This window comes from Aricia agestis, chromosome 10, assembly GCF_905147365.1.
Source record: "Aricia agestis chromosome 10, ilAriAges1.1, whole genome shotgun sequence".
NCBI classification, from domain to species: domain Eukaryota; kingdom Metazoa; phylum Arthropoda; class Insecta; order Lepidoptera; family Lycaenidae; genus Aricia; species Aricia agestis.
In genome coordinates, this window is record NC_056415.1 from 4,695,596 (window position 1) to 4,839,774 (window position 144,179).

At 35.3% G+C, this 144,179-nt stretch overlaps 1 protein-coding gene and 1 long non-coding RNA gene across 7 annotated transcripts; both read right to left on the bottom strand.

The window, feature by feature from the left end:
- Positions 1-18,594: 18,594 nt before the first annotated feature.
- On the bottom strand, positions 18,595-115,982 carry LOC121731435 (GATA-binding factor C). Of its 6 annotated transcripts, none has more exons than XM_042120853.1 (9): positions 115,737-115,982; positions 105,995-106,356; positions 77,980-78,498; positions 65,283-65,297; positions 64,966-65,117; positions 40,669-40,803; positions 21,294-21,507; positions 20,126-20,265; positions 18,595-19,671 (listed from the first exon to the last, which is right to left on the bottom strand). In XM_042120853.1, the coding sequence occupies exons 2-9, from the start codon at positions 106,242-106,244 to the stop codon at positions 19,645-19,647; spliced, it is 1,452 nt and encodes a 483-aa protein (XP_041976787.1). In that variant the 5' UTR covers positions 106,245-106,356; positions 115,737-115,982; the 3' UTR covers positions 18,595-19,644. The 6 variants fall into 6 exon arrangements, with proteins under 6 accessions (XP_041976787.1, XP_041976788.1, XP_041976786.1 ...); XM_042120854.1 differs by having other exon boundaries at positions 64,972-65,117; positions 115,712-115,982; XM_042120852.1 differs by having other exon boundaries at positions 115,712-115,982.
- LOC121731444 lies at positions 83,731-103,975 on the bottom strand. Its single transcript, XR_006036232.1, has 3 exons — positions 103,964-103,975; positions 92,706-92,710; positions 83,731-83,905 (listed from the first exon to the last, which is right to left on the bottom strand). It is a non-coding gene; the product is annotated as an uncharacterized LOC121731444 (long non-coding RNA).
- Positions 115,983-144,179: the final 28,197 nt, after the last annotated feature.

Genomic DNA, 144,179 nt, shown 5'->3' on the forward strand with positions numbered 1-144,179 from the left:
ATACCATCAAAGTAAAATCTTAATGTAAAGGGCCTTGCTCACCTGTCTCGTCAATCAGATTGTGCACAATAAAGTGCATTTTGATTTGTTTACATTTAATTACATTCAATTCAGATTTGATTACACATACTAAAATCTAGCTTATCCTGGCTGGATTATGGTGTACATTACACCATAATCCAGCCATACAAAAATTAGATTATTTTGTTTAAAATCTAATCTTCGCAAGTTATGTAACATAAAGACAATAAGTAATGTATTTAATGAAAAGCATAAATTGTATTTAAATCATAATATTCAAATCATATCTTCGGCTCGTTGAAATAGTCTCCAAATAATTTATAATAAAGACAACTATTTAAAAGACAAAAAGACTCTCAAGAGTTTACCTGTTAGTGAAAATGCTCCTTTGCATTTTTAATTAAATTACATTTGAATTTTCAACAAATAGTTTCATATAGATTTATTTTTATTAGGATTCCGCACGAAAAGGGTAAAAACGGGACCCTATCACTAAGACTTCAATGTCTGTCCGTCTGTCTGCGTGTCTCCAGGCTGTAACCCAAGAACCGCTATAGCTAGACTTCTGAAATTTTCACAGATTTTGTATGTTGCCGCTATAACAACAAATACTAAAAACAAAATAAATTAAATATTTAAGGGTTCCCATACAACAAACGCGATTTTTTGCTATTTTTTGCTCGTAATAAATAATGGTAACAGCTAAGCACTTGAAATTTTTACAAAATCCTCAATTATATTTGTACTTTAATAATTAATAATAAAATAAAAATAAAATAAATATTTAAATCCCATTATCCCATGCAAAAAACACAATTTTTTGTCCACTTTCGCTCTATACCAGTACGGAACCCTTCGTGCGCGAGTCCGACTCGCACTTGGCCGATTTTTTATTTTTGTCATGACAACATATATTTTATAAAATTTCATCAACATAATCGCTCCTAAAAAGTAAGTTTGCTTCAGGTAAGTACTAACATGTGTTACATGTGTTAAGCTAAGTACTCATATACGGTTTTGCTCGATAGTTTGACATATTTGACATACCTATTTAATTCCATCGAGCCGGCTCGAAGCGAGCCTTCGAGCTGTCAGTGTTGCGGTCCACATGGTGGTTATTGCTCGATTTGGAGTAAAACTATCGAGCAAAACCGTATGTCAGTACTTAGCATTATGGATTTTTTAATAAGTTCAAAGCTGCGAGCCTTTTGTGTGATGTAACTTAAACTCTATTCGTTGGCAATAATTCTGCTAGATATATGATTAAATGAATGAAAACTTTCTATTTGTAGCAATATCCAAGCTATTTAATATTATTGTGTTGTGGAACTTGTGGATTTTACGATAAGCTTAACGCGATCTTCCTGTATGACGATATTCTCAAACTCTATTATTTTGCATAAAGAACCTGTCCTGAAGAGTTCTGCTTGAAGGTAGCACGTGTATTTAAAAAAATACTTACAAAGATCTTAGATATTCAAACGTATTTGGAATTCGAACGTTACGACAATATTATGATGATGCTTTTTGAAATTTTAACTTGTAACAATATCTAAGAAATCGAACGTAAGTCCGACCCTGCGAGAGGCGTGGTAGTCGTGCGGGCCCCGGGCCGAGGCGTGGTGGGCACCGATAAATACGACGCACGCCTCTGGCGCCCGCTCCATTTTGCACACCTCCATGTTACAACGTTTACCTATAAATCTCGTTATTCTAGTCTAGATGTTAATGATTGAAACGCGCTAGAGCCTAGAATTGTAGGGCTGAATGTAAAATAGTTTATACTGAAATGTTATAGAAAATCATTGGTTCACACGGGTTCGTTTATTACTGATTAAGTAAATGCCAAAAACAAAGTTCTTATGTGCCTACATTTACATTATTTTTCCACGTGTAGCGTATTCCCTCTTAAAAGGCCGGCAACGCACCTGCAGCTCTTCTGATGTTGCGGGTGTCGATGGGCGGCGGTAGTTGCTTTCCATCAGGTGACCCGTTTGCTGGTCTGCCCCCTTATTTCTTAAAAAAATGTGTGTACTGGCACGTAAAAATGTCAGTTTGGACTTTGAGGCCAAAACTGTTTTTATACCCTCTCACTCTTCTGTTTTTTTAGTTTCCTTATTTTTTCCTTTTTATATCAAACTTTCCTAATGTCTTTGTTCTTTCTCAATGACGTCAAGATTAACCTACTAGTTACCACCTAGTACTAAAAACTTATGATACTTACAATAGTTTGTGATAGCGCGAAGAAAACGTAAACTATTTACCACCCGAAAGGTTCAATAAACTCTTCCAACAAACTGATTAGAAACTGTACCAGTCTCTTCATCACGGAGGTGTTAATGGTGATTCCTCTCCGACGTGTTATCCCCACGATTGGGATCAGCTGTGGGCAATAATTAAACGCTGGTTGTTTATGCTGGCCCCGCCCAGCTGTATTAACGATACATGTTCGATCTGCATTTGTTATATTGTAGGTGGAGGTGCCATAAACATGTTATGTTTCCTGACTTTTTTTTTAATTTCTTACTGTGTACTCATACGAGTTATGACTTAAAATTTTAAGCTCCAAATTTTATGTATGACATGCTTTCTCGCTACGAATTCAAAAGAGTAATGATTTTTTTGTAGCGCTACCTGCAAGTAGTGTAGGATAAGATGTTTTTAACTTTATTGTTATTAGATATAGATTAAGAAGTTAGGGTAAAAAGGTCACATAAATAGACACCCTAATACAACTCATAGTTGGTTACATCGCGCATCGTGTTCTTTATAGCACTCAAACTCTTCACTGTCCCAATATGCAATTTGACCTTCATATCCCATCATCCGTTTTTGCTTTGTAACTATAATAAATAAATACCTCATTTAAGATGTGGTTACATACAATTATTTTGTAGTAAAAAATTGTGGATATGTCTATTTCTCCTAAATTAAATCGCCCAAAATTACACATATTTAAAATGCTTATGATACATCTATGGTAAAATATAATTTTCATTTGCGTCAGCAGAGAAACTGTTAACAATCAACGAAGTGCGAAAAAGTAGAGTCATTTCCCGACATACACGTCACGTACACGTTAACACACAGTCTCATGTTGCCTACAATGTTGCGTATGCAAAAATATGCAATGATGATAGTATAAAAAAAAAAAGGTCAACCAGAATCTGATGGCAAAAAGTGAGAAAATAAATTGACTCTAGCAATACCGGGGTAGTTGGAATAAAACATTTTGATCCTTTTTTTTCTTATAGTATCTGATTCTGTGTGTTAAACATGTAAATATAATCCAATTATCAAGGATATTTTTTGAAAATCTGCTGTTAAAAATTGCCATCAGATTCTGGTAGACCTAAAGTAAAACAAAAATCGTGCTCTTATATTATACCTTTAAAATATGTACCAAAACAGAGTGAGAATACTTTTGTAAGGGTATTATCGCTTGTATAGAATTCACTTTAAAAATACAGTGTCAGTGATGTAAGAGTTACTTTTAATAGGTTCTATTTTTTATGAGAAATGCCCCCAAAATCTTGAATTTGCCCTTACAATACTTTCTGCTACTCGTCTTTCCCAGTAAACTATGCAAGGCACACACACATACCCAAAAGTAAGTAACAATGACTTTATTTTGTCGCATCTTGTTATGCATAAAATTTAAAAATCATTATTTTATATCAAATGTAAAAGCTGCAAATTTTCAGCTATAAAGTTTCTCGTAACTGAAAAACGCCTATTGATTTTCGAAATAGCCGTTATGTCAATGCAATAATGGTTAAAAGATCTGGCCGGATCTTAAAAGGAGCTTAAGGACCATTTCTGTTCCAAAAGTAAAGCATATTGCTTACAAATCAGACGCGAACGGGTCGTTTAGACGCCATTTGTTGTGGAGGTGGGGGGTAGGGGGTAATTGTGTTTACAAAACACCCGCCAAAACACCTCCCAACACCCCCCGATCGTTTCTCATCCACTGACAGTCTAACGATTTGGCATTTCACCTTATGCGAGAAAAGTTTATAATCTGTGTAATATTTGCGAGGTAACGAGTCTTTTTCGGGGGGTGAAAGTTTTTGAAAGGGGATTAAGAGGGTAATGTGTTATTTTAACACCGGGTAATAGAAGTTCAGCAGTAGGCGTAATTTAATTGAAGAAGACATTTTTAGGTGTATTGTTTAAAATAATGTGTCACAAAGCATATTCTCTGTTAATTCCTAATCAACAAAAGTCTAGGTGTGTTTTTTTTTTCTTTTTTTATCTTTAGGTGTTGATTACACATTTAGCAAAATTAAGTATATAATTTTAATACACCTTCGGTCCAATCCGGATCCTTATGAGAGAGCAAAATAAAATACTCATATCCGGATTTTTTATAGTTTTCCCCAATCAGATTGTGTTTGATGTTGGTATGACCTTTTACGGAAACACTAATATTATGTTTTTGCAATTTTATTTACCGAAACAGTGTCGAAGCCATATCGAAGCTGCAACACAGGATAGATATATCAGAATCTGATTAAACTAAATGCACTTTATTAAACTATACCAAAACCAAGCTACTGACAAAGCATTATAAAAGTAATTTACTATAATAAAGCAAAGTTCAAAGAAACACAAAAATGAATTACCGGGGTCTTAACGACCCTCCCATGAAAAGGCCATAAAAAATAATAAACAATTTATGTTCGGTGACACGCTCGCGCTATTATGCTCATCTCGGATTTTTACACGAACCAACATCTCGAGGTATTTTGGTTGGAGATTTTATTTTTGTTATAATTATAAAATGTTTTAAAGTTATAAAGTGAAGAGTAGCGTATGGTAGTGCTTTTTCATATAATTATAACTAGCTATTTGACCGAGCTTTGCTCGGTATTCGATAAAACACGAATAAAATGACATTTCCTAAAAATTATTCCTAGCCAGATCGATTTATCGCCCCCGAAACCCCTATATACTAAATTTCATGAAAATCGTTGGAGCCGATTCCGAGATTCCAATTATATAATTTATATATATATACAAGATTTGCTCGTTTAAAGATATAAGAAATATAAGATTAGTTATTTGCAATAGGTTAGTATTAACAGTGGTAATCTGTAAGCTTTTTCTGTAGTGTCTTTGCCAGTAATTAATAATCGGCCAAGCGCAAGTCGGACTCGCGCAGGAAGGGTTCCGTACCATTATAGAGAAAATAAAAATATAATATTATGCTAATCCTATTAATCTCCTTTTTTATTTATTTATGTGTCTTTTATCTATGCGTTTATACTTCCTCATAGCGGCTGCATTACTAGTTGAACTTTAAGATGTATGAAAAACCTGTCAATTTTTTAAACTTCTTGCTTTTAATTGGATTACTAAAATAGTTCAGTCAAATTCCAGGTTAAACTGTTCTTAACCTTTTACTTACGTATTTTATAGCTATACAGCCTACAGTTCATGCATACGTAATTGCAGACAAAGCCGGGGCGCGACAAGTGTATTCTCGGAATACCTAACAAATGTAAAGTTTTTTCGTTGTCCGGCTACAAGGACCAATTAAGGGGACACGGCCCGTCTTTTATAATTTATGCGTTGTTTTTTGTATTTTTTGCCCTCGATCAGAATCTGTATCGTTAACACGTTGTTTAGGGTTAAAGCTTTCTCGGTTGATAACTGATAACACGTGTACTGAGATAACACGTACAAATAGATATTTGATAACACTAGAGTAAGGCGTAGGCAAAATGTTTTTTTTTTTCACGGCGTCTCGGGAATTTTGCATTACAAAATATACAATATAGTAACATTTACATTATAATTAGGGGAAACATTACTATTAAAACTAAAATAATGATCAGAAAGTGCACTTTTATACGTGAGAGAGACATGCTTCGGCACGAATGGGCCGGCTCGACCGGATAAATACCACGTTCTCACAGAAAACCGGCGTGAAACAGCGCTTGCGCTGTGTTTCGCCGAGTGAGTGAGTTTACCGGAGGCCCAATACCCTAACCCCTACCCTATTCCCTTCCCTACCCTCAACTATTCCCTTCCCTACCCTCAACTATTCCCTTCCCTTCCCTACCCTCCCCTATTACCCTATTCCCTCTTAAAAGGTCGGCAACGCACTTGCAGCTCTTCTGATGCTGCGAGTGTCCATGGGCGACGGAAGTTGCTTTCCATCAGGTGACCCGTTTGCTCGTTTGCCCCCTTATTTCATAAAAAAAAAAACTTGTCAGCTGCCTATATTTTTACATAAAAATAACGTTATTAACGAGACAAAAGGGAAACTAATAATTTTCGTTTCAATTCACATAAAACTCAGTATGGCTACAAAGCTTTTATTAGCAGCTAGCTAACCAATAAAGATTATGTAATACATCAATCTTCTTGGAAAAACTTACTAAATTAGAAGAAACTTATTAATTATAATAATTTATAACATAAGCTGTAAGTTTATATAATATAAAGTGTCATAAAAATACGAATATACTATTATGTACGTACGTTTACTAAGGAAGCTCAGTAAACCTCATTATAAGTTCAATATGTCAAAGATCTATTAAATATCAAGTTCAGATGCGCTGACTATCAATATGTTGCTATTTAAAATGCCAATATGATGTTATCTATCATCAATTACAAGCAACACAGACTATTTGCCAATAAATTACCCTGTGACCTAAAGGCCGTGACTTAAAGGTATTTAAGTTCGGAAAATTTAAGTCGGATTTAATGTTGAGCAATAATTATTATTTACAAAGTCAAGACTTCAATTTCCTACTTATATTAAAGAAATTCTAATAATAAGATAGTAATAATTGAAACGAGCCGTCATCTGAAACCAATTTTTTTTCGGATAATTTCAAGAGTACTTTCCTGCTCTTTTATTCATAGTTTATTTGTTTTTAAATGGTCAACTATTAACTAAATAATAAGATTATGATAATATTTGTTTCGTATTTATAAAAATTCCCTTTCTGCTGAGTATGCTCGATTATTATGATTACCGATAGCAAATGGCAGTAGTAATAGAGTATTTGCTATAAAATGAAACTAGATAGAGTATGCAGTATACCACACTCGATCCTTCTTCAATATTTAATTGTGTTTGTTCATACGGCGTTATTCGTGGCCGGCCCGTATTCTCGGAACCCTTTAATTGCATCCACAGCGAAGATCGAACGCTTAAAAATCGATTTTTTATACTTTTTTCAGTGCGGCCCTGTGGCCGAGTTAAAATCGTTCGTTTATTTTGAGATAGGGACGCTCTGTTTATGCAAATTTTACACGCATCTACACAAAACTTCTCAATTAATTAACGATTGATTTTGCTCTAAGCTTATTTAAAGGGTTCCTTTGATTTGTTGCTTAAAGTATTAAAGTAATTAGGTAGGTATTGCATATTTATACTGTTTATTTATGCTAATAAAATATTTAAATCAGAAAAAAAGATAATGTTTTTGTATATAAAATTTAAAAAGTAAAAAAAAACTTGATTGCAACAAATTAGTTCATCTACCTCCTTAAAAGACTTACTAGGTTTAATTACTTAGGACTTACAAGCCTAAATTCCACTTTACATACAAGTCAAATATCAAATACCTTAACATATTTTATAACCAAGTTCGCTCTTCTTTGAACAATAAAATGCAGCACCTGTAAAGAATGTCATATTACGTTGTTCGAACGAGAAATTCGAGTTATTCCTGAACTACAGGGAAGCATTATTTGATATTTATAACATCACCGCGGCTAATGTATGCAGAGGTTATATGCTCGGAATTATTTTAATTGGAGACATAAAGGATAGTAGGCATTAGTCCAGTTCCAGTATTTCAATGAACAAAATTGTCGCATTCACAGGCCGGCCAGCGAGTGTCTTCACACCTACGAACAAAAGCTTAAACGCAGACGATTCTAAACTTTAAGTTGTAGGGATAATGCACAAAACCCTTCGTCGCAAATATTTCAATCGCCTCATTTAAATATCATCCGACTCCCGACTTTCCTACAATACTATTTAAGTATAAAATTGCAAATAGATAGTAGCCAATAGAATGCAAACTATTAAAAATGTGTCGGAGCTAATTTGAGCCCTGTGCTTTAAGGTAGAAGGTGTAAAATAGATCGTAGAGGAGATTAATATATCATTGCAGCTATACAGCTATTCGTGCACGTAATGAGGTAGAACAAGTCAAAACGCAAGCGGTCTCAAATATGTAAAGTTCAGTTTTTATCTTTTACGAGAAGTGGCTATCTTTTATCGGAATCTGGTTAGACAGTAGATATTTAAATGCGAGTAACAAAAATCTCTTGAACTTGATATGGGTTCGGAATAATTTCTCTATTCCTTCACGAGAGGTTGTAATGGCCATTTTACATGTAGTGATGCAGCATCAGTTTATCCGAGATTTAAACTGCTATCATGAATCTTATATTTCATCTATTTAAAATAGTAACTATCCTTACTCTTTTAGTAGAGTAGACTCTACGTACGCTGGTGCTGTAAAATTACCTAATATTAGTATAAGCCCCAATTTCACCAACGACTGTTAAAGTTAACACTCGAATTAGTATTACGTTACCTCTTTCGTTTTTCTTATGAATGAAAGAGAAGACATGACATTTTAACAAGCTGTTAACACTAACAGACGTTGGTGAAATTGGGGCTTAATATTATGTAAATACATTCAAGAAACCGCTCAACCAGTTGTGTAACATATTTTATAGCATGTGGTTCCGAATCTGAGGGTAATTACCCCCGCGGGGATAAAACTGCAGCTAGGAGTAACAGAGATGGTACCTAAAATAGATGAATAAGCAGAAAAAAGTATAAAAAAAACTGTAATATAAAATACGACGACCTCTGTGGCTCAGTGGTGAGCGCGTTGGTAGCTCAAGCCGGGGGTCGCGGGTTCGAATCCCGCCGACGGAACAAAAAGTTTTCAATGTTCCCGGGTCTGGATGTGTACCTATTAAATATGTGTATGATATAATAAAAATCTTAAATATATGTATGGTATAAAAGTATTAAATATATTTCCGTTGTCTGGTACCTGTAACACAAGTCCTTTAGGTACTTAGCACGGGGCCAGACTGGCGTGGTGTGAAGCGTCCATAGATATTATTATTATTATATTATTATGTATATGAAAGTCCTACCCTCCCCTATTACTCTATTCCCTCTTAAAAAGCCGGCAACGCATCTGCAGCTCTTCTGATCAATTCAGCACCACATGAGAAATCTGATTTCTATACCATTATAACTAGACACATGTCGGAAGCTTATACAAGCTTAATCTGACATGCTCGAGCTACTCCCGAAATCCCCTCTTCCCCTCCCCAACTACTACACCAAGAGTTATTATTAATTATTGAGGACGCAAAAATAAAGGACAGTGCACATTGCACAAACATATCGAATGAAGCCTGCAGGGTGCTAGGAGAAGGTGACCGGAACTAGTGTTACAGAATATTCCCTAGCAGTACAACATAAAGCATAGACAGCAGAAACTTACAGAGACGGAAACATGATAATAATAGAGAAGGAAATTTCGGGAAAAGCGGATTTCCTTAATTTTCTGACTAGACTCGTCATTGGGACTATAACCTTATAATTAAGTGGATTAAACGTTTCTGTGATCTGAATAAAAAAATATATATAAAGAGGTGTTACATGATGATATATTTTTAAATACAATATGACAGCGATTTAGCACTCGAAAATTGAAATGTATAATAATTAACACAGTTTTTGATATAAGGTCAAATAAGTATTCCTATGAGTATGGTTAGTTTTAGTAGGTATTTCGGAAAATAATAACTATAAATATTGATACCATTGTGCTAAATTACCTATTTTGCAAATTTACTTTATCAACATTTCTCTCACGCCATGTCTACACTTCATTGAGTCTGTGACAGAATCTGATGAGCCCCCACGTTACTTTTATGCCTTTAGGAAACCCCTCGCCCTCTAGGCGTCCAGCTTAATCACAGTGCGAGGAAGATGGGTGATTAAATAAAAGAGAGTGATAAGGACAGGAGTATCCAACGGTTCGTATTTCGAGCAAGGTGCAAGAATCAGGTGTGTATACAAGGTGCTCCCTCAAGGACCGGCCTAAGTGATGGCTTGTGATGCGAATTATGATGGGTATTTGATTTTATGATCTCTATATTGGAGCTAGACTCAGTCGTAAATATAATTACAGTGAAACGCTCGCCTGCCCTGTTTCAATTTTATTGCTTCAGAAATAATTAAGTTTGCATTGCAATTATATATAATTTATATCTGAATATATTAATGGTGGATATTAAAATTGGCTGCAATTTATGATAAACTTCGTCCGCTTTGAAATAACATCCCTGGAATCAGTTTTTACCTCTTAATTAACCCTTTTAGGGTGGAAAGTTGGAAAATATTTTCTTACGGCCGTTCCCAATATTTGATCTATCTCTGGTTATGCCCTACTAGAGACACAGAATATATATTAGTAGTACCAACTAGAGATAGGAATAGCTCACATTAGACATTAGAGACATATATTTTATTTCAATTCAATGTTAGCTGCGATCGGTTGTATGTCAAACCAGAGATAGATTGAATATTGGGAACGGCCGTTAGTTTACATAATGCCTATGTTATAGGAGCCAGAGGATCGTGTGAAAATTAAACTTTTTAGCTCTAACCTGTGCATTGATCTATCAAACGATAAACATTTTATACATTCAGAAGATATTCCTAAAACTCTTTAAGATAACACGAAATTTAACAATTAAGCTATGAAAATGATTAAAATTGAATGTAATTTTGCACTCGATGTGTTTTTGTCGACTGTACCAATTATCAACAATTAAATACTGCAATAATTAGTTGCACTTACAGTGATCAATTACAAAATTACTCAATTCCGAGTACAGGTGTAGATGCAACCTGCGGTGCCTCGTGACAACCAAAACGGTCGGTGACATCTCTTTAATATACCGCACGCATTTACATAGTTTTTAAAGGTGTAGGAATATATTATGCTTCCTCCTTTAAAAAAGGCGTTAAAAATATTGTTTTTTCGTATAGTACAAAAAATTGTTTGTGACACATCGCATGTAGATTGTTGTTAATCATGCAAATAAAAAATAGATTTTCTATTTTGTTAATCTCGCTAAAACTCGAGAACGACTGAAGTCTGAACCGATTTGGCTTACTTAGTCTTACAAATATTTATTGGAGTGATTGGAAAGTCCAGAGAAGATTAAATTAGGTGGGAAGTAACACAACCGAGTCATCTTAATCAATAAACAAAAACATTTTAAACTCTTGGAAAGTTTTGCAAAAATTATTGCATGTGTTGCAAATTCAAGATAATCTTGCATTAAGATTATCAAAAATCTTATCACATTAAGTTTAATTCAAACAAAATAGATTGTCTATGAATGAATTAAAATTAAAATATTTTAATAGAAAACAATAAATTAAAAGTAGGTGTTATTTTTATGGATTTTAAAACCGCCCAAATAACAGGTGAATTTCATTCCGAGCTTTTTGATAAGTTTAATTTTAATAATGAACTCTTAATGTATTTTTGTGTTGTTTTGAAACAAAAATCAAACAAATTTTGGAACTAAAAATTGTTACTTTTTGTACTAAAAATTAATACATTTGATGTATTAAACCATATATCATTTTATGCAAGTATTAAAAATATAGCTACTTGAAGCTAATCCTATGTAGAGTCGTAACTTACGCCTCCGTGGTCCAGTGGTCTAGAGCGTCGCTCTTGACTCGAAGGTCGTGGGTTCCATTCCCGCGTTGGAAACATGTTATTTTCCAAGTTTGGTTAGGACAATGCAGGCTGATCACCTGATTGTCTGACAAGTAAGATGATCCTTGCGTCGGATGGGCATGTAAAAAGTCGGTCCTGCGCCTGATCTCTCGCCAGTCGTGTCGGTCTTCCGTCCCACTGGGTTATGAGAGTAAAGGAATAGAGAGTGCTCTTGTGTACTGCGCATACACCTAGGCACTATAAAATTACTCCTGCGTACCTGGCCTGGTTTCAATGAAACCGTCCACCGTCACCGAAACCAGTATGGGAACTGGGGAGTATTATCTATATATATATAAAACTCAACGGTGACTGACTGACTGATTGACATAGTGATCTATCAACGCACAGCTCAAACCACTGGATTGATCGGGCTGAAATTTGGCATGCAGGTAGATGTTATAACGTAGTCATCCGCTAAGAAAGGATGTTCATAAAATCCAACCCCAAGGGGTTCAAATAGTGGATCAAAGTTTGTAAATTATAATAATACTTCATAACGCGAGCGAAGCCGCGGGCAAAAGCTCGTGTGTGTAATGTAAAGTCGGTGCAACATTATGATCTTTCATTTAATATTTACCAATTAAGCAAAATTTCAACTAGTGTTATACGATGACATGATATTTTTTTCTGAAAATAATATATGATTGAAATATAGGTTTTCACTTGCAGCTTTTTTATACACACACACACCCCAAGAAATTAGGTGACAGGCCAAGGTGCAGCCAGTGCCTCGGAAGTAATACGTAGGGGTAGAGTGCAGCTGCACAGGTGTATAATTATTATCTCGGATATTCCATGAGAATAACCCTTATGTATTGGTAATAAAGGTCCCATCAAAGGTACTATAAGTCGGAACGCACTATACCCCTTACTTAAAACAAAACCTGATTTTATGTTATGTTATTAAATTCATGTTCTAACTACCGTGAGTAATTCCGTTAATACCCATGTACGGGTATTAAAAAGAGCTTAAGTTTAATAAAAAAAAATCGTTGGTCAAAAACCGTTTCTTTATATAAGACTGTTTTTTTTTTTACATTTTTTTGTTGTATTCAAAAGAATATGCTTTTAGATGTTATACACGAATAATAAATTAAAAATGTTTTTGAATTTATTATATAATATTTTTGGGGTTTTTTTTTTTTAATTTTTGGTAATACTACTTGAATTTATTACACTATTGTTTTATATAACAACACATTTACGCTAAACCCACAAATAATAAATTAATAATACTTACATATATAATTTTTTGGGATTACTACTTACCGAGTCGTCTCCATATTATTATATCTTCTGGCTCAAAACGAAATAACCTGGACTAATGTCACTTGTCAGTTATCTCTTCTTCTTATATATAAAATTGTCGTGTCATAATGTTAGTCACCGTACTCCTTCGAGACGGCTTTACTGATTTTTACCAAATTTTTTATGCATATATTCAGTAGGTCTGAGAATTGGCTACTGGGTACTTTTATATTGACAAGTGCATATTATGTTCAATAAATAAAAGTAAATTATTACAACTCGAGACTGACGGCGACCATTGTTTGTGCGACGGGATAGCGATGGACGTTGCCATGGTGACATACTTATTTAGTCACTTCAATAAAATAATATGGGTGAAATATTTTATATGGCAAAGAAACGTTTGCCGGGACAGCTAGTATCGGTATATTATTATGTTCTATTACATAGAAGTCTTAAAGCCGGTGTAGGCCCTTAAATAGCTTAGTACTAAACGAATTTCAACGACCGCAATTTGAAACCCTTCGACGTTTAACAAGCATTTTCGTTACGATAATTAAAAAATCGGCTCATCAAAATTCGTCGCATCTGCCCTCGGCGTCCGTTGTACATTTGCACCGAATTATAATTATTACAGTGCATCCGGGGGTTCCGTATATATTACAATATTAACAAGGGACAGGTGTACTTGAGATGTAACTGTGTTTGGGGAGGTCTGGTAGTGTCAAAACCTTTGTTGTCTTCAATAGAACCGTTACATAATGTATGATGTTGTTATTGTCTGTTATATTGCAATCAGCTTCATTGAATATTTTGTTTCAGTGAGAGTGATGAAACACAGTTATCACAATAAGACATTCATATCAATGATAAATACAGTTTTTATAACGTAATTTATTTCATTTGCACCAATCAATAGTATCGAATTTTGTGTGCAAATATATTTTTTTCTACTGATAACTGGTCGCTGTTAAGCATTAGTGTCTTAACCCACAATTTTTTTTTGTTGTTAAATTTTGAATGCAGTCTTGTTCTAAATCATCTACAGAACATAACTGCATTCATAACTTAATACGTAATTTTTGTGTGGGTTAGTACACGAATGCTTAACAGCGTCCAACTACGAATATAAAAAATTAAGGAAACGTAACTCCCTATTCTATTACCGTTTTAAAGGTTCCTTTCGAACTGTCATGTAACGTCAGCCTAATACCGCTCTAACTGCCGCACTCAGAGTGGAACATTAATTACTTAATTGTAATTAATTCAAAATTTTGACATAAGCCCCATACATTATCTGCCAAACTCTTCATTAAATTGAAGGTTAATCGTAATTAAATGTGGCGGAAGGTCTCCTAAATATTGCAAATGATATATTGAAATGTGTACCGGTACACATTTTTGACAAGTATTGTAGAGCATGTTTTTTGACGGAGTTAGTTTTCCTTAGTTTATATTATTCGTTGACTAATACATGCATTCTTCTACCTCACCTCATAAGTACAATTTAAAAAACAAATTGTAAATAAAGCCTCCACCACCATTTCAATTTTAATTAGTACCTACTCAAAAGTTAAAACATATTTTAATTAATCTAAATTAAATGTTCCATTAAAGTAATACTAAAACATAATTTAGTGGGCCCAAAATCAATTAATTTACAAATCTTAATGCATTAGTTTCCGAGCTGTAAGTGTTTGATTTCACTCCGTAGAGGTAGATCTGAATCTATCGGGACATTTCTGAGAATAGAATTGGTCGGTTCCAACAAGTGACAAAACTCGCTTACTCATCATTTATTACCCGCTTAATGGCCGGCTTTATAGACAAAATCTACGTTTATGGCTATTAGTGTGTTTTGGATCGCTCCTCGGCGTTTTTATGAGATATGAAATAAAGTTGTTGATTTTAGAAGTGTAGTTGTTAAAAGCTGATGTTCAAGAATAAGCAATTATTCGATATAAAGTTTGTGTGTTTATAATGATAGCTGAATGTTATATTGCTATTTGCTAACTTAATCAGATAAACTTTTATTTAAATTTTGAACAGCCTGTCACATCCACGAAACCAAAATGATGGTTTAATGGATGGATGAAAACGTACAATTTGAGTGTAATTCTTTTAATTCTCTCACTCTATATAGACTAGCAACTTACCTAACTGATCACTAACCATGTCTATTTCTTCGTACTAGGTTATTACTTATTACATAGATAAAATAACATAAAGTGCTACACTTAGACCGGTATAAATAGTCAGTACTCAAGATGCATCTCAGTCTCAAGACGCGGTTCGGCTCTGGATTGGTCCAAATTTTGACAGCCAACCAATCACAGAGCCTGAACCGTGTCTTGAGACCGAGATGCATCTTGAGTACTGACTATTTATACCGGCCTAAGACATCAACTCACGTAATTAGAATGGTTTGAAAACGCCCCTTATTAGTGCGATTAGGAGATTTTATAATTACCTATAGACTGCGATATCACTGTAGGATAATCAATATTTAAATACTTACACTTATGTTTAAACGAAGTCAGGGCACACGTCACTTGGATACCGAGGTCGTGGGACATTAGAATTTTAGATCGAGAGTACCTAATATACAAATCATAACTTTTTTGTCTGAGTTTTAAACCAGCCATCACCACCATAATCATTAACACTATTCTAATAAGAATACTTTTCTTCCAACATACTTACACTACAATCTGCAGACAAAGTCAGGTCACTCGTCAGTCGCAAGGGGTCAGGGAGATAAGCGCGAGATTGATACCCGGCTCAGGGCAGTGGAGTGTGCGCCATCCTTTACTCTCGACTCGCTGGGCCTGGCCTTAAGGGATTTTACACCCGACACTTGAGCATCAAGAAAATTCCAGCTTTATTGTGTATTGATAATGGGCACTGAAATGGATAGCTGAACATTTTGAATGCATTTTCGTCAATGCGATTTTCGGAGACAAATACTGTTGGAGTTTCCACTTCAACAGTTTACCATGTCCCAAAAGCGTCTGCTGTCGCCTTTTTTAGCTAGAGTTGTTGTGCTAAATTTTATCTTTTTTTAATAATTGACTATCTGTGTTTAACCTTCATTCAGCAAAACAGAAAAGCTCTAGGCATATCTAGGTAGGTTGTGTTACAGAAGACAATGTATAGTTCTCAAGCCAATTTTTGAACTTTCTAAGGGTTACCATACTTACCTATAGTACATATTACTTATGTTGGATTCCAATCGATGGCTTAATATAAAAATAAATTCCGTGTTGAGTGATATAAATTGTAATTGAAATATGGAGTTTTTGGAACACGGCTGGAAGGAAACACAAGTCGGCGGGCAGTAATTTAGCCAAGTGCGAAGTTCCGTCACATCGGGGGGTACATTCCTGCGGAGGTGATATTTCCAGCTGTACCGCGAATATTCCGCAGCCACACGCAATAAATCTAAATAAAAAAAAAAAACTTTCCGTTGCGCGACATTTTTTCCCGCGCTATTCGCGCATATATCACCGTACTGACTTATGTCTTGTCTCAGCCCTGCTTTTTCGAACATTATTCTTGTGAACGTTTTCGCACGTAATATTTCTCGTTTTGCGTGTAATGGTATTCGACGTTTTGTAGCGATACGCGTCCTACTCGCCGCTTTAATAGTTCATTTAACAAAAAGTGTACATGATTTAAATGCACCGTTTATAACTAATAAACTTACATGCCGTCTTTTTTAGGGTTCCGTACCCAAAGGGTAAAAACGGGACGCTTTTTACTAAGACTTCGTTGTCTGTCCGTCTGTCTGTCCCCAGGCTGTAACTCAAGAACGGTAATATCTAGAGAGTTAAAATTTTCACAGATCGTGTATATCTGCTGCAACTATAACAACAAATGCTAAAAACAAAATAAAATTGATATTTAAGGGGGGCTCCCATACAAAAAACAAAATTGTTGGCCTAATTTTGCTCTACAATGGTACGGAACCCTTCGTGCGCGAGTCCAATTCGCACTTGGCCGATTATTTCTTCGTCATAAATAACAATGAAGTTAAAAAAATGAATAGTTTTTGAAAATTTTTATATGAGAATAATGTTGTATTTCTTTTTAATAAATTAAAGAAAAGGCATGGTAAGCAGTTAAATTTTCATTTAGCGTAGAAATCTACTTCCTGTAGACTTTAAAAAAATTCAACGACAAACATCATTGACCAGAATTTGCGATTAAATACAAGTCTATAACAAACCCCAACTTATCGAATAATCTGATTTAAGGGTACCCACAGAAAAAACCGCGAATCATTAACAATAGAACCGTCACAGAAACGTCTTCAGCGAAGCGCAAAACCGCCTTAAAAAGATCAAATCCAAACATTAATTGTAATCAACAATGTGCCCTAATCCCGCCGGTCGCCATTTTATACGCATTATGCGATGTCCTCCGAAATGCGATTAAAACTGAATAGCTCCATATGTCGGTACCGTGAGCAATCTCACGGCCGGCTGGCTTTTCAATTTGGCGCGAGATAAGCGCGAATTTTAGACGACTTTTTCTCAAAATGGCGGAATTGATCCGCTGACTTATGGCGGACGGAGCGGGCGGTCAGATCTATTCTAATTTTTCCGCAAATTGAACAAGGATTTGAAGTCCGAGGGTCCATTGATTGGAGATTTACTTTGAGAAGCGGATTTATTATTACAATTTTATGTGACATTCGATTTTCGAAGACGCTTTCTATTCTGTAATTTAATTCGTTTGCTCATTATTGTTATTAGTAAAGATTTTTATTAGTAAAGACGTTGATGTTTTTCCTGCATTTCTGTCTAGAAAGTTAGCGTAAATATTTTGATTTCAGTTACCATTTATTTCAGCAAGTTTCAGACACCACGTTTAAAATGTATTGCTTAAAAGTACTACAAAGTTATTAAAATACTTTGTTAGTTAATAAAACTGAGAAAATGTGGGGCGAAAATAAAAAATAATCACATTGAAATATCATGTATTGATAATTTATTCGCAATTTTATTTAAAATACACAACTTCACAATGTTCTGTTTTAAAAACTCAAAACTTAGGTACGGGATAGTAATAGGCTGATGTGATCTAATTTACATTTCATACTTTGATCAATTTATCTTCTAAAGATAATTTACATTTCTCATATTTACAATTACATTTTGGATTTAGATATTGTCTATGGGAATTCAGAATTTTACAAGACGACCCGCGACGCGGGTTAAAAAAAGTGAAGAAATTAAAAAGTGGCAACATCGTACTGTCATCCCTTTCAAATCAATCCAAGAAAAAAGGGATGACACTACGATGTTGCCACTTTTGAATTTCTTCACTTTTTTACAGACTATACATATTTTTGCCTGGTATTTTTTTTAACTGGCAATATTCACTAGCAGATTGATAATATTATTATGAACCTGGATTAATATTCAATTCAATAAATACATAATCATCCTTTAGGTGAGAAAAATAACTCTAAAAAAATAACAAAGTTACCAAGGCAGATGATGTGGCTTTCGAAATATTTTGTAACATAAAAATCAGAAATTTTAAAAAATATTTCATAATTGATGACATAACTTCTTTAAGAAATTCCAACGTCATTTCTGATAAGCTACATTCGCCTGTAATGAAAATTATCAGAAATTCCTAACGCACACTTCTGAAATTCCATAGACAATACTACCACACATTTTATGGCCACACAATATCTTAATTTTACAAGTCCGGGGTTTACAACACAAATCAAAATGTACAAATATGAAATTCCTCGCCGGGACCGCGTGATCCACATCAGTTCTTTCGTCTGACACGATTATTTACATACATAACCACTATTATAAGTTACTATTGCGTTTTAATACTACCGAACTGAATGTACAAAAACGTGTTATCACACAGACTAACTAAATTAAATACAAAACTATACAGGAACGCATAACTTAGAATATATACAAATACACAGGTTAACGATACCTACTTATATAATCGTCTAAACGGACATAACTGATCTTAACTAACGTTATAATACTGTACAATTTCACTAGTATGTAGAATATTACATCTACTTAATACTTGGGATACCAATACCGGAATACAAAAGCCGGGATATGTCAGTTTGTGCCGGTAAATGTTCTATAAACGTCAATTCTGCTGGACAGTCTTATGATTTAGCGCGGGGTTGTTTTACCATCGAATGGTTACAGGGGATGCAGTTATCAATAAGTTTACAGAATGGCATCTACTTATTAACCGCTTTTAGGTAGGTTAGCCACAAGTTTACGGTTGTAGAATGTGGTTAGCCACTGGTTTACGGTTGTAGAGTGCTTTTTACCACTGCTTTACGGTTGCAGAGTGCGATTAACCACAGGTTTACGGTTGTAGAGTACGGTTTAGCGCAGGTCTACGTTTGTAGAGTATGGTTAGCCACTGGTTTACGATTATAGAGCGCGATCAACCACAGGTTTACGGTTGTTCATTGCGGTTAACCGCAGATTGCATGGTGCGGTTAACCGTGGGTTACAGAGGTGGTACTTCTCCGGATCGGAACGCTGTGACGGGAGCTTACTTATCACGTGTATTCACTCCTCCAGCCAGTCTGGAACAAAATATGGGAGGTTAGATTTGGTGGAGAATCAAAAAGCTTTCATGCCTCATAAATAAAAAAAATATCAATAAGTATTATATATAGCCATCACCAACAATATATTGATTGAAAATATTCAGTCCATGGAAGAATAGACAAGAGACAGATTACTCTAAGTGTATAGTTCTTGCAATCTACGAGTGCGCGTAGCCTTTATTTGTAGTTGTAATTGTAATATAGACATTTTCGTTAGTGTGCGTACCTGACGGAGCAGTCGGTAGCGAGCGAGCCATGTACGCGTGTGTAGATATGGTCACTCACACAACTAAGGGCGCCGCGCGCTCGTAGATTGCAAGATCTATACTACTTCTACTTTTACTGTGAAACGCGATAGAATGGAATGCTCAGTTCAGTTTAAGATTATTTAGCTAACTACAGAACATCATCAGTCTATAATGTTACTCACCATAGAGTTGAGCTGGGCTAGATGGTGGTGGTGGTAGGGGTTGTGCGAAGCCGGTGGTGGACCGAAGCCCTGGTGGGGGGCGCCGTACCAGTGGGACATGTGCGCCGCTGCAGGATGCACCAGACCCACTTGGTGTTGACCTGTGGAAGGAAAGATGATTAGAAAAAGATATTTTATAATTCCTACTTCAAAATTCCTAATTTTGTATTGAGTATTGTTTTTTTTTTCATACATTAAATTAACTAACGACAGAGAAGGTTAACCACTATTTTAACTATATACACATTTTTTTTTTTTTTTTTTTTTTTATTATAAAATTGGGGCCGTCTATAGACTGTTCGTCCATATCCTTTTTTTGTTATTTTATTATTTAGATTTTTCGCACCAAGGATAATTGAAATAATATTATGAATTTTAATTAATTGTGGTCCATCACGCCATGGACACTTTTTTTTTTTTTTTTTTTTTTTTTTTTTTTTTTTTTTTTTTTATATATATATGTGTATATGTATATTTAATAGAATAGAGTATAATATGTTATACATATAATAAATAAATATATACATTTATTGTTTTATAAATTGCATAATAATAATATTAATGTTTTGAACGGTGAGGTCCCAGTCGGTGTGGCGGCCAGTAGATCCGACATTTTCCGATTTCCTTAGATTTTATGCTGCTCCACCCTTTGCCTTTAGATGTTGTGACATTGGCTTGGTGGAGAGGGGTCACTCAAGCTGGGTGGAGTTTCTAGGTTGTTAAAAAGACATCGTTCTGTGTCGAATCTACCCGCCATGTGGCTTAGGACTTTATCGTTCCTGTCTTTTATAGCCATTTTTATATTATAATCTCTTATGTGTTCGGTTGACTATATACACATTGTAAAATAGGTTTAATGATACTAGTGACAATATTCAGTCAACAGTCGGCATCCAATTTCATACATTAGCTAATCAATTATGTAAGAAATTTCAAACTACCCTAAAGCATTAAACGCAAAATAAACGTAATTAATTGAATTTTAAAGTTAAAAAATCTATCTCGAACTATATACTCTACACTGCCGCTATGTTAATAAAGGTAATAATAGCTTCTAAGCATACATATTTGACATTTACAGATACGAGAAACATTTCATAACCACTTAACACATCTTTCTCTAACTTACCAAAGTCCATAGCCGACGGGAAAGCCGATCCACCGAAGCCCTTCGTCGCGTCTCCCAAGGGCTTGATCATGTCCCCCATGACTCCCCCCAAGGCGAGCGCACAAGCCCCCCCTCCCCCCATGCCCATTCCCCCCTTCTTCTTCTTGCTCTTACTGCTGAGCTTGCGGTTCCTCGTTTGTATGCCCTCCTTCTTCATCGTCAGTGGCCGGTTTACCTGGAACAATGAAATGGGATGGTTAGATAGAGTTAAGAGAAAAATAATGTTCATGTCGCAGCCAAATATAAAATTCTTGTGTCCCAGTGTTTGTGCGCGAACTCCTCCAAAACGGCTCAACCGATTTTAATGAAATGTTGAATGTAGGTACATTTGATAGGCCTGAAAATAATATTTTATCTCCTTTTTATATTCAGACTAGAAATTATTTGTATGGCAAAACAACATTTGCCGGGTCAGCTAATCATAATGTAATCCGCTGAATGATAGCTAGCCGCTTTGAAATACGGCGGTTTATTAACTTGCCCGAACACTAATTTCAACTTTCTAGATGTGGTTTTCGATCAATCTGCAAAGAAAGTCAAAGTCCTAAACAATTCAACAATTGTTTAGGACTAAGATAAAAAACAGTGCATATCGAGACAGAATATTAATAGTATTAAAAAAGAAGTTGTTAAGTTTTTTGTAAATATTCATTAACTCTTTTTAAACATGATCTCGATTCTCGCCACTACGATCCTTATAATGTCTGCGGTAGTCCCGACTCCCGATCGATAAATCAATACTAATATATTAAGTACAAATTCGTGTTCGCTCAATTACTAAGTAACACTCTCGATAAGATCCATTAATTTAATTTACGTCAAAAATATATCACACGATAAACATGTTAATATTTTTTTCCGGTTCGACAAAAACATACATTGATTTGGTTTATTGATTACTTCGATTTAAATTTATTATTTTATACATATTCATTGTTTAATTAAAGATAACTAATTGTTGGCAGAATCTCAATACTTACATAACCTCAATACTTAAGATGTTGAAAATGTTCTCTTTTACATTGCTGTAAATGCGAGTAGAGAACTAATTAATATTTTCTAGCTCTTAAATATCTTTAAATAAGCTTGCTCTCTGTTACATAACATACGGCATTACACGTTTCTTTCTTATTTTATAACCAGAAGCGGCGTTAGGGGAGCGCGACGCTGGGCGACTGCCCAGGGCGCCGGATAAAAAAGGGGCGCTGGCCGCTGAATGCAAAGAAAAGGCGCACCAATTTTTCCGCACGATCAGCACCCTGGGTGCCGAAAAAATCTCGCCCAGGGCGCTGGTAGTGCTGAAACCGGCCCTGTTTATAACACCAATAAGATGCAAGTGATGCAACTGCCAGACGTCAAGAAACTCGCCACTTCTGCATTACAGATATAATTTATGTCGCGGTACTTAAAGAGAAAGGCGGCGAAATCAAAGAGCCATATAAATATGTCAGTTTAATTGAGACACGTCGACAAGGTCAGATGAGTCATTGTCACTTCGCTACCAATTTTGAATGTTAAGTCCAGTTGAAAAGCACCGGGCACCATAAAATGGTATCACAATGTGCGAATATCGTTTTGTGCCGGCCGACATGCACACTCCTTGCATTTTAATCGCCGATGCACTGGAAATCGCGTCACTCAATTTGAATGTGAGTTTTTGTGCAATGACGTAAATGGTTGTGAATATCTGAGTGCATTCTGAATATTTTAATCGCGTGATAAACGAAAATTGTTACAAGTTTTGATTATCACAGGGCTTGCAACAGATGCTGGTGGGTCATAGGCTACGTTAGGGTACGCGTTGAGGAGAAATGTAAAGAATAAAATATCCTCCGATCTCCTCCATCTCACGTTGTATTCTCATTGCTGATGCTCGTGATGCCGTAGCCCTACCAGGGCCTAGTATTTTGGTGGTAACTACTATTAGTCTATGGCAATCCTTGACTGAATTGAGAGGTCATGAAAGCTAGTATCTATTGCGTAGAGATCTCTACGTGTACGCTGAAAGCCTCTGAACATCACTACCTTTATGTTCGCTTAGTTGTAACTCATTCTAGATGAACGTCCTCATTATTTTGAGTCAGAATTTCTCTAGAATGTTGCTACGAGGAGATGCACATTGCACATTCTTATAATGTTGATACCAAATTGACTGTTATCATCGTTGGTGGTGCAACATTTGTTTTTCGCGGGTCAAGTATGTCGGTCACTTTCTGCATCGTTCTGGGAAGCGTGCGTCACGACGGACGGACGGACGGACAATGAGTTATTCATCGCCTTCCATGGAAGTTCGCGGCATGTGGCAAACGCCGCCGCTAGTCCAACTTATTTGGCCTAATGGCACAGGATTCCGCGTTGCACTCGCTTATCAAACACTAAAAACTTTGCATATGCAACTTGCAACAATGTGGCGCATCTGTCACTGTGCATGCTTCTTTTGTAGAACTGTTTACGAATCTCTACAGTACTCTACCTGCAACGTGCGATTACTCTGTAGCAGATTTTTACACCACTCCAGCAAAACAAAAAAGAAGTATAATTTAGGCACCCTATGCATTTGTACCTTAGCTTTTATGCTACAAAAATTATGTATGCTAAAAGTTCCTTTAGCTTTTGAACTAGGTAATCTAATCCGAATCTTGTAAATCAGGTCATGTATTCTGTGATCAGGTGTCAAAAATTTCGTTGAGGTTCTTCTCTCATAATCTATATATATAAAACTCAAAGGTGACTGACTGACATGGTGATCTATCAACGCACAGCCCAAACCACTGGACCGATCGAGCTGAAATTTGACATGCAGGTAGATATTATGACGTAGGCATCCGCTAAGAAAGGATTTTGATCAATTCCACCTCCGAGGGGTTAAAATACGGGAGGAAAGTTTGTATATAATAATACTTCTTAACGCGAGCGAAGCCGAGGGCAAAAGCTCGTAATCTATAATTATCTATTGTGATAATTATATGATAAGCACAATTTTTTAAACTTTATTTCACTTTCCTCTCAGTTCACTGTCATGTGTAATTTTTGTACCCTTGCTCAGTCGTCCCTAATACGTTCCCGCGAATCGCCCACTCCCGCATACCGCGCCGGCGTTCTCCCAATTGAACCAATATAAAATGCATTAACTTCACTGCACATGCCGACAGATTTAGACGTAAATGGGTCATTGCGAACCCTGGACAGTGGACATACCGCAAAATAGAACGCAGTCGTTTAATTGGAATTGCAAGTGGTACCGCCGATGTCACGCACATTTAATTCTTATAAATATTCAATAATTTGTTTAATGTTTAATAATTTGTTAATATTACTTTATTATTAAGAGACTCTTTTACTTTTACATTCTTGAAAAATATTAACACTGTAATATTATTTATTAGGTTCAAAAAGTTAGGCTTATCTCTAAAACAACGATGAAAGCACTAGCCAAGAGCAAGACAGAGCTTATATTATGTATCTATTTTAAAGAATAGAAAAGCTACATTAGACGGCAGATTTTAAGTTAATTAAGCATGACTAGCTATACCCCTCTCTCCTATTAGTTTATACTATAGCAGGAAAATCTCTAAGTCGTTAGTCGTGTATAGTTTGCATGCGCAAGAGCAATCCACTTAAGAATTCCCGTAAACATATTATACCTGTCTCACTCGGCCGCCATCTTGCTGAAATTGTTTAATAACTGTTCATTAAGCCTAATTAGACACGTCTAGCACGCTCTGTATACAAATTATACGTGAGTTATATGATTCATTATTATAATTGCGATTCCACTACGTTTTTATATTATATGGTTCCGTAACAGCTTGTTATAGTAAAAAATAACAACAATATTACTTTATCGACTCATTTTTCTATAGCGTCAATGACTCCCGAAAAGGAAATTAGGAAACCTTCTTCGATTACAAGCATAATGACCTAATAGAGACAAAATAATGTTATACCTACGTATCGATTAAATGTAAAATAACTTTTAAGCCTACGTGGTACTAAGTGAATTTTATTGCTGACCATTCACTAGATATATCGTAGATTAGATAGCAGTCCGGAAAGGAAAACGATCATAATTGCGAACAGATAGGCCGCTCGCTAACGATACGCACTTTGCATGCAACCTCCTTCTACGGTTCACTCGATATCATCCAATATAGGAAACAATGCCGGACAGTTCGTCTATTAGTCGGGAAATGTTGCTATTGTTGTTAAATAGCAAAAATATTGAATAATTAAGGAATTTAAAAAAACCCAGATTATTTCTAGCAGTGAGCAAGCTGATTATGATGAACTATGACTAAAGCTAAGTACTCACATACGGTTTTGCTCGATAGTTTTACTCCAAATCGAGCAATAACCACCGTTTAGCTCTCGAAGGCGCCGGCTCGATGGAATTAAATATGTCAAATATGTCATTTCCTTCGATTCGGAGTAAAACATGTCTATTGTGGTAAAGCTATCGAGCAAAACCGTATGTGAGTACTTAGCATAAGAATATTCTCGATACAGATAGACACATAGATACGTAAAACTTATAACACCCCCCTCTTTGGTCGGTAGTTTAAAATATTTAAAAACATTTTTTAGATGAAAATGAAATTTTATTTTGAGTTTAAAAGGTTTTTACACCACCATTTTGTTTATATTATGTAAATTAAATGCCGAGAATTTTGATTAATATTTATTTTAAACCTTTATTTAAAATAACAGTAAGCTTACGGATTAAGTAATAAAATAAGGATAATTAAATCATCGCGATTTTTTATCTTTAAATCTGAAATTTTTAACTTGTACCGCCTATAATGTTTAAATGTCAAGAAAATCGCCTTTAGCTTCAACAATAATCATAAATTAACAAGTTGAATATATTTACCGCGGAATATCTCTACACTTGTTATCTTATCTTTTAAACCTGTTATATTTAATTTTACATTTTATACCTGATTACAATATTGTGTCAAATGGTGTATTTTCCAAATATTTAAACACATATTAGGTATGTACTAAAAGGCTTGTGTTGCATTTTAGTACATATCTAATATGTGTTTAAATATTTAGAGGTTTATGGTGACAGGACTTCTGGTTGCAAAAAATATGTAATTAACTTTTTGGAGCAGTTTCATAGAGCACTAACTGAAAGTTTTATCAACCGACTTTCAAATAAAAGAACCGGTTCTATCTTCGGTTCTACATTTTAACTGGTTAATTCTCGGAAGTTCTCGGTTCAAGCCGAGTCCTGACCGATTAGAAATCGCTCATTATATAGAATATAAAATGGTTGTTATGTTTTGCGGTGCGTGTGAATAATGGCAAGGTGTATGTGCGCTATCTGCCATCTTCCGTCGTAAAACCACTGAAATGAGAAAATAACAGGCTCACATCACAATGCAATGAAAAATGCACTCCTCCACGTAATTTTTCTGACAGTTAGAAAGCTTTTGTTATCTAAATAATTATGATTCTACCTGATTTATTGTTTTAATTACCGATTTCTCTACGCACATAAAATCCGCCGTTTCTCGGTAATACTAGTAAAAGAAGATATAACTCCATTAATTAGTTTTATTAGGGCTCCGTACCCAAAGGGTAAATACGGCTCCATATTACATATTTTCCGTTTCAAATTGTTTTCCGTAAGTTACTATTTGTACGGGAAACTTTTAACAACATAATAATCTATTAATTATCATTATTATAGGTACAAATAACATTATACGCTGGCATGGCACGCGCCTGCACAATTTTCCATACAAGTAACGTTGAGCGTTGAAAGTTTTTTCCTTGCGTTACACTTTACAACATAGATTATGTACTGATTACACCGTAGTAGCGGCAAAAACTGAAATGGCTCCATTGAAGTTATCGATTACAAGCTATTTCGCTTGGCGTTGCAAGCGAAATACAAAAGTGAGTTTTGTTGCTACAATTTATAGCTTTTCCGTTAAAGAAAATAGCTCTCTCATGTTTCAAGTAAAATTGTGAAAATATTCATTTGAGTTTGGTAATAACATGCTATCATTTCGATTATCCTTCTACAGTCTACTGTTATAATATTGTGTGATAGTTTGTGACGTCTGGCGATGAAATATGGACTTTAACACAAATGTGGAAGTGGTAATGGTAATTCTGGATTAAAATGAAAGGCGTTTGAACAACTTTAATTTTCGATTGTATTCGCAGAGGAGTACTATAGAAAACTAAGAATATAATTTTTAAACTTACCTAGCGAGGTTATTTTTAGCAAAAACTACTTATGACACAAATATTTCAGCAAAACCAATAATACTAACTTACTTTAAGTATACATTTTCAACTGTAGGTACTTTGCACCTTTTTTGCCCGTGCGTGCAACTCCCTTTGTCAGGAGATATTATAAGTAAGAAATTAGCAGGCTGTAACTGATACGGCGTGTGAACTGCGTATATTTAATTAATATGACAACATAATAGTCATACATGCGTGTAAACAACGTTTTTGTTTCCTGCAGAAACCTGTTGCCTGCTGATAAAGTGATTGATACAATGCAAATGGCTTATGTAAGTGTTAGGTCTAATTTTCTGGTATAATTAACTAATAGAAAGTTTTTAAATATGAACAAAGTTAACCTTCTATTAAAAATATGTCTTATTGTGCATAAGAGTTCCTACAAGTAGCTAAAAAGATACTCAAAACTCAAAAGTTAAAAACTAAATTCCGCTTAAATAATCCAAAAACCCTGGATATAAATTAATTCTAAACACGCCAGTTTTCCAGATGTGCAGACAGTAGGTCACTTTAAAAAAACAATTTGAGACAATGTGTTTCGCAATTAGTGAAGTATGGTCTCGTGGGCCGCAAATGTAGCGTGCGCGGTAGCGATGGGCCGCGCAGACCGCCGCGCTCTACGCGGAACCCGTCTTCACAGAATGACGTCTTGATACTACGAGCTGCTAATTAACTCGACTAAATAAATGAATAAAAACTTTGAAATATACCAATATGTACAGCTATAGCACAGTATTTACAATAAAACTTTTTGAAAACTCTTCTTTGGTTAGATACAAGTATGTTGTCGTATTAATAGAAAATATTTTTAATAGATATTTTTATTTAAATTTTGAGGGTTAAAATTTAAAAATATTTAAATTATTATAATTAAAATTTAAAATTTGAACGCCTCCGTGGTCTAGTGGTATAGAGCGCGGCTCTTGACTCGGATTTTTTGCTTTTTTGCATTTTTTGCTAGTTCTGCTTATAAAACTACAACAACATTTAAAAGCGTCTCCTTTTAGGAAGTATGGTTACACATACAGTTTTACTAAAAAGATAAAATTCTATTTATTTCTGCGTTTGCTTTGCATAAGTTTTTTTTAACAGGTGTGCCACAGACAGTGATTTTTTAACATGTCTGCACGTTTAAAAAAGAAAGTAATTAAAGTGCATCAGAGGGGTTAAGAAAAAGTTACTGGCGCCGAGCTCATGTGCTGATGATGCGTCATTGAGAACCATCCATCTGCTGAGAGAAAGGGTTTCGTCAGGGTTGCTAACTTTTCGTTTTTATTTATTTTGGAAAGTTTTATTTTTCAATATTTTTTTTAGATTTCGTGTTTGAACATCTGGAACTTTGTCCTTGGTATGTTTATAAGATTGTAGATTCGTTATTTAGATACTTAATACTTATAGAATATTGGCTACTGATAATGATATGAGTGTTGACTCTATTTTAAATCTCTGACTTAAATGCTTAGTCTTACTTTCTTAAATGTGGTGTCAATACGCTAGTTTCATAGCATTCACCTACTCATGATTGCAAGCTCAAAATTATACTAAAATTGCATTATTGCAGCTAATTTTTGTAAATGAATGATTCCTTAATTTACTGTAACTTTTAATAACTAACTGTAGGGTTAGCAACGATTACAAATCCCATTATTAGGCAACCCTAGCGAGATGTTTGGTTGCGGCTCTTTTGGTGTGGTTGCATTAGTTCCGCGTAGTTAGCGCGCGCCGGCGCCTGCGGGGTTACAAGGTTACATCTTATGAAAGGTTACCTTGGCATGGATGATCATTAAGAATAATTCATACATTGCTAGCTACCGAATTGCTGGGACGTGACAGATGAATAAGTAGAAGCAATTTCTTATCATACACTTCAGTGCAATTCAAAAACCTATTTTAGCGCAGGCGCCTCACAATATTATTCAATATTTTAATTTTACAAACATAACTTGGCATGGATGATCATTACGAATAATTCATACATTGCCAGCTACCGAATTGCTGGGACGTGACAGATGAATAAGTAGAAGCAATTTCTTATCATACACTTCAGTGCAATTCAAAAACCTATTTAAGCGCAGGCGCCTCACAATATTATTCAATATTTTAATTTTACAAACATAACTATCTTGTCAATAACTGGAGAAGAAAATATTAACTTCACGTATAACGAAAGCTTAAATAACTGCAACAAATAAAATGAAGGTGTATGACAGTAGAATAAGGTTGTGCCCGCTTAAATCGATGTCGATAAATTTGGCGCGCATATAAATCTTTTTTTCAATTATGCGCCGGAGTAGCAGCTGTCCGGCGCTCGACTACTGAGTATTTATTTTAATCAAGGATTCTCATCAAACGTTACAAAACGGTGTTTTATCGACGTTTCCTCGGGCGTCCTTAATTATGAAATATTGTTTCGGTAATCGTAATAAATGATCGTGATTAGGTTAGCATTTTTATATATCGCTTTTGGTTAACGACAATTTATTAAATCGATTTTTATTTAATGTGCTCATCTCTTTCTCTCCTTTAATGTTGCGTTTTAATCCGTTGATGTTTTCGCTTTTCCAAATTAACTAGGCTAATGTAATCAGGATTGCATCATTCCATAAGTGCGTAACGTGAACCTTTCAAAAACTTATTTATTTATATTCTCATAATTATAAACCGTGATACTATTGTGATGCTACCAACTATAATGGAAATCCCAAAATTTACAACATAATTTAGATAATTAGACTAACTGTATATTATTTTTAATTGCTATTATAATCGCTAATGATCATCAACATATCTCCGTTTCAATCTCGAAATAAATTCACAAGGTGTCAAAACGATTGTTTTAAATAGGTAATTGTTATGCACTATAAAGACGGAATCTATTTATCACAGATAGAAATCGAACAAGTTATAATAAATTAAGTACAATTTAAAATGTCGCAAGTCCTATACCTTATTTACAATGATAAGTGTCTAGGACGTGGGCCTCTGTGCTAACATTGACAAAAGTAATAATTATTATGAGTAATAACTGTTATTATTCCTCAAATTGGAGCTAACACTATCTCGCGAAAAATAATAAATTAGTATCGTGCCCGTGGCATCGACCCGAACCAATTAGAAACAGGCTGGCACTAAATCTCGGCTACCACGCTACACTAATTCATACGCCAACAGTTACTGTCGATGTCGACAAGCCTTCACAGTTATCGCGGATTATCGATAGCCTGCTCCTCGCTCGCACAACACTATGCATGTTCATTTGTATGAAATGCGATGTTGTTTAGTATTTTGTTTTGTTTAAATATTAGCGCCGCTTTTACTAAATTCTATGAAAGTTAGTCGTCAAGCAATGAGATGGCATTATTATTTAGACAAATTATATCATTATTACGTGCTAGAAAGTTTTTATTATAAAGAACTTGAAAACTATTAATGAATAAGAACTCTTTGTTTGATACCAAGTCCTTTTGCTACTCACCCTTTTATTACTCTGTGCCCTAAGCTACGCGTTTATTGCCTATAGCTTTATAGTCTTAAAGACACAAAGGCTCTACTTACGCACAATCAAACGGAAAATACGATTTGCATTTGATGTTCTGTAAATAATTACGTTTGGTTTAACAGGCCGGCGGCGCGTGCGCAGGCACCTGCCCTAAGACCCCAATAATTACGCCACTTATTATTATGTATTTTTTTGGTGCTTTCAATCAAATTACACCTTGGCTTTCGAGAATGAGATGTCATAAATTTTTAACGTTCAACGGCCTAATGTAAACGGCGGACATAATCCTGTCAGCTTTTATCTACCGCGGTGAACCTTGAACGGTTTTGTGGTAATCGCGTTTTCATATAAAATAGGTTTAGTTATGGATAATACTTAATAGTCATGTTAATTGTTTTGTCTATATTCCTATTAATAACGTAGGCTAAATCCTAAAGAACAGCTTTTTTACAGCTTAAGCCTTAAATTTCATTTAAACCACACTACAGAATTTAATTTAAATATAATTTTGAGTAGTAGCATATTATACATTAATTTAGAGCTTTTTTTTATGAAATAAGGGGGCAAACGAGCAAACGGGTCCCCTGATGGAAAGCAACTTCCGTCGCCCATGGACACTCGCAGCATCAGAAGAGCTGCAGGTGCGTTGCCAGCCTTTTAGGAGGGTATATAAAAATATAGGGGAGGGTAGGGATGGGAAGGGAATAGGGGAGGGTAGGGAAGGGAATAGGGTAGGGGATTGGGCCTCCGGAGCTTAGACCAGGGGTTCCCAAAGTGTGCGCCGTGGAAAGGCAAGAGAGGCGCCGTCAGCCGTGAGTCGATCCTCCATCATTATCCGAAACCACAAATATTATAAAATAGAATTAAAATATTAATTATGCAAAACAGGCAGATTTTCAGCCTGCGGGGCTGTTACACGTCAGAATATGTGTCACGGCGCGGCGGCCTACTCTACCTAGCTATAGCCTATTAGCTATAGAAAAAGATCGGGAACCGTTGACTTAGACTACTACCATAATAAGTTTAGTTGAAACCAGTTAAGTGATTTTCGCGTAAAGAATATAAGAATTTACACAAACCTTCGTTTTTGCAACATTTTTGTAACATTAATATGATTACGTTCAGGTTTGCTTAATTTTATTTTCTCATTATTATCACAAAAACACAGCTTTGAACTTCAACATCTATACCGGCGGTACTCCGGTTCCAAAGGATACAAGTTTATATCCGTCGCGATCCAACCGATAACGTTACGGCTTTATTCTAAAATTATGCTCAGAAACGCACCGTTTTGCCGCCGAGCGCATCGATGGATGATAAGGCAACGTAAATAAATAATTAGAGGGAAGGAAGGGGGGGAGGTATTCGGATAGTTCTCAGATGGTATCAGCCAACCGCGCTTTGTGTCAAACGTCAGATGTTTATCGCATGTTTACAGATGTACCGACGAATCTCTAGCGCGGGCAATCGACCGAAAATGTAGGGTTAATTACCTTAGATATTTATGGTTCATGACGACTTGGATTACGATCGAAGTCTCTGATCTCCCGATATGAGATTGACCAATACTAGAGACCAAAATATTTTCTGTTCAAACGAACCAATAATAATATAATTAGTATTTAATTTACTTTAAAACAAGGCATCTATTTATATTTAATTATTGATAATTTATTTATTTTGTTATTTCTATCATGTTTCCATAACAATATAATTTATCATTTGTTGGTATTTAATAATTATATTACATAAACAAAACCAACATCGCTGACGATATTTAAAATCTTGAGATTTTTATCGACATCATTCAAAAATACATCGCCCATCACTAATTGTCGTGAAAAAATAAGCTGTCATTAATATTCTAATTTTAAAGTCATTAATTTAAAAAAGGAATCCCTGATGAAAGTAGATGGCAAAGATGGCCAGTAGCCAGATCTGCGATCATCTGCTAATTATAACATCTGTAGATGTGTTATCTACCATCTATCGGCTCTACCAGAGCAAGCTCTACTGAGATATTTTAATAAACTATTTATAGATTACTTTCTTAAGTTCACCTACAAACTTTAGATAAGACATTGACATGAAACTTCTTATAGGGATTTTCTTGTCATATTTTGACATATGAAATTTCGAATTACACAAAAGAAGGTACATATAATAATTAATAATTTGTATATTTTGTTAATTTAGTTTAACACAAGTACGTTTATGTATTTAAAGGTAGGACGTTTGAATTTTAAGATTTATTATAAGAATTTGCAATATTATGGGATTCGCTTTTGTAACAAGTCTGGTAACTACACAAGTATTGCTTGCCTTGCATGCCTCCGCCAACGTGAACTCAGTACATAATGTGGTAGGGAAAATGCTAGAATAATGGCGCTAATAAAGCTACAGCATCGGCCGCATCTATTGTACAATTTCCGTTACGCAAATCTTTTGTAGACGACCTAAGCTCGATTGTGTATCGAAGGACGCTCGCTTATCGCACCATCGCGACAGCTGCCGGCTCATTCCTTTTAATACCCCCTTCGATAATTTAAACAAACATTTTCCGCCGCCCGAAGCACCTTTAATTTTTTTTACACCGAAATTTGCGCTAAATATTCACCGAGTTTAGCGGCCAATAAAACTTAAGCGATCCGTTACTCGAAGTTAAAACGTAATTACGCGATACAAAGGCTGACGTTTTTATTTTACACGAAAGTACTGTTTTCCAAATTTATTACGGAGACAATAAATCAGCGAGAATCGCTCACCAAACAGAGCGGACGCCTCATGAATAAAAACTCGCTATTTAGCGCTCCGTCTGCGCCCGCAGCTCCGCCGAAAACGGCCTCGCAGCCCTCCTCCGCGACGGAAAACTCACTCTATGTCCCCTCGCGACAAACGCCAAAATAGCGTACGGGGCCCTCCAATTATACGACCGATGGGAACTCCGCTAGCTCTACGCGAACGCATTTCCGGTCGAACGCTGCCGGGAAAAAGCCATTTAAAACAAAAAAAAATAAAAAAGGTAACGCGCAGCGCACCGCGCTCGGACACTTCCGGTGGGCGCCATTTTTTCTGTATCGCTATCGGATAAAATCTTTCCGTCCCGCTGCCCGGGCGCCCGCGGTTCTTTCGGTGGAACCGTCAGAAATTGGGTCTGTTTATTGACATATTTTGATTAAACTCCGAAATGGAGCAGTAACGACGGGCGTTCCCGTCGAATTCAACGGCCGAATCTATGTAAATGGGATAGCGGCTCGATGTTGAATATTCAAATTGATGTCATTATAAGGTCGCGCGGCGGCAGTTGGCCCGCGGTTGGCCCGCGGCCAGCGCATGTGTAATGTCGCCCTAATTAGCGAATTAAACATTTTTTTATCTTAATAATTTGGCGGGATTCATCCAGCGATACATTCATTAAACGTGTTAACGGAAATGAGGCTGTTACCTCGAATCGACGTCGCCTAATCGACGCCGAACTCTTTTAACTTAAAATTCTCCGCCTCCAAAAGATTTGCAGCTAATACACTAACTATGGAGCATAAAAAATGAAAGACACAGTGACTGTCAGAATCCCGCGCATGTTACCGAACAAAACAGCACTTTAGAAGGTATAAAAAAACTAGGAGAACGGTTTCAATTCAAAAATTGAATTGATCGTCCCATTGTATTCGGAATGTATCATTTGAGCTGTTATTATGGGCACGCTCTCCTCTAGCGCGGCGGTAATCCAATACTTTTGTATGAGAGCCACTTAAGCCCGCCCACTTCCAAAACGTCGCAAGTGCGTAATGACATTTCTTTTCGCTTTTTTTATCATCTCTTTTAATAATAGTGATGCGAAACCTCATATTCCACACATTGGTATAACATTTTACAGATTATCTTCTGGTACGGTTTCTTACTTTAACTTATTTCAGAAAGATTAATAACATTATTTTGCAGCAACTTTGCGAAAAAAAACACTCATGTTTGGTTACTTAAGGACAAAAAAAGAACTCGCAAAAAACGATTGTAATACCACAAAAACAGCTTGTAAAGGAAACAGTTTGTATAACGACCGTGTTAAATTAAATAAACAAATTAAAAAGCTTGAAACGGCCCATCATTGTTCGATTGCGGTTAACTCTCACCGATCAACCAAAATAAACCTTGTCTCTTTAAAATAAGGTAGGTTTTGCTCCAACGCAACATTAACTAACGTATCTAATCCTATTATCGTGTGGTTAAATAATTTTATTTCCAATTCATAATTTAAATTGCATTATTGAATTCAAGTTAAGCTGTCGTGACTGGGTAAAAAAAATATCATTGTACCAGTCGGTTTTAAATTGAATGGATTTTAATAGTATTATTATTAAATGTCTAAAATTAAGTAAGTAGTAAATTTTTTAAAAATTTCATATGATAATTATTTATGTTTGAAACATATTCTTTAAAATAATATGTTTAATAAGTTCCGTTAAAAAAGTTTATAAAACTCTTTACACAAAGTCTAATAAATGTTAAGTTATAATAAAAACAATAACTACTTTTTGTAATAAACAATCGTTTCCCATGTCAATCAATCCGAGGAATAAACTGTATAAATGTCGAAGTAGCGGCATAAGAAACAAAAACTTTGTTCTTATTGTGTTTGGGCAATTTTGAGAAAATTTTCAAGTGGTTTGTTTTCAAGGGGTTTGTTTGAATACGCACTTCAGATTGTAGTTTTTAAACAGTCTTGATAGAAATAGTGAATTGGAATTTGCAGTTTTAGCAATAATTTGTTTGTTGAATGCTACTTTTTAAGGTTCCGTATCCAAAGGGTAAAAACGGGACCATTACTGAGACTTCAATGTCTGTCCGTCTGTCTGTCCGTGTGTCTGTCTGTCTCCAGGCTGTAACTCAAGAACGGTAATAGCTAGAGAGTTGAAATTTTCACTGATTATATGTATATTCATTGCCACTATAACAACAAATACTAAAAATAAAATTAATATTTAAGGGGGGCTCCCATACAACAAATCTGATTTTTTTGGCCTTTTTTGCTCGATATCAATAATGGCAACAGGTAAGTACTTGAATTTTTCTCAAAGTTCTTAGTTATATGTGTATTTAAATATTTAATAATAATATTAAAATAAAATAAAAAATTAAGGGGGTTCCCATACAAAAAACACAATTTTTGGCCTAATTTTGCTCTATAATGATACGGAAACCTTCGTGCGCGAGTCCGACTCGCACTTGGCCGATTTTTTTAATGTTATTATTAACCTTTTATTTTTAAAGATTTTAATATTTTGTAGTTTTCTACAAAAGTGAATAAAATTTATAATCATGTCTCATCAATATGTTCGTTCCTACTTAAAGGACACATAAACCTAAATATCTTGTTAAACATCCTAGAAGACCAAAGTCCTAGGAGACTATAAATGGGGGTTCTAAGACCAAGTATCAAGACTAATTATGACGTACAACTATCAAGGGTGGTGAGGGCGTACTCGACAAAAGCTTACAGTATGAAACATTTTTTGTATGAAATCGATCATCGCTTTGTGCATCAAGTGCCGGCTTTGTATGTACAATTGTTGCGTATTTAAATGTTATTCTATTACAATTGCAACAAAAAGTCATGAAATTGGTATTTTATTCCGAATACCAGATGTTTTTCCACTTTTTATGTCGCTAAACTTTACCAAAATCATGTTTTCTACGAGAAAACCTTTTTTTCTAGTGGTATAATATGACTAAAGGAATATTATGTATTTACTTATGTTTTTTTTAAGATAGCCATACACTTAAGAGTGTACCTGATGGATTTGCCTGGGCAGTTTCACTATAAGTAAGCCTGAGCAGAGGCCAGAGTGTCAAAAACTGCACAGTTAAGCAACATAAATCATAATATTACATGCCTCGGTTTACCTGAAGAACTATAATATCTGCACAAGCAAACCCGTTAAATCTACCCCTACGTATGGCTAGCTACAACCGCTTAAGCTTAGTTTTATATAAGTTATTATCGTATCTCTAAAATAAACAGTCTATTGAAGTGTAAACATTGTATGTTATTGACAAAAGACACAATCAATATGTATGAGGAGGCGTTTCAACATCTTGAGTGCTACTGTAGTCCAAATTATTATACCTTTCAAGTGGTCCTTACGTCTTCGAGATAAAGGTCAAATTATGCAGCTTCCGTATTTCAAGTAGCTATTACAGTTGTTTGTATACTTAGTATTGATGGCGGCAAAAAATCTTAAGGGCAGGGTCGCTTGTACTGCAATTTTGTCATTGTATCGCTTACATGTTCTCTTTTCAAATGCACGTATCGATTGCACAAGGGTAAGGGCGCGGAGAGCCGTGAGAATTGTTCTATTTTTTTTCATTTGAATTTGGAATAATGTTTGTGCTATTTTCATGTACTTATTAGAGAATGTTTCATTTTTTTATTTGAGTAATATTATACAGCGTGTAACAAAACTAAGTGATAATACTTTAGGATGTGTATCTGTTCCTTGTAGGAGCAGCTCTAAAAGACCAAATTTTTTTTCACTTTCCCATAATGATAATAATAATAATTGTGACGCTGGGACGCTTGCCCATACAAAAGTGAAAAAAAATATCGGCCAAATGCGAGTCGGACTCGCGCATGAAGGGTACGGTACTGTTATAGAGCATAGACCAAAAATTGTATTTTTGTATGGGAGCCCTCCTTAATTTTTTTTTATTTTATTTTAAAATTATTCTTAAATATTGAAGTAGACATATAATTAAGGCCTTTTTGAAAATATCAAGTGCCTACCTGTTGCCATTATTGATATCGAGCAAAAAAGGCCAAAAAATCACATTTGTTGTATGGGTTTCCTTTTAATATTAATTTTGTTCTGTTTTTAGTGTTTGTTGTTATAGCGGCAACAGATATACATTATCTGTGAAAATTTCAGAACTCTAGCCATAGCGGTTCTTGGGATACAGCCTGGAGACAGACAGACGGACAGACAGACATCGAAGTCTCATGAATAAGGTTCCGTTTTTACCCTTTAGGTATGGAACCCTAAAAATTTTGGTCTTTCAGCGCTGTGCTTTCACAATGAACCCTCTACAAGGAACGCCCTATGGTATTATATTATCACTTAATTTTGTTACATTCATGTATGTGCTCTATATTTAGTTTCTTTTTTTTACTATGAGACAATTTCTAAATGTTATCAAGTATTTTCTGTTGTCAATAATTATTGTAAATTGGTTTTAACACACAGTAGTTAACTAGGCGCCTTGTCCTAAGAAAACCCTACGGAAGCAGGTGCGAACTTAATTTCTGCGTGCTGTTTGCTTTTATAATTATGCTTTTATTCATACTTTCAATAAATTAGTTATCTAAAAAAACATATTGCATTTACTTATGCTATATTTTTTATTTTTAAACCAGGCATATTTTACACTTGTCCGTTACCGTAAATAAAGCCATTGCTGATAACGCAATCATGAAATTATTGTAAAAAGCAATTAAAATGATAATTTACGCATTAACAATAATATAAAGATAGTGTAACATTAAAATGGGCTCATATTTAAAATATCACTGTGCTTTTGTTTATTTAATACGTTGGGCTTTTTAAGTCGAATATTTAATCACTAATATCGAATATTATAACATTAGTATTTTACTGTAATAACTTTATGCCTTACTTACTAATAACCTCCCCTCCTTAATTTTTAATCTATCTTAGGTTTTGCCAAAAAACTTTAATGCAATTACTAATAAATCCTTGTCTGATAGGTTAGAAAATTGGCTTGGCAGACAAGAACAAGTCCTAGTATAAACTATATCTTTTTATATTATTCAGGGGATAATTCTATTAATCAATTTATATTAGTTACCCAAATTTTATAAACTCTATCACATCTCTATTCTCACTTAAATACATTAAATCAGTGATAATATTTCAAAGAGTATTTTGATATTGCAATAAATTTTTATGTATTTGGTTAGTGAGAACTAAATCTATCAATCGATCGATATCAGTTCCTCTATAAACTCTATTCTCACTGGACTGCATTAAATCAGTGATATTCAAATGAACAAAAAATGTAATGTACCGACTTAATCGTATTGGGTGTTATGACACATTACCGAGCGGCGGGGGTCCGGCCCATCTTAAATACAGTCAAATCATCCTTAGGGATTTAACCCTCGAGAGATTAGGAGGCAATTTTTTTTTAAATATCGCAGTGATTTTGAGATTTGAAGTGACACATTAATTATTAAAGAGGAAAAGTCTACTGTTACAATGCAGCATTTAGAATGCATGACATAAAGTATAAATAAAAATATCTAAAAAATAGTATGACCCTTTTTGAAAGTTTGTTAAGCAGTGTAACTTATCGTATGCAGTAATTTCTAATACACAAAAACCCCGTAGCAGGTGCTACGATTTTTTGTTGCAACTAAGTATCTCATTTATTACTAATTTACCACTATATTTAGTCACACACCAGACATGCTAAGTATAAACACTTAAATCTTATGCAGATCGAGTCATTTAGCTTATTTTCTTCGCAATTATAACGACATTTATTATTTATCTTGCGCATTAAGCGGCGGCCATTAAGGAATATTTCGCACCGGGCAAATCAATTTTAATTGAAACATTCAATTAATCACAGGAACAAATAAATTAAGGCTGCATTCGATAAACGAGGATAAATATCCCTTTAATTCTACACGACGGCTAATCTGTCCACTTTCATCTGACCACTGGACGCTGGGCAGTTATGGTATATAGTTGTTAGATATAGCATTTTCAGGTTAATACTAGATTGCGTTTACTAGGTGTAAATGTAGCATTTCTTAATATACAACAAACAGATATATATTATATCGCTAATAAATTGTCTACATTAACTATTCTTCGGAGATTCTAAGAACATTATTTCTTCAGGATTCGTAGCAGATTTAGGATTTGCTTTACACATTTTACAGTAGGTAATAAACCTATTAAGGTTATTTTACACCACCAATTCGCCGCAATTTCAATTTTGTAATGCGTTTGGGCGCAAAGTCCACCACTTTGCGCCCAAACGCATTATTCTGAATAAAAGTTAACATTCGGCTAAACATGTGAATTTTGACGTTCTTCCTGAAAAAAATATTCAAACAGCGTTAAGGATTTAACCCCAATCTTTAAACGTGGGAGAGCCATGCTTCGGCACGAATGGGCCGGCTCGACCGGAGAAATACCACGTTCTCACAGAAAGCCGGCGTGAAAGAGCGCTTGCGCTGTGTTTCGCCGAGTGAGTGAGTTTACCGGAGGCCCTAATATATATATAATATATACCTATTCCCTTCCCCTCCCTACCTTCCCCTATTCCCTTTCCTTCCCTCCCCTATTACCCCATTTCCCTCTTAAAAGGCCGGCAACGCACTTGCAGCTCTTCTGATGCTGCGAGTGTCCATGGGCGACGGATGTTGCTTTCCATCAGGTGACCCGTTTGCTCGTTTGCCCCCTTATTTCATTTAAAAAAAAAATCTTTGCAGGATATTCATGGGTCATTCAGACCCCTTACAGGTAACTCATTACACTTCTCAGTACTCACATTATGCAGCTTGTAGTACAGCCCGCAGGCGTTGCAGACGGGTTCCCCGTTCTGATTGCGACGCCACAGCGTAGTGGTGGTGGTCTTGCAGTTGGCGCACGACGTGCCTGCCCGCCGCGCCGCTGACTGGAGAGACTGGAAAAAAATTTGAGGGTCAATATTTTAAAAAGAATAAGTATGGAAATAAATAAATAAAATTGGAAGAGAATAATAATAATACTCCCCACACCGATTTCGGTGACGGTGGCCAGTTTCATTGAAACCAGGCCAGGTACGCAGGAGTAATTTTATAGTGCTCAAGTGTGTGCGCATTATACAAGAGCACTCTCTATTCCTTCACTATCATAACCCAGTGGGACGGAAGACCGACACGACTAGCGAGAGATCAGGTGCAGGACCGACTTTTTACATGCCTATCCGACGCATGGATCATCTTACTTGTCAGACAATCAGGTGATCATGCTGCATTGTCCTAACCAAACTTGGAAATAACATGTTTCCAACGCTAGAATCGAACCCCTGACCTCCGAGTCGAGAGCCACTCTCTGAACCACTAGACCACGGTGGCGTTGGAAGAGAATGGGTAAGTGGTCAGGTTTGAAGGGATTATAGGAGTTCCAGACAATGTCTAGACTTTTAAAAGTGAATGTAGTCTTGGAAATGCAACTTAAACTATAAAATTTCCTTCTCAAAAACTACACCATGTATAATGGTGGGCAAGGTTCATAGTTTAAGTAGTCTGAGGTTCATAAAACTGAAAATACTAAATAATGACAAAAAACCTGTAGTTTGATTTTGAAGAATTTAAATAGTTCGTCCTTTTTATTAGAAACGCAAGATAAAGTCAAATTCTTTTTAATCAGAATACTTTCATTCCTCATTTCCAAATCCCCAAAAATATTCAGTAACATAAACAGTAAGTAATTCCATACGTGGGAGAGCCATGCTTCAGCACGAATGGGCCGGCTCGACCGGAGAAATACCACGTTCTGACAGAAAACCGACGTGAAACAGCGCTTGCGCTGTGTTTCGCCGAGTGAGTGAGTTTACCGGAGGCCCAATCCCTTACCCTATTCCTTTCCCTACCCTTCCCTATTCCCTTCCCATCCCTACCCTCCCCTATTACCCTATTCCCTCTTAAAAGGCCGGCAACGCACCTGCAGCTCTTCTGATGCTGCGAGTGTCCATGGGCGACGGAAGTTGCTTTCTATCAGGTGACCCATTTGCTCGTTTGCCCCCTTATTTCATTAAAAAAAAAAAAAAGTTGAGGTAAACATATTTTTATACATCCTAGTTTTGCGACAGTTTAAATAATTTAAATAATTTAATCCATAGGGTTAAAACCGCGTAATAATTTTCAAAAGCGTCTCAATATTTCTTACAAGCAGCTATAAACATTAATCTACTAGAGCTCCAAAATGCCGAAACGCAGTCAGACTTAAATCATTGGCCTTATTCTGGACATCTTTGTAATTAATGTCACTTTAACAATTAATTATTGCACCCAGTAACGGGTTCCTTAAGGTGTTACATTTTAAGTGAAATATTAAGATAATTGTTATCTTTTCAACAATCTGTAATGAAAAATTTGTTTATCTTTACGGCGAGATTAAATGCCGCGACTACCGCAAACCGTATTTTGTTGAACCTTATGTTAATTTATTTAGTTCCGTTATTTTTTAATTTAATTATAGTGTATATAATTATATTATATTTTCATACACAGAGCATTATGAGTAAAGAAGTTTATAGTATCTTGACTAATACTTTTTTAGAAAGTTGTTTTTGTCATCCTTAATATAAACTATAGGCATCTAAAATTTTACGTGCCTATCAATAAAGCCAGATGTTTACCACTATTAATGTATTCAATTTCCTTAAACAATAACAATTCACACAAAAAAGATTTACCAACAGACAGACGAAAAAGCTAAGTAGCCAACACACCTGCCCATTACAACACGTCAATCAAAAAAAACCACCCCACCAGTGGCCTGCCTCACTCAATTAAAAATGCATTCGTCCGAGAAACAAAAAAACCAATAATAAATCCATTAATTTGTCATGTCATAAGTATATCATAAACGAGAGTATAGAAGAGGTTTTGTATTGTCCGGTTGTCGTATAAATTGTACTGTCACGTTCGAATTTAAAACAGGATTTTTGGTTTTGTCCGTAGCTCTATCATTTTACTACTTTCTACAATGTTAACAATGAAAAATAATTTAGACCTCTTCGTCTTCTTTAAACTTCAGACGTCAATTAAGGAAATTTAAGTGAGAATTTTAAAAAGATTCAAACCACAAGATTAAAAAACAAAGTCTTAGGGCCTGTTTCACCACTTCCTGGTAAAGTGCTGGATAGGCTATCCACAACTTATTTGACAGATTCTCCATACACACCTATCAGGTTAAGTGGTGGATAGCCTATTCTGAACTTATCAGGAAGTGTTGAAACAGGCCCTTATACAAGTACTGGCTTGCCTCGAATTTTATGGTACCATAATTTTCGTATTCCTGGTTACATAGCATAGTTACTGACTTAAAAACCATTCTTACTTGCACCAGTATTATTTATCATGCTATTATGTCTATTGTGCTGTAAGGGTCCCCGCAGACTTACAATTTAAAGTTGGCCGACTGTCGTAAAAACCACAGAGATAGATCAAGATAGAAGCGCCATACGCTCGTGTTCATATGAATTGGAGCGGCAAGGCGCTTCTATTTCTGTGGTTTGTACGATAGTCGGCCAACTTTAAATTGTAAGTCTGCGGTGACACTAAGTCATTGCATGCACCTTTTACATTGCATTTGCAATGAAAAAGGTTAACAAATAAAAATGTTAAGCCAGTTGTACATGTCTATACAGAATACATAGCCTTTTGCCTCGTCATGGCGTCTCCTTTGTACCAGCGATTATACGCGCCATATTAGCCAGGTTAACAAATGATACTTTTTCTATATTTAAAGTGATCCATCATACTCATCATGAATATGCCGTGGTAAAATCGAAACAAAAATACACTGTCTCAGTTTAAATTGTTGACTAAGAACGGGGGGGCTAAAATGGTCGTTTGTGCAATTCCTCTAAAATCAATTCAGAAACTGAATCATCAAAACAGTCAAACTGACGAATGTCAAATTAGTGCGAATTACTAGACATGAATTTCAAGCAGAGTGAACATTTTGTGATTTTAAAAAATTAATCATATCATGATTCCTAATATGATTTTCCAAACCGACCATTTAAGCCCCCCTGTTGAAAATCTAACAATATGAATGTCAGCAACCGTACATTACCGCGATAAAAATAATTAGCCTACAGCGTAGGGACATAATTATTATATTATGAATTATCTATAACAAACTAAATTAAAATCGCATAATATAACAAACTGTTATACCCACAAAATAAAGTATTAATTGGCCTCATGGGAGAAGCTACGCTTGGTTTGGAATTTATCATAATAATTCAGAAATTGATGTCAAAATGTAGTTTTTCGAAAAAAATCGGTTGTATTCGTATAATTATTATTATCTCAGACATGCTTATTATGGATTCATGCATTTTGTCCTTTAAATCGCAGTCAGCACTATTTATTTGCATTAAAATTTTTTTCGCCCATATCCATTTTTGGTATCTTTGTATATAGGTTTTTCGCATTTCGCAAAGTACATACTTAACTATGTACAGTATACAGTATACCCTGTACATCCCATCAGTAAGCATAAGCTAGTATAATCTACAACATATTAACAACTGTGATTAATAATCAGGGATTTAGTCAAACGCATATTAAGTACACAGTACACTACAACTGTGATTAAAAATCAGAGATTAAGCCAAATATCTTTAGATAGGGTCAATTGCCGGTCGTGTGCAGATAAGAGTTGGTAATCAACAGCATCCCCTGGGTGAGGGTGAGATTACCGAGGGGTTGTTTATTCGTCAGATAAAGTCAGACGTGATTTATAAGGATTTTCCAATTATTTTTATGATGTACGTCAGGATATTGTAAGTGTCTAGTAGTAGAATAGTTTGATAATGAAACGCTCAAACATCTGGAAATAAGTAAGTTTACATTCGTATAGATTTCGTAGTATCTCGATGTAAACCATCTTCATTTGATGATAATTCATTTTATAATACAACACATTATTAAAATTATGCCTATAAAACGATTAAAACAATTTTGAAATGAATATTTAATAGTTTTTATTATTCGTAGATTCAAAGGAAGAAAAAAATTCGTAGACCTGCTACGGCGTAGAAACATTGCTACGCCAGTGATTATTAGAACTAGAACAACATACGTTTCTATGTTACGTGTATTTGTTTTGGTGCAATAAAGTATTTTCATTTTATACTGAATACTGATATCATTATCGAATCAAGTAATATCTGAATCAAGGATCGTTCTGTCCATAACAACGAAGGTACCTGTTAAGTTTTTGTCCAAACATTCCTCGACGAAAGTGCCCTCGACAGTTTATTAAAATTGTCAACTGCATTCCACGATTATCTCTGCAAGTACTAATTCGGTACATATTGTCCTCCTTTAATTTTCAGTGTAGTGTAAACTCAAAGGAGCCCGGACAATGACAGCTATTGTGGGTATAAAAGGTCTTTGTTGTTTAGATCAACGATTACGTCACCGAGTGGACAATTCGGAGTTTGTTTATTGGGATTTTTTATAATAAATACCCGTTTTGCTTAGCGCTTTGTCCGCTAACTTCAATAGCCCTCTTACTATCGATTTTCGATGTGTAATAAAAAGCGAAAAGGGCAGAATTATATTTAGGTCAAACCAGTGACAGGAAAATTAAATGATCATGAATGCTATAAAATATAATCATAAAATATGTATTAAGCACGTAACACGTATAATAATTTCGATAAGCAATACCCCATTAAAGTCGAAACCGAAATTATACATCGTTTAATTAACACGAAACAGGAGTCCGCAAGTGATTCAATAAGCCACCCACATTAAAAACATATTTCCATCTCCCCCAGCGGTCTCGACCCTCCGAACACCTCCTAATCAAATCAAATCGCAGCCTCCTCCTTAATCTATCCGCCTATCTACGCTGAAACATAAAATTATACAACAAAAAGGGATGGCCGACCCCTCGTATATTCGCCGACGCGAGCGAAACACATACACCCGGAAAACTCACACACCTCCACCCGGAAAACACACACACCGCCGCCTATCGGCATATCTACGCCATCTAGATCCCACTACGAGAACCCCCGGGAGGGAGGCAATCCATTTACCCGCCGACTCTCCGCATTCAAATTCGACTCCTACAGCGCGCGAATATAGATCACAATCGCGTGGCAGAGCGCCGTTTTTAAAGGTTTACACGGCCCCTAGCAGTGAAAGCGCGGAATCGATGTAGCCTTTACCCCGCGCCCCGCAGTTTTTCCGCCGCTCCGTCCTTATCTGACGGGGGCGATTAGATAAGGAGAGATAGAGCGTGAAAATAAAGATTTTCATCGTGTTCACTCACACCAGCGTGCTACGGCTGTGGTGGTACTGTAGGTATTACCGTCCCGTACTGTGAGTGTTATACGGGGGATCTTAAAATAGAGCAAGGGTCGCTATTCGCCAACACCTATTATACCAATAAAATTAGTCATACATAGCTACAGTATAACCACAAGTTAATAAAGGATTTTAGACGACACGATGTTATTTTGTAAACTACCCTGAAAACGATTTTAATATGTACATTTTATTCCTTGGTCATTTTAATTGTTAATCTGTAACTTTAAAAGCCATTTTAAACTTTAAAAAAATATCAAAAAAGTTAATTTCTACTTTTTACCAAATAAGTGAAAGTTAAAAGAAATTACTACATTACAAAACATGTATTACGAGCTTAATTTCGTACGTTTTAGCGTAACTAATCGGGACCATAGTTATGGTAGCGATTGTAATGATGATCGTACAAATCGGTGCCGATAAAATCTATAGACTAACAATATTCGGTTGCCTGGAGGTTGCCCAATCGAGATACTGATCAGATTGACTTGTCAATCGGTATCTCGTACATCACACCAGCCTCACGCCTCGAACGACCAAATTTCAAAAGTCATGAGTTTTGTGCTCCTCGGGAACTGTCAGATTAGTAAAATGGGTGAATCTCTATGACTTTTACTTCTATACTCACGACGAGACGTCTGGTCTCGCCGTGACTGAGCTAGAGCGAGAAAGATAGGACGAAAGAGAGAGAAAGTTTATACTCTAAACTATAGACTCTAAACCCTATCTTTCTCATAGACATAATAACGAAGACTACACAGTCTATAGTCTATGTTCTTTACTATTCACATTTATTAAATCTTTAAGAGAGTATCAAGAGTTAATACTAACACAACCTTCATAATATTTCGCCAAATATTGACTGTTACTATTCAGTATTTACGTTTATAGCAGGCTTAAAAAGGACCTTATTATTTAGTTAAAAGTACCATAAGTTTCATAATATTTTGCAAGTGGGTAGGGCTAGTAATAAAACGCAAAAGGACATTATTCATAGCAGAGACCGACTGGAAATGATGTCCGAAGGCGACTAAACGTCGGTAAACGGCATATATCGTGCGAATTTGCATTGAATGGGCAGGGACAGTGAGTGTTTTCAAATTAGATACAAGGCGAGACCACGGTTACGTACGTTGATCAGGTATTAAAACATGTTTTTCTAACTAGAAATAATGCTAAAGAAATCAATATTAAAATAAAAGAACTCATGTTTTGCTAAAGCTATAGGATAGTAGAACAAATTACGCAGTCGAACTTTATTTGAATGCAGACATTTTACTTTGGTCTGCTGGAAGAAATTTCTTTAGAGATAAGCAGTACCTGTTGTGTCGTCTTTCTTTATAAGTATAACTTGTTACGTGTCTTTTGTGTGCAATAAACGGTTAAATAATAAATAAATAAACACACATTATTTATTATTTAACCGTTTCATTTTTCTTTTTTCTTTTCCTGTATGTTTTGTTTATAGGCTATATTTTATAGATTATGATGATGAAATATATTATATCCGATAATATTTATCATGACTTGTGGTTTTACTGAATAATTTACCAAACAATTTACTCAAATTAGTAATTATAAGATTAGATATCTTAGTACTTTTATAATTTAGCGAATAAACACATATTTTTTCTTACAATTATTATAATAGAAGTATTGCAGTTACCAGCTCTTACTTCGTATGCTAAAATATGCCGCAGTTACCTTATCGGTATATCAAAAACATTCGATATTCAAATCATTAGAATGGAAGCTTAACTTATGCCTATAATTCATTAAGCAATTTTATTTATCGTGTATTGTATTGCCTTTATTTATGCTGTTTATTGCTTAATAATGAATATGGTTACTTCTATTTATAGCCGAGTTGTTCCCACACTGATTTAATCATGTAATAACACTTAAATAGAGATGTTTTTAGTTTTTATCGGCTGTCAAGTTTATTATTGATAAGTTTACTTGAAAGCGCAACACTTTTTATATAGTATTATGTACTTTATATAAAGATTTCTCACCCATTTTTAATTACTTATCATTTTAGCAAATTTTTATTAGACACCCTATATTTTATGTTGTCACATAATTGATTAAGTCTAATGGCAACACTTTTTTGTTGCTTTAAGACAAGCCATTAATCGTGTGCACGTGACCTTATGACGAAGGCTGGCAACATTAATCAAGGACAGGTGGATGCAGCGAGAAAGCTGTGAAGTAGGAAGTCGTAAAGAGAGCAGGTGCTCTAATCCGCGATTGTTTATACACAAATTGCCTTCAATTACTGTTGCTACCCGTTGTTATACTGAAGAAAATGTTAGCACTACCAATGTACTACTTACTAGCAAATACTAAAGGGACTGTTCAAACTCAAACTCAAATTTTATTTCAAATTCAATTTTATTCAGAATAAATTTTTGCGAATGTTCTCTGAAAGTCTACATGATGCCTACCACCGGTTCGGGAACTAACCCGGCGAGAAGAACCGGCGTAAGAAACTCGCGCGGGGCCCACTTTTTTACCAAAAAAGTGAGAAAAAAATTAATCTTAATCTTGTTGCTAAGTACTTCAAGATATTTTGTGAAGAGAACGTTGCTATCCGATATTATAATATTGTTACTACCAAATATTATACTGAGGAATGAAGAGTGTGTTACTACTTTATATCCAGTATAATGCTACAGTGAATAGACTGTATGTTGGTAACTATTAATCCATTTGGAATAGGTAAACAAGTTAAAGTTAAGGTTAAAGTTATGGTAATAGTTAAGGCTAAATTTAACTTTAACTTTAACCTTAACTTTGACCGGAGAAATTGACAGAATATGACAGCTGGTCCAGCAAGGTTATAAGTGAACGTGGGCGGGGGCGCTGCTAGTAAAGGAGAACTGTCCAAAAAAGGCATTTTTGTATAATGACAGCGTTAGTTTCTTTTCTCGCCACGTGCATTTAAAATGGTTATGGTTAAATATGGCGTCTTGATGGCGTCCATTTTTAACTTTAACCAAAGATTTGACATTTTGCATTGTAGTTAAAGTTAAAGTTACAGTTATAGTAAAAGTTAGTAGGTGCAACCCAACCTAAATTAGCTTAATTTTGAATTTCTAAAATATCAGTTTATCCTACAGTCATAATCAGGAAATGTTTATTAAGATAAAAAATTGCTGACGTCCAAATATCTTCGGGGTGCAAAAAATATCGACTTGACATAGGTTTATACCTGGACCACAATGACATAAAATATCAAAACAAACGATCTCAAAAATGTTATCTCAAATTCAGCACAAACCTTTTTTCGCGACCCCCGAAAAAAAATCAACGTCCAATGCAGTCGTTAACAACATTTTGACGGATAGGTACAGGTATTTTAATAAGAAACTTCGGTTCAAAAATATAATATTCTTATAAACACCTATCTAATATTTAGCATCATTTAGGTTGGGCTCAGTAACTGTCATTTTAATCACTAAAAATTTGCATATTAGTCAATAGCAAAATGTAGGCGACTATTGACCCCTTTTTGTACACCATCTTTAATTTCCATTGCAAAAAGAATATTGCGTCATTGCCTTTACAAGGATGGTCGTATAAAAACATTCAGATTTCTATTTCCATAGCATTCACAGGATTAATATTTAGTCGTATCCAAAACAGGGCCCGTACCACGAAACGGTTTTGACACTCAAACAATCGTACGAGAATGTTGCGTCCTTCTCTAACAAAAGCGAAATGACGTTGTTAGAGCAGGACGCGGAATTCTTGTACGATTGTTTGAGTCTCAAAACAGTTTCGTAGTAGGCCTTCAGATTTCCATAGCAACTTGGGTATCACAAATAACATTTCAAAGAGTTAAAGAGTGTCGAGGGTGCTGGCATTTCGCAGTTGCGTCGCTGTAATTACAAGTACGGCGGCGCACGCGCAGCCGCGCCGCTTCCCGCCGATAAATCAAAATTTTAAATCACCGGTGGGCGTTTCCGAACGGATCGAATCAAAAAACGACCGCACGATTCCCGCGCTCGAAATTTAAACTTTTCGCTTTAGTTTTTTTAAATTAATACCTTGTTAAATTTTAATATTGAGAGCGTACGCGTTATTACAATGGGTGTGCGAGATTTTAACTTTCGGTAACTTACGAGGCGAACCCTTAATTGGTTCATTTTTAACGAAGCGTTATCGTACTTGAACCGATTTAGCTGATGGATTTAAGTAAATTGAATACGCGAAAAGTACGTGTTTACCTCAAAAATCACATTAATATTAAGTGGATACCATGTAGATAAGTTTTTAATTAATATGGAAAACTTATTAATATCTACCTGTACAAGTCAACAAAATTTAAAGAACGAATTGAGGAAAATAGTGAAGCATCAGTGCCCTCGTTCCAAATAGTTGTAGCATTAAAATTGTATTCGTCAAGTGGACAGGCATTTAATGGGCGTTTCAGGTGCGTTCGACGTCTGTCCCGCGTCCCGACAGTCACGTCAGCCTGTCAGTATACTCGCATGGTAAATCGGACAGGTGACAGAAGATATGACCTGTTAAATCACTTTTTTAATCGACGATACTAAGCCCGCTACCGTTCTAAAACCAGTGGCTGAAATCATTGATAAGATAGGCAATTGACTCGATGACTACTAAATATCGCTACCAGTGTTTGCCAGTGGCCAAATTAAATTATGACGATAGCGTTTTAACGACCGTTAAAGTGTAAATGAAATAAATTAGCACGAAAAACAAAAGAAGTTTTAGTGTTTTGATTTAAGACATTTAGTTTTATTACGGACCTGAACTTTTATGAGTTTGTTCACTACTCGATCCTAAAAGTATTCGAAAGTCGTAAAGTTTTGAACACGCCAATTTTTCACGAAAGCTTGTCTTATAGTTTCAAAGTTAAGGACCCATGCAGTATACTAATACAAGTAAAATGTAATAAAAAAATTTAAAAATCGTAACTCAAAAATTACCGTTTATAGTTCATACCCAAATAAAAAAGTCAGTTACACTTTTTTACGTTCCAAACGTCTTCCATGCGTGGTTACCGTTGAAAATCGTCTACGACTTTAATATGACGTACGTTTTTTGGTTACGTAACCTCCGGGGTCAGTTCTGACGTCCAGTAGTCAGTCACGCCGTTTAGCTGACAGCTCATCTCGAGGTTTAATTTCTTGACGGGCACCCGAGGTAATGAGTAACTTGAGCCGCTTCTGCGCATGCGCTAGTTCAAGCAGGTTTAGTGGAAAAGCTCGAACTTTGAAGACATTACAGTTGTAAAAAATAAAAAAATGTCCACGGTCGAACGACTTAATATTATTATAAATGAGAAAATCTGTCTGTCCGTCTGTCTGTTACCTCTTCACGACCAAACCGCTAAACCGATTATGCTGAATGGTATATGGACTATGGAGATACTTTGACTCCACAATAACAACATTCTACGTTTTATCTGGTGAATATAACAATATCGTAACATTCAAGTAATGTGTTACATGTATTATTATAAGAAATCGTGTAGCGAACGGCACTTCTATGGTTGTATGACGCATTGAACTAGTTCTTAGTTTGAATAAATCAGTTCAATTAACCGAACGAGCTGAGCTAACACATAATAAATCACATATTAACATTAATGTTTTATAAACAGAGTTTTTGTTGTCACGTGTGAAACGCCGTAACGCGATAATTCATCAACGCGTTTTTGCCAACATTTATTGCGGCACCATAAAAAGTTAAACAATTAACGGTTGCATTACAATAAGTACGTTTAGTTTTTATAAGCGAAGTAATGTACCTAGAAAAGGAATTGGAGATTTGATAAGATGATGGATGGATGCTCTGTGATCTAGTAGATGTCTTGGCGTAGACAACACTACGTCCGCGTCAATGCAAAGCTTTACAGCTTTCGTCGGTTCTACACATTTCTATACTCTATAGTTTGTTTCGGGCAGAGGAATAAAAAGTAAATCAGTTTATACGTTACGTAGCACTAACTATAGATCTACTCTACATCTTTCCAAAGTCTACATTTCTACATTAGTTGAAAGAACCTATGTTAAAATTCCTCTAAAGACATTCAAGCTTCGCATACACGCAAGAACATTGGTAATTAAGGCACACAAATTAAGAACAAAAGACAGAACGTCGTCGTCGGGTGGGCCTTACAATACCGACTAATTACCGAAGACTCAAATATACCTGTCACTGCCGGAGCAGCCAATTTATAAGGCTAAAGAACAATGGTAAACGCGGTAAGCACGGCGGACACGAGCAAAAAGCCGCGGCGCGCCGGCGGGCCCCGTATGAAAAGCCCTACTATTGTTTTCGATATCGTATATTCTGATTTGACTGTTTTCAATAATTACGAGGTATTGCACGACTGAACGAGCACGAGTGTTATTTTCGATTATCGATTTTGTTTTAAAATGGTTGTATCCTAGAATAGGTAGATCTTATATATCTTAGATACATAATATAACATTATGTAGGTACACAAATACATGACATATCAGCCTATTCAGTTTATTTCTATAAAATAGGATCACAAGTTTTTTTGACAGCCCTATTACTTACCCTTCTGTGACTAATCAATCAAATTACGCAGAATAAACGACTCCTTCAAAACTGTTCTATTTCACACAAAAGGTTCGAGGAGCGGTCATTATAATTCCGACTTGTGAAATTTATCATAAAGTTTTTATTTTTTGGGTCGATATATTTGAAAAGTGAATGTTTATGTAAATCGGGGAAGGGTTGAACAGCGCCGCACACGCGCGCCTGACGTGCGGACCACCGGCCGCTGTGTCAGCCCTGATTCACGGCCGAACCGATAGGGCTGTCAAAAATATTTTGTATTGTATTTTATTTTTATTGATATACACATGAAGGAGGCTTTTAAAAATTGAGAAAATTTCAAATTAATTTCTCTTTTTTTGGGATATTATAGGTATTTCAGTAAATAGTGTCAAATTAAAACTATAAACTATTTATAATCATTGGTAAGAATGTCTTAAATAAATGATTTCTTGTGAGCTATGAGATTTATAGCACACTTTAAACAACCAAAGCAATATCAAAATTAAAAATACCAACTTCGATCCAGCTATCTCGTATCCCTGTGACCTCGGCTATCCTCGTAGCAATTACGTGACAATAGTATCGGATGCAGAGCAGTGTGCAGTAAATTGTCGTGGGCCTGTTGAGCCGGTCGGTAGCCCTGTTAAGTCGGCGTGGCCGCGACAGGCCTAGCATTGTTAGTCCGAGAGCCCGGCCGCCCAGCGCAGAATAAATACATTCATATCGCCACACCGAATACCATGCGAAAACTCCAATTGAAAAACCCCGAATTCGAAAATTAAAAAATACAGATCGCCGAAACTTTGAAAATTAAACCCCGCGCCGAAAAACTTTACGCCATTCTGGGGCGAGGAACCCGGTAAAACTCAATTTGTAAGCCTTAGAAGTGAATTTAAATCGCTCTAACGACTCACTCGTGTCACACCCCGGGGATTTAATCGCACAAAATCTACCTCATCGTCTCACATTTGGCGCAGCGGAACGCGCAGAAAACGGAAAAAACATGGCGCTAAACCGCGAAACCGTATGTATTTAAACGCCGAACCCCGCATACTCGGACTCAAAAAAGCGACCGGCGTCGGATCATTTAAATTTTTCCAAAACGTGAACACAATGGAGTAGCGGAAAGCTCGTTTTGTTTTTAATTTTTTAAAGGAATTCGGATCGGCAAGGCCTGTCACATCATTCCAGCGCTGCTAAGTGACGCCGGGCGCACGTCACTCCTGTCCACGTTTTATTTCCAATGGACCCGACCGCTTTTTTGTTATAATAGATGTCCGACGATATACAATTAATTTTAAAACAGTTTGTCGTATACTCCTCATAATTTTATCGCTATTTCATCGCTTGAAACGTAAACTTAAACGTAGACTTAAACATTCGAGTTACCGTTTGACATGCGAGAGCAGACTTGCTGGTATGATCATGAGAATCTACTGATTATCACAGATTATCATCATTATTACTGAGCTGTGCTACTTATAATGTAAGGCTAGCCGCAGATACTACAAAAACTATGTTTTTGTAGGGTTTCAATGTATTTATGGTCAACAAAACAATACATAGATCTTGATAAAAATAATCTTCAAATATGATTACATATATATAAATAATTTGTACGCGAGATAATAATAGCAATTTGGTTTGCATATATTTATTACGCATGCCATACATTATCGTCGAAATTATACTAATTATGGCTCAGCTATCTGAACTTCTTGCCTCAGGTAACTGTATCATGGTAATAAGGGGGAGCGCACACCGCCGGCATGTCGCCGCGATTGACGGCTGTCCGGGTGACGCTAAAAGGTCTATTGTATACGAAAAGCTCGTTACCCCGCATCCAACCGGTCTTTAACACGCCCGGACAATGTGATCACTTTATACATATGTAATTGATTGCTTCGAATTAAGCATTTGCTTTTATTGCAAAAAATAATGCAATATGTATAATTGTAGCGTCGCTAAATCACCTTTTGGTTGTTAATTATTTATTCAAATTAAATTTTACAAAAATCTGACTTTTTCCAAGTAAAAGTAATATAAGGTTAAATGAAAGAAAGGTAAGGAAAAATAATATCCCGCTACATATTTTATCTCTGAAGACGTTTTACCTCCATTAACGCTAGCAATATTAAATGAAACTTCGTGTTGAATTATGCGTAAGCCATTTTCTAGTCAGTAACGATTGAAAGTGATTAATTATTCAATTAATACAATTGTAATTTTAATTTCATGAATAAATAACAATTCGATTACGTTTTTTACATCAACAGCAATAAAACTAAGTAAATATGAATGCTAATTTTATTGCTCTATTTTATTGTACTATCAATCATTGATTAAACTATTTGCATATCCAATCGAATCCATGCAATTATGTTAATACGGTTCATTACGTCGAATTCGGTTGAGTTATAAGGCTATCGCGGGCTCGCGCGATTATCGCGGATAAAATCGGACGCGTCAATTACGCCGATCCGGCGCGATCGCGCGATACATATGTATCGTGTGCACCCACCTTTACATTTCGCGAACCAATAAAAATATATAAATAAACATATCAGAAGGAGCGAGGTTTTTGTGTTACGTATATGAGCATCGGATGCTTAGTGATTTTGACTGGACGATTAAAATGCATATCTAAGACTCCACCCTAAGCATTAACATTTTATGCTCGTTAGAGTATTTTTTACGGAGTACTAAAACTTTGCAAGCGGCGAAACCTGCTTACGTGAAGGAAAATGAACCTTATCTTGTGGATAACGAATTTAAATGAAAGCTTAACATTTTATATTGATGCTTATAATTTTAACTATTCACCTCAAGATTTAAATAAATAATTGATCGAATACCAATTACAATGGGTGTACATGATGTAGGGAATACGGAAGGCAGCCGGTGGCTTGTCTCGCCGCTGCGTGGGCGAATACACATGCGACTCGGATAAACCCTGATAAATATACATTTAAGTTAGTTTACTTCAGTTAAGTTTTATTCTTGTATTTTAACTTTTTATAAGGACAATAAGCAGTTGCGGAAAATGCCTAAATTACCCATGTATGAGTTGCGGAAAATGCCTAAAATACCCATGAATAGCAAACTTTTCATACCCTCTTTTAGCGATCTTTTATTTAGATTCAAGTCGTGCTTAGCAGTTTATTCAATTTAAATCTTGTATTATAATAAGTTATCGCGAAATACAAGTACGAGTACATCTGCAACCTTCATAAAATTTTAGTTTCCCTATCACTATCATGCAAAATAATTTCACTGAAACTTTCATGTCATTACTATGACTAAACCCACTATGCTGTCATAGAAGTGACACGAAAGTAATACCTAATACGGAACATATTCTTCAAGTTACTATTCTGTACATCATTTGTCAGCACCAAGGTGGTAATTTGACCATCCATAGCTGTAATTGCTCTCGGTCGTGCACTTTTGGAACAGTTGCCTTAATGACAGTGGCTGCTTCCTGTCCAAAGTCAATGTGTGATTGATTTGTATTCGGATTGTGTTAAGACTTTATAGAGTTGTGTAACTTCTAATAATCATTAGAAGTTACATTATGTATGTATAAATATTTGCCTTGCCCATAATCATGGGCAAGGCAAATATTTATACAGCAGATACAAGATATTATTATGGCCTTGGTCTTGGTCTTAAAAGTAAATTATTTATTTACACTTTTTGCATAGGCGGATTTAATGCCAAATGGCATTAAGTTATCCAGTTCAAATTATCCGTTGGGTAAACGAAATTTTAATAATAGTAAGCGAGTAGATAGATATAGTTAAATGATTATTTTACCTGTGCAAGAAGTATTTCAATTAAATATATTATTACGATTCACGTATATACAATTTGCATAAGATTCATACAAAGAAAAGGGTGTACCCCAAAATATATGCACTCCATTTTCGGGTGTCTCTGAACCATAAATTAAGGCGAGCTAAAGAGATATTTTATCAAGAGGTGCAATTTGACGCTTTAAATCAAACAGGGACTGCTCCTGCTACCGATAAATTACATCAGCGAGAGACGATTTGTTTGAATTAAGGCCCTACGTTGTGGCTTTTGTGGCGATGATATTACCAATGTTACTTTAATAAAATATTTCTTGATAAATTATTTTAATTAGCGAATTCAATTTAGCCTATAGGTGAGCTGAACTAGATTAAGTGTTATAACTTATGAAATAGATAATGTTGTAATATTGTTATAGTAGGTGGTTTTTAAGGTCCAAGTTTATGAAGCGGGACGTTTAAATCTGGCAGCATACTTGACTGAGGTTCATAGCTAGAACTGTTGGCAAATGTACTGTGAAGGTACTAGGTCCAACGTTTAAGCCACCGATATGTGATTGATACCCGTTAAATAGCGGCAATACGAGCCGGGCAGGTCGCAGCGATCCCTGTGCCTCGGCGATCGATTCTCCGCGCTTCCACCGTGAAATCGACACCGCTCTCGTTCCGATCCGATTAATCGCTTATTCGATTATCAACACGGCTCCGAACCCGCGACCCTCCGAGGAGCTCCCGCATTATCGCACGCCTATTAAAACACAAAACACTCGGTAAATAAAAATACGTCCCGTATTTTGATGTACGGCGGGATCGACTTGCCGATTTATGGCTAGCGATGTCGCCTATTAATATCGACATTAATATACTCCCAATATCCTGATCGTAAATGTCACGATGGCGCCTCCAGGTAGACTAGAGAGTACACAAAAACTCCGACGACAATGCGCAGTGCCTGTCCGGAAAAAATTGTAAATTTATAACACCCCCCGCCACCCGAGGTTCCCGAGAAACGTAATTTCTGTACAAAATTTAGTGATATGTCAAACCCGCTCGACGTGGAATAAAAACGTCCGTAAGTAAAAAACGAGCTAAAGACTCCAGGTTACTGCTAAAACAAGGAAACGTTACCGTATCAATCAAGGCGTTGACAAAAGTGGAGTTTTTTTGGCCCCCGAGCCGTGGGATGAAAAAAGGGTCCATGTTTATGGAAATGAAATAAAAGAGACGCGAGCGCAGCATGAGGCCCCGGCAGCCGGTGTCATAGGCTATTTCATTTATCATAGATAACAAAACTTATCGAACATTTATTTTATTGAATTATATTGGGACTGCACCTGTTTATTCGCAAAATTATTTTGCTATTCGTATATTACGAATTTGGCAGGTATAATAAAATTATTGACGATCGGGAACATTAAATTTATGGCTCTACGATTTGTTAATAAGCAATTTAGACAGCATATTAACTTTTTTGCTCAAATTAGCAACTTTTTAATAACTATAATCATAATCAAAATATATTGTTTAGCACATCTTTTGATCTAATTATATGAAGGTAAACAGATTTCTACGCCTCCAAATAAAATGACGCTACTAGCTTACAAGTATGAAGACGTATGGAATTTCCAATCGGAGTGGAGCGGGCTCATGAGTCAGGTAGGCTGTGGGAGAATGTCACGAGCCCCCGCGGTGAGGCCTCACGTCACTCACTACACGGACAGTCTTCCCGGGAATTGACAGGGGTTACCATGCGTGAGAGTATTGCGGGACAGGTCCACAAAATTTATACTTAATGATTAGTATAACTTAATTCCTAAATTTTATCGTATAAACCTTCCCTGGACTTTCACGAATATTTCAAGACTAAAATTAGCCAAATCAGTTCAGCCGTTTTCGAGTTTTGGCGAGACTTACAAAATTTAAAATTCATTATTTATATTTTATATAGATTCCTGCATAACCAAAGCTAGGTGGAATTTTGGTTATGCAGGAAATTTACATAATCCGACTAAAGTCCGCAATCTATCTATGAATTTCTTCTTTTACATCCCTATAAGAGCGGTAGCAGATAACTAATATTAAAATAATTCTATCTATGCTACTTAATTCGATTACATTATTTAGAAGTTCAAACATCACAAACTACAAAACGAACTCAACTTTAGTAAAACTAATGCAATTATAGACTTTTTATAGGCTGCTTGAAACACAATCCAAATATGGTCATTACAAAACGCTGAATATAAAAGTTTTATGTCCGTTTTTATTGTGGATCAATTTTACTCGCTTGATTAGGGTTGTCGATTTTCAAAATTAGAACATGAAATCACTGGAAGAATACAGTGATTTGTTTGTCTGTACATACCTACACTTTACTATGTTGGTAACGAAAGAAACCTACTTATATGAAATTAGGATTATAGACTACAAAATTTACTACCTACCAAAAACAAAGTGATATTGGCTTTATAATCCATACTTCCATACGAGTACTAATATTATAAATGTAAAATTATGTCCGTCTGTTTGTATGTTACCTCTTCACGCCTAAACCCCTGAACCGATTTTGCTGAAATTTGGTATCCAGGAGACATGGGCGTACCCAGGATTTTAGCTAGGGGGGGGCGGCATACCTGTTCGGAGAAGATGACCGGTCTGGTATATTGAACAAAAAATCATGTAAATTGGCTTTTATTAATCTGACTGAAAAGATATTTTGTTTCCAACACTTCATTTTACGCAGAGTAGGTAACACGTTTTTAATTTCCACTTGCCAGGAAAATTGACGTTTATTTTATCTTCTGGGGTCAGTTGCCCCCCCCCCCCCCCCCCCCCCTTATTAAATATTTAGCTTGTTCCATACATATCTTCCTCGACTTATCCCTTCCTAGAACCAGAATATCACTTAGCGGTGGAATCACAAGATTATTTTTATAGTCTCGCCATACACACTTATCTTTATTACTTTTTTAACAATTTTAAAAAATATTTTATAGGTTTTTAGGTGAGAAGTTTAGTAGCATATAATTTGTTGCCGATAAAATATGAAACAACGGAACCGTCGGATTCCTTTCTCACGATTTTAAAAGCCGTAGAAACTTTAGAAACTGCAACCTAGTTAACTGAAAAACAGTTAGATACTTTCAGTAAAATCTTATATTCCTGCAATATTGAATAATGATCAGTGAGTAGTAACGCACTTTGATACTTCTCTGGTATTACTTATTTAGGGCCTGTTTCACCACTTCCTGATACGTGCCGGATAGGTTATCCACCACTTTACTTGACAGAGTATGGAGAATGTGAAAAAAGTTGTGGATAGCCTATCCGGCACTTTATCAGGAAGTGGTGAAACAGGCCCTTAGTGTATTAATCTTAAGGGTGACATTAAGGTGTATAATAACAGTGACTGCTTTCAATGTGCATTTTCCTTATCGTCCTATCTACTAATACTGTGAATTTTTCGCAAAGTGTATCTATCTGTCAACTCTTCACGTTCAAACCACTGCAACTGTACCAATTTTATTGAAATCTTATGTGGGTATCCTAAAGTCCTGGGAAAGGAAACAAGATGTTTTATCCCATAAAAATTTTTTTCGACTCGACTTGGCAAGTTTTCCATAAAAACTAACTTATTCATTTCACTAGTTTTTGGTACCGATGTTTATTAAGCAGATGATTCACAAGCGAGTCAATATTCCCAGGACTGTTTACTTATTCAAAGCGCTTTAACTGTAATAATTTATATCGCGGTAATATGTGACCGCAAGACGTGTACGACCTAAACACGACTGATTCTGAATCACGACAAAATGTGATTGCTTATTCTTAGAAAAAAAAATGGTGCTATACAACTATATCCACAGCCGAACATAATATAACCTCCTCCTTTTTGGAAGTCGGTTAGCAATTATTGTGTAGGACTCCAGATATAAGAAGACATTCCAAGACAAAAAAATGTAGTCATTCAAAACATAAAATTGGTACTCTATATTCTACAAGTATTTCCTAAAACTCCTCAAGCCTCAAGAAAACAGATTAAAAAACTTGAACTCCATGTGACACAAAATCCTTTTGTACGATCATTATAGATCACTAACTAGTATTTTAAATATGGAAAGAAACAAAGGTATAAAAACTTAGCCGTGTAGCACGACAGAGGAGGATTTATTCGACGGGCGCGGTGATCGATGGGTTACCGCGGTCACTACCGTACGTCTAATTATGTTACAGGTGAATATTTAAAGTATTTTAAGCAGGTAGTGTATAAAAAATACAAGTAAATTAAAGTATGTATTTTTAAGCAGACGTAGTATGTATATAAAATGTATACATCTATAGTTGAGATAGATGTATTAGTAGTAGAGTAGGATAGAAAGAGAGGCTTCTTATATCAGTATCTAAGACAAGTCTTTGTGTTGACAAAATTAGATAAAGGATAGTCAGCCGTGTCCTTGAAACTTAGTGCACTCGACACATAACAAATTTAACGCTTTCGCAACTTGATACTGCATTGTTTTGCCCTTTCGAGATATCATGCTTATGTGTGCTTCCCGATTCAGGGTTCCTATTTTGAAAATAATATGAGAAATAAGTTTTTAAAGGCAAATTAAAAAATATATTGTATGTGCAACTTAGCATGGTGAAATATATGTAAATACTACCTTTGTTTTAGCAAAGCATTAAGTACACCGAGCGCATCAAATGCAAATAACGCCGGCACATCCTTTCAACATTTTTACAACCCAAGGAGTATTCAAATACGATAAATCTTAATTAGCATATTACATCATCCATCGGAAACTATTAGTTCATCCTTTACCTACTAGACAATGTGTTACCAAAAGTACATCCTTTACCCACTAGACAGTATGGTACCAAAACTTTGATTAATATTATAATGTACCCGCAATAATTCTTATTGTGTTATTTATTTGGCACCGCGCGAGCTCGTGAATGCCAAATAGGAAAGTTCTATGACCTCCTATTTAAAATCGCGTGTAGAGAATTTAAGTATCTGGAGTTTGGAGATTAGTTTGTATTAGTTGCTATCAGCTTGGTTTAGAAATAAAATCACTGATCTGAGTAGGAAAGTTAAACTCATAATACGTTACCTTACACTCAGTACAAGATAAGAACATTTAAAAGGTTTGAAGGTCTGCAAAGGGGGCGGGGGGGGTTTAGTATAGTTTTGAAAGTGTAGAAAGTTTAATGTTTTTATACGTGGGAGAGCCATGCTTCGGCACGAATGGGCCGGCTCGACCAGAGAAATACCACGTTCTCGCAGAAAACCGGCGTGAAACAGCGCTTGCGCTGTGTTTCGCCGAATGAGTGAGTTTACCGGAGGCCCAATTCCCTTCCCTATCCTCTCCTTTTCCCTTCCCATCCCTACCCTCCCCTATTACCCTATTCCCTCTTAAAAGGCCGGCAACGCACCTGCAGCTCTTCTGATGCTGCGAGTGTCCATGGGCGACGGAAGTTGCTTTCCATCAGGTGACCCGTTTGCTCGTTTGCCCCCTTATTTCATAAAAAAAAAATGTTGTATAAAATGTTCTTAAAGGGCAGTTTTGGCCTCACATGTAGAGTTAAGCGTAAACTACTATTTATCTCGAAAATTGCATGTTACCGTGGGATACCGCAACAACCAAGTTAACAGCCGTGTATAAAAGTATCACATACATAAAAGTATATTCTAATTCGAGAAGAAATCACGTAGTAACTCGAGTTATTCAGTTGCATGTATATTTGATGCATCGTGTTAGCGAGTTCTTTCTGAGCGCTAATATATCGCCTCTACAAGCCTGTTTATGGATGCTGCATACAGGTTAAGCAGATGACACACTAAGTTCTACTTGTACGAATCTGGGTTAAATTAACTCTGTTTAAATATCATGTTATATATCTGTCATAAGTGAGAAGGGCGTCAGGAATCTTAATAATATAGAATAGATTCGTAAAAATGCAATAATATATTGCATTTACTATTTTTTCTATTTATTTATAAATTATTGTGAAATTAGTTAACAACTATAATACATTTTATTGAATTAATGTCCTTGTATCTCATTGGCAAAATTTACCAACCTTATAATAATTGACTAACAATAATAAACTTTAAGAGACAACCTTGGCTTTTACAGTGTGCCCCGGCCCTTAGCTCACAGGTGCGCTCGGCCACTCTTTTGTTTCCATAATTCTAGTTAATATCTAACCAATTTATAGCTCGTGTTCTCGAACTGCGGACTGTGGAGCAATCGCAGGATTGTATTGTTCGCATGCGCTTTCTCTTTCTAAAATGCTACCTTCTCTTTTGCGGTCAGGTTTTCTAGAATTTTCTTTCTCAATTTGTTTTTATTTTTTTATACTCCGTTCAGATGGAAACTTGCGTTCCATAGTAAGTTACGTATCTTGGTGTCACTTATTAATAGTGCATTATAATAATTTGGGTCATATTTAACCGTTTAGATTAAAACAGAGTAGAACAACGTGTTTAGATTATGATAATACCTAGGTCATAGGATATCGTATCTAAGTAAAAACTATATATCTACTTTAGACGTATTGTTTGTATTACGTAAATTATTATGATTATCTTTTAAATACACTCTAGTTTTAAAAGTACATGACATGATAGTATGCTACTCCCTTCAATATTCATTATATTATGTTAATTTCGTAATCATAAATTAATTGTACAACGGTTAATGCCCCAGAACGTTAGAAATGACTGGCGAAATATTTTGAATTACACAGACTAAAATGTTATGAATTTTCATTGACGTTATGTTACTAAAGGAATAAATTCCATGAATAATTGCTACTTTAAAACGTTTTGTACTCAAATTCACCTGTACAAGAGTCTATCTTACGATTTATCATAATATACATATTTTGTAATAGTGTCAATGATAGAAGAAGTTGGAATCCACAGAACCTTGTAGTTTGTATATGTTATGGAGGCGTTAATATATCGAAAAAAATACGAACATTAATGAATATTCCTGACGTTCTTGAGGTTTATTACTTTAACAGTGTTGTTAATTAAGTTTAGGAAAAACCTAAGAAACCGAGCATAAAGGTGTTCCGAGACAACAAGTAGCTTGGCGGCAAGCACGTACACTTCAAACAAAAACAAAGAAATTTAAAATCACAATACATCAAGCGCGGAGCAACAACATAAAACTTGACTCAAGAATATAAACGATCAATTTTCTTGAAGCCAGCAAAAATCTATGTGCTTGCCGCCAAGCTTCGTTTCGGAACCCCTGAAGACAGTAGGCACCAATTGTATCAAGCCACTTTGACTTATGTACTCGTGACATTCTTACCGCAAACAAACTATAACTCAAACAAAATGGTCGCCGACCATGTGCGACGTCTATGTATTAAGGTAAATTGAACAATTGCGGGCACGGGCTCCAGTGTCACATTGTTCCACGGCCCGACCTCAGATTAGACGCTAACTCGAAAATTTATGGCGGTCATACACAAACTAGTTCGAGTTTCCTCGGAATACGGCCTCTTTGCGCCCAATTTGTGTCGAGTCTTTTATTGCTGGCGACACCCATTTGTCGTGGCGAGATTCTCATCGTTCGTAGAAAAAGTATGTATAATGTATATGCTTTTCCCCATAGACGAAACCTTAATATTTAAGATAAGATAGGTAAATAAAAAAAATATATAAGTACAAATAATCGTAAATACTAATATTATAACCGACAAAACTGGGACAGTAAAATTTTTCTTTCTTTTTCCCTCATACCATATTTGCTTTTGATATGATAAACAATATAATATTGTTCTCACGATTTCGATTTTAGTGTTCCTTCCATATCCTTTTTCTCTGGTTCCACCATAGGATATTTGAGTAGTGTCTATCATGTATTAACGTAATATTTTGTCACGAATATAGAGAGCGCTCAACTTAAATCACTTTTCTCATATCTCTTACAGCTACTACAAGCTTATTTTTAAAAGTTTAGTGTTCACGCGAGATCGCGTTCTTAATAGCTCACGTTACACTTTATATGGCGAAAAGTGTGCTTGCTACTAATAGTGTTATAAATTTTATGTGACCTAAGACCTGTCGACAGTCAGGTCCTAAATATCACACGTACTCGCGTTTCACTTTTGCATAAAGTTAATTATGAAAAAGTTATTAAAGTAAAGCTATTTAAATTGTACCAATTCTAAGCGCTTGTTTGGATAAAGCAATGTACACAAGACTATTTTAACTCGAGAAAATGGCGCACAGTTATGCCATCCGTTAATCATGTGGACTGTGGCATAAAAGACCCATCATATAATGTTCTTTGAATTACGTTATCTCAACAAACTAAAGCTTATGAAAAAAATTGGTCGGATTCTTACACTCACCAATCTTCGCTTTGGCTTGATTAGAGGACGGTTTTGACCATTCATCTTGTAGTAGAGTCCGCAGGCGTTGCACAGGTAGTGGCCGGTGCCATCGCGTCTCCACAGCGGAGTACTCGTGGCTCCGCAGTTCACGCACTCTCGGCCCTCTGTAGTTGGAAATTTAAAAAAAAATAAACGTCAGCTGTCAAAATCAAGTGACAGATAAAGCGTTCGAAATTTAACTTTTGAATGTTAATGTGCCTTTTAATATTGTGAATGTGCTTAATTAGTAATGGATTAATTAAAATAACCATTAGAAGTAAACCGATTACCTGTCTCCTGGCAGGCTGCGGAAGACGAGAGAAAATCACATTCAGAACCATTACAGTACAGTTTTCTATATCGCATGCGTTTACTACCTACTCTAAATAAAATGGTTAACGAACACGGAATATGCAGTTTCACAAAATATCAAGATTTTTTACACGCAAGGAGCATAGGAATCATCTACCGTTACTCTAACTAGTAATATTTCTCAGACTAATTATGATGAGTAATGGAAATAACTTACTTTTCATACTAAAATAACTACAAAAGCTTAAAAATGTTGATAACAACATTCAACTCCTACATGTCATAAAAGAATATACGCTAAAACATTAAAAAGTCTGCAATTTCTTTTACAATCCTGCATTTTAATTCAAATTATTTTCATAAGCAATAAAAAGGGACTATTATAAAAAATTAATAAACTAAAGTATTAAAAAAATGCTGTCTTCATAATATGTTATTATAGTAAAAAATTATTGCAAAAACGTTAGCAGAGAAACAACACTAAACAGAGCGGAAAGGAAGTAATAAAGTATTACCCACATGCTAATCTTCACCAGTAATTGTTACCGTACATAATATTCAAGAAAGCAACCTCCAAAACTACTTTAAGGGCTAAGAACATGCTCCATTTACTTTACATGCAATAATTAGTCGTCCCTTAGAGAGTAGCCCTCCGGATGAATATTGACACTGTTGCGATAGTGCTGTTATAGTTGTTAATTACATTATCGATTACAGACGCAATTTACACAAAATCTCTATCCGAGTAAATTTTCAATTTGTGCCTCACATATGGGAAGCGCGAAGCCGCCCACAATCTCCCTCTAAACTCGATTACCGAATCGATGATTTACCGAGATCGATTTAAAAACCCATCTCGTGTACGTCAGCGACCTTTCTTTATAATCCTCAATACCTTTTTTGTGATAGTCTTAGCTGTTATTTTTGAGACTCGATAAGTTAACGAAAACAAAGTTATCGGAATTAGAAGCAAGGATTGGTGTTACGTACACGTAAATTCTAATTAGCCGTTGAAACACTTTCGGAAACCTTGAGACGGCTACTAAGCAGCTATTATGGCGTGTAGCACTAAATAAATAGGGTTAAAGCGGATCAAACACGAACGGTGAAAGTGGTCGGCGAATAGAAAAAATATCGATCGGGACGACGTCGCTTATGCTTTAGGCGCTGGGGCCGTTCATCTTTTTTATGTTAAACCAGATCACAACCGGCAATTAAATCGCCCGGACTTTATCGAAAAGTTATTGCGATCGAGCCGACGACTCACTTTTTGGGCTAACCCTTTATTTTTTGTACCTCGATGTGAAGCCTGTAATTTGTATCGACGTTTCTAATAAATAAACACCAATAACGATTATTAAGAAAAAATAACAGGATATTACGAAGCGGCTTTATAGCTCGCCGAGGAGCACAATAGTAACGTCTCTATACGAATGTGAAAGTAGAGATACAGTTTACGTGGTATTTAGTAAGCTGTGATGTAGCGTCGAGTGGAAAATGCCCATCGCTTATTAACGCAGGACCGTTTGATCCGCGTAACGAGTTACGGCTTAATTCTTTCCTGCTCGCTATCAGCGATCTGAGGGCCTGGACGTGGTCGCGACGCGAAATAAAGATATCATTTAGTGCGCACGCCGCGGCCGGCTAGAGATAAACCTATCCCGCCGCGGTGCAGATGCTCGAGCGAAAAATTCCAGCGTTCGTACGAAATTAGAATGCGGCGCGCTCTTTATGGCCGGAGTGACGTGCGCTCGTGACGCGGCCGCGCTACGTGACCGCGATAAAAGATTTTCATCTGCCATATTTACGTAGCCGAGTGGGCGGTTTTTATTTTGGAGAGCCCGCCGAGTACCCTCCAGCCTCGAGAGCGCGGAGTTTTCACACGGCCCCCCCCCCGGACCTGGCGGGCCCTCCACCTGAAAATCGATCGCCGATGGGAACGTCCGATAACGTATAGTGGATGGACGACGACTCTTAAGTGCAACGAAACATAAACAAACACCCTTTTTTAGTTTTGAATTATGAAAATGCTTGTTTTATAGAAGGATAACGACACATTTCCAGCTAAACGCATCGGTAAACAAACGAAGTTGTCCCGTTAGGCGGTGTAGAACAGAGTTAGCTTATAAATCTAATAGAGAGCGGGGTAATGTAATTTAAATGAAGGACTAATTCGCCGGCGCGCACCGTGACGGACCACGTCGAGCCGTGACCGTAGCCGAGTTTTGCCGAGCCGAGCCGAACTTTGCCGAGGCGAGCCGAGCCGAACGAGCCTAAAAGGCTAGCTCGCCTCGCTCGCTCGACCATCACCATGGAACGTATTTTGCATACACACCATCAAATTATTTCGTAAAAGTTATTCTCTGTTGCGCCACGGAGGCTGTTATTAAGCTAATTACACACTCGTATGCAAATAGATTTTTTAATGGAAGCCAATAGTCTTATTTTGTTTGACAGCATTTCGGAATCTTAACTAGGTAGTGGGTTACAATTATGGTTAGCGAGGAGGTAATTAAAATCGAAAATGAATGACAATAAGTGTTCACGAATTAAGTTGTTACGCCGCATCTGCGTAATGGCTCTATTACATTAGTCGCACTTCACAAACATCGCGCCAAAGGAAAATGAGCTTTCTATATTAGTAGCTAAAGCTTTATTTACTAATTTTATCTCTGCTTACAGGCTATGTAAGTTAAGTTCATAAATAAGTAAACTAGCACTTTGCTATGAATGCTATTGCTCTTATAAAACAAACTGACAAATCGAACACGACCGCATTAGCTCCTACCGTTTTATTGCCTTTTTAATAAAAATACACGGCTTTTATCAAATAATAATCTTCATTTTACAGTTTATATTAACATAAAGTTGTCAACACACAATCGTGTAACTTTTTATTACGGCTTGAATAAAATTATAGATAAGAGAAATGTTTTGTATTTTTTTTAATTTCTTAGTTACTTAGCTTAAAAATATAAAACTATATTCTCTATAATTTTTTGCTTTGCTCGTTTATTTTATTTTATGAGCAAACCACATAAATGTCGAATGGTGTAACCGATTGTAATGGAACAGTCTCAATTTATTAGTCGCTTGCAAGTTATCGTTGTAGTTCTACAATTTTATGTAATTAATGCAACAATAATAATTATTATTGTCTGTAGGTCTACTATACAGTAGCCTGTCTGTAGCACGTTTGTAGGCAAGCTTCCGTAAGCTAGTATAAGTAGTATTTTTATTAAAATTATTTTAGAGTTATAAATATACAGTAAATCACTTTAAAAATGTTCCAAAAACACTGTGTCACTTTTATAAAGATTGTAATCCGATCCCAGTTAACATGTTAACCCTGTATTAAAATAGTATGCCTTTTCATTCACAAATACGAATAATATGAAAGAAACAAGTAACAACTTAATATTATGTATTTACATGGGGGTAACTTTAACCCAAACTTACAGAGAGATAGCCAAGATAACTTTAGCAAAAGGACCTGAGAAGTAGCTGTCAATTTAGCAATAAAACAAGTGGCCGGTGCGAGTTTAGTAGTTATGAGGTCTATAAATGGCGGAACATGCAGCAGCAGGGCTGCAGCACGGTTGTAATGAATTAATCAGAGTTCCGTTCAAGTTGTATGCAAATATACAACACCACGGCCACGCACCGTGACGGGCTAGTGTATAAGCTACCAATGTGTATAGCGTGTATAGCTACCATTGAATGTGTAACATCATCATCACTCCGTTACTGAGCAACCGCCTCCGTGGTCTAGTGGTATAGAGCGCGGCTCTTGCGTTTTCCCGCATTCCCGCGTTGGAAACATGTTATTTCCAAGTTTGGTTACCTGACAATGCAGGCTGATTACCTGATTGTCTGACAAGTAAGATTATCTATGCGTCGGATGGGCATGTAAAAAGTCGGTCCTGTGCCTGATCTCCTGCCGGTCGTGTCGGTCTTCCGTCCCACTGGGTTATGAGAGTAAAGGAATAGAGAGTACTCTTGTGTACTGCGCACACACTTGGGCACTATAAAAATTACTCCTGCGTAGCTGGCCCGGTTCCAATGAAACCGGCCACCGTCACCGAAACCGGTGTGGGAGCAATTTTTATAGGCCTCATTATGAAAAGGATTCTCTGATTAGATAAAAACATTACTTAAATGCACTTATGGCTCGCGCTTACCTACTTGAGAAGCGATAGTCTTAAGACAAACTATTGTTTGTTCGTTTGAGTCCATCTTCATGTGTGTATAGTACTACCACAGAATATATATTAGTAGTACCAAGTACTACTTATGTCTTAGGATTGTCATTGGTCGTGTCTCGAGTGAGTGCGAGCCCTACGCACACACCCTACGAAAAACTGCGCTACTTTCGCGACGTGACTGAGCGTAGTTTGCCTCATACATTTATGAAAACTTAACTTGATTGTTAAACTACTTAATTAATATTTTACATAGTCTAAAGCTGTATCTACGTATAAGACTCTGAAAGATTTAGTATAAAATTGGGGCGTGAGAAAAACTTGTTAGTAACCGCAATACAATTAAGATATTTTTAATTGTATATTACAATATGTGTATCATTATCAAAACTTACGAGGTCAATAAATAATAAAATTATTCATCTAAGAACTATCATCCACTTTGAAGACGCCGCGAGCTGTTGTTTTGTAATTATGATTTATTTATTGTTCTATTAATTATTAAGTACTTAATTATTTCATATTTTAATGTTTATTAAAATTTGTAAGCGTTGTTACATTATACTTTAAAATTGGTAGCGATGTTTAATATTAAGTATACTTTTTCATTTACATAATATAATATAAAATATAAATTGTTAATTAGTTAATTTTGTAGTTTATAAAATCATAGCATGTCCAAGTTTAGTGGAATTTTTAATTAAAATTTTAACATAGTCATTTAGAAGGCATATATTAAATTAAGATACAATAAAAATTGCTCGCTTTGTTATAACCCTTACACTGCTTACGCACATTTTGATAGACCGAACAAAAAACATTGTTTTATGTATGAATTATTTAAGGAATTCACTAATTTTTATTTTCACATGACGTCTCTACTTAGTAATTATCTTTTTGATTAATAACATATAACGATCAAAAGAACATAACTAAGTTAACTGACATGAATCGAATCAAATTTTGAAGCTCTACATTCAACATCAATAACATTGTAGAAGTAATTATTATAAATCAAAAATTGCATCTTTGACTCTTCTTAAAACATTTTTTTGAATTTCATAATTTGTAACAAATCAAAAAGAGTCATGTTTACTTTGCAATATTTACAAGAAAAAAAAACATTCGCTAAAATGATGAGATAAGTACTGGCGTCATTCCTGCTAGCCGGCCGTCCGTGGCGTACGGACGACCACCGGCCCACATCTCATTATACCATGCACACAACTTTAGCATCAATGCAACACACAATAAGGACCTTAATTACTAAATTATATTTTGGATTTACGTAAGATTTATTAGGAGCATAACTTCTAATTGCTTGTGCAACTTTCCACCAAACATCTCTGCAATACGTGAGTTGCATGTTTATGTTCGCGTAACGATTTATGGGAATTTAAACCTTAGTCCATTGGAATAAAGTACACGAAATTACAGCGTTTAGGTTAAGGCTGTATATCAAATAAAATGCCATTTAATGTAGACCGTTTAGAAAGTTGTCTTAAGACAAAGACATTAAAATGCAGTACAAAAAGTGAAATAAAATCACCGAGTTAAAGTACAGTTAAAGTCGAGTGCATGTAATTATAATGTTACATATGTTCAGGTGAAGGACCTACGAAGGTTTATTATAACATTAAACACTGTTGAGAACGACAGTACAACAGTAACGACACAAAAGGAAAAAAGGAAAATTTGATGCAAGTACAGTCGTAAGCTGTATGAGTCATGGGCCTTGGCTCAAGATGAACAGTACCAAATAATAAAAACATTCATGGCTTCCCAAGTTCCATAAATAGTTATCAAATGAAAATTAATGTATATTTATAAAATGCTAGCTGTCCCGGCAAACGTTGCCGGGACACGGCAAACGTTGCTTTGCCATAATAGGTATAAAGTATTTCGCCCATATTATTTTATTGAAGTGACTAAATAAGTATGTTACCATGGCAACGTTCATCGCTATCCCTTCGCACAAACAACGGTCGCCGTCAGTCTCGAGTTGTAATAATTTACTATTATTTTTTCAACAAATGCACTTATCAATATAATAAGTACCCAGTAGCCGATTCTCAGACCCACTGAATATGCATATAAAATTTGGTTAAAATCAGTAAAGCCGTTTCGGAGGAGTATGCGGCCTAACATTGTGACACGAGAATTTTATATATAAGATTTTTGAACTAACTACATTATTATCATTTAAGTATCCGCCCATATCCTCTCAAAAATAAAAAATCCAATATACTGTTCATTGATAGTTAAAAAAAATCTTATATGCAGCATAATATAGCTTTTATAAAAACAGCGTTAATTGTCCTTGCTCCTTTGAAATATTGCACTTTAGCTTCCTCCACTATTCGAGGTCAGGTCAACAATGGAATAGCCAACATCCGCCGTATTATACGCGGTGCTGATTTGAATATTGCACTTCATTCATTAACTATATATACTTAGATGGGGCAAGAGCGTCTATAGTTCTAAACTCATCAATCATCATCATCACCGCCATCAACTGCTGAACGTGGGCCAAGGAGCGCCAATCATCTAGGGCAGCCCTCATCCAAGCTACCATTTCTACACTCATATCGTATATGATATGATGAATATAGGTATATTAATAATTAGTTAATAACTGGCAATTATTGCCAGTTTTTTAAACTTTGATATAAGATACAAAGTTTGGTATAAAGTATACCTAAACTTTGGATTTTAGAAAAGGATATTGGTTAGTTATTATCCTGAAGAAATGATTCCTGTAACAAGAAACAAACTGCGCGCCTAAGTCGCAGGCAGTATCTGCCTTATAATGATCCGCATGCGTCGGATGGGCATGTAAAAAAGTCGGTCCTGCACCTGATCTCTCGCCAGTCGTGTCGGTCTTCCGTCCCACTGGGTTATGAGAGTAAAAGGAATAGAGAGTGCTCTTGTGTACTGCGCACACACTTGGGCACTATAAAATTACTCCTGCGTACCTGGCCTGGTTTCAATAAAACCGGCCACCGTCACCGAAACCGGTGTGGGGAGTATTATTATTATTATAATGATCCTTTTAGATAAAGTACTGAAAGGACCAAATTTTGTATGAGACATAGCCATTTTCACACTTGGTTACTATTTAATTCGACGAAAGAATTTCAAATTTTCTTATCAATTTTATCTTCTGAAAGCGTAAATCAAAGGGCTTATTATTAAATAAGGTCCAAGTAACTCAAACATTAATAAGTAACAGGTGACTGTTATTGCGACAGTAATATCCTATTACTTGCATAAACTAAGTGATAAAATATGCTAATAAATGAAACTGCACCTACTGACTTTGGGTTGGCCTTGCTAGCAGGTACTAACATCCTGCTGACTAAATCCTTGAACCTCTGAGGTTAGCTTCAAGAAAATAGTAAATTCACTTGCAACTTTAGTGTCGTTGCAAATGAGTAGTTTATCAGAAGTTAGCATCAGTTGATTTATTTGCTCGTTTACTAAAATATATCCCATGAATAGATCTAAGAGCTAAAGTTCCATCGCACACATTAATACGACAGTAACATAGCGAGAGAATGAAAAACACATGTAGCTCTTGTAGTAGCTCAAACATTTTTTTAAGTAGCTATTATAATCAATATACTGAGAGACTGCCATTGCCGCCACACTTTGGTACTTAAGAGCGCACCTGACCCTAACTTGACTACCTAGATCTCAAAATCTGTAAGGTCTAGAAAACTGATTTTTTGACACAAGTAACTTCAGTTCAAGAAGATTAAATGCTCAAGACGAAAACACGATTACTGGAAAAATGCTCGATAGTTTATTTTTTACAAAAAACCGTTTTGCTTGGATCTTCGAAGTTTGCTGACTTTTCTTTAATATTTTTTAATATCTAAAAAGGCATTGATAAAACCTAAATTTGCTCAAAACACTTTTTTCATAATCATTATAGTTCGTCTTTTATTCAAGTAAAACTAACTTGGTGATGATTCCGCACCGTCCTTTTTCGCCTGGCATATGAAAGACGGGCGTGAGTGTGAAGAGAGGAGGACGATGTTTGATTTTGGAGTCAGAAACGCTCTTAATGTTTGTGAAGTAACGAGTCGCCATGTTTTTTCTGTCTCAAATATATTTTTCGCGTTAGTCTCAATAAAAACAAAACTAAGCGATGCAAATATATTCAATATTCAAAAGATCACTCGTTTTACAATTTAACATTCTTATTTCGTTTTGTAAGACAACAAACATACAACTTTTGCATATTAAATTTTTACTTTTAATCACTTGACCGAATGTCTCGACTTCATATTACTCTACATATTCAGAATCAGAATTTAGCTGATTCTGATTCACATTGCTCGACCCATTATTTAAAAAATATTAAAATTAAACTATCAATTCATCTAGGATATAGGAGCTTTGCATTTATTCACAAAAAATAAAATAGGAATAATAAATAGTAATCAAATTAAAAATTATGTGTGAAATATATTATTATATATTATAAATATGTAATATAATATTCAGTGACCTACTGAAAATGGTGTCAAAAAGCCATTTATTGACGGCAAAATATTGCTTATTTTCTTATGCGTTACAAAATATATTTGAATTATTTTTATCAAGCTTTAAGATTTAAATTTAGAAATATATCTTTTTTTAATTAAAAATCAAAATCTGAGAATTAAATTAAAAATACTCTTTGGTTCATTTTTTTTTACTTGTTTTAGGCAGTCTACACGAGCCGCAAGAACATATTAGTGCAAGGTAGGCCTCAAAATTGTAGCTAAACGTGCCAATAAATTATAAGCCGAGTCAGAAAAATTAAAAATGTAAAACAGTACATGAATATTTTAGCCACGGTCAGTGGTGGTGGCACAGTATAAATATTTTACAGTAGAAATACATGTGTCCTTGAAATTAAACTCGCTCAACGTGGAGACATGATTTATGCGTGCAGACTGCAGAGTGACACTGCATTATGTTGTTACTTCAAGTTATCTGAAATTTTACGACCTCTGTGGCTCAGTTAGTGGACTGTTGGTAGCTCAACCCGGGGTCGCGGTTTCGAATCCCGCCGACGGAACAAAAAGTTTTCAAAGTTCCTGGGTCATGGATGTGTATCCTATAATAAAAATCTTAAATATATTATGTATAAAAGTATAAAAGTATTAAATATATTTCAGTTGTCTGGTACCCGTAACACAATTCCTTCAGGTACTTAGCACGGCGCCAGACTGACGTGGTGTGAAGCGTCCATGGATATTATTATTATTATCTGAAATCACGCGTGTGTGTGCCCGCTTCAGGATTTTGTATTAATGTTCTAACTTCTACTGTATATGATTTATACTGTGGTAGCTAGCTACCGCCGCCGACTCCGCTCGTTTGGAAAGTGATTTCGTTTCGCTTTCGTTGCCGTACACAATTACTTTTATTATTATGATAATGGTAATATATGCAAATAGCGTTTATTTCACTCTTTTTTATTGTGTATTTTGTTTATATCCTAATAATTCTTAACCGTAAAATTGTTATCAAACGGCGCGGAGTGCGTAATTTTTATTCGAGTTCGTGTATGAGTTCATTAACTTATTTCAACCTTGTGTAAAAACGTTTTACCAGGTTTTCCCGAAACTTATTAATAAAACATTACTTATCCATACTAATATTATAAATACGAAAGTGTGTCTATCTATCTGTCGGTTGACTATTACCTCTTTACGCCCAAACCGCTGAACCGATTTTGTTGAAATTTCCATAAATAAAAGAGTATAATTCGTATGTATAGGTCACTCAAAAATCTGTCATCTTCTTGAGTGTGCGTATTGTAGAGTGTGCAATGTTTTATTTGTTAAAAAAACGTATGATAAAAGCATAATTTCAAAATAATATTAGCTCGATGCACTCCTTCACCATATTATAAACTATAACTGTGCAAAATTTCATTCACCTACGTTTCCGCATTTTTCGTCAAAAGGGATACAAAGTTTTTCGCTTGCGTATTAATATAAAGATTATTTATGATAAGCTCTCACGTTTGGACTTTTTTCTTTTCTCTTCCCGTCATAGCAACTAGACTAAGTTTTTAACACGAAATTCCTGTATTACACTTAATTAAGTCGTTTCGAAGTATAAAACACTTGCAAGTGCCTTATAATAGAGTTTATAAGAACGGCGATCATAATCGCGACGCCGACACATTGACAACTCGTCAGCCACCTCGCAATTACGACGCCAGTTTTTCTCTTCCTCTTTAATTACCTAAGAAATTCCATGAGATTAGATCGGTGAGATCCACGTGAGATCGCAACGTTCACTCAAAATATTGAATTTACATAAAACGCTTTTCATTCAATGTAAATTAATCTCGATTGTTCTAATGCTCGCCACTCGAAATAATTACAGTCCGATTTCTAAATCTTTTCTAATTTAAAAGCTAAACATTGTAGCCTTTTTTATGTTGGCGGTTAGGAGTTAAATCGTAGCTATTCTAGAAACGATTCCAATTTACACTTAACTTGGCGGTTATTTAGAAGTTACAACTTACAACATACAAATGATTATTATTAATATTAACTTTAAAGAATAACTGTAGCGACTCAAAACCATGACGCGACGGAATTTCGAGACAATTAATACGCAATTATAATTAAAGTTATTATGAGTTTAACATAATTTCGTATAGACTACATCCTAGTTTATGAATACGGTTACTGTTGTGTGACGAAATAAAATATTCCAGTTGCGCGGTGTGGAAACTTCGGCCGGCGGAACAATGGTCACATTTATTTCAAAGGTTGCTAGAACAATATTACGCGAATGTAACTTTTAATTATATGCCATACTTTAGCCTATTGAGGATTGTATAACGGATATCCGTTGGAGCCATTATGCTGGGATTAAATGCTGTAGGCACTTTAGAGAAGCAAAATGTTTTGTCTATAGTGTAGACAACTAGAGTTGAATATTCTCATGATTATAACGATATATCTTTAAACGAGCAATTCTTGTATATGTATATAATCGGAATCTCAAAATCGGCTCCAACGATTTTCATGAAATTTAGTATATAGGGGGTTTCGGGGACGATAAATCGATCTAGCTAGGAATCATTTTTAGAAAATGTCATTTTATTCGTGTTTTATCGAATACCGAGCAAAGCTCTGTCAAATAGCTAGTAACGAATTTAAGCAAATATAAGAGAAAAACAAATTATTTTCCTCGTGTTTATTGTTAATATTTACACTTTAAACTGATCTTAGTTTCATGACCTATTTTTGCGTGTAGAGACTAAAGGTAGAGCTACGTATTACACCTTATACAGCCTTATAAACACAAATTTCGTCTTAAATGTAAATTGCAGTTCGTACACAGCAACGGTTGATGTATAAAAGTTTATATTATGTAAATTGTATATAATATATAGATACAACCAGATAATATTATACGTTACTGCGTATACGTAAATTAGATCAGACAAACCGTGGTTTAACTAATTGGGCCAAGTTTCTACAGCAATTACTTAGAATTAACTTTACGCAAATGAAATTCACTTTTTGACGGTAAACAAGCATTTCATAAGATTTCGGTAACTTTGAAAAATTAAATAGAAACTCCTTAGACAATGGCCGGTAATTAGTTGGGAAACCTCACGTAGTTCACACCACGTAACTAAAGCTCAAACCGCTCTATCTTCCGACGTAATTATAGTGGGCTTAAAATTTATTTACCTTTTATCTTATTTGGGTCTTGTAAATCAATTGTTTTCGAGCACCGGACGCTATCTTGAAAAGATTTCAACGCAACAGTTAAAAGATTGGAAACTTAACGATTAGGCTAGTTAAAACGTTAAAAGTTAGTTGTTAGTGACCATCACCAGAAAAAGTTATTAAGCGTTTTCACCATGACCTAACCCCAGTGCGACCGCACTTATCTGACCACATTTGTCAATTTAAAAATAAAATAATAGTAAACACCTTGTTAAAGTTATGAATAAATAAATTTGTTATTGACAGTTCACACGTTCATAGATAAAAAGGCAATTTTTTACTCGATCATTAGTTAATAAAGTTGCATAACAGACTTAAGTTAATTAAAATAACATTATGTCAATTTTGAATTAATGTATGCAAAACAAAATGTCTGCACCTGGTTACTCAAGTCGATATAAATAGGAGGTGTTTTATGCACTTACATATTAATATTGATTTTATGGGTCGTCATGAATAAATAATTAAGAAATATAGCCATTAAGTAATAACCATTGATAATTCAGGCAACATTAGTGCTTTAACAGATTAAGACATTTTGCACTAGTTGATTATAATGTATGACAATTCACAATTATCAAAATCTGACAACTGAAGTATTCAGTGGTCAGAAAAAATCTGACTCACAAAAAATCTGACAACGAGTATTGAGTGGTCAGATAAGTGCGCTAGTCAGAGTGAGTGCGAGCGAGAGCGGTGTATAGTGCGCGACTCACCGGCGCTAGTTCGCGTCTTGTTGGGCCGGGGCTTATTCTGCTGCTGCCCGTTATACCCCTTGCCCTGGTAGCCGTAGTAGTCGCCATTGTACTGCGCGTTGTACTCCCCGGGGGGCTGACTCTCCTGGGGACACGAGTCCGGCTGCGCACCTTCGCGTTGCTTTTGCGCGCCCATCATCGGCTTGACGTCGCCGCAGAGGGGCAGCTCCTGCTGCTGCTGCATGAAGGCGACGCTCATGGCCGTCGCGTGCGCCACTGCCGCTTGGTAGTCCTGCTGGCCTAACGCGGCCGCCGCTACCGAGTCAGGCGTGGAGTCTTTGGGAGGGGTGGGGGGAAAGGAGAAGAGGGGGTGCGGGTGGGGGTGCTGCGCCGGGGACAGGGGCTTGTCGGGAGCCCCCTCCTGCTGGAAGCTGCCGCCCCACGCGCCGCTGCCCAGCGCCTTGGAGTCCAGCCACGGGTGCAGCGGCGTGTGGAAGTGGGGCCTGCACACCTGCCCGCTCCCGCCGCTCAGCGACCGACCTGAGAATTAATAAGGCAATTTAGTAAACAATATTAATTAGTATGTTATTTAATTAATTAAAAACCTAAAGTTCTTGATAGAAAATGTTCTGTAAATGTCGAACAGTTAGTAAAACGTGTTGGAAAGAGTTCGTGATGTAAATTACACTTATAGCGACACTGGAGACATTTATGTCAATTATTCAGATTCGGTCGTTCAAAACGACATCTTCATTATGTGCATTAAAATAATGTGCATTTAATAAACGGAGATACCTGTGAGAGTTGCGTTAATCTGGCAACAATGGCGAGGTTACAATTACGATTGTGTCGCAATTGGCCAATTAAAATTTTGGTCCACTAACTCACGCGTTCATTAATAAGCGAAATATTGTGGCCTCCAAATTCAAACAAATATTAAAATGTGTTTTATTGTGTTAATATAGTTATTAACGAAACCGCTGTGGAGCAACTGAATAAATTTTAATTTATTACCGTAATGACGTTAATTGTAATAACTTTCCTCTGTGCAAGAATAAACGGTTAAATTTTGAGCAAAATGTGGGGTAAATAATTTTTGGCGTTGGCTGTTGGTTTTTTGCAATGATCTCACATGCAACTTTTTGAAGTCAAAATATTAAACTAAATTATAAAACAGACATGCAAGTATCCAACTCTACTATTCCAAAAGGCTGATCAGCCAAAAAACTCGAAGTTTTTATAACATTAAATATATGACTATCAATACACCGTCACTCCCCTTTCAATTTGATTTAGAATTATCATTATAAAAGTGAAAGTAAGCATATGTTGGGGTAGGATGGATCACGATTGGCGGAGGGGTCATCCCTACCCGTTCGGCCCCAAGTACATCGGGTAGGGTACAATTACTGGTACCCGTCGCGCGCTGCGGGTAGCTAATAACTGGTACGGAACATATTGTTAATCAGTATATGGCTTTAAATAATAACTATATAAATGTGGGTTTAGCCACACACAATGTAAGAACATTAGCTGAAAAGCTTTTTTGTATAAAATTTAGAGTATTTTATCTTTTTACTGTTATTTATACTTACCAATCATATAGTACCTAAAGTATATTTGCCATAAATATTTGGCATAAAAAGCTTAGTTACTTGAAATATTCCACTTTTTAGAATGGTCTCAAGCTATTAGATTGACGTAAAGGAGTTATTTTTTCTCACAGGTATTATAGAACTGTATGATACAGAATCTCCAAATTCCTATTTATATAAAAAAAAAACATTTATTTAACATGTCCTTTCAGAGAAAGCTTCAATAAAATGTAACATTTCCATCAAACAAAACATTTTGGGGTACCCGCATGCCCTATCCAGGTGCTACGTATCATACATCTCAGATTGTAATCTACAGCCGGGCGGATTATGGAAAAACAAATAAATTGTTTTAAATGTGGCCGAATTTTCTGAACATACAATGCTTGTCTAAATTACCTACTAAACTTGTAAATTACAGATTATACTTATTGTTTATAGAGATAACTAGATAAGACAAACTAAAATTATAGTTAAAGTACATGTACATCTATTCTGTGGTTAAAGTAACTTTTCCTCGAAATATTAAGAATATCAGATATAATATTGATTCATATGCAGGTTATGTTATGTTTGTAAATATTCTGTTACCAATTATTAATTATCTGTCGGTTGGACTTAGCATAACCGATCAAATAATGTAGGTCATCTGGTAATGACTCAATTTCTGTACATCATCAAAGTAATTTTAGGCATCTAAAACGAATCTCAAGATCATATTCCTTCTATAGTTATTATTCTTGCTTATATAACTCTCATAATAAGCCTATTCTCTCTTATAAACATGTTTTTCCTCTCTTGTAATACTGTTCCTACATGCATAATATATAGTTCTATGTATTGGAATTAAAATGTGAATTGATGATGCTGAGAGACATAGTTAAAGTGTTGTTATGTTAATCACTGAGTCGACATTGGTCGTAGCACTCTTCGCCTATAGAACATCAATATTCAAATCACATTCACATCGAATACAGATCTTAAATCGATCGAAAATACATTAAAGTAGCTCAACGGATATGAGACCCACACACGGGGAAATAGAATTCATTTTACAACGGTGTTGAGTATTATGAAAAGTGTCAGCAGCCAAGAATTTACAGCTTCATCCGCTAACGAATTTAAGGCTGTGTATAAAGCAAAGCGCAGTTGCTCAGCGTGCGATGGAAAGAGCTATGTTGGGAGTAGCCCTGGTGGAGAAAATTCCTAATATAGTCATTCGCCAGAGAACTAAAGTCACCATAGAATTACCACGCTGAAGTGGAAGTGGGCTGGTCATGTCTGTAGATGCTGGTAGATGAAGCAGATAAGTGTTAGAGTGAAGATCATGCTTAGGCATGATCATCTAATGACGATTTGAAGAAAGTGACTGGCAGCGAATGGATGAGGACTGCCCAGGATCGGGATGGTTGGCGCTCATTGGGGGAAGCCTACGTTCAGCAGTGGACGGCAATGGGCTGATGATAATGATTGAATGAATGATATATATATATATATATATAGGCTCTACTTTCAATGAGAGCAAACATACTAGTAATTAGTATTAGCTACATTCCCTTTTACGCGTGTTTTTTTTTATAAAATAGAATTTTTATAAAATAGATATTTTTATATATAGATATTATAGAATATTTTTATAAAATAGAATTAGAACATTCCCTTTTACGCGTGTTTTTTTTTATAAAATAAGGGGGCAAACGAGCAAACGGGTCACCTGATGGAAAGAAACTTCCGTCGCCCATGGACACTCGCGGCATCAGAAGAGCTGCAGGTGCGTTGCCAGCCTTTTAAGAGGGAATAGGGTAAAAGGGGGAGATAGGCAAGGGAAAGGAATAGAGGAGGGTAGGGAAGGGAGTAGGTTAGGGGATTGGGCCTCCGGTAAACTGACTCACTCGGCGAAACAACGCAAGCGCTGTTTCAAGCCGGTTTTCTGTGAGAACGTGGTATTTCTCCGGTCGAGCCGGCCCATTTGTGCCGAACTATGGCTCTCCCACGTGTCAGAGTAGTAGCAGACATACAATAATATTTGTCCAAGTTTCAATAAAGTAGATTAAGCTGCAATAATGAAGGTGACGCGACACCGGGCACCCCAGCGATGTCACGATAGCGGCTATCGCACCATCTCCATACCTGCCACCATGACTGTGCCCGTCATTATGGGCTACTGTAGTCCCTCATATTATCCGACTACTCGAGAAGGAAGTTTATTTTATTCAGGAGTTCTGTCGCGTCTCGCCAAGAACAATTTTGAAGTCTACTTCTTATATGTAAATAAAATTCTCGTGTCACAATGTTAGTCCGCGTACTCCTCCGAAACGGCTTTACTGATTTTAACCAAATTTTATATGCATATTCAGTTATTTATTTTGATAAGTACATTTGTTAAATAAATAATAGTAAATAATTACAACTCGAGACTGACGGCAACCATTGTTTGTGCGACGGGATAGCGATGGACGTTGCCATGGTGACATACTTATCACTTCAATAAAATAATATGGGCGAAATACTTTATATGGCAAAGAAACGTTTGCCGGGACAGCTAGTCTTTATATATAATTTTGTTGACAACTTAACACAATAGTGTGTTATGGTCTATACAGTGAACTCTACATTATTAATAACAACTTTAATTTTTTAGTCAAATCCATACTAATATTATAAATGCAAAAGCGTGACTGTATGTTTGTCTATCTGTTTGTTAGCCTCTCTATAACCTCTTCACGCCCAAACCACTGAAGATTTGGCTGGATATGGGTATACTTTTAATGCCTGGAAAGGAAGGATACTTTAATCCCGGAAAAATGAACGGTCCCCGTGCGATAAACGAATTTTGGCGCAACGTTGTTGCCAGTTGCGGGCGTCTTGTTATCTTTAATATTTCTTATACTACAAGTTTACAACCTAAACATTGTAGTATTGTGCCTAAAATTTGCGAAAGTATATTAAAGCCCGTTAACTTTCGTCTGTTCTACTATAATAACTTACGAATAAGTAAACCAAGATATTACGGCTTTTAAAGTACCTACAATTATTATACTTTATACTTTCATAGTACAATTTTAAACATGCGTTATTGCGTAAGTGTCCAATGTGTAAAATGTGTATAAATTTATGCAAATTATAAAACTTCCGTTGAACTACGCAATATACACGTCATATCATAATAATTATAATTTAAATATTCATTCATTTTACGATTCCCAACTAAACGGTAAATAAATTTTATGGTGGTCATTTACTTTTATTAATAATATAATTAAAAATGCCAAGAAAATATTTGAGGCTTAAAAATTACGCAACTTTTTGCAAAACAGTCTATTTCTTGTATTTTGTACGTTGGTTAAAGTTGTATATTTTGTAGTTTTCTTTACAGTCTAAAAAGTTGGAAAACATATCAGCAACACTATGTGAAGATTAAAACGAATTTGTGCTTAATAAAATTATAAACCAATAGCAGAATGTTCTCACAGCGACAACGGAACTGAACCCCACTCCCCAGCCCTACAGCAGATGCACTGATCTTATCACCGCACCGCAGGGCACTGCTAGTATTACTTTGTAACGGTTTCACAAAATCACTGTTTGTTTATTATAATGAATAATGACGTTACAAAACAATGCAAAAAGTTTAACGGCCATTTTGATCTGGGAAAACCCAGATGGAAAATATAAAAAAATGTTGACACAGAATTCGAATATTTGCTAGCTTATAATGAAGAATTCGCAGGGATCGATTTTAGTTTCTGGTTTCAAAGATCGCATATTATGGCTTTTAGCTTGAAATGGAAAGATGTATTTTTCTTTTTATTTATACGGTATATAATATATTCATTTTGATTTTCTGAACTTCTAAGTATGTTCGAATTAACATTATAATTTATACATATTATGTACGTCTTGCTCTCGTTATAATATAGTATTATGTTAATATAAGGTGACGAAATAAAATACATAATTCTTTATCATAAGCTTTAAGGTCAAAATAAATGATCTTTATCTTGTTACGAGATGTCGTAAACATTAAGAATAATAATTAAATATATCCAAGACTTTGAATATTCATTTAAAAAAGTGCGAATTAAAAATAGCAGTTTTATTTACATTATAATAAATATACGAACAATTTTGTTTCATATTATATAGGAAACATATTCTGAAAGATACATAATAAAGGGCCCCACACATTAACAGTTCGCCGGCAGGCCGCCGCCTGGCAGTTAATCGGAAAAGATCACAGACTCACAGTTCTCCTGACGATTTTGTAAATTTTGTATCGATGGTCAATGACTCTCAGGCAACCTGCCGACCAGAGCCTGCAGGCGGACTGTTAATGTGTGGGACCCTTAAGACTAAAACTTTTTATTGTCGGGATGAAACTTCATGGTGTTGACCTGATATAAAACTCTTATAAGCTCTTAATCATTTAGGCAAATGGGCTTTCAACCTTTACCTTAATGTCAGGTTTCCTTACCAAAACAATAATTTAAGGCACTAATGTGCAATAATAAATATTATGTTTCAATTTCAAACATATTGAAAGCTCCCACGAAACTTCAAATGTTTTTTAAGCTTGAGCTTTTTAAATTCCATTTTTTATTTCGATTTGTTCTTGGCAAAAACGTCTGCAATAAAATTACAAAAAGAAGAATGTGAACAACATTTTGAATTTCGAATCGAATACTCGAAGGCTTCGTACGGGAATGTATCCGTTCAAGGTCGGAGCCATCCAGTCTGCCATAATATTTGCCCGCCAAATCCCATCCGCATGCAAAACGCGTGTTACTCCTAAAATATGCCTCATCCCTCCCATTTATTGTCTACATGCTCATGACCCCTATGTCCTGCGCCATAAGAGCTACATTCCTCGCCGAATGATATATTATGTAGGCGTCGATATCTGGTATCGGATCTCGCGGCTGGCACGCCGAATTAATTTTAATTTATTGTTATTTCGCTGCGTATTCTTAACCGACTTGTTAAAACACGTGTTCGCTTCCAATTGTTAACGAGGTGTCAAATAATCATGAACCAGGCTTTCTAGTTCTCTATGATGAGATATTATCGATTTCTTTATTATGTTAACAGGTCATAAATTTATGTTAATTTATTACATTCTGACTTTTCATATTTCGTTACACATAAATGTCGATAGTTTATGTTATCTAATTATCGTGTATGTAAATTTCTTGTCTACATAGTTGACATTTCCCCATTCTTCAACTAGCCAATAAAACTATTTGAAACAGATTAATTCTTTTTAAATTGACCAATGCGCATCTTTAAACCATAAGTAAACTTTATGCTTTTAAACAAAGCTCATTCGATTGCCCACGCACTTACGCAGAAAATTATAATCAATGAAATGAAATTATTCAAAATAAAAAATTAAAACTTCTGCAACAGTTCCATATTTTCCTTAACATTCTCTTTTTAAAAATCAACCGTCGATTGGTCAATAAGTAATATTATTATAGTAAGTAATCATTTTATCGATTTCTTTGTAGTTTTGCTATGAAATTAGCATAAACTATGAATTAGTATTAACTATTAACTGTACTAATGCCGTTCTCCGGCCTTCATAGCTGATCATTGTTGTCGTGCGAAGTACTTGACCCAATGATCACAATGTAACCTACGAAGGTGGTGCCAAAAGGAGGAGAAGAAAATGTTTTTTTTTTACTTACGGTCAGTTTAAACTGAAATTAATCAAGTTGGACGGATACCAACAGAATCAAAAATATCTAAAAGGCTGACGCTACTTGCAATTTTCATCTCGCAGTATGACCTGACTAGGGAATGCAATCCCGCAAGATAATTTCAATCTCGGTATTTGCGGGATTGAACCATCACAATCCCGCTGGATCCCGGTATTTGCGGGATCCCGCAGGTTGATTTTAAACTTTTAAAATAAATCGTTATAATGATACCGTACTTGATATACCTCGTTTTATTCTCAGAAAGTCAAAGAAAACAAACTTTGTGGAACACTTTTTTACAGGGGTTTATTAATAAAAATAAAAGAAAACTATTTTTTTATATGTCTAGTGTCTAATCGTAATAATAATACTTAGTTAAAAAAAACTAAAAAAACTCTCTTTTTTATTTTCATCTTATAATTAAGTTAAGCCCAAACTTATAAAAGTATGTTAAAAAAGTTAAGGTATTAATTTTGTGTCGTCTGCCAAACGGCTCCTGATATTCCACACTAGGTAGCCAGCAGCTGAAAAAGTTAGCTCAGCTTCCACGCTGGTTGGTACAATTGTCATTAAAAGTGAATTGAAGGTAAATAATTGTTTAGTGGGCTGCTAGTAGCCACTAGCCAGTTCACGCACCTCCGCCTGCAGAGTTACACGTATGAATCACGCTTCTTTGTAATCCCGCCAGTCCCGCGGGATCCTGCTAAATTTTCGACCGGGATTAGTCCCGCAAAATGCATGCGGGATCCCGGTATTTCGGGATCCCGGTATCCCGGTATTGCATTCCCTAGGCCTGACCCTTTAAAATCGTCGTAACATCAACGATAATGATTAAGATAACAAAGTTTAACACTTGATACGACTAACAAATCACCGACCACCAAAATTGTCCACTACCTACATCAAACTTAACCCTGTTAAAATCCAATAAATAATCGAACAATATAAAACAGTAGTGTCATAGTCGTTGTGTTAAAATTGTTTTACGATGCCTCCGCGTTCGGAATGGTAATGCATCGTGCGGGCGGCCGCAGCGACGCGATTGGAGCATTTATTACGATTCTTATTATCACGGCTACGGCGGACGACGTCGGGAATATCAACTAGCACTAATCCGGGTTATGTTGCCAATGCTATGATGGAGATTTAGAGCTTGGAGACCAATTCTTGGACATCGAATTCGCAGATCTCGCTTACAGTACGCATTTGACTGATTTGAGGTATGAATTGATTTGTGGTCTATTTGCAGATATCTCGAAGATTTTAATGCTCTTTTTGGGGCAAATTTTAACTGCCGAAAATTCTAAATTTCTATCAAAGTTTTGGTAGATATATCGAATCGCGAAACATAATGCTTACGCCAATTTTCTATGCAACAATAGAGACCATTTTCCTTTGCAAACACAAAGGAGAGAGTAAGTACTCTACTACTAGAGTAACTACTTTAAAATATGTAAGTTGCTAAGTGTCTAGATTCTAGCTCATCTGATTATGCAACAGACATCCTTAAAGGTGTTAGAATAGTATTAAAGTTAATGCGATTAACCGCTATGTATAATGTAGCGACGTGGGTGTCTGACTGTGATTAGTCAAATCGTAGTCAGCCGGTAAAAAACGTGTTAAACATAATAAAATTGCTCCACGCTGCGATATGAGTAATTCGCGTATTAATATTTGGACGTTTGCAAATGTCTTGTGACAGGTTTATATTGTTATTCTATAAATATATCATCCGCAAAGATAATTTTGTTATACGCATTATATTATCTTTGCTGTCTTCAATTGGTTAGTAAAGGGCAATGGTAGTTTAATAACCAGTCTGAACAGTCCTAAACCCACTTCCCCCACTACAAACCCATAACTACTCGTGCCCAAAATCAGCTCCTAATCTATCACATAAAATCGATTATCAAATATCGATAATGCATCGGTGGTCCCGGTCTCCTGTCCTTTGCATACAGGACATGTAATTTTAAGTGGACGCGCACTGCATATAAACGCACCTAACCCCCGTATTGTATTTTTTCTTACGAACCCATCACTTCTCATTAAGCGTCGTTGGAGGAATATTTTACCATGCCTAATGTCCGGACACGAATTTTATTGTTATTGCATTTTAATATTTCTCATTGTATGCACTTTTATTTCCGAAGAGGAAATGGATTGGAATTCGACAGTTCGACGAAAACCATGGGCCCAGGATTTTAGCTAAGGGGGGCAGCATACCTGTTTCGAGAAGGTGGTCGGCTGGTAGGTATATATATTTAAAAAATGTGAAAATTGACGTTTGTTAATCTGACTGAAAAGATATTTTGTTTCCAACACTTCATATTGCGGAGAGTAGGTAACACGTTTTAAATTCCCACTTGCCAGGAAAACTGACGTTTATTTTATCTTCTAGGGGGCTCCCCTCTGCCAGCTGCTTTCCCCCCTGCCCGCTCATGACGAAAACAATAAAATTTTGATTGATGCGTTTCAGACATGTTATCTATGAGTCTCTATCTTTTCGAAGAATTAAAAGAAAGAAAAGTTTTTTTTTTTTTTATATTTGGCGTTACATCTTTGATTAGGTACTAAGGCAAATCTAAAGAAAGGAAATTGTGGCTTACTGTACACTATAAAGTGCATCTACATTGGATCTATATTATGACGTGATAAACAGATGTTTATGTAAGAACAGTAGACGTGTACGTAGATATCATATTAAGTCGCATCCAGAAATTTTGTGAAAGGGGTTACGAATTTTAAGAGGCTGTATAATTATTATGCGGAAATAAAAGACTCGCATAGTGGTTTCCTACATTTTCGGGGGTCATATACCCCACTTCTGGAACCGCGTAAATACCTGCCGCCTAAAAAATGCCACTGACAATAACAAACAAGAAAAAAAAGCTAAATAAAAACCCGGCAGCGGTCCACGTCACATAGTCGTGGTACAGATGTGATTTGATCAAACGTACCGACGCTTTGCCGAGCCGCACTCTACTTCCAGTACAGTTCACTCGACAGTTCTTGTGGACTCAAACGGTAGATGATTAAAACATGACGTTGCCTCTTAAACTATAAACATAGATAGAGCTTTATTAGATTTGAGGTGGTAATGGATTTTTTAAATCACTCTTATACTATAAAATTTTGCTTATAAGTAATCAATAAGATTATGATTTAATATTATGATTTAGGACTCATAATTTTTACCAAATTTTATCTGCATATTCAGTAGGTCTGAGAATCTGCTACTGGCTACTTTTTAACCCCCGACAAAAAAGAGGAGTGTTATAAGTTTGACGTGTCTGTCTGTCGGTCTGTCTGTCTGTCTGTCTGTCTGTCTGTCTGTCTGTCTGTCTGTCTGTCTGTCTGTCTGTCTGTCTGTCTGTCTGTCTGTCTGTCTGTCTGTCTGTCTATCTGTCTGTCTGTCTGTCTGTCTGTCTGTCTGTCTGTCTGTCTGTCTGTCTGTCTGTCTGTCTGTCTGTCTGTGGCATCGTAGCATCCAAAGGGGTGGACCGATTTTGATCTAGTTTTTTTTTTATTTAAAAGCTGACTTAATTGAGAGTGTTCTTAGCTATAGTTCATCATCATCAACCTGCTCCTTGCTGGAAAATCGCGGTGCATCTGGTTCGTGAAAGGCCGATTAGCAACTTGCAGTCGTTTGGTGGACTTTATTGCTTTCTAGTTCATGACATTTATAAATATTTACACATTTATGAAAAGTTGACCTGGTGCTGCAGCATCACCTGGTAATCAATAGGATACCCAACTCCTCACCAACTTAGAGCAATGATTTCGTGTTTGGGCTCATTTTAATTGCGAAAACTAGTAAGACGTAGATAAGCAACAAATTTTTGCATGCTGCTGCTGCAGCATCACCTGGATTCTATAGGAGCCGAGCTCCATATGAACCCAAAGTGGAGGTTTCATGTTTGGACTCATATTGACGGCCTCATCCAAAAGGACATTCCTAGATGGTATTCATTGGGATATAATATGATCCTGTTGATAGGAATTATTCTGCACTATAACCAACGCAAGTTTAAAAAGCATGAAATAAAATTAAATTAAGAAATTTAAAAAAACCCCCGCCAAACAACTTTAAAAAGTAATAAAATAATATATTTTACTGACTTTAAGTTTACATAATTCCTAAGTGTAAAGTGATATTTAAGTCTATAATTGTTGTCAAGGTGTGTCGGGGGACCGCTAATGTAGATGTTTGATTTCACATAACATTATAGTTTAAGGGTCAGCTCACAGCGAACCGAATCGAAATACACTGTTGGCGGTCCCCCGACACACCGTGACAACAATTATGGACTAAAATATCACTTTACGCTTAGGAATTATTTAAACTTAAAGTCAGTAAAATATATTATTTTATTACTTTTTAAAGTTGTTTGGCGGGGTTTTTTTTTTTAATTTTTATATTGATAAGTGCGACGGGATAGGGTAATAAGGGAGGGTAGGGAAGAGAAGGGAAGGAAATAGGGGAGCTTAGGGAAGGGAATTGGGCCTCCGGTAAACTCACTCACTCGGCGAAACACAGCGCAAGCGCTGTTTCACGCCGGTTTTCTGTGAGAACGTAGTATTTCTCCGGTCGAGCCGGCCCATTCGTGCTGAGGCGTGGCTCTCCCACGTTAAGTGGTATCATTAGTAATATAATTGGAATCTCTGAATCGGCTCCAACGATTTTCATGAAATTTAGTATAAAGGGGGTTTCGGGGGCGATAAATCGATCTAGCTAGGAATAATTTTTAGAAAATGACATTTTCATCGAATATCGAGCAAAGCTCGGTCAAATAGCTAGTATTTATTTATTTAAGTTAAGTTATCAATTTGAAAAACAGGAGTTACAAGCTGACATTTTATAAATTATTTAAACTCCAAAAGTGCATGACTTTACATATTATGTTTTTGGGTAGAGTGTTATGTTCTGCAAGAGAACAGTATAAAAGTTGTAGTTCAGTTCAACGTGTAAACAAAACGTTAGCACTCGAATTAAAATTTTAAATCAGGACTTGCATACATTACATAAATAAAATTTTAATGTATTCAAGAATTTGGGAAATCCGATACCTCGTGGGACGGGATACCTAAACATCGATGCGGTCAGTATTTGGACTGGATTGGATTGGATTATTCGTAGATCAAGCCCGCGCTTGATTCCATCTATTATCCGACACTTAACCGATCGGCACAAAAACTTTGAATCCACGGATGGTTAGCTTTTGTGGCTAAGAATTGAGACGGAATACAAAGTGCTGCCGCGAAGACATCCCGAAGTTTTTTTGTTTTTAATACTAAATGCTATAGACATGGGACGAATGGCTTGGTGTTTTCTACGACTATATTCCTACCGGCTTTATTAGTTCTTAATTTTGATGTTCAATCATATCCCTGTCTATAAGAACTAATTACCCAGACTAAAGCTGCTCTCAGAAGAGGATTTTGCCTCTAGTTTTTTTTTTTTTGCTGAAGCTGCCTTCAAGTAGCCCTGGCTGCCTAGCATATGCCAACGAGATATCTCACTCTACATGTTTTCTCGATGTTTGATGGTTTGTCTCTTCATCTCTATTGACCCTAGCATGACAAACATTTTTTCTCGCGTAGATCTATCATCGATATAACATATTTTTATAGAGTTTAGTCGAGATAATGTCGAGATTATGAGACGAGTAGTTTTTAATTATCTCGAGAGTGAGATATCTCGTTGGCGTATGCTAGGCAGGCTGATGGCACTGCGACCCTTGAGGATCTATTGTGACTAGCCTCTGGTACTACTTACTAGATAAAATACATAAGAAGATAATAAATCCTTTCTTATTAGTACTGCTCAAGGTTAAATGCCTGCTGCCTGATCATACCAACAAGTATCTACTAAGACTACTCGATAGTGCCTGTGTGCTCTGTGTTGAACTTGAATGGAGGTACAAGGTTTGAATTCAGAACATCACAATATAACACCGATGATACAACCTTTGAGCCAAATGTCATCGGAAGCCACTATAATTATCATGAACGTGAGCCGCGACGTGAAATTGTTTTACAATTTATAGGGTTAGGTCAATGAAATACCTTACTATAGAAGAGTAATTGAATTAAAGAAATGATCCCACGAAATTAACACTAAAGTCTAACTCTTATTACATTATCATACTCGAGTCATCGTAGAAGTTTCGTTTCGTAGCTATCTATTAATGAAAGTAACTGGAGCCATATTTAAAACATTTCAGGGGCGTAGCTGCCGCCGTATATGCCGTATCAATTATACGGGGCCCGTAGACTACGGGGAACCCAACGTGAATTTTAGGGCCCATAGAAAAATCTTTACCATTCCTAAACAAATTCTTATATGGGACCCCGCGGAGGTACGCTTCGCTTCTGAGGGGTAAAGAGTAATCGTTCTACTGTATTGTATTTCGATGGGCTAGGTTGCGAAACTGCCTGGTTGCTGTCTGACCCCACAATCTTGACAATGGCTAGGACCTAGTACCAATAATGCCTATAATGACGGCCGGCGCGGCAGCCTGCTTACATAAGCGCGCGTGACTTGTGCATTACGGTACAGAAAAATACCACCAGGGACGGACTCAGTGAAATCCTTAAATATAAAAGTAATTGAATCCTAGGTAATTCAATTGTTTGTCATATTTCAGTTATTCTTCTCAGTTTCGAGCCTGTTGAACTTTTTACATTTAAGTATTTAAAAGAAAATGAGGAATAATGTAGTAAATTTATTTTTTACGAACAAAAAAAAACTTTGTATAAATATTATTAAGTACTACTAAGATACGCCTTATTAACTTTTATCATTTTAAGGACAACAGAAAAAAATGTCTTGTGTGTTATATTGAACCACATATTTTTAAGATGCCTATTTGGACATACTGATGCACATTATATATATAATTATTTTACTATTAATTCAATCTTATTTACAATTCAACAATTCTTTATTTTAAAATATTTTAAACAGGATCTGTATTGATTTAATTACTTATATTTTGTATTTCCAATATATTTTATTTTTAATCATTTGTAGACAGTTGCCCTCTTGAAATAAAATTTTAATGCCAAAATTATTAATAATCGAGTGTTTACATTTTAATTAAATTATTTTCTTTGAATTATTATAAAATTAAAATTATCTTGTATATTGAAATCCCTCCCTGAGCACACGGTACTTTATTTTTAACTGTATCGTCAACAACTAAGTTAATCTGGTATCGAGTTAAGCTCGCTCCTCCATCGAGCTTGAGATTTGACTGAGTGTGTCAGTAATCTATTGACTAGTCAATATTAAGGGTGGGTTGCATAAGAGGTGTAGTTTAATATAGTTAAGGTTAAGGTTATCGTCAAATATGGCGTCCATTATGGATTTTTACTAGGGATTCGACAGTTCATTTGACATTTTGTTATGGTTAAAGTTAAAGTTATAGTTAAAGTAAGTTGGTACAACCCACCCTAAATAACTTGATGTTTCCTTCTGCAATAATTGTACCAACAATAAATTCTATCAAAATAGATCCAGTGGCTTAAGTGTAATAATAGTAGCTCCCACTCCGGTTTCAGTGACGGTGGCCGGTTTCATTGAAACCAGGCCAGCTACGCAAGAGTAATTTTATAGTGCCCAAGTGTGTGCGCAGTACACAAGAGCCACTCTCTATTCCTTTACTCTCATAACCCAGTGGGACGAAAGACCGACATGACTAGCGAGAGATCAGGCGCAGAACCGACTTTTTACATGCCCATCCGACGCATGGAGCATCTTACTTGTCAGACAATCAGGTGATCAGCCTGCATTGTCCTAACCAAACTTGGAAATAACAATATGTTTCCAACGCGGGAATCGAACCCATGACCTCCGAGTCAAGAGCCGCGCTCTATACCACTAGACCACGGAGGCGTACAAAGGTTTAGGTGTGAAGAGATAACAGAGGTTTGTCTGCAAACATTGCAAATTAACTTATTCTACCTGTTATCACGTCAAAAATAAAACCTTTGACCTTTTCTTATTTTCACAAAAATTGTGAAATATTATGTTACATATAAGATAGCTTTTGAGAAGCACCTGCAGAAGCCAGGATCGAACTATCAGCTTGAAAACGAAATCGAGTAGAGAAATCAGTTTGTGCCAACAAAGTTGCTTAATCTAGATATCTAATAATATAATACTTGGACCGGTATATAATACATTACACTTCATGTTACTACTGACTAGTCTATAACATTTACTCAACATTGATAACGAAAACAGTAAACCCACTTATGTCTGCTACTTAGCTTCCTACTTATCTATATTTAGCTTACTATATAAAGATATAGTGTCAAACTGGTTTTGCATTGCGAAATCTTAAGCCTAAAAAATAAAAATATATATTTTAAAATTAAAACTACAAGTTGCACAAGGTCTAATTTTGCATAAATTAAAAAAAAACTATTGGCCTTTGTCTGCGATAGAGACAGTTGACCTAAGCTACTTGTCCGCACAAAATATGGTTTGACATATTATTATAGGTAATCTGTGCGTGGAAACGAGATAACAATATTTTTGTAAGCGTGCGAAAGAGACAAGCTAGAGTCGATGGCCGAATTTCTCTCTACGGTCTCACAGAACCTAAACGTAGACCTAAACATTATTTTTTTATCATTTTTAATTTAATTAGCACACATTAATCTATAAATGGCGTTTATTGATATTAATAAAATCCGCTATCTGATACAGCGTATAATAATCAGTGTTAAGTATATCTATTTGATAACATTTCAATCATTTTTGATGGATTACGGTGGTTCTAGTTGAAAATGTATCAGTTTTTTACTCCAGCTCGCGCCTTATAGAGTTATTACTGTGATTATTTATTAATTCTTCGAGAATTTGTTATGTCATAATTACTTAGCTTTAATGCATTATGGTTTTGTTAGATTCTGGAAAAATTGCTGTACTTATTTTAATGAATTCAGTAGGTACAGACAAAATTAAAATACTTTGAGAATTGCCGTTACTTTAAAGGTCGTAATTTAATGTAATTTTTATGGCACAGAATACTAACCAGGGTCTTTGGTAAATAGCGTGCTACAGTTTTGGGTGCTATGTTCTCTAACATTTGATACCCTTATCAAAATGTATGCGATTTGACATAGCATGTTGCTTGCGATAATGTCAAATCCCTTAAAATTCAAAAATCTAATTTTAGCAAAAACTAAATAATGTAATTTGACTGAAAATCCAGTGTTATAAGTCCACTCACAAAAGCCACATTCACGTTAAATGACAAAAATTACTATCGTTTCTCCTAACTTTACATATTATTAAAACTCTCCTAACTAAACATGCCTTCCTCAACTTTTATAAACGTCACCTCCTCGCAATAATACGAACAATTTAAGAAGTTATCATGCTAAATTATTTAACTGAACATACCTTCCTGCTTCAAAAGATTTAACTATTTAAAAGTTATTTTTCGACCGGATGAGCGGGCCACCTGCTGGCAAGCCCTATTTTCCAAGAAACACTAATTAAAATATTCATTATGTGGTACTTGATACGTAATAAAACTATTAAAGTTTTTTGCCTGGATAGTTTTTCGATGGTCGAATGATTTACTACTTAGTTCTTGTAGAGTTTAGACTAGACTTACATCTAGTTTTTAAATTACTGACGTCAGCCAAAACCATGAAAGACTTTTCGAAATGATTGTTCCTGTGTAGACTATGGGCACCAATATTATAAATGCGAAAATGTGTCCATCTATTTGTATGTACCTAATTTTTTCATGCTTAAACTGCTGAACCGATTTTAATAAAATTTGGAATGGAGACACTTGAAAATGCAAGGTGCTAAGAATTAGGACTTTAATTTGCAAAAACATGGTAGATACAATAATATGGTACAATGTGAAATAGCACTCACGTACTGTCGGATTCAAAAACGATATTAATACTAGCTGTCCCGGCAAATGTTGTTTTGCGATATAAATTATTTCGCTTATATTATTTTATTGAAGTGACTGAATAAGTATGGCACCATGGAAGCGTCCATCGCTATCCCGTTGCACAAACAATGGTCGCAGTCAGTCTCGAGTTGTAGTAATTTACTATTATTTATTCAACAAGTGCACTTATCAATATAAAAAGTAGCCAGTAGCCGATTCTCAGACCTACTGAATATGCATATAAAATTTGGTAAAAATCGGTAAAGCCGTTTCGGAGGAGTACGGTAACTAACATTGTGACACGAGCATTTTATATATAAGAAGAAAGAGAAAGATTGTCAGTTGTCACCAAATTGTGCTGTTGGTAGCGTTCTTATAATAAGTAACGCTATTCAGTCCCCGGCAAAACATTCTTGCGTATTGCGATCCCTGCCTCAAACTGGTTCTAGTGCGAATCAAACTTATGCTGGGCCTTTTTATTGGAATCCACTATAAGTACAGTCAGGGAATATTAATGTTTAGCAGTTTACGGCACTCATAATTGGTCCGTATTACATTGCGTACTTTACTACTCTTACCGGTGAATACTGTACAAAAATCACCAGTAAAAAAATAGTATTATTATTCAGTACAGTAATGTACTGAATAATAATACTATTTTTTCTACTCTACGTACTAATTAACAGAATGCTCGTACGATTGCGATGAAACACCGTCTAAGCTTTATAGGCGTTATAAATTAGTAGGTTATATAAAAGTTTACGACGCTAATAAAGTTTTAAGTTTAAAATAATTCAAAGATAAACGAGTACATAACTGTTAATGGTTTTGTCGTGACGGTGTATGATGTAGATCCCAACTCCGAGAACAATAATGCCAATAATATGACTTGATTACAATAAATTATATGCGAGTCACATTAAATAACGTTGTAGCTACTAGGTATAGCATTTGAGACTTAAAAGTCTAGGACAATAATAAAGCAAATAGGGTTTAAACCAAGCTTATTACAAGGGTTTTGGTTCAGTTTTGTATGTATGTAGTAAAAAAATCAATCAGCAAAAAGTATTTAAACGTCTTTGCATCTGTTTAGGGTGATTTAAAGTCTTTAGAAGTGTTCCAAAAACTTGTAAACCTCATTAATATGAGATTGGTCTTGTAGCCTAATCTAATATTAGGAAAAGCAACAAAGCTACATTATTTTTGACCGCTTTACAATTGTAAAGTAATGTCAGAATTACGCAAGGGACTCCAGTAGCTAGCGCAAAACAACGGCGCATAAATCATCCACAGGAAATCATTCATTCTACATAATGTGCTGCGAAATAGCCTTCTGGCGGCAACGACGCCCTCTGCCCTAAATGTTTTAATGAAAACATAAATCCTCGATTTCTTCGAGGTGTTAAACATATAGGAGTTGAGGAATATTCTGGATTCCTGGCGCGACTGCCGCTCTTGGTAATTTGCGGACGCCTTGGAAGGTCGCCAAATCAAGTATGGTTTATACAGTACTAGCTCTTCGCCGCGACTTTACGCGTGCTATATTAAATCCCAAAGGAACCGTGTATTTTCCCGCGATGAAATTAAAGTAGCCTTCCCCGTAGTCTAGCACACGGCGTAAAATTTCATTACAATAGTTAGTGTAGGCGATGCGGTAAGCAAGGGAAATAGGATCATTTTCTAGCTTTTATTTAACTTGATCTGTATGTATGTTAGTTCGGGTGGAATTTTAGGACTTAGTTTTGAAGTAGATATTATATTAAGATGCTATATTACCATTTTAAATAAGGCATTAATTAAAATTATTAATTTTGTTCTTGTTCAATTTAGGTAATTAAAAATGTGCGTAGGTATCATTGTATGTTCAGATTAAAATAATCTGCAAATTCGTGCAACTTTGTAAGATGTTATGTAGGCAAGTTAATGAATATTTTAATTCTGTTTTCACTAAATAAGATACTATGTCTATTAAGGTTAACTATTTTTATGCACCACAGTAGTCTGTGGCGCATAAAAATAGTTAATGGTAGTCCACGAACCCAAAATGGTTGACGTTTGACAAGAACCAAAATCTAAATAATTTTCGACACCATGACCTAAAATACTAACCCTTTATATATAAAAGACTTTTCATTTCTTATTCTAATGGGCAGTTTATTACAGTTTTCGGGGAAGTCATTATTCAAGCAAGTCACCGCTTTAAAACGGTTAACGTAGACTTTGTTTTGAATGCCGCCATCTTGGTTTTATTATGAAAATCATTTTAATGAAGGCAAGCTCATTAAAATCTATTTTTAAGTAAATGAAATTGTTTTGAATATTATTGTTACATGCTAGATAAAAGTTTTTATCATAACATCGTTCTTCATATTGTACAAATATGTAATGCAGATCTCAATATTTTACTCTCATAGAAAGTGAATTATAAGCAGATTGGAGACATATGTAATTTGGCCGCAATAATATTCTACTTATACAGATCTGTTACTTTCATACTATTTTCCGGCTTAAATCTCTTCCGAACAATTTTCAAATTCAAAATTGCAAACATTGACAAATTTGACAGATAAGTGAAACAAAAGATACGAAAAACCATTTACATAAAAGAGACAGTTCTATTTTTAAACGTCGAATCGTATCGCTGTCTCTTTCTTCGCCTGAGCTATGACAAAAATTCGATTTTTTCCAGATTGTTCGAAAAAATAATTAAAAATGTAAATAATCGAGGTATTTATTGCAATCAAGACATGTGGTAAGAGATTCCATGTGTTTTGTTCTCTTTTGAGTCATAATTGGTACATTTTCGAAACACGCACGACGTCATTTTCAATTTATTTAGGTAAGACAAGACGCGGCACATTCGTGACTGCGCTCGATGCAGACTAAACAATAGACGGCCCAATTGGGCCGTATTTGTATCTTCACAACGCGCGCGGTAGTAACATATCTGCTTTGAGTTTTTCATCATTGTTTGGCCGGTTATCTCTAGCCCAGCTGCAGACCGATTATGACTAACATTCACTTGACATTACCCAACCAAATAACGTGGGTCCGCCCGCAGTTGTTAGCTAGTTAAGGCCCAATTTCACCAACGCCTGTAAAGTTAACGCTCGAATTAGTATGACGTTACCTTTTTCGTTTTTCTTATGAATGAAAGAGAAGCATTTTACAATCCGTTAACATTAACAGAGACGTTGGTGAAATTGGGCCTAAATATAAATCTTTATATCAAACCGCACATAAGAGCTTTTTCGTTTGAAGAATACTTTTTATCGGTACAAAAACTGTGCTGTCATGACGTCAGCAACTATATTAATTAGTTTTTAATGAGAACGGATATGTTTAATGGTTATAATGCGATCTTAGTGCGTGTAAGTATTTATTAGAAAGCCTCGCTGTGTTAATTGTTTTGTTGTTTATGGTTTTTGTTGAAGTTTTTTAAGGAAGCATTTACTTTTTTCATAAGTAATTGTTCTACAAAAACACTGGAAATATGAGTAATATTAACACCATAATATTACTCGTATCATTAAAATCTAGATTTATTCTCTATTTACAATATTCAATAAAATTGAAGATCTAAATTGATTTAATATACAACATACCAAATTGAGTGACATATCTAATGGATAATATAATATATCTTTGATAGTATAATGCGTTTAAAATTATGCTAAAATGATTCTTCCAGGTATTCAAAAACGTAGTGTGCTGTAGTAGCCAGGCCTGCTACTGGATACTGGACTTGACAGTGCTGAGCGCTTAGTCAAAATGCATATTATATAGATGTCAAACATGTAATGGGATTTGACGTAGCGCATCGCAAGCGCCATGATACTTGAAGAAAGCATTTCGACTAAGCATTGTGATCCAGCGTTCATATCTAGTGAATCTCGAGTACCACTGTATTAACCAGCACATATTAACCCCCTAACAGCTTCAGCACATATTAACCCTCTAACAGCTATACCGCATATAATAATAATAATAATAATAATAGCTCCCACACCGGTTTCGGTGACGGTGGCCGGTTTCATTGAAACCAGGCCAGCTACGCAGGAGTAATTTTATAGTGCCCAAGTGTGTGCGCAGTACACAAGAGCACTCTCTATTCCTTTACTCTAATAACCCAGTGGGACGGAAGACCGACACGACCGGCGAGAGATCAGGCGCAGGACCGACTTTTTACATGCCTATCCGACGCATGGATCATCTTACTTGTCAGACAATCAGGTGATCAGCCTGCATTGTCCTAACCAAACTTGGAAATAACATGTTTCCAACGCGGGAATCGAACCCACGACCTCCGAGTCAAGAGCCGCGCTCTATACCACTAGACCACGGAGGCGTTATACCACATATTAACCCTCTAACAGCTTTAGCAGAAATCAGGTCAAGCAACGCGATAAAGTTCAAAGTTTGAACCATAGAAGTAACGCGCCGACCTCGCGACTCGATCGATTTTTCTAATTGTGACCGCTACATCGTTTCTTTCACGTCACAACCGACATGCGACTTTCTTTACATGCGATCTTTCAATGTCATTAGATTGAAATACATTAAGTGAGTTTGTTTCGCCGGTTCTGAAGACTTGCTAATGTAAAATTGTTGTGTCCAAAATAACAGCTGTCTTGTATGGATTTTTACGATATTTTCCTTATGTCCCTTAAATCTTTAATGTATGTAGAAGCTGCCTAGACTCTACAAATAGACTGTAAAATACTGGAGCCGTCTTACTTGTAGAAAAAGTTTTTAGAATGTACTTATTCAAATTAAGACGTTGGGAAAAAATGTTGAACAGAGCTTTTTCTTATCAACTTCTTAGTACAACCAAACTAAAATGTGGTCACCACATTTTAACTAACCTTAACCAACTCACGTGAAATTAATTAAGCGAAATAATTAACGAAATATTTATTTCATACGAAAACTACGTTATAATTGCTGGCAGTTAATATTTGACGGGTAAAGGGTTAATGAATAATGGTCAGTTTAGTTTTCGTGATTATTTTCAAAATTAATGCTAATTAGAAAATCTTAATTATTCTTGATTAGGTTTAATGTTTATATTCAAATGTTTAAGGTCTGGTAGAGCAGGATCTAGGATGACGTAGGTAAATGCAATCTGACATCAAAAGAACTACCAGGTACCTACATATAGAAAAGTTACAACCAAAACGTTTTTTTTTCTAGTCGACATTTTTTCATAATCCATAAGTTATGTCCACACTGTGAAGATGAAACTTCAATTTTCGTCAACTTTCATATTGGCGCATTCAATAATTGAATGCGTCAAGGAACGCAACACCAATATTGTCATTTTTGAAGTTTTGGATACGGTCTGAGGGTATGCGTCGCGGGCATGCATCACGTTCGCTGTTGACTGCGCTATAACGCATGCCCTTGACGAACAGAAAAAGGCACAGTGTGGACAAAGCTATACTTCCTTCCTTACTTAATATTATAAATGCGAAAGTGTGTCTGTTTGTCTATCTGTTACCTCTTCACGCCTAAACCGCTGAACTGATTTTGCTGAAATTTGGCATGGAGATACTTTGAGTCCCGAGAAAGGACATAGGATAGTTTTTATCCCGGAAACGAATTATGGCGCAACCATGGAACTAATAAGTACTACCGTACAACAAGTCCATGGGCGCAACAGATTTGCGGGTATAATCTATAGTCTAGTATGATATATTATGTGGGAGACTACTTTTTTGGTACATCAAACTTTTTTATATTCCCAGGCTACCTCGTATGGAGATAGCAACGACTGCCAGGAAAAGAACAGCCTAAAATGAATGGTACCAAAGTGCAGAAACTACCAGAAGGATAGTCTGAGACAGGGGCAACTTGAGATTCAAGGCAAAGTTTGGGGCCTGAGGCCTCGTCTGGAATCTTTGGAATAAACATACCAGTTCAAAAAACAATAAATCGCATAATATACGTAATATTTATATGAATATTTTAGATATACATATTATTACACACATCCTGCTACGTTAGGTCTATTGTGGTTAGGTCAATGATGAAAAACTCAAAGCAGATATGTTACTACCGCGCGCGTTGTGAAGATTCAAATACGGCCCAATTGGGCCGTCTGTTGTTTAGTCTGCATCGAGCGCAGTCACGAATGTGCCGCATCTTGTCTTACCTAAATAAATTGAAAATGACGTCGTGCGCGTTTCGAAAATGTACCAAATATGACTCAAAAGAAAACAAAACACATGGAATCTCTTACCACATGTCTTGATTGCAATAAATACCTCGATTATTTACATTTTTAATTATTTTTTCGAACAATCTGGAAAAAATCGAATTTTTTCCAGGACAGCGATACGATTCGACGTTTAAAAATAGAACTGTCTCTTTTATGTAAATGGTTTTTCGTATCTTTCGTTTCACTTATCTGTCAAATTTGTCAATGTTTGCAATTTTGAATTTGAAAATTGTTCGGAAGAGATTTAAGCCGGAAAATAGTATGGACGTAACAGATCTGTATAAGTAGAATATCATTGGGTTAGGTACTGCCGTTCTATATTTAAGAATAATGTGACTCGTGAGGTATGCATATTGCATAAATATTCCTAAAAAACATAATAGGCATTAAAATGATAATGTCATGGAATTTATGTAATCAATTGATCTACTTTTATTATCAGGAAACATCATAAATATGTAGAGCAGCGAAAAATAGCAATAAATTTCAATAAAAATAATCTGAATTATTTTACATAAAATTGTTTCAGGTTATCCTCTGACCACTTCCTGCGTAAGCAATGACAAAATATTATTATAATTATATTATTATATTATAAAATAACAACGACGTTTTAAGTGATATTTGTTAATTAACATTACATTCTAGTAAGCCTCTTATATGTTTCAGCGTGAATCCAAAATGCGTTGGGACTTGGGACCTACCTAACTTTTTAATGAAATTTATATGAGTAAGTACAATTTAAATTACACGTGCCTTTATATTACAAAATCATGTTTTATTATAAAATCTCATGTTTACAAAGGGTTCAATATTCGTTCGTCTCAGGTTGGCTCACGAGTAAATTGCCACTCAACTTATTTCCTCAACACGTTCCGCTCTGTTTCCTAGGGCGCTTACCCAAACTATATATTTTTGTTGTGAGCACAGAAAAGTTCACCGCTACCACAAATAATATTCATTAATATTCTCCGCTTTAAAATATTTCCTACCTCCGCCGTAAACACGCGCAATTAACATTAAAATAAATTCGATGTCCATCAAATATTTTAATTTAATGTCTCCTTTATCTAATTAGTTTATTTTTATAGCACGACGTCTTACGAAAACGTGCGCACAGCATATAATTGGAGATGCAGTAATGACGAGTGATATTGCATCTACCTACGAATTAAAGTAATTTACTTTATATTTTCACAACCGCAATTGCGAGCTAATGTTTGCGAAGAATGGGGGAAATAATTAATGTTTGATGGCAACACCGCGGTGCGTGTGTGCGTGCGCGCGGGGGAGGCGCGGGGCGGGGGGAGGGGTGTCGCTGCGCCGGCGCAGGCCCCGCCCCCCGCTAATTGCGCCAATCTGTGCCGCGTACGCACACCTTTTCGAAACACGCACTTTTCGACACACATGTGCGAATGCACGCAACGCTTTTTGCACTATTGTTAGCTAACACACGTTATTATCGTAATTAATGCCAGTTAATTATATGCAGACGGAGGGTCTTTTCACAAAAACGAGGGACGGAAAAATAAAAGCTCTGACGGGCTGTGAGTGAATCGAGACGGACGGACAGAAAAAGAACATTGCGGATTTAATTGGAGTAGTGATGAATCTGGCCGCGTTCGTTTACTTACTTCAGCCGGGATTAATTGAAAACTGGAAAAACGCAAATCACGAAAAGTCCAACGCGAAAACTTGAATAAATTGAAAAGTCTGCCAAACTGATCTGAGTAGCTGAGATGGATGGCTCGCATTTTTTATTTAGTGTTTTATGTAGAGTAAGTATATAAAAGTTTATGCAATTTTTATAAATTAATTATGATGATTTAAATATGCACGAGGCGAATCACCAAACCTTTAAAATAATTGTGAACAAAATATTGTTGTTGTGGCAAAATATTTTGAAAGTAAATGCGTCATTTACAAGTATGCGCGTAGAATAGTCGTCATGTGCTGATACTTATAAGTTCGATAACAATCTTACTGATAAGATAATACACCTTACGCAGTAACGAGGAAAAACACAATAAAAATATTCTTATCGGATTATACAATACGGATTTTGTTTATAATAAGCCTCTACAATTGAAATCGATTTGATTGAAATATATTTTGTTCTGTAAAACTATTTTATATTTAGCTACATGTTTACTGGGTTAGTAGAATATTTCTTAGTTCTGTCTACTCTGTATTTACTAAGCTTACCAGTTACAACATAAAAATAGTAATAAAAGAAACTAAGTAAAAAAAATGCTAGGATGTTTTTTTCTCGCAAGCAACATCTTATAAGTTCAAATATTTGCTGCTCGTTACGAGTACTAAGTATCCATTTAAAAGGGGTCGAGTGAACGTGTTATTAATAAAGTGTTTTTGCTCATACCATCAATCAAGGTATCTAAGTATAATGTGTCAAATAAGTTCACCTTCTCAGGTTACAGGATCTATTATACCTAAGGCCTGCATACTTTTTTTTTGGGTCCCCGCGCCGTTGACGCTCAAACATAATTTATTAAGGAACCTTTTAACGACACACAAATATAAATAGACATAAAAATAAAAAACATCTGCTAGAAAACTCGCGCCCAAATTTTATATTATGGCGGGATTTTTTAAAAGAAGAAAGAAGAAGTAAAAGTTCGAATAACATTATCAATTATCATTAAATCATTATCATTTTTTATAACCGTTTAACAGTGACACCAAATCTTATTATATAATATGTTAATTTTAGTGCAATAAGTTCCATTATAAATGATATTTTGAGAATGTAGTCATTTTCTTTTAAATATTTAAATTCAACATAATAATATCTAAATGAAATTTACAAATGCATAATTGCTAACAGTATAGTTGCTGTTTGCATATACTAAGTACATACCTTCTTATAGACCACAAGTCCTAAATATGTAAGTAAGCTGAAGAAGTGTGAGAATAAGAAGGACTTAAGTAATTGTTCTTTCAAGAAGGAATTTACCACTTCTTTAGCTATCGATTACTGTTTAATTCATTAAGGTTCAAACTAATAGGTACGGATTAAGAAAATAAAAAAACCATTAGGATGATATAGTCAGGTTTTAAGTCAGAGCTCAGTAGAAAAGTAAACAAATACATTATTAAAACAAGTTAGATACCAAGAAATAGTGATAAATATTTAGGTAGGCAACAATTCAATAATTTGATAATTAATCAATAAGCAACTGGATTCCACTTAAATTAATTACGAATAGGCGTGTTTAATTACGTTTATTTTTGGTCAAAGTGTAAGCTACTAATAAGTACATAATATTCTGTGGTGTAAGCTTTAGCGACATAGATAAAATAGACTAGATTAATCTTCATATTCCACCGATAAATTCTGTTTGCATAATAAATCAATTAACTTATTTGTTAATGAACGTGGATATGCAATTCTGCAAACGTGAATAATCTCACAAAATCTTTAAATTATAATAATCAATCTCAGCGTCCATTTTCATTCGAATAAAATGTGTGCAGAGGATAATTAAATATAAATTTTATTACAGCCTTGACGTAAATAATTTAAAAAGGAATGTCGCACGAATAAAGCGGGATTTTAGTTTTTATATTTGCGGATAAAAATTTTAATGCAAAAAACAAATGAGAAAATACGGCCGCTTCTCGAGCTTAACGGTCGTAAAGGCTAAAGAGTATCCTTAACATTATTTAATGGTCTTTAAAAGTTAACTTTGTTGACGTCTTCAATTTAATATATTAACTAGCCAGCCGCTTGTTAATTATGCGCGAGGAGGTTCTAGTTAGTAATCTAGCTAACATTAGGCATAAACTGTTTGGTTACATTTTAGAATATTATTAGATATTATTTACCCACCACTGAAATAATTATTATTGATAAAACTTGTATTTTTAAACAGTACAACCTTTAATATGAATATAAGTTTACGCTGATATGTTCTTACATTAATGGGCATGATAAGTGAAAATTAATGTTGAACACAATTTTTATACTGCCCGATGGTGTTCGGGGCTGCCGTTCGACAAATGAACGTATCAGATGCAGATGCAATCTGAATGCGGACGAAACATGATAAGGCTGCGCCCGTGCACATAAACTCCGCCAAGTTACGGCGCGGACGGCCCCGTCGATGCCGATTCGGGGAACCGAAAAACTCGGCGATAAATATTATCCCGCCGCATGCCGATCTAGCCCTAATGCCCTCATGTCCCCGGTGAGGACGAGCCACCTGTCCCCACGGAAAACTTTATGGCCGTAATAAAATTAAACCAGAAAACAAAACGCCCAGGACATTTTTTTGTTTTGCGGTCGAGGCCCATTTTTGATGTTTACCTTAGCCCTACGAAACTCCGCCGCGTCGGTCCCTCGAATTAATCGCCGCGGTCTCGAGAGATATCGGCCGATCCGCGATAAGATACCGCCGATTCGCTCGAACGCCGTCATTTTGCGGAATATTTAAATCTTAATATGTTTAATTACCGCCAGTGGCGCTCCGGTCTTTGCCGGCACGTTTAAACGGCGGTTATTTACGAGGGGCCGGCGCTGAGCGATGCGGCCATTACCGCGGCGGGTTATCGATACGACGAGGAGACACTCACCGTGGGAGCCGACCGCGGCCGAGTAGGGCCCGTGCATCTGCTGGTGGTAGTAGCGGGCGCGGCTGTGGTGGCCGCCCTCCAGCGGCGAGTGGAAGAACCCGTCGCCGTTGGCGTCGGAGCCGACGTCGGCGGCCGCGGGGCTGCCGTTGACGCGGCTGTCGTACCAGCGCTGCTGCAGCCCGCCCGCCGCGCCCGCGCCGCCGCCCTCTCCGCTCATGTCCATGGCCGCGGCGCCGACCTCACAAACCATGCATGTCGTTTGTCCGCACGCACTTTAAGTCCTCCCTGCCCGCATCTGGTCCCGCGAAAACGCAGGCCGAAACGCTAAGCTCGCGACGGGGCTGCTCTCATGCCGCACGAATCTGAAAGGAGACGAGAATTCAGTTGGCGATTTCAAACCGCGATTTGTAAGTCGGCAAGTCAAAAAATAAACAATCAATTAAGATAAGCGGCCGCTATCGCAAACGTGTGTGATACCGATACGGTACCAATTTTACGAGGTGATAGTGCGCGGGCACTCGATACGCGCGATAACGCGAGCGTTAAGCCGTGTTGGCACATCGAGCACTGATTTTATTGCTTCTAAATACTAATATCTACACTTGTATCTACACATCAGCAAAATCCATCTCTCCTAATCGAAACAAAAAAAAACTGTGCAAAATATATATTGTTTTATTATTTATGTTGTTTTTCATGTGGAGCTATTGTAGATGTAGATGTATCTAGTCTATAGACTAGATACATCTATAATGGAGAAATATTAATACCAAACTTATCGACTGTCTGATTCTATATCATAAGCTATTTCAAATTTCACAAAAGATTTATCATTTATCGTTTATCATTTTCGCTCTATGCGCTTTATTTCCTTTCAAAATCCATTGAAACAAAGTACTTAATATAAGCCTATTATATAGTTATATAGAATTCAGAAAAAGAAATATCCATGATTTTCATGAATCCTAGCGGATGTAACATTTAATATTGAATACACTATTAATATGTATTTAGATAAGATACGTCAAGAATCCAGATTGGCCGCGATTAGATTATCACAGTTCATGCTCCAAATAAATATCAATAATTGTTCAATAAATCAAAACTCAATATGTTCAATAATTTCAAGTGTGATTTACCAGTTTTGTTTACTTGAACAATATTAATTATTTAATGTTTTTATGAATATTATCTGGTTATAACTAGATGACATTTGTGTCTACATTTTGATTGAACTTTGTGTCAATATTCTCCTTCTCCTTCTCCTAATATGAACCTTCCTTGAACTGCCACGAATATTTCAAGATAATTAGCCAAATCGGTTCAACCATTCTCGAGTTTCAGAGAAAGACATTAATAAATCAAAATTTATTTTTATTTATACAGAAAGAAAAATGTTATATTTGTTACAATAATAATATGTGACGTTCACGTCCAAGTATAGCAAAAATTTTTACATAGTATTCTCTGCAAAGTATTTATTCTCTGCAATTTTGTTCGCGCAGAAATCTTATAAACAGTTATAAACAAACTTACTTGCGGATGATATTAAAAAAAATGTTACAAATTACTTTAGATAATTTTATTTCCATACTAACATATTCATATTAGTAAGTATGGATTATCTCATACTATATCTATGTTCAAGTGTGAATTGTTTGCAATAATCTTATGATTTGAATCTGATAAGTGATATTATAAAATCATAGATATTATATTTTCATAAATATACGAGAAACACAATTTTATAGAAGGTAAAGTTATTAGATTTTTATGTGAAATGGAAATAATAGAGCACTACTGTGTTATTAGTGTTATTACAGTATATATTGCTGAATTGATTGAAGACACAATAAGTAGACAAGGAAGGCTAATATTATTATGATTCTATTTAAAGAAAAGCAGTATTTTGTTGACACGCAAACTTTTTTTTTACACACTAAGACTCTTTCTATTTTTTATACCTGTATATTTACTCTTTAACCGTATCAACTCCCTATAGATAATTGTAATATTATGATACTAAGGGCCTGTTTCACCACTTCCTGATAAGTGCCGAATAGGCTATCCACCACTTAACTTAACAGATGAAGTATGGAGAATCTGTCAAAAAAGTTGTGAATAGCCTATTCGGCACTTTATCAGAAAGTGGTGAAACAGGCCCTTAATTAACTATTACATTTTTTACTCCAACAAAATTTTCTACCTATACCGTAGCGACAATATTATGTAGAGTCCAGACTACAGCGAGTTAAGACTAGCGGTCGGTGGGCTAGGCTTAGCGGGATGACGTCACAGCCAAATTGGCGGCAAGCCAAATTGGGCAAGGTTTTGGCTACCGGAAAATCCGACTTGATATTGCTCGAAATATCACTATCGATTCACTATCTTGATATTTTATTATTTAGGTCTGCTTATTTGATTATTTATGTGGACTTTTAAGCTTTTAATAATTAGATAAGTTCCTAAATTAAAAATAAGAAAGGTGCATAAAAATAACTATAAAACCTCAGAAGAAGCTACAGCTAAAATTATTTAGCTTTTTCACTCATTTATTGTATGCAAGTAAATTAAAATGTTAACATTTTTTAAAACTTAAAGTTTTACAAAATAATATTTCATTAATACAAAGAAGAAAAGAAATAATTAAACAATATTCTAGTAAGCTTGTGTCTAAGCTTTTGTTGTCTACTATTACATTCATTAAGTATATCCTCAGAATATTAGTTGCGAGAAGTGACTTTTTGGTAATACACTATGAATCAGCTATATGTAGGCCTTTTAAAATTAATGGTAATATAAGGCAATAATTTTAAACAGAAATTACAAAAGTTTTATGTGTTAAAACTTATGTAGTATACTTTTTTCTTTTTTCAGATGCACTGTGATGGTTATTATTCAGTTTTTAGTCATTATTCAGTTTTACATTATTAGTTTATCTCTCAAGTGTTAAGGAGATCTTTTCCATTATTAAATTAAATTTAGAAACATAAAAATATACGAAAAATAACCTAACGCAACGGTTGCAACATTGGATTACAAAAACAATTGTCTACGTCTACAATCTACATACACGAGGAAAAAACTAATTAAAAATGTTTTCCAAATCTCTGATTATGTGTTTTAAATACAAAAGAATGAGTCGGTCGCTTGAGTGGCCCGCTTGATGAACTGGTTTCTAGTCTTATAAGAGGCTCTATGCAGATTGCGTTTTTTACTACAACCTACATAGTATGAAACAAAGTGGCTTCTTTAAAACTATGTAACGGATTTTAATGCCGCATTTATAAAAATTAGGTAAAACAAAATTAAAATTGTGTTATACCTAATTTTCATGTATGGATTAATATAATTGTGTTATACCTAATTTTCCTAGTACGTAATTTTCCAATAAGGAAAAAAGTTTGCCGGATTTTATGTTACAATGTAAGAAACTCTTTCAATAAAAGTTCCTAAGATAGATAGATAAGAAATTGTCGATGCGATAGATGTCATACAATGCGGTGACTCTAATATACTATTAGAACTCAGAATATTATTACGAATATTATGTAATTGCATTAAATTGGTTATTGCTTAGCATTAAATAAAATATGTAATTATTCTGTAGACTGTAAACTCTATTTTTATGCTCTAACAATTAATAGAGTCCTATTTGATTAAGGTCTGCAATAAAATATACATAATTATATTTAAAAATTAAGGTTTCATTCTAACTTACCTTGATTTTAATGTTTTATTGTTTGACGAGCGATTACACTGATATCAGACGATCAACTAAAAATTAGATTTGTATCGCTATCGCGATAGGTCCCACATTTTTCCACTCCTTATAATTTTGCGATAAGATATCACAAACAAAGCGATTTTTTAATTGATCGGGCACTAATTACAACTTGAATTTAAAGTCTAAATTAATTCTTTGTTTAGTAATTTCCCGGTGATTAAAATCTAAATAAATTAAGTCTAATTTAACTTAATTAGGGTGCATCTTTGTACAAAGCTAAGTACAAGGTACTTTACCTATAAAAGAACTATCAACTAGATACTTAGGTATATCTACTTCGCCTTTGGAACACAAATTATGTACTTAGTAGTAAGTAATTCTCAAGTTATATGCAACTAGCGTTTAACCCACAGTTTAATGTAGGATACTAACATAATCTTCCCAAAATCCTAATCTGTCATGAACGAAAAAACTAGATTAAGATTAAGATGAGCTTGTAAAAATATTCCTTAGTAGATACAAATAATTTTATAAATCAGATGCGTAAGGCAAAAGCCCATGGACGACGATTCAAACAAAAGAAACATTTAATCAGTAATATTTACTGTTACTGATAAAAGTCACCGACTAAAGTACAATTTTTTAACTATATGATGACTCCGTTGCGCAGGGACAATTGTTTATCGTGAAGGAACCTCACATTTTTCCAGAAATAAAAAAGTATACCATGTCCTTTTCCGGGACTTAAACTATCTCTATACCAATTTTCACCAAAATCGGTTCAGCAATTTAAGCGTGAAGAAGAGGTAACAGACAAACTTTTGCATTTACAATTTTTTATTATGATTTATGACTCAACATTTCATAAACGGCGCCTATAATACAAAAAAGCCTAACATAATCTTCCAACTGAGTCAAACACATTAAATTCTGTATGTTAATTAAAATTAATCGATAGACTCGAATAATGATCGGTACGCAGTAGCACATTTCACATTATAAATCACAGCTGACTAGATATGCTGATAAGCGCTGATATAATATGCCATCTATCTGTATATGCAGTGAGCAGGACAAACATATCGATATCGATTAATACAAGCCCAGCCCTAATTTATTCCCTTTATTCGTTTTAAGGTGCTCCCTCACCGCATTCGCAGCATTCGCTTGTAATGTAACGTTACAGAGTCGAGCATTACATCAGTGAGGGAGGAGAGCCGAGCATTACAATGCGCACCTTGTAATGATAGATACCTATCTTGATACAAAAAATTGTAACATTGATCTGACATTATGGAATCAACTAGCTATGGAATGCTTAAAGTCGAATGTTACATTACACGCGAATGCTCGTAAGTCATGGGCCCTGGAATTATTACATTACAATACTATAGTATTGTAATGTAATGCTCAAAGTCAAATCTTTAATGTCACATTATACATGAATGCTTCCGGTGAGGGAGCACCTTTATGGAATCAACTTTATGGACCTTTATGTAATCAACTAGCTATGGAATGTCCAAAGTCGAATGTTACATTACACGCGAATGCTCATCGCAATGTCGAATCTTTACTGTTACATTACGCGTGAATGCTCGTCGGTCAGGGAGGTATTTTTGTAATGTAATGCTCATAAACTAATCTATAATATTACATTACACGTGAATGCTCCCGGTGAGGAAGCACCTTTAAAGTGACGGCTGTATTAAGAGCTATAGTGTTGCGAACGTATCGAGAATTAAAATCTATAAGCGATTGATTCATATAATATCAAGACTGTCACATATTATTTGTTTTAATGTGTGTATTTATTGAGACTACAGTATTCTCCAATTATAGCAATCAATATGTTACTTACATAGCCGATGGTTTTATAAATACAATTTTAACCATGTATTTTTTATCCTTTTAAAATAATTCTATAAAATTGTAGCTGTAGATATATTCCTTTGTCACATTATTTAGACTAAAAATTGATATTGGCCGATTTACCTGCCCGGGAAGCACACTTTAATAAAATCGGTCCAGCCGTTTCACAGAAGAAGAAAAAGAAAGAAAGAAAGAAATATAAATTTAAGTTTTCATGAAAGTATTTAAATTAATAGGCAATGAGTGTAGATTATAATTTAATTTCGCGATAAATAAATCAAAGTTTTAGAAGGAGCTCGTTACAAATTCACGAGTGCTTTGTTTCTACAACATAAATTACTTTACCAGGAAACTTTTGAGTGTTATAAGTACACTAAAATTATGAATATAAAAATAGCTCTTATGTAAATTACGCCAATTTTTTTTCACGTCAGGCAAAAGTTAGGCTAGAATATTAGTTTTGTTTAATTGAATCTATCAGTACTTCTATACGAATTCATAATGTGTCTGTTTGCTTTACTTGTCGCTTATACCGTATTTTTATGAATAATGATCGATTTGATGAAATTTGGTTATTTTTAAGTAGAAAGGAAGGATATAGAATATAAGATAACAGATGCTCGGATGAAGTGCAACTATATCCGCCTAACATCTAGTAGGTAAGCTATAATAAAGATACATGGTATAGTGTGTCACAAAAGTGAAGAAATTAAAAAACGGCAACATTGTAGTGTCCCTTTTTTCTTAGATTGATTTGAAAGGGATGACACTACGATGTTGCCACTTTTTAATGTGTATGTGTATGTACAACGTGTATGTTAACATTAAAGAGTGTGACAAAATAAAGTGATAATGCTTTAGGCCCTAAATGGGCTCGAGACCCTAAAGTTTAGGGTGTGTATGAGTCTACTGTATAGAGTTCACTGTAAAAGTTGCAGCGCTGAAAGACCATTTTTGTGATTTGTATGGGCCATACAAACGTTTAAAAAAATACTCTTTCAGCCCTGCTTCTTTTACAGTGACTTTATAATATAAGGCACTCATATACACACTAAAGTATTATCCCTTTGTTTTGTCACACACTTTAATATAACATACACGTTTAACATGCGTATGATGATGATAAAAACAAATTCGTTAACAAGTTAGTAATGAAATTTTAACATGATAGTAACCCGTTTAGTTTCGGTATTAGACCAACTTTTAATTATCTTAATTGACTCCTCGGCCTCCGGTCGTTTAGGCTCTACTCGGACTAAAGAAAAGAGAAAAAAAAACTCGGACAGCATCACTTCTTTATCAAGATAAGCCCGACGTTACAAACTCTTAACTTTATTACTGGCCAATACGTCTTTGGTGGTTTAAAAAAATAGCCTAAATATTTAGGTTTTAACTGCGGTTTTAAGCTTTAATTACATTGAGACCTTGTATTTAATTTAAGTGTATGAATAATAATACAAAGCCGTATACAGTTTGTTTGTATGATAAAAATAAAATAAAAGCATTCCATAACAACGATATTATTGCGCCGAAATTTACTTATAGTACGGTTACCGATTTTCTATTTCTTGGGATAAAAACTATTATATTATGTCCTTTTCCGGGACACAATACCAAAATATGTCCTTAAAATCGGTTTAGCGGTGGCATTACGCTACAGATGAAAAGAAGACAGACTTAAAATATAAAATTGTTAATTTGGCCTATGCAAGATAGTTCCTTCAAATGTATTAGTAGGTATTAAAATCGTTTACGTTAACTCCTAACGAATACATTTTAGGATATAAAAATGCATTCATCATATTATATTAATTAAGATAATTATAATGGAACAAATTTTATGTTCATTGTTAGATACGGATATATACATTATCCTTGTATGATGTATCCTACCTATCTACCTAAGTGGATAGGTACCTATCTACTTAAGTAGATAATATTTTTAATTAAAATTTAAAGACGGTAAAATTTCTGTAAGGATTTTATAAGTTATAGGTTCATACTTATGTAGGTATTACATACTTTATTTAATTGCTAAAAATCAATATAGCCTATTCCTATGTCTATGGCTTTACAGAGATTTTACAGTAAATAAGGCTTTTTACCAAGTATAATTCATTGGTTTATTAATAAAATATTCTGATATTTTCAGCACTAAAAACCAATATTTCTAGTAAACCAAACTCAATAACCCAGTAAATACGCAACGTAAGCTTAAACCTATTAACGTAGGTGTAAAATAAAAAAAAATAAAAAAAAAACAAGTAGAGAACCCAAAATCAATATCGTGCAACAGTAACAAGCGTCAGTCCGCCTTACTTCCACCGAACGATTTGATCGATGCCTTTAAAACGAACGATTGAATAATTTATTACGATATGATTCTCTTTTTATTGATTACCGACCGCGCCATTATTTCCGAGAATTTTACGTCCGACATTTTATTTTATTTTAGGTAATAGCGTGTGAATTATCGTTTATAATGAACGTGGTGACAGTCTACCTGCTTCAAATTATTAAGGCGATTTTAGGACACGCTATAAAAAGATTTAAAACCGAAGTCGTCGACATTTAGGCGATTTTTCGACCCACATTAACCTTCTTTTTTATCCTGGCAATAATTTTCAACAGGATACTACGCATGTCCGGCGGAAACAATAGGTATAAGCTTATCGATAGTTCTATCGATAACGTTCGCATCTCGGACCGCATTCAAATTTCGAACTCAACTGTCATGGCTGCCGTCCAAAAACGAAATACAGGATCGTTCGGTACGACATTGACATTGATTTAAACAGATACCGCATATACATCCTATATATTATATAACATACACAATGAGAATTTTAAACACTAACATACAATGCATTTTTATGCAAAATTTTGCTAATGTTTTTCCTTATGTAGAGTCCAACATAATAACGATTATAATGTTTTGTGGGTAGTTAGTTTATTTTGGTAATATTATCTTATCTTTGCACTTTTAGACTGTCATAACTCCAATATCAGATTGAATTTTGCAAGACTGCAAGACCTTAGTTAGCTAGCCTTAAGACAGAACACAGTCATTATGATGGTAAAAACATGCTAACAGTCCTATAAGGACAGCAATTATTAAATTGATATTATGTTACTTATCAATTACACCTCCTAGGTATCTTTTCAATTTATTATAAGAATTTACCTGTTAATTCATAACAAAAGAAAATGTGTTTTTTTTTTCTTTTATCAAAAGAGAAATATTAAAGCTTACTTATAGTTTTTATTAGTCGTTATTACTACATCCCTATAATATTAAATAAAAATCAAATAATAAGAATAATTAATCATAATAAGAGAAAAAACAATTTTTCAAAGCAAGAGCACGTTTAAGTCTTTTGTACGGGCAATATTCAAAATATTTATAAAGTTGTAAATCCTTATTTGATTATAGTTTGATTGGTTTAGACTTAAGATACTCGTAGCACAATTTTTAATTTCATAACATTCGTTTTTTTTTATAGATATAAAAATGTTTATATGTAACATGTTGCTGGAACATCAATATGCTGGAAGAAAACTCTACAACTCAGAAATCTACATAATATTATTGTTTATTATTTTACTAAATGTCCCTAAATGTGCATAAATTTCACTTTATAGTTTATTATGCATAAATATATTTTTATGAAGTATTGATACTACTAGCCAGTGCACTGTCATCAGTAAAATATAGTTATTACCTCCATAAAGTATGGACACCAGCTCATAAAATGTCGTGTACCGTCGGACTCTCAGTGACCACATGACTTTAAATATTGATACTATCACTAAGTAAAACTGTTACTACACTATATGTTTGTATCTCTGTCATGATTTAAAGAAAATATTAATTATGAAAAAAAAATTGTGTATTTTTTTATATTTTTTCTTTATAAAATATAATTTTACTGGACATAATAATATAGAGTTACTAGTAGTAGTATGTATATAGCCGGTTCGTTTATTTGTACTTACACCCATCTAAGTGATATGTTTCTAAAATGAATTATAGTATAGAATAGACATATGTAATTAAAACTTAACTACTAGGCTCATTAATTTCACTATCTCTAACATTCGGCTGTTGTTTTATCAATTACCTTGATATAATTAAGCGCACTTTACCTCGATTGTCCTCAACGGTATGTTATCACTTAATCGTTCACTATCACTTTTAATCACTTCAAATGTAGAGCAGATAGGTGTACACACAGAAATCACTCGCTCCATCCCGTAACGTACATTTTGCGTATATGTTTATGATATATCACGGCTCACGGTTGGGGTTATATGTTTTGGTGGAGCTGAGTGGTGCGCCTGCGCGGCGGAGTGCGGCCCGGCACTCGTGAAGCGGCGTCGTTGGGACGCGACCCGACACTAAACTAGTCGTATGACTTTTTGTTGTGAGCGCGCGCTCGGGCGGGCTCGGGTGAGCTCGGCTGTCGTCGGCTCCACCGACGAGCCGCGAGCTGTCATTGGTGGAGACGCGGCGCGGGCGGCGAGTAGAGGCGTGACTATCGCGCCGATGGGAGTGTTCCCTTATAAAATTTTCTTTTTTTCTTTTTGGGCGGGCGCGTGCAGTTGTGTGCGTCAGTACCGCGCCGCGGTTGATGGATGGCGGACGACGCGCACAATGGACGCATTTTTGTATTTTATTATGAATTGCTGTTACAGCTTAGCTTATGATGCACTTTTAAGTTATTACCTTTAACATAAATCTTATCGCATTTTCAACATAAGCATATAAGGTTGAAAGTTGAAACGTTGTACGATTTTTTCATTTTCATCTTGGCTCTACATTATGAACTCTACTTGTAAACAATGCATTTTATGAAACTTATAACATTTTGGTCAAGTTAATATAGGAATTTTTAGTTACAACTTACAGAGACGACACTTAGTTATCATAAAAGTTATTAGAGAGTAATTAAATATCTTCAGGAAATACAATAGCAAAGCAAACTATATAGTTTGCTTGTATTGTAATTGTTAGTAATGCTTTGTCCACACTGTGCCTTTTTCTGTTCGTCAAGGGCATGCGTTATAGCGCAGCGCAGCGAACGTGAGGCATGCCCGCGACGCATGCCCTCTGACCGTATTCCAAACTTCAAAAATGACAATATTGGCGTTACTTTCCTTGACACATTCAATTATTGAATGCGCCAATATGGAAGTTGATGACGAAAATTGTAGATGAAAGAGCACAATGTGGACATAGCTATTTACATCCCTAAATTACAAAATGTTCTTCTATAATGAAATGAAAATTTTATTAGGTGCAAATTACAATTTAAATATATTATGAGATATTGATGAATTTAAAACAATGTAACTCTGAACTCTACATCCAAAAATAATAAATCTCTAAAACATAATAGATGATTTTGATGTTTTAGATATGTAGAGAGCTTAAAATTTTAGTCACTTATTTCCAAAAAAAACACTGGTCGCCTCTAAATAATATTAGCCTTTCTACTTATATAGAGCAAGTTCCATTTACAAACAACACACAGCAATTTTTAGCTATACATTTAAAAGGTTAAACTTATTACTTATTTGATTACAAAAAGTAGAGCTCCTCTAAATATTTTCGAATAAATACAACTGTGTACAACCACAATAATAAAACTTAATTATTATTACTAAGAACTTACTTACTTATAAATAGTTACTTATAAATAGTAATAAGTATAAGGTACCACTTACTTATAAATAGTTTAAATATCTTAGCATTATAAATTAAAGAAAATCTATTTGAAAAGACATGGAAAAGCTATCCTTTAGTTTTTTTTTTTATGAAATAAGGGGGCAAACGAGCAAACGGGTCACCTGATGGAAAGCAACTTCCGTCGCCCATGGACACTCGCAGCATCAGTAGAGCTACAAGTGCGTTGCCGGCCTTTTAAGAGGGAATAGGGTAATAGGGGATGGTAGGGATGGGAAGGGGAGGGAATAGGGGAGGATAGGGAAGGGAATAGGGTAGGGGATTGGGCCTCCGGTAAACTCACTCACTCGGCGAAACACAGCGCAAGCGCTGTTTCATGTGTGAAGCATGGCTCTCCCTCGTTTTAAGTTATGAGTTGCAACTTTTTTGGTTGGAGCTTTTGCCATATTTTTAAGTAGGTGTGATTGTGATTAAACTGTTTAATGTTTTACTAACAACTAATTCTTATAATACTTTACAATTACAATATAAATAAATGTGGATTACATTTTTTATACATTTTTTAAGCTTGTTTCAATTGAAACATTGACGACATAGTAAAGTAGGAGTGCGCCTCATAGGTAAGGGCATTAACAAATTTTACCTACAATCCTAAATACAGCTTTCATTATATATTTAATTGATTTATTTACCTAATGTAAGGATTTTTATAAATATGACGTTAAAGATTAACACTGAATATACTAAGTTTTGTTTATCATAATAATTATGGAACACCAAACACGTTATTCTCACTCGCCTATAATAAATAATCATATATTTAATAATTATATAATCTAACTATATCTCCCGGGCAAACGTTGTTTTGCCATCTATAGTAAGTATTTTGCCCAGTGATATTTTATTATAAAAAACATCATTGATTTCGCCCATATTACGTATTTTATTGAAGTGACAAAATAAGTATGTCACCATGGCAACGTCCATCGCTTTCCCGTCGCACAAACAATGGTCGCCGTCAGTCTCGAGTTGTAATAATTTACTATTATTTATTCAACAAATACACTTATCAATACAATAAGTACCCAGTAGCCGATTCTCAGACCCACTGAATATGCATATAAGATTTGGTTAAAATCAGTAAAGCCGTTTCGGAGGAGTACGCGGCCTAACATTGTGACACGAGAATTTTATATATAAGATATATATTTTTCTTGTAAACTAGATGACGCCCGCAACTCCGTTGCGTCACGCTGGGACCGTAATTTTCCGAATAAAAATGTTCCTTTGGTCTTTCTCGGGACTCAAAGACGATCTCTGTGGCTCAGTTGGTGGGCTGTTGGTAGCTCAAGCCGGGGTCGCAGGTTCGAATCCCGCCGACGAAACAAAAAGTTTTCAAAGTTCCTGGGTCATGGATGTGTATTAAATATGTGTATAATATAATAAAAATCTTAAATATATGTATACTCGTAGTATAAAAGTATTAAATATATTTCCGTTGTCTGGTACCCGTAACACAAGTCCTTCAGGTACTTAGCACGGGACCAGACTGACGTGGTGTGAAGCGTCCATAGATATTATTATTATTATAAGGTACCTACCTATCTGCTTACCAAATTTCAAGAATTCAGCAATTTACGCGCAAATCATTAAAATGTTATCGCGCGGGCATAGATTATTTTCGGGAAAGCTATCCTATGTCCTCTTTAGGGACTCAAAGTGTTTGCATGCCCATAAATGAGTTCAGCGAGAAGAGGTAACATACAGAGAGACTAACACATTTTCACATTTATAATGCCAATATGCCTAAATTAAATGGTTGCAGACACATACATATTATAAGTGAGGATATAGCTTAGTACTAAGTAGGGACGGCTACTTACTAATAATAAAAAACTAGGCCTTCACATCCGTTGTGGATGATTTATACAGTATTTTTCAAAGTGAAGTAACCAATCCTAATACTGTAGTGCCTGGGACAAGATTTTGAAATATCCGTATGGTTGCCCAACTGCATACGGCATTCTCGCATCGTAGTCGGCCTAGTCCAGAGGAAATAACTAGTCAATACGTCTGGGACCAACTATGTGCGTGTGTGTGTTTCCTCACGATGTTTTCCTTCACTGTACGAGCGTCCGTATTATGTACTTGAGATCAGAATGTCTCATAGGTACACGCCTCCACCCGGGTTCGAACCTGCACCCTCTAGGAGTGCGAACCGAAGGTCTGCCCATTAGGCCACGGACGCTCATTTACTTGCTAAAAAAAGTTATTGAAATCAAATGAAAGGCTAAGTCATTTGCTCAAAACGGCTTAAAACATAAACAAGGTCTTTCAGCTGCGAAATACCAGTATAAAGTCTACAATTCGTATTGAAAACATAGGCAAATGAGTTCTCAACGTTCGCGACACCCACTCACACGGGCAGCCAGACTGAATAACATTTAACCCCTTTGAAATGTAAAAGCATTACGGAATGAAAAAACACCACTTATGTACCCCGCGAGGCAGATAAACCATCTCCCGTACAAAGCGCACAAAGATACAATGCCTCTGAAAGGGTTCAAGAACGCACTTTTAAATTAACACGACGGAACACCACAATGGCCCAACCAACGCCGCAAACTCACGCGATTCTCGACCTTCAAACCTTTCCTGCCGTGTCAAACGACACCACGATCCCGTGAACGCGGCCGCTAAATATAAATGTTGTAGTGCCTCTGTTTAAAACAGGGCCGCTTATATTTTTCCTTTTCATGTCATTGTCTCTGGCTGCCAGCGTTTGCAACCGTCACGTTCTAATTTTGAAAAGTGTCAGAACAAAATGGTGGCCGCTTTGTCCCGTTCCCTAGCTGCATGCCGGTTCGAATATACTTAATTGTTCGCATCGAGCGCTCCGACTACATAATACTAATTAAGTACTGTACATTTAAACGTAAAAGAAAAACGAACCGAGCGGGTCGGAGTATGATTTGTGATTATTCAAACATACCAATGTCAGAAATATCATCTTATTATGAGAAGTCATAGATCCGAGCGGGACCGGTAACCAAATTGGAACATCACCGTGCCGTGTTTACAACTCGACAAAAAAAATACATAACAAAGAAGCCGAATTTGAATTCCAATCGAACTTTGACACATGTCTGCCACCATAAACAATAGAAATTCAAATCATCGTGGAGTTCGACAGCAGACCTAATGCGATTGCGGCGCTGGAGTCTCCGGCTCTCCTATTCATAGGGTCTTTTTCTTTCGCTTTTTCTTCACAAAATCCGAGTCGAGATGGGCCGATAAGCTATCTCGTGTGAGATGGTCTCAATATCCCCAGATGGCCTCGCTCTAAGTAATCTTTGACGTGGATGTTTTTGTCATTTTTTGCTTATGGTTCTGTGGAAACGTTTTGTCGTCTAATAAGGACATTATTTTGACGGGGCTCACGCCGGCGCAATAATGTAAACACTGATTGAGTGTAGATAAGTAAGACAATCGCTATGACATCAATGTAAAGTTTTTGTGGGGGACTCAGGTTTATGTTGGCGCTTTTATGTCTAGCACACCTGCTTTTGAGTCCAGCCCGTAGTGGTCAAAATAGAAGGGGAACTCATTAAATCATAAAAAACTGTAGTATCCTATGATCTAACTATCTTAAATGTTTATCTACCAGACCGACAAAATTCACTTTATTATTAAACAAAACTAAACACAAGCATCATTTAAGATACATGGACAGACTTCAAAAATAGACAATACAACCAAAATTGAAAGTACTTCTGTAATACCTCACCAAACTCCACGGAATCCATTCCATCTTATCTGTGCAAGTTAAACAAAACAACGGAACTGGCAATAAGCATAAAACAAAATCGCTTCGACCCCACACACGTCGGTCGAACACTTGGAAAAATCCCTATGGATTTTCCGGGGGCCGCCGCGGCGGGGGAAGAAAAGAGAAAAGCTGCGAGTTTTTATCTCGGCGCCATAAATTTTATTCGTAGCGTGATTTAGTGCCCAGATTCCCTCCCCCCTCCCCCCGCGCCTACTCCCGCCACCGCTAGTCATTGTCAAAATTATTGCACCCCTATCTACTGGCTTTAAATATATGTCTCCGATATTCACAGCCTCCGTAACTCGTCTTTAAATACCTATTGAAAGATGTAGGATGTAACTTACTAACTTATATAATAATATGTTGGGTTTTCAATTAATGTTACAAATATGTGCCTAATGCGATATAAAATATTGTGTTTTAAGGAAAAAATAAAATTATCAGTGTGATATTTAATCAGATTGATTATCGTATGGATAAATCTCTTGTTTGTGTTGATAATAACAATCAGACGGTGCAAAATAAAAACAGTTTTTTTTTTATGAGCCTTTGCTATCCCACTGCTGGGTAAAGGCCTTCCCCAAGGTCTTCCATCTGTCTCGCTCCAACGCCACCGCGGGCCAGCCTGGCTTTTAGGCATCCAGTAAGTTCATCTCGCCATCTTTTTGGAGGCCGTCCACGGCGGCGTCGTCAGTCCACTGGTACCCACTCTGTGGTGACCTTTGCCCAACGGTCAGGATGCATGCAGCTGGTATTAACAACAGATTAAATGAAAACAATATTAACTTAAATATTTACCTTTTAATAACATATTATTAAAAAGAAATTAATAATTAATATTTAGTAACTAGGTACTTACTTTATACGTGGGAGAGCCATGCTTCGGCACGAATGGGCCGGCTCGACCGGAAAAATACCACGTTCTCACAGAAAACCGGCGTGAAACAGCGCTTGCGCTGTGTTTCGCCGAGTGAGTGAGTTTACCGGAGGCCCAATCCCCTACCCTATTCCCTTCCCTACCCTCCCCTATTCCCTTCCCTTCCCATCCCTACCCTCCCCTATTACCCTATTCCCTCTTAAAAGGCCGGCAACGCACCTGCAGCTCTTCTGAAGCTGCGAGTGTCCATGTGCGACGGAAGTTGCTTTCCATCAGGTGACCCGTTTGCTCGTTTGCCCCCTTATTTCATAAAAAAAAAAAAAAAAATTGTTAATTTAGTTTTTTATTTTTGCTCATGGCCATTATAAAATAAATTATATTGTAGTTAATTAAGAGGCAAAATATAACGTTAACCTTTTCGTTTCAGGCTGAAAACATTTTCTAGCGGAAGTACAGAAACTAATTGATCGCTTTGCCTTCGCACGCACTTTTCTTATTAACTGTAAGTTAATTAACTCTTTATTTATTTTTAACGAAGGCTTAGGTACTTACCTAGTTAATTATTTAAAAAGTGTATTTTTTGCAATGAACAATAAAAGACGACACGTAGGTATATTAGCTTTATTTTTATCGTAAAATATTGGATCATATAATGATATGATATGCTAGTAATGACTAGCTACTGAATTATTGAAATCAAACATTGAATATAGTTTTTCTCACACTTGATTTACTTTCAATACCCACAATAACACAACAGAACACATACCGCCCTCGGGATTAACGCAATAATAGTATCGTGGCGCCATCTCTGTCAGACTCACAAAAACTCTCGCTCTACTTTACTAATCCTTCATTATTGTTACACAGAATCGGAGTTATTTGTCAATACCGAGCCACAATGGCGCCCAAATACTCAATGCATAATAGACGCCTTATAATACAGGAACAATTCCAAAACTCGTTAAAATCATAATGCCTTTGTGGGCCTCTTGACAGCTAAACTTTTTTTATCGACTCATATTGCGGCCAGTGCGCTGACGTTCCTTTTTCAAAAATTTCGGGAATCCCGATCTCTATCGGCGGGTATTTTATGTAAACACGACAAATTCGCATCGACGCAGATGCGACATTACTTTTATTGTCTATTTCGAAGGTTCGCATTCGATCCTACAGTGTGTCTTATCTCGGATCTGGTTTTATGAAACCCTAAATTTACGACTGCGGTCGAGGGGTGTACTCGACGGTAGAAGCACTCCGGTCGACGATTCATAGACACGTTCGGTTGAATTTTTGCGTGTCAAATTGCGGCGTGCGAGAGCTGCGAGATTAGAGATAAACCAGCATCGGTATCGATCTACACGTGATCATTGTGGTTTTACAGACCACATTTTATATTAACAGTTATTTTAAAGGAAGAAAAATCTTATAATTATTTGCATTCCCTAATTTTACATACTTAATAAGGGAGATCGCAGACGGCACTTTTTGTGTGATCGAGTCTGCGGCGCACATACAATCCGCCGCGCCATGCCGACTGTTATATTATGTGCGCCGCAGACTCGATCACACAAAAAGTGTGCCGTCTGCGATCTCCCTTAATACCCACTTAGTTCAATCGGGATTAAAATTAATGCTAGAGTAATATTCTGAAGTTTCATCGTTAATAAACTTAATATCTATAACATAGCTAATCAGAAATTTGACGAAAGGGCATTTTTATTTCCCACATCTTTGATTTTACAATCTTTAACCAATATCTGAAAGATAAGACATGAGAAGGATTACGAGTAGCAATGATTGTGGTGAACTTGAATGGTGAACTTCGTATTTCTCCCCTCCTAAAATAAACTTTTTTTGGAGACCAAGGTTGGGAAATCGGGGTGTAGGTCGACCTCCACCACCACCTAGTTGGTGGGACGACGATCTCCGCTTAGTTGCAGGCCTATGTTGGATGAGGAGATCGGTCATCTTGGCGTTCATTGAGAGAGGCCTATGTCCAACAGTGGATGACTATGGGCTGATATGAATATAAACTTTGGCTGGACTTCCACAAATAATATTTCAAGACTAAAATTAGCCCAATCGGTTCAACCGTCCTCGAGTTTAAGCGAGATTAACAAAATTACAAATTCATTTTTATTTATATAGATCATAATAAAATAAATCAAATACTGTAAACACAATACCAAACAAATTGGATGAAAGGATGTTTCATGTTACATACATTTTTAATTTCCTCACAATCTAAGTCTGTGGGTTGTAAAGTTAACTCATATATTATATCGCGATTCGCAATCAGATAAACAGTAACTCATTTGTTTTGCAAACATAAAAATAGTACTTACAACAAATCTTATTGGACTGATATACAATTATTTACGTAATTGATTTTGCAATACGTAGTAGTAAATAAAATATCCATACTAATATACTAATATTATAAATTCGAAAGTGTGTCTGTCTGTCCGTCTGTCTGTCTGTGACCTCTTTACGCCTAAACCGCTGAACCGATTTTGCTGAATTTTGCCATGGAGATACTTTGAGTCCCGGGAAAGGACATAGAATACTTTTTAACCCGGAAAAATGTACGGTCCGCGCGCGATAACCGAGTTTTGGCGCAACGGAGTTGCGGGCGTCATCTAGTTACGAATAAACTAATAAATCAGATAAATATAGTAGTTCAAGTATCCTTTGAGTTGGAAACAGAAAAATACTTACTTACATCTTATTAGCAGGATTTTAGCGACAATCTTCATTTTTCTATTTAAAGGACAAACGATATTAAATAATTTAACATTATGAAGATAATATTCAAAGACGTGAGTGGAAGAACACAATATACAGTAAAAAATGCCGTTTTTTTGTATAAATGAAGGGTTTAAGGCCGGAAAAATGATTTGAAATGAAAAAATGTGCATTTTATGTGTAGACAGATACATTAGTCAGGTGATGAAGTAGATTAATTACAAAGTTTGTTCAGATTATAAATAGAAAAATTAGTAAATGTCCGTATGCTACAAAATATTAGTTATCGTGTTCTTCTACTCACGTCTTCAATTATGGTCAAGCACCATTAACAAAGTAAAAAAGAATGTAATCGTTACTGTCGTATAGAAAAATAATATACTTATCATTTTGAAAAAAATATTTTTATTATACGTGGGAGAGCCATGCTTCGGCACGAATGGGCCGGCTCGACCGGAGAAATACCACGTTCTCACAGAAAACCGGCGTGAAACAGCGCTAGCGCTGTGTTTCGCCGAGTGAGTGAGTTTACCGGAGGCCCAATCCCCTACCCTATTCCCTTCCCTACCCTCCCCTATTCCCTTCCCATCCCTACCCTCCCCTATTACCCTATTCCCTCTTAAAAGGTCGGCAACGCACCTGCAGCTCTTCTGATGCTGCGAGTGTCCATGGGCGACGGAAGTTGCTTTCCATCAGGTGACCCGTTTGCTCGTTTGCCCCCTTATTTCATAAAAAAAAATATTATTCTTTGTTTTAATTTTGTAATCATAATTTTATTAAATATATTGTTAAAATTGGATGCCTTACTAAGCAGAATGTTTGTATGCAACTGGCTATGATTATAACGAGTATGATATTATACTACCAATATGTACCAGTATGAAAATATAATATTTAAACTAACATACCTCGTAGGCCGAATCAAGGCTGCAGATACAGGATCCCCAATAAATTACGAGAATAAATCCCGGGGAAGAAAAATTGCCCTCTGGAGCACATAATTCTTGCCTTGTCACAATCCCTCCTTATCTACGCCAATACGGGATTACAATGCGATTTTTATTTTATGCTGTGTTGTTCTCTCGCACCTATGGACGGACTTGGAACGGATATATACAGAAATTTTAGCTCTGGGATAGGCTCTATAGAGATGTGATTTTATACAAAAAAAACTCTAAAATTGGGTAAGTATATTTTTTGAAGTGAATTGTTTATGGAAAACTCTAAAATTAGAGTTATTCATATTCGTATTATCGTATTAGAGTTCATGCATATTTCTTAATCCTTTCGTCGTTCTATGTTTTTTTAATTTCTTGTACTTAAGTATGTAGTTTTGCAATAAAATATGTCATTTTTTTCTTTTTAAGTTATTGCATAGCTTTTCAATCAAGATATAGCGTAACAAAAATAAACCTAACACCCCGCACTCCGACCGGCACAGCGGTGCGGCGTTGAAAGCCGTGGATCGTCTAACGTCTTTGAGTTCAGCAGATTCGGCACGGTGTTTGTGTGCGTGAGACTAGACGTATGCGAATTATAATTGCATAAGTTGATAAAAAATGCTATGCAATAGCTCTACCAGGGCAGTCCCCGAGTGCCACACGTATTTTTTTTAATTTCATAATAATTATTATATTGTGACTAGGAGTCACAATATTGCACGCCCATTTTTTTATTTGGGGCCACTGTATAAAATTACCTGGCCTTATAAAGCATTTATAAGTTATTGAAAAACGCATTAAGTTGACTTGTTCACGACTGGTAGCGCAAACAATTTTATTTCGTCAATAAACATTAAGGCCACGCCACACAATAGCTATAATAACTCGCCACAAACTGATCAACGGCTACTTGGCAAACTTCTATGTTTTCCAACAATATACTCTAATGGACAATGACAAATATCGCCTTTGTGAATAGAGATGTCAGCATTGTGTGGCAGAATTCGTACAAATTCACGAAATTTAAAAAAAAGTTGGGGAGAAATATTTTGACAGTTAAATGAATAGCCAGGTACGGGTATGACAGGCTAACGATCGGTTAATGTTAGGTTAATATCTCTATTCTTTGCTAATATTAATTTTATATAGTGCCAGATAATGGTTCCAATGTGCCAATTTGAAAGAAAAGTTTTTGCGATTTGCGGCTTAGGACCTCTTAATTAGGTTAATGTAAATAAAAAATTTAAACTCAACCAAACGAATATAGGCATTGACAGTAGAAACTTCAATAACTATTTTAAACTAATCGTTTGTCAAAACGTCATTCCCTCTCTTTTAATAATTCCAAAGAAATGGAGAAAGAACACGAATGTAGAGAAGAAACTCAGATAGGTATAAGTCGACCTAAATTACTTCTTAAATATTCAGTCAAGTAACAGAGGCAATCGATATTCTGAAACTCATTCTAGAAGTAAGAATCATTTATTCATATATACGGCAATTTTTTACTATACAAGGTGTAACAAAAATAAGTGATAATACTTTAGGGTGTGCATGTGTTCCTTATAGAGAGTTCACTGTGAAAGTAGCAGCGCTAAAAGACCAAATTTTTTTTTCACTTTTGTATGAGGAAACTCGTGACGTTCGGGCGCTTGCCCATACAAAAGTGAAAAAAAATTTTGGTCGTTCAGCGCTGCTACTTTCACAGTGAATTCTCTATAAGGAACACATACACACCCTAAAGTATTATCACTTGTTTTTGTTACACCCTGTATACTCTATCTATGCAATCTATAATTATTGACGTAGGAGTCAAAAACAAATTTTCTCATGATCGCAATATTTATTGGTTTCGAATATGCATACAAAACTTCCTGGGAGCACCATTGTGTATTAATTGCGTGACCAATGTGTCACAGCATGAATTTATTGTGTACACCACACTGTTAAAGAGCGATATTGATGGATATTCATTGTAACATAGTGGTCAAGGTGTTTGATATTAAATATAGGAATGATCGTATCTGTTGTCCCCAGAGTGCCTACTGGGTATGAGTGAAAAGGGTACAGTAGCTAGCGATGTTACACAATGTATAGCTTTGTTATGTTAGTAAGCTGTTACGGCCTCACTCAGAGACACTAATGTTTACTTAGTAATAAGAAGAGTTGACAGAAATTGTATAGAGGTTATGTAAATAATCGTACAAACTTTTTAAGTGCGGCCTAACAAATGGCTTTATGCCTTTGACTATGTTAAGTTGTTAAAAATTAAAAAATTATGTCGCAATTGAAAATATCTTATTCGACTATATTATTATGTTCTACGGCCTACGAGCGGGTTATAAAATCAGTTTTTTTTTATTTATCTTTTTGTACAACTACCTAAACACAGACTATCACTGGCTGTAAAAATTCAAGTGTTACGTAATCAGGGAAGCCAAAAACCATTAATTATTTAAATGTAATAGTGTTATAGTGGTCAGGAATTCGGTGACCGTGGTCGCAGTGGAATGGGTTCTCGGAAGCGCGACCGAGATGCTCCTAGCTGTTAGTGGAATCAATAATGTTACTTTTAATATAAAATTTTATAATATTTTAGTAACGCAGCTGTTAAAATTAATGTCGCATTTAATATAATTTTATTTTGTGTATTTACATTTCATAATAACAGTTACATAGTTTTATACAGTGGATACTTTATGCTACTCTTTTTAATTCAGTTTTAGTATTTTAAGTTTATTTTTTTAAGTTTTAGAAAGAAAATATGTAATTTTTATTTTAACATCTGAAAGTATAGTTGCAAATTGCAAGTAATATTTTAAAGCAATACGTAATTAGGTCAAGGTTTTGTACTATATTGGCTAAGTATAAAATTTCTAGTTATTATTTTATACCAATTTGTTGGGATGAGGTCACTAATGAATCTTAAATAATAGTTGCTTCGACCGTTACCTAAGTTTAGTGTTTAGTTTACAATAGGAGAAAGTTTTAATTCTTCCAAACTTTCGAAATTGTTCCTAATTGGATTATTTCTATTCAAATCGATTGTGGAGTGGTATTACATATTTATATTTATTTTTGCTCGCATCACGCATGAGCTAGCATCGAAAGTATTTGGCGCATGCAAAAACCCTTGGCGCTTAGTTTGATCCTTTTGTTTACGAGTGAGCACAAAAGCGTGATTTACTTGCCATTTTACTCACAAAAGAAAGGTTGTAAAACTTTTTTTCACTTTTTTTTCTGAACAAAGATTCAAAGTAAAGATTTGCCGGATTAATGTATTTTGGTACTCGTATTGTGCTATTGTGGCACCCGAACAGTGGTCAAATGGCGTACTTAACACAAAGAAAGTAGAAATTGAGAGACAGTGACAATATTTGTATGATGTCGTCTGCTCTTTATTTCTAGTTGGTGGATTGGCGTCGCGTCTTTCAAATTTTAAGGTTGTATTATAAATAATGTAGGTAACTATTACTTTTTTATTGCAGCTCATTTTTTAATTTAGAATTTTCCAACGAATATTTCTTATCGGTTTAACGTAATTTAGGACCCATAATTTTCGATTTCTAAGTAGCTAGTCTAAAGCAAAATTTAAGTACCTATATTTAAGGTTTCGCCTACGTCTTGTTCCCAACCGGGAAGCACCAAAGTTTCATACACGCAAAAATATAACTTTACTTTCACAACAGTAATTATTTCCACATATTTAGCATACAATTACAAGCTCTCACCTCGGGGTCCTACCCCAGTTCCCGATTCGTCACGGCGAGCGATGTTACCAAACATTATGGGACATTTAACGATGTGAACACAGACCCCAATAAGATAATTCGGTCAGAGTTTAACGCGTACACAAAGATTCGCGATTTTCTAATCGCCTGGGCGTGATGTTGGCGCTATTTCAATTTTACGTCTCGACTTGTGTGAACTTTAATGGCGATTATTTCGCGATAAACTTAATGAAAAATTGTCATCCACGGTTACACGGCCATAAACACGCGATAAAATGATGTTATTTTTTATGCTGTTGCAATTACATTAAATTATGAAATTCTGTAGTTAGGTCTCTTTTGTTCCTAGGATAATTTATATTTTATTAGAGCGTAGCATTACTTTATAGATAGATATAGATATCTAATATCGTAATGATGATTTTCAAAAGAAATATAGTTATTAGTTTACGCGAGAGAGCCATGCTTCGGCACGAATGGGCCGGCTCGACCGGAGAAATACCACGGGCTCACAGAAAACCGGCGTGAAACAGCGCTTGCGCTGTGTTTCGCCGAGTGAGTGAGTTTACCGGAGGCCCGATCCCCTACCCTTTTCCCTTCCCTACCCTCTCCTATTTCCTTCCCTACCCTCCCCTATTCCCTTCCCTACCCTCTCCTATTTCCTTCCCTACCCTCCCCTATTCCCTTCCCTACCCTCCCCTTTCACCCTATTCCCTCTGAAAAGGCCGGCAACGCACCTGCAGCTCTTCTGATGCTGCGAGTGTCCATGGGCGACGGAAGTTGCTTTCCATCAGGTGACCCGTTTGCTCGTTTGCCCCCTTATTTCATTTAAAAAAATATATAACTCGTCCGCGTTAGCACATTATAATTTAAAAGATGAACAATTTTGCCCTATTCTCGATGTTTTTCCAGATTCTTTGCTTCTATTGATTGCAATTTGCAACGCCATATTATAGGCTTAGGTAGCTTAAAGTCTCTCAAGGAATATTTTCTTGGTGAAATTTAAAACACTCAAATTATAACAATTCAAAGGTCACCTATAAAACAATTTACTTAATACTTAACCACTATAGACGTCATGTCAGTTTAACATGCTTTTGTTCGAAATATAAATATAATAAACTAATAAGTTAAATTTCTGTTGGATAGTCATATTTACGTCGACTATTCTGAGTTCGGAAGCCGATCCTTATCTTAACTGTCTGTCCGAAACAAAAAATGTTTTAATTTGTAATTTAAACTAACATTACGTTTAGACAGATATCTCAGTTTCATAATTTTATTACACCATTATGATAAATATTGTTAGTTATACATACTTGTGAGTACTGAGACAAGCTGAGCGTTGAGCGGAGCGATAAAATAATAAGAACTAGGATTTTTGGTGCCCAGTTAATACTTATAGTGGTGTGAACCTAACTTGTTTTCTGCTTGTCTCTATATTAGACATGGAGGTTTATTAATATCAATCCTCTTCATGCCATAGCTCTTTTTTAAACATTTGAAGAAATTTCAAGAGATTTTTGGAGAAGTTCTTAATAGAAATAAACTATTCCTTTAGTTATAGTTCTAATAAAAAGAGCACAATGTCTACGCCCTACGTTTGGTTTTTTTAAATAAAAATAAGGGGGCAAACGAGCAAACGGGTCCTCTGATGAAAAGCAACTACCATCGCCCATGGACACTCGCAACATTAGAAGAGCTGCAGGTGCGTTGCAATGTAACTGGTTATTACTTATTCTTTATACATGTTATTATTTAATTTATTTTATTGCTTATTATTTGATTACCTGCTATGTAAAAACAATTTAACATAATATCTTCATTAGGAATGATTAGGAGATTTCTACTTAAGCTTACGTTCATCCAACGCTCGCTTTTGATAACGTGTGTTCGGTCTTAGCTTAATGTCGCATTAAAGTCTTATAGCTCGTCATCTTTTTGTTTTAATCAAATATTTTGTATACCACACAATTTATGCGTAGTTCAGAAGTCAAAGTCATGCCGGATCGTGATGAAATCAAATATTATTACTTATTAATTATTTAGGACATTAGTTTGACCAATATATTGTTATTATTAAAATTAATTCACAAAATTGTATTACTACTTACTAGCCTACTTGCACACATGTGAGTTATTTTTTAATTTTACCCGTTTCATAAATATACTAAGAAGACGCACATAACATTTTTCTTACTAATATAATATTTTAAGTGAAGATTAACTTTAACTCATATCTTTGCAAGTAAGCAATCTTAAGTAGGTACCTATGTTTTTGTGAACATCCTAACATCTTTAATAATAACATTCAAATCGACGGCTGAAGAAACACATTTCAGCACATTTCTTTTATTTCAGAACGACGCAAATATTTTCTAAACGCCTACTTAGCCCAATTTGGATCTAAAATTTTATCTATAATGAGACATTATGTCTAGCCAACTATGTAGTCTAATATTAGACTATGTAGTCTATTCAACGTTTTAAAATTTCAACCACAATTTACCTTATAATAATAATAATACGTCGCGTCAGGTAAGTTGAAATTAATTAAGGCGACCGCCCGCGCGCTACCGGCGCAGCGGGGGGTGGGAGGCGCGGGGGGGCACGGTGACATCTTCATGCGGTTCCGGGAAGCGGGAACGAGGGAACCAGAGGTGACGGGATGTACCTGCGGGATACGGGAATTGTGGGATTTACTGTAGAGAACGAGAGTTCTGAATTTTGGTTAAGTTTCTATCGCGGGAATCGAACCAACGACCTCCGAGTCGATTACCTGAACTCTTAAGTCTTAACCACTAGACAATTTTAAAGCTTTATGCTTTTAAAATTGTCTAGTAAAAAGCTCTATGCTTTAAAATTGTCTAGTGGTTAAGACTTAAGAGTTCAGGAAATTGTCTAGTGGTTAAGGGTTCACCGTTCATGTAATCGACTCGGAGGTCGTTGGTTCGACTCCCTTGTTGCACTCAAAATGTTGTTACCAAGTTTGGTTAAATGCTGGTTCATCACGAAATTATCTCAAAAGATTTTGACTGAGGCTGATCTCTCGACGGTCGTGTCGAGTAACCTATCAGATTATGAGACAGGTTATGAGAGTGAAGTATTAAGGAACAGAGAGTCCCTGTTTAGGTACTGTTGTTATTATCAGCAATGATAACTTAGTTAAGATGGTGAAGGTATGTATTTAAAATTAAGGTCTAACGATAAAATTTGTTGAGATAATGACGTGCAAGGGCATCGAAATACAAGAGGTACACAAATTGTGCTTGATACTAATCTGAAACAATCAATCATACTAGAGATCACCCAATGGTCGAAATTAGACCTCAAATAAAAAATTAAATTTTAAGTTTCAAATTTCAACGCTTTTCTTTTGATATTCTAAAAATATTGACTTCATCATTTTTTAGACATACGAGTACTTCCTGCGATAGTCTCAGATTAATTAAGTCAAATGATGACACACTGGCCGTGTAGTAATTGTCTAATAGTATTTAAGATTGAAATATAAAAAACTAAAATCATGCTAAAATCTATTTTCAATTTGACAATCAGACTTCAACCATAAAAAAGAGTACAATTCGTGTGTATAGGCTTGTCATTCAATAGATCGTAGTGTGCACATTGTAGTGTGAGTAATGTTTTATTTAATAAAATAATGTATGATAAAATTAGCTGGGGTCCATTTTTGGCATAACACAATATAATGTTAAATTAATTATACTTTATCTTTTTTCCTACGTCTGTTTGTAAATATTAATGTGATGTGTAATGTACAAAATAAATGTTTTTATTCTTATTCTTATTCTTAAGTATAATTTTAAAACAATATTGGCTTGATTCACCCTTCTCCAATCTCCATATAAACTATAATATAAAATTCTCGTGTCACAGTTTTCGTTGCCATACTCCTCCGAAACGGCTTGACCGATTCTCATGAAATTTTATGAGCATGTTGAATAGGTCTGAGAATCGGCCAACATCTATTTTTCATACAAAAAAAATATGGCAAAACAACGTTTGCCGGGACAGCTAGTAAACTATAATTACTCTAAGAAACATGCACTAAAACTAAATATTTATAAACAACTAACAAGTATCTACCGTAGACAATTTCTCTACTAAACACATCAAATACCTTGCTACCTGTATGAATTATTTGTCCCGATGTCTATATTTCATGTAGTTTATTGTGGCTCCAGTGTCACCCCCGTCTGACGGACATAAACAGTGTTTTTGTGCGAAACCCTCATACCGCCCGCGCCATGTTAAAAAAAATTATCACCTCATTTTGAATTTGGAATGATATTTTATTGTTTGTTGGTTTTGTTTAGTAGTGCCATTAAAAATAAGTTATTCTGTAAAAATAATATTTTAGGTTTTTATGGACGCTTTCCTCTTTCAAACTAGGCCAGTGGCTTTGCAAGACCTTGTGGTACGGATACCAGACAACGAAAATATATTTTATACATTTTCACTATGACATAATAATTATAATATTTAAGATTTTTACTTTATACTACTCATTCATGACCCAGAAACATTGAAAACATTTTATTCCTTCTGCAGGATTAGAACCCACGACCTCCTAAATAAGTGTCGACGCGCTTACCACCTTAGCCATAGCACAATAGACATAACGACTCTGTCTACTCTGGCCATAGACATCGTCAAACCACAAATAACCAACAAATAACTAAAGTCAAATTACACGGTTACTATCTTAATACGTCACTCAAACTTTAAAAACATTATTATATTACAAATAAGTGTAAAGCGGGGAATTCACTACCGGGCTCCCCGCGGGCCGCCCGGTCTGGCACAAGTCTGCCGCTTGCCACTATTGAACACACACAGAACAGGCAAGTCAGTCGAATAGATAGGGAGCTGCAGCTCGGTCGTCGACTCATGGACTCGATAGTCTTTTTTAACACATGATAGATCAGCATCGGCATTGATTTCTTTGGATTTTTCAATAAGTTCGCTGTAAGCGGCTTTACGTAGATCGGTGTTCATGTAATCCTTGTAAAGGATGCGACCGGTAAATGGAAATAAACGAATGTTAAAATTATTTTTGTTGGTTTTTCCTAAGTTTAATGTTTGTATTGTTAACAATAATATATTTTAAAATAATATTTTAACTGCACTCCAGTCGCTCTCCAAGGCGCGAATGACGACGGGCCGCCCGTCGCGACCATTCATGTACAGACTTGCCCGTGCCCGCGCGGGAAAAATGCAATTTTGCGGGCAGGCTGCGGGCACGGGCCGGCGGGCATGTCTGTGCCCGTATCTAGGAATTGACGAGCAGACATGCGACAGACCTGCCCGTGACGGGCGGCCCGGTAGTTAATTCCCCGCTTAAGCAATTATTATGAGGAATATTGTCGATCAGGGGCAGATAGAAATGAGACAATATTTCAAATTCCTACCTGCTAGAAGTCTTGTAACATCAATTATTACTATTTATGTAACATACTACGGCTCACAGCGGTAGGTAGGCCTCTGTTTCATAAAAAATGTTAAAATTATTATGATATTTATACAACTAGTCCGCCAAATAAGTAAAAACCTCTTTTAGTAGGGTTACCACACTCAACATAATACTTCTACTTATTATCGTGTGTGTTAAGTTATCGTGTAATTAGATTTTGAACTTTAAAAAATATAGAATCTAACCGCCGTACTCAGAGACATTTAAATACGATTAACCTTCAATTTAATGAAGAGTTTGACAGATAATGTATGAGGCTTATGTCAAAATTTTGAATTAATTACAATTAAGTAATTAATGTTCCACTCTGAGTGCGGCAGTAAGAGAAACATGGAGATAAATAACACTATCATATTAACATAACAGCTAATTTGCGCTATCAGCACAAGAAAGCTGTTATGCACTATAAGCTACTAACACAAGAAGAGTAGCTTAAGGGATCGACTAACCCTAAATTGTCGATTTTATAATTCATTTTTATACTTGAAAATAAGCACCGCATTGTTTCATTTTCTAAACATAGATATACTACATTATATTTCCGAGGATCCGAATTAGCGAAAACACGATATCTTAAAATTTTCTCGATAGAAAAAAATCACAAAGATGCATCTATTTTTCACGATTTTTTTATATATTGCCATAATCGTGCATTAAAGTAAAGATAGTATTGTAACGCATTGTACAAAATTCTATAATTGAAAATCTGTTCTAGCGGATTTTTTAAATATTGTATATTTATCGAGTTATTAAGAAAAAACTAATTTGGCGATGAATCCACGTCGTCCTTTTTCACCTGGCATATGAAAGACGGGCGTGAGTGTGAAGAGACAAGGACGATGTTTGATTTTTTGCGTTAGTTGCCCTCTTAAACAAAGTAGAAAGAGAAACACAAAAAGTTTGTAGAGCTTAATATATCAAAGCCTTCATTAAAATAAGAAGTTATCAAATCCCTCTAAATTCGGCCTTATAATATCTTTACAATTTATCCTATGTTATAAAGATAGTATGGTACACCTAAAACCAGGAATATCTAGAGTCTAGACAAACTCGAACTACACATGTAACATGACATCTTCGTATTAATATTGAACGGGCAAAAACTGGGCTGATCGCATCAGTATAATCATATCATCGCAAGATTTTACAACTGGTAATAATAAGGTGGTTTGTCACCAAATCAAATAAAATACTAATATTTTTTAAACATAACATTGTGAAAACCATAACAGCTATGAAAATATTATAATAATTATTTCATTTTGTTGAAGAAACCAAAAACCTTACTTCATACGCCGTTTTGGTAGAGAACTTCCAATATAATTACGAACCAATAGTGAAAACTATTAGGCAAATAACAAAATTGTGTGAATTGTGATCCTAATTTCACTCATTATTAAAAATAACATTTCTAGTATAATTAGCTCTATTTAAATCATTTTAATTGCTACAATCATTGACTAATTAAGAACAGAAAAGCTTCCTGCATCTAATTAATCGATTACATTTCTCCGTGTAACTATTTTAAGTCACCCTTGGTCTAATTATTATTATTAGTCCGGTCTATTTAGACATTCGAAGTTACATAAAGTCCCAACAAGTTGAATTTCTGTGAAGTTGTTCAAAACATACTTATAAACAATGTCTAGAAGTTCCCCATCATTCCCCTGTAAGGAAAAAATTTAATTCAAGGTCAAAGGTCAAAAAATGAGTTTTTCGCGATTTTCAGCAAAACGGTAAGTTTTATCATAAAATTAACTCAGACAAAAATTGTAGATCATAAAATTATCTATAAAAAATGTTTCAATACTTTTTTTCTTACGAGCCACCGTTTCTGAGATATAACGATTCAAAAAGTTATAAAAGTTGTTATCGTCATAATATGCACACGTTTCCACGCCACCTATGAGGTAGTGTACTTAGTGCGTTTTTTTTAACGTGGTCTCCCCAGTAGGCCTACTCCACGGGTCAGTTGTGATCCTGTTTAATGCAAAACTATTGCAAAATAACGGAAATTTCCAAAGATTGGGAAAGATAAAAGCGATGTAAATGAAAAAAAAGTGTTGAAGTTTATTCATCTTATTCGTAAGTTTCAAATTCTTGTTCTTCTTCTTGATCTTCTTCTTGTTCTTCTTCTTCTGCTTCTTCTTCATCTTCATTTTGGATGCAAGTAAATTGCATCAATAGCGATGTATCGCATGATACTTCGTCGGAGTCTAACGAATCCTCCATTGTTTGTGATTCAATATTAGAGCACGACTGGCCTTGACAATTTGTGCATGCCAAAGAACAAGACAGTCCGACTTTTTTGCAACCACATTTAGCACTATGACGTGTGCACACAAACGTGTGCATATTATGACGATAACAACTTTTATAACTTTTTGAATCATTATATCTCAGAAACGGTGGCTCGTAAGAAAAAAAGTATTAATTCATTTTTTATTGATAATTTTATGATCTACAATTTTTGTCTGAGATACTTTTATGATAAAACTTACGGTTTTGCTGAAAATCGCGAAAAACTCATTTTTTGACCTTTGACCTTGAATTATTTTTTTTCCTTACAGGGGAATGATGGGAAACTTCTAGACATTGTTTATAATTATGTTTTAAACAATTTCACTGAAATTCAGCTTGTTGGGACTTTATGTAACTTCACTCTCATTTTTTGGTCTAAATTGACCGGAGTATATATTAAAATCTACCGGAATAACTATATCAAAATATTATGTCAAAACAGTACCCTGATTCTACCACTTCATGCAACATTAATGCTGCTTCGAAAACGGACTGGATAATTTGTGATGAATTGTTTGTGTCCAGCCTGTCCGTCGACCTTTTAATTTTAGCAAAAAGGTAGTTGTGAATGCCAAAAGTTATTATACAAAAATCTTGATATACTTGGGTGACAATTTAATGGGGATATACCTTAGATGTAAGTATCTGAACTTGGAAAGCAGCAGCAGCTGCCTATAACACGTGATACTTTACAAGGCGTTAAACTATTTACATTCGTTCAAAAAGTCTTCGCATGCCAAAAGAAACTTGTTGGTGTATATATAGATGTTTTTGAAATTCCTTGTAAATATCATTCTGTAAGTACTTTTATAGAAAACGTTCTAGATTGATCAAGGCAGTAGGAATGAATCCATATTACTTTTTGATACTAGAATCGGGGTACATATTACAAAAACTTAACCCGTGCCCACCTGGCACTCTTATAGAGATATAAATTATTGGGTTATGGCTTTTTGAAAGAGTCCACTGCTGCTGAGAAATGACAATATTATTAAAAAAGTACGCGTCTTTGTCACACTATCTTTTTGTATTCGATATATTGTCGCTATAATAAATGCGGCCTTTATGGACCCAGCATTGTGCTCTCGCCTTTTGATGTTATTAAATATATTTTAAAGAGTTTTATTAATGGTGGGCGTCGTGAGAAGGATTTTGATTTATTTTTTCGACGCGTGTTCTTAATGCGCCTCAATCAAATTGTTTGCAGTTTAGTTTTTTTTAATGCTCGAAACTTGAAAATCATTTTTGTTTTTTTAATAACTTTTTAATAAAGAGACTTGCAGATACTTTTATCAAGTTTTGATATTAGTAGACGATACTCATTATATCATAATCTTGTAATTACAAATTAAGAGTAATAACTAATAAGTAATAAACAAACTTTACTTAACTATTATAATATTATTTAGTAAGAATAAGAGTTCTACTTTTCGAAATTAATTTGATTTGATTCGCTTACAAGAAACAATTTGTACAAATTAACAACGATATTGAAAACATTTAGAAAGTGGGCATAAACACAATGATCTTCTATGTTGAAGAGGGACCATCCCCTCTATCATGAGCTCTTAAAGCCAGCCAGAATACTGACTGGCTCGCATTTTGGTAGGTACCATGACCTCTATTTTCCAGCCAGTCAGTGGTCACGTGTGACGTGACACAAAACTCACTTCTCCATTGTTAACTGAGTAATAATTTCGAATCATGACAACACTTCTGACATAAGCTCGCTTGCTTTTACGTCAAATACAGCAATTCAATAAACACCAACCAACGAGTAGCTTTTACTGAATAGTTTACATTTTAGTAATTTTATTTATTAATATTACATACTTTTTAGTCTTAAATTATATTGCTATTTAGTTGGTTAGTTACTTAATAAGTTATATTTTAGTCTATAGCATATATTTTAGTGAAAATAATTCGTTATTAAAACCAAAAAACTAAACATTCGAAGTGTCCAAATTTTTGGAAAACGATTAAGTAGGTATTCTCAAGTTAATCACGAAGTGATACATAAGAAACGTAGAGACCTTAGTAATCCATTTAGTGTTAGTGAGGTTTCAGAATAATAACATAAGTGAGGTGTAGTATACCTATATGTCTAGTCAACAATAAGGTTTGCATTTGTGCGATGAGCTAAGACTGCATTGATTTAGTACACAAGAAACACATACAAGGTATAAGGAACACAAGTGTTGTGTATAATTACTTACTGTAAAACAAGTATGAATTTTCACCAAAAACCTACAGGTACAATCTTATAGTTGCATTGTAGGTTTTTGTGTTATTTCACAAACTATTTCCTTGTAAATCTGAAGTATTATTGGTATATGCATGATAAACACTGCACCAAAGAGGTAAATTCAATATTACTTACTTTTAACAAGAATTTTCAGAACACAACCTTTTAAACTTTAGATGTATGTATAACATGCTCCGGATAAACATTGACACACCTAAACTTCTAGAAAAGTTAAATAATTGATAATATCATAGAATCCCAATTAGCTAAATTCTCATATGAGCACTTTTTCATTTAAGTATAACTTCTTCTCTTGACTACAATATGGTATTATATGATGGGAATAGTGTAAATCACTAAATTTTACTCAAAAACAAAAACCTACATTATAGTACTTTTCCAAAAAAGACTTACTTAATAAGAATTGCATAACAAACATATGGAACTTATTGTTCATAAAACATAATATTATCATAGGAACATATATTATTATGTATTACCAAAAATACTTTTGTACTTACCTCAATAATAATAATAAGTATTAGTTTTATATTAAATTAAAACTTAAAATACATGAGGACTTACTATGTACTTCTTAGGAACCTATCTTAGGAGCATTTCGTACAATCTTTTGATTGCAGTAGGTCTTTGTGTTATTTCACAAACTATTTCCTTGTAAACCATGCATGATAAACGCTGCACCAAAGAGGTAAATTTAAAGGTATTACTTTCTCAATAACAAGAATTTTGAGAACACAACCTTTGAAACTTTAGATTCATGTATATTCACGAATAAATATTGACACACACACATACACCTAAACTACTAGAAAAGTTAAATCATTGATAATATAAAATCCAAATTAGCTAAATTCTCATATGCACTTTTTCATTTATAACTTCTCTTGACTACAATATGATATAATATATAATGGGAATAGTCACTAAAACTCAAAAATATAATCCTACATTACTTATAGTACTTTTTCCAAAAAGACATAACAAAAATTGCATAACAAACATACTTATTGTTCATAAAACATAATATTTTCATTGGAACTTATATTATTATTACCAAAAATTCTTTTGTACCTCAATAATAATAATATTAGTTTTATATTATTACATTAAAATTTAAAATACATTTTAAATTTTAATGTAATAAGGACTTTAGTAAGTCCTCATGTATTATACATTTTAAAAAGATGTGGTCGTTTTAGGGACCTATCAGACAGAGTGGTCACGCGTTGAAGCATTTGCGTTGGAGCAGTCAGTGTGTGACTGAGGAGCAATTCTGACACATTCAGAACTCCTCCTGTGTGAGTATATAGAGATACTCACACGGGAGGCATTCTACAACATAATACAACACAAAGAACACAAAACCCTTGACCGCTCTCTGTCTGAGATATCCCAGGCAATTTCCCATAGTTGCAACTTGCAATGCAGTTTCTAATTGTTATTGGTTTGCCAAATAAAAGTCTGAAATTATAATATTGTTTTTATCTTTCATCAAAAGTTGGTATTTGAACTCCTTTAATAATAATAAATTAATATTTACACAAGGGATATTTGATTCATCTTCTTTGATTTTAAGTGACAAGACCTTGTTTAAGATTTCCGCTGTATAAATATTTTTATAAGTATAATATAAAAGAGATTTAACACTTGCCTATCTGATACTAGGTTGATAATAAGGTTTAAGACAAATGTAGTACCTATTGATGAAAGCTGTGTATGAATATGTATCTAAGGTAGGTATATTTAAGTGAGAAAATAAATAAAAAAACATTTAAAAACGAGTATTTATTAAATTTCTTTTAATTAAAGCTTTTGAGTGAATATATATTATCTTCCTAGGACTTCGTCATCATTACACTTGCAATTCTTTATTATAAAATGTAGTACTTATAGTATCTCAGTGTTAGCAATCATCCTTTATCCTGAAAAATATTTGGTTCAGCGTACACAGTACTAATAATGTAAAATGCCTTACAAGGCACGAAAAGGGGATTATTAAACTTATAAATTGCCTGTTTATGTTACAATAATACCTATTTGAAAGCTCAAAAAAACGTAGGTGTTCAAGAATGAGTTCAAGTTCAACAAACTATGTTCAACTCATGACATCAACTCTGTTGTAATGCATGTAATTGTAATCCACAAGTTTGATGCATTTCTAAGACTTTTTCATGGTAGATTATTTAGCGTAGGTATCAAATAGGTATAGGATATAATAAACTTATCAATTTCTTGCTTTAAAACATAATCTCTATAAACTTAATAACAATATCTAATTATCTTTTTTTTTGTCTCCTTCTTCTTCTCTTTTTTAATTGCCGACTCAGTTAGTTGCCAATGTCAGAGAATTCTTTCTCCTCTAGATCGCCATGCTTGTGATAATATAAACATGAAGGAGTGTTATTTTCTCAGTGTTTTCATAAAGGGCTTATAAAATACCAAAAAATATAAATAAAACCATTTACACATTTATAATAATTACCTTTAAATACAATAAATCGGTGCAAAAGTAACTATTCCTACATTGACCACGTTATATATTAGAAAATAGTATATTTTATAATAAAAAATATCAATCTTTTTTTAAACTATATTTTCATCTTGATTTACAATTTTTCCGTTAGTCGTTATAGCTAAGCCATTTCAATTCCTAAAAAAAAAACAATTCCGTTAGTCAAATTTGACGTTCGTGTTTGACATTTCTTAATCCAGTTCAGAGACAAATATTACAGGTTAAAACCATTCAGAAGTTAAAGTGCAAATGATACCGAAACAGAACCACTCACTTTACAACTGTTTACATACCTGCACGGATTAGCTCAGGTTTTGACAAAGTTAATGATAGGGGTCCATAACTATGAAGTATGAAGCTAAGGTTACTGTGTATTGTTTACTACTAACAAATGACAAATACCTTCTTATATATTTTAATCCTTTATACTGTACACTAAAGGCTCTATTCAACCTGTTAGCGATGTTTTGTAACATGAGTACCCACCTTTATTCAGTAGTCAGACATTACACAATAATTTCAAAGGCTCACCACAAACATTTCTTGCGTAATAATTTGATATGTAAGGACCTCAAAGAGTTACATGAATATTTTTTGGTGACTGTCTGTTTTCCCAGGATTCGATCATATTTCTTTTACGGTTATACTATTATTGTTAATTTAGCATAATATAATGGTTCTAGAAAGTATCAAAGTAGAATTCGTATTAGTATTCTTTTTTTAATATTTTTTGGGTTAAATTGTGAAGTTTTTATAATAGCCGGCGCGATTTCTATTCGGTACATATCCTTTCTTATTGGGAATTGTGATAGTCGAAAGTGAAATCTAAGGAATCTGTTTGTTTTCGTTCGACTACCGAAGCTATCAATTTTAATGCACTAACTGTGAAATTTATTCAGCGACATAATATGATAGACCTTTGTAAATTATTCGCTATAAACATTTCCTTGATGGTTGCTTTATCGTATCTTAACCCATCAATCCCGAAGCGGCAGTCGGCTGCCGCATAACAATTGAAAATCTATTGTGTCTGCGATACCCACGATGAAGGTGCTACATCGTATCGTATACGTGGTGCTGTAAACGCGCCTATATGGGTCAATAATATGGTCGTGTGGCGTTTACAAATGTTGGCTACGTGCTTTGCCACCGCGGGCCCATCGAATTGATCACCACTGTCTTGTTCCAAGTTTACCTTTATCATAACCTCTATTTTCATTATATAAGGATCATTATCATGGAAACTCAGAGGTAGAATTATTCTGAATGGTCGTATATCGTACTGTGTGGGCTGGTTTTTTTCTATCGCGTTTAAGACTAATGTTTATTTATTTTGTGCATTAATCTTAAACTAGCTGAACAGTAGGCAATTTGCCTACTGTTTGTGGATATCGCGTTTCATACGATATTATAAGAGATTAAAAAATGTTATTGATTCGAGTAAGAAATGTTTCTTATTGGACTCGCAATCTAAGACGATTTATTGAAAACGTATCTGTGACCAGTCATGAAGTTTTAGTTCTTGGAATCAATAACTCAAAAATGCACAATTTCTATGGGGTGAAACTTAAGGCGGGGATTAATCTCAATCCAAAACGATAACCTTGCATACAACCAAAGACCAAGCGAATACGCATCGCAATAAGATTCATTTTAGCTTAGCATAAAACTGTAGTTACTCGGGCGGATCTTCTCTATTTTTCATGTTTTTTTAAATATCTTTGGAAATAAACATTAAGAAACAAAATTGTTCGGTTAAGGAGATTTTAATACAGATTTACTGACAATTTATTCAAATAAAATGTAAAATTATCCTAGTTAATACTTATATTTCGATGAAATAGATTTTTATCGGAGGTGAGTTTGTAAATTAATTACAGCCATAGTATTACGTTCTATTAAAATGTTTATGGTTTAAGGTATTTTAAATATTGTGCTTTATATATCATATTTTTCAACACTTCGTTATTATATTGGAACTAGGTAAACCGGGAGTCACGGAATAACAAATTGGGGTTTATCCTCGCCTTAACTAGTTCGTTTTATCTCGCATGTAACTTCTTACATACTATTTTTATGGATATGTATTACTTAATGCAGTTGTCAAGTATGTACATAATAACTATAAAATATATATTAGATGGTCTCCTTTAAAGCACACAACACACAATAATTATTTTCTCTGATACTATCAAAGAAAATAA

Bases quoted from the DNA above. Each gene is read 5' to 3' on its own strand.
- LOC121731435 (XM_042120853.1), bottom strand. From the start codon at position 106,244: ATGGTTTGTGAGGTCGGCGCCGCGGCCATGGACATGAGCGGAGAGGGC. The intron at 21,508-40,668 runs GTGAGTACTGAG...TCATTGTTCCAG, and splicing joins TGTACTACAAGCTGCATAAT to GTAAACCGGCCACTGACGAT. The intron at 20,266-21,293 runs GTAAGTTAGAGA...TTCCTTCCACAG, and splicing joins CCCGTCGGCTATGGACTTTG to GTCAACACCAAGTGGGTCTG.